General features: G+C 50.5%; 1 protein-coding gene across 5 annotated transcripts; it reads right to left on the reverse strand.

Moving 5' to 3' along the window:
- Positions 1-3,202: 3,202 nt before the first annotated feature.
- On the reverse strand, positions 3,203-92,167 carry PSD2 (pleckstrin and Sec7 domain containing 2). Of its 5 annotated transcripts, none has more exons than XM_063349373.1 (17): positions 92,038-92,105; positions 68,438-68,530; positions 49,980-50,091; positions 47,846-48,422; positions 39,363-39,851; positions 38,731-38,925; positions 33,972-34,052; positions 33,294-33,406; positions 28,978-29,038; positions 21,433-21,523; positions 20,252-20,295; positions 16,539-16,729; positions 15,303-15,373; positions 8,474-8,631; positions 7,249-7,393; positions 6,050-6,193; positions 3,203-4,951 (listed from the first exon to the last, which is right to left on the reverse strand). In XM_063349373.1, exons 4-17 carry the CDS (start codon positions 48,355-48,357, stop codon positions 4,745-4,747), a joined length of 2,502 nt encoding a protein of 833 aa, XP_063205443.1. In that variant the 5' UTR covers positions 48,358-48,422; positions 49,980-50,091; positions 68,438-68,530; positions 92,038-92,105; the 3' UTR covers positions 3,203-4,744. The 5 variants fall into 5 exon arrangements, with proteins under 5 accessions (XP_063205443.1, XP_063205441.1, XP_063205444.1 ...); XM_063349371.1 differs by lacking the exon at positions 92,038-92,105 and adding an exon at positions 72,161-72,328; XM_063349374.1 differs by lacking the exon at positions 68,438-68,530 and having other exon boundaries at positions 92,038-92,167.
- Positions 92,168-143,008: the final 50,841 nt, after the last annotated feature.

The raw sequence follows: 143,008 nt of genomic DNA on the forward strand, positions 1-143,008 counted from the left end.
CACATGTCTCCTGAGGGGATGCCATTCCTTCTCCACCTGCAGTCCGGGAGATCCCCCTTCACCCCACACGTGGAAGCTGTCTGTTGTGCCAAGAAAGGCCAAGATGCATGGCATGAGCTTCGCATGCTGGCACTGATTCTTATGTTTGAAGTAGAGTGGAGATGTGTTGGGTCCAGTTCTGCAAGTGCTGTGCCACCATGGAACATCTGCCCACCCACAAAATAGGTTCCTTCTTCAGTTCTTCCATGGCAAGTCTGTGTCTCTGGGTACCCCTCATGTAGAGAAATCACTGAGAATACGGTGTATTCACAGTACGCACAGTTCCTGCGGTTGCACCCATAGCTCAGTCTAGTGGGGACCCCACTGACTTGTTCCTGCTCAGTGAGATGAATAGGTGCCCAAAAGTCCCAGCTGAACTCACCTAGTAGGAGAGGGATCTGCTATAGAGTGGTCTGAGTCAACCCCATAGGAATGCACAGAGGCATGAGAGAACTCCCCGGTCCTCACAATGATGCCCATGATGAAGGCCAGCCTAAGCACACCCACAGCCTGGGCTTCTTCTGTTCCAACACGCTCAAGATGTCCATTGCATTGGAGCTGACGTGACTGGGTCACAGGCCACCCCTAACATCCATCATACATGCTGTGGGGACTCCAGCCAGATCAGAGGGCTCATCACTTCCCCCTGAATAAAGACATCTCAACAATGATTTCCCAAAAGGTGAGAGGCTAAAGGACCCTGCCCTCCTGCCGAGGGGCCCATGTGACCCAAGAGCAACGTGCAAAGGAGGTCTTAAATATCTAGGACTGGGGATAAAGGCGGTAGGGTCAAGTCCTGATTTGGGTGACATTTGCCACGTAACTTTTGGACACACCATGTCCCACTTCTGCACAGCCCCAGGCCCTGGTGGGTGAAAGCAGCAGTACCATGCAGCTCTCCTCCCTCCTGTTACTCTTGGGACAGGCTGTGACTCCCCATTGACTTTGGTCCCCCAACTTATCTCCTCCAGCAACTCTTGGAGTGTGGCGGGATGGATGGGGACAGGCGAAAAGCAGCTGCCCCCTGGAAGGTACACGTGTGGGAGGCCACCAAGGCTGAAGATCCCTGGGGGAACCAGCCACGTAGAAGAGAGAGATGAGGGGCCTTTGAGTTTCCAAAGAAAACCCATCTCCCTGTCTGGCTCTCCTCAGCGTCTGTTCATGGAGAGGTCCAACTGGGGCCGTCAGAGCAGAATCCGTATTACAAGAGGGCTGCAGCTCTTGGGCTTCCTGATGCCACGCTCTGGGCTGGGGTGCAGAGCAACGGTGTGGACGAACCTTGGTGTGTGCTCAGTGCAGCTGACCCACACCAGGCATCACCACCGCGGTCTGCTCTCTGGGGCCCTTGGAAAGGGGCTGCGGGTTTGCCCAGCGCTGCTGCCCATGACAGGGGGATGTTTCACTGCTCCGTGTTTTGCAGGGATCTGTGATGCTCTGCATCTGCTGAGACACCGCTAGCTCTGAGCCATGGCAGCCTCATGATTTCTTGTGGTGATTTCTTGCCCCTTGATTCCCATAACTGTGTTCTATATTTGGAGGCAGTTACAGCACTTCAATTTTCTTTCCAATTGCCTCTGAAGGAAGCCTGTATCTCTCTCCTTTTTTCCCTGTCTGGTTTATTTTTAGACCCCTCATTTCCAGCCATGTGTGTTCCTAGGGTTTGTCCGTAAATATTTTACAGCAATTTTCACAGGTCGGGGGAGCCACCGAAGCCTCCTGCCAGCTCTGCTCCGTGTGTGCGATGCCTTTGCTGCCCTTCCCATAGGGGCAGGAATTGTTCCATTGACACAGATGGGGTGACGCAGGCAGGAGAGGGTCCTGTCTTTGGGATTGCAGTGCCTCACCCCCAGAAAAAGTCCCTCTCAAATGAATTTGGTGTCAGGTTTTGTCCAGAGAAGAAGGGTCCTGACAGGGAGCCAGCACTGTCAGGGAATGCTGTCTGAGACCCGGAGCAGCCGTGCTGCCTGCTGGAGGGCCTAGCACAGGCTGGGCTGGGCCAGAAAGTGCATTTTGGTACCTGCAGGAGGAGAAAAAGTTCCTCTGAGATGCTGCTCTTCTCTCTTAGTGGTGCACGGCTGAGTCCTTCACCTCCAGGGAGGGAAAAAGAGAGAAAGAAAGCATTTTCTTCTTGGTCACAAGCTGAGGCTGCGGGTGGTCAAACAAGGCTTTTTTGGGTGTTCTGAATGCTTTCTTGTAGGTAAGACGCTCACCACATCTGTGTATGCACCCAGATTGGTACTTGCGCATCAGGGCGAGCTGCTGGTTGTCAATAAGTGCAAATTTAACCCTCTTAGCTGTCTTGCCAAAGGCTGCTTGATGCCAGCTGCCACCCCTTTCCACACCCATTGGGGGGTGAGTCTCACGGCGCTGAAGTCCTTCCCTGGTGCCCAGAGGAGACTTTGGGCTTTTCCCTGCGATTTACTCCTGGCCGAGCACTGGCACATTCAACATGGGGGACTGAGCTGCTCTTGGTGGCTTCCTCAAACACACTGGAGGTGTTGGTGCCTGCTGGAGGGGATGGTCAGAAAGGACAGGCTGAGGTACAGAATATTACCTGGGATTTTGGAGAGCAAGAGTTGGGCCTGGCTTTCCCCCAGGCTTCCGCTGTGAGTCTGGGCACCAGACGCTTCATGTGAGTAGCAGGATCTTGGACCCCTTCAGTGCTAGCGACGTCTGTACAGTACCTGACACAGCAAAGCAGATGACGCCTTGGAGAAACAGCCATGACAGCCAATGGAGCCATGGGCTCCTCTGGGAACAGTTCCCAGAACATCTCCAACCACCAATGCGGATGTTGTTATCTTTCACCTCCCATAAACCTCCAGGCTGCGTGTGGACAGATAGATCTGGGTGGCACCAGACGGAGAGAAGAGTTACCTCGGTGTGTTGCCAAAGCAGCCCATCTGTCCGCACCTGCTTCACAGGCGAGCCACCCATCCAAAGCCACGGGCAGGCCAGTGCTTTCAGCACGCGGGAGGATGGGTGGGCTGCTACCCCGCTCGCGGAAAGGCACTCCAATTTTCTGGCGCTGTCTGTCCGTAGGAACATGGCTTTCATGAGGCGGGCGCTGGTGGAGATCCATTCCAGCCTGGCCGTCTAGTACCACGAAGTCTGGGACCAAACCCACCACACAGCGGAACTGCACTTCAGACCAATTCTCTTTACCAACAGATTCAGCTTTATTGTTATTCTTTTTTACATGATTCTTAGTGCATCATTTCAAATAAACTATCAAACTGTACAAAGTAACAGGGGTAAAAGAAGAGGTGACAAAGTTGGGCAGAGGTTTTTAGTGTCATGAACCATCATGGAAAACAGTAGTCCACAGGCTCTCAAACATTAAAGGTCCAAACAAATCTTGTTTTGTTTGTTTAAAAAAATGCTGCAAAATATAAACTATAAATGACCGTAATTAGCAGCTACAAGATCCTTCAAAACTGGAACTTGATTACTGTGAATGCACCTAGGGAAAAAGTGAAGCAATCTGAGATAAAAGAACAAAACCAAAGAGTGAAATAAATAAATAAAGTGTGGGAGGACAGTCATGGCATTGAAATGCAGAGGAATCACTTCTAGTACAACAGTAAATCATTGGACCACAGACAGCAGAAAGGAACAGAAACACAATTCCCCGCTTAAAAGAGTATAGCGTGTGCATCGCAAAATGGAGGAAGGTCAACACTGATGGGCAGGTGGGATCTCTCCTGCACAGAAAGGTTCAGCTGGATCTGAAGTACAGCTCCAACTGCGCCTCGAACCCAAAGTGGCGGGCACCGCGGATGCTAACGAAGCAGCCACTTGGCCAGTTTGTCTGAACAAGCAGGAACAGGAGAGCGATGTTTCGCAGCAAAAAGTCAGGTGGGATTTCCATTCGAGTAAAAAAAGGAGCGGGGAAAAAAAAAAAAAAGATACATAGGCTACTGCATTTCTTAAAACATTTTGGTGGGCTGGTCAGACCCTCCATGGTCCCTAGTGTCTTCCCCAGGCAGCTTGCCTTCACTTGCACACTGAGGTTAAAAACCCACATTAAAGTTTCCTTATATATATATATTTATTTATATATATTCATATGTATATATATATATATAAAAAGGATAAGGTGACAGAGGGCACTTCAGGCCTCTCTTGCTGTGGGCAGATGAGGTTCCCACATGCCGTGCTGAAGACGCCTCTCGCTCGGTCAGTGACTAGCTCATGATAGCCTGTCCTGTCGCGACGTGCTGAAGGGTGCTCCTCTCGGAGGAGGGAGGTGCTCCCCGCCACTCTGTGCCCTTCTCTGGAAGCGCTGGTGATACCACAGACCGTCGTCTCGGCTGAGTTTCCTGCCCCTGCTGGGAACTGTGGACATGAACCTGTGGGGACGCCAGGGAGAGAAGGAGGATGAGAGAGAGGGCTGGTGGAGAAAAGAGCAACCTGGCCCTTGGAGAACCAGCGTATCCCTTTGCTGTGCAGGCTGTGGTAGGAGGGAAAGAAAAGCCACTGGTGCTGTTGGGGATGGAGATGGCATGTCTATGATGCTGAAATGCCAGAGCGTTGCCAGAGAGTGTCAACTAAAGCTTCTTTGATTTCTTCCACTAGAGCAAACACCGTGTGATACATGTCTACGGTTTTGCTTCTGTAATTTCCTAGGTAAAATTGTGCTCATCAATCTAGTCCAGGAGCGCAAAGCATCGCCGGTTCATCCCCCCTGTGCATGCATTCCTTGTTAAGTGTTCTGCTCTAAAATGTCCTTTTCTGCCTTACAGCTGATGGACATGTGCCCCTGGCTCAAGGATGGGCTTGAATGCGTCTTCCGCAAAGCGATGTCGTCAGCTTCCACCTTGAAGAAACTGGTTTCAATTCTCTCCAGGTCATCTGTCCCAACTTTTATCTTCATGCACAGCAGGTTGATATATGTCTCATAGCGGCTCTTCTGCAGGGAAAGAGGGAACAGAGAGCCTGGAGAATGAACAGGAGCCTGAACAGAGAACAGGAACGGGCCGGGCATGCATGGAAAGCAGAGGCAATGCCATCTGCTACTGCAGGAAAACCGAACCTATATAGTCAGGATCCCACTCATCATACCCAACAAGTACTGTTTAACCACAGCACAATGCCTGGTCTATGCAAAGCCTGCAAAGAGGGATCAACCTATTGCGGAAAGGGTTGAGGGGAAAGGGGAGGGTTGTGCAAGACTCTCCAGTTGCTCTTACGGGTCTTGACTGCCACTCTGATGGTATAAGATGGATCAAAACCGGACCGAGAGATCTGCTCGGGAGAGTCAGGCCGAGCGTCACACAAAAGGCTGGTGCAGCCCCGGTATGTGGGAGGCAGGACATTTCCACCCTTGGAGATTTCTGAGACTCAGCCACAAAATGACAGGCTCAGCCTGGGACAATACTGGGAATAACCCAAACTCCTGCTGGAAGCAGGACTAGAGGCCTCCAGCAGTCCCGTCCCACTGACACCTATGTGGCAGGAATCACACCTGCTCAGCTCCCACTGGAACAAAATATCCCATTTCTCCCACAATTAAATGCTTCTTAGACTTTGCAGAGAGTTTAAACTTAGCTGCATGCATCCTCCAAGAGTCCGTAACCAGCTGTAACGCTGGTTTCGGCTTTCTTTACAGAAACAGTTGCAGCAAACCAAGATTAATTCTCCCCTCAGCTTTTTATTAATGTTGCTGAAACAGACTGGTGCACACCAAGAACTGAACCACTTTCTTACTTGGGACCTGAGGAAATGTCAATTTTCAGCACAGTAAAGGAAGATTTTATTTCTCTCATCAGTTTTTCCCTCCTCTAGTTAGAAATCGCAGAGGGGAGGAAATGCCTGTTATTTCTTTTTTTAGCATCAGTGCAAACAGCCAGGCTTGCTGCTGCCCCGAGACACCCATCCAGCTTGTGAACCCTCGTCCTTCTCTCTCCTTTCACGCTCTCCCAGGCTCACAGCATCCACTCCGGAGTTCTTAGTTCTCCTCAATCAGCCACGGTATCATTTATCACGGAAAAGATGAAAGTTCCTTTACCTCAAATATTAGGTAATGTTCTTTGAGTCTGTATTCCTCAGCCTCTTTTGACTTGAGGCTCTTCTCCACAGGATGTAATTTATGCTCTGCTAATTCATCTGCAATCTGCTTCATTTTATTTTCATGAGACCTCAGCTGTTCCTCCTGCCGAGAGAAGCATGTCAGATATTAAAACGTAGGAGTGCAACACCCAGGTGCACCGCCTGCTTGTTAATGTGGGATCTGTCTCTGCAAGGACGTAAGCTTAGCGCCGGTGCTGGAGCCAAAGGTGTGCGGTGCCTTTGCAAATTCATCTGATAAGGAGCAGCTGAAACACAGGTATTTGAGTAAGATCAAAACTCACGTATTGCAAGTGCCAAGAGTGGATTTCTTTGGCACCTGGACTTCTTTAGCATCATAAACGTGAAATGCTCTGCATCCTTTAACAGCTGGGCAGAACCAGCCGTGTCCCAAGAGTGGCCCGTCCTGCTCTTTGTTGAGATAAAAGTACCCTCCCCATCTGGCCCCTGAGAAAGGTGACACCTGGCCACAGCTGGTTCAGCAGATAGGAGCTGTATCTCCACCCTGACGTTTCAGGCTGTCCTCCCCTTTGCTGGGTGCCAGTGGCAGCTTATCCCTACTTTTTGGAGGTCCTAAGGCATGTTGGGCTTTCCCCGGACAGAGCAAACAAAAGCTGCTCTGTGGATGGCAGCCGCCTATTGCTCTTGGTTAATTGAGCCTTAGGTAGCCGTGGTCTGGTGCCTCCTTGCTTCCAGAAAACCTTCCCCGCGGAGTGAGCTCAGGCTCCCCCTTTGCCTGTGGCTTTTCGGCTTGAGAAACAACAGGATGCCACCTCTGAGTGCCCTGTTATAAAATCAAGCAGGGCTGATGCCAGCTGTTGCGCTCAGTAGCACCAGCTGTTTCAACTCCAGCAACCGAAAGGTGCTGGGACGTGATGGACAGAGATCAATAGACAAGCCAGAATCCACAGCCGTACAGGCAGGAGCATGTGCATAGGGTTGTTTTATAGCCATTGCAAAGGAAGCGTTGGCCAGACACCAGGATTTGCCACAGCCTGTCCAAGTCGCCCACCCCACTGCCCTGAACGTGTCTATCGGGCAGAAGCCAGGGAAGCTGCAGATGGGCTCAGGCTGAGCTGTGTGCTGAAGGGCTGGCTGAGTGCTGGGCAACCACCCATTGCTCCTTCTCTCGCATGTTACCTGGCACAGCTTGGTCATGGACGAAGGCAGGAGAGGGCGGCAGAACTTCTTCATGGAGCAGATTGCAGCTGGGAAGGCTGGGGCGGAGAAAATGGCAGCAACAAGGTTGATTCGCAGGATCCAGGAGAGCATTTCTTCCTTACTTCTGTTAAGGAGGAGGGAAGAAGAGAGAGGGGTGTCTATAAATGCTCCCAACCCAGGACCAGCCAGCTCAGAACAGCCCTGGGGCCAGCCGGTCTCAGGAGGGCCATCAGTGGCCTTGCTTTGAAAGCATTTCTGTGCCACCCTGGGTTGTGAACAGAGGAAAACACCGGCTAATTGGCTCCTCTACAGTGCCCTAATGATTTCTGGGCTGTTTTCTGCCTCTTGAAACCCTGGAAGTCCTGCCTTCCTCATCAGCTCTGATTGCATTCCCTGAGGAGCTGGGGAGAGGTAGCATGGTGGCAAGGTCTAGGGATATCCTGCTCTTTGGAGAGCGGGAGCCACACAACAGAGGTCCCACGGAAGAGGTGGGATTCATGTCATTCGTGGGACACTGCCCAGGGTCCATCATCAGATCTGTTCAGGCACTGCTCCCCTCAGCCTTTAAACGCCAGCCCCTGGGTTTTCAAGGCACAAATTCAGATGTCAAACTTTAGCTTGACATTAGTACCCCAGCCCAATTTACAATGTCACCTATCTCAGCAGGAGACAAGAAAAACATCAGACAGAAGATGACTCAATCACGCTTGACACTCATTAGCAGAGCAACTTTCCTCTGCAATAGACTAAGAGAGAAAGAAGATAAGACTGCCTGGGGAGATTTTTTTAATGACCTTTAGAAAGTTTCCCCACCAAAAGCTGGTGAGGGGAACCATCAGCTCCTGATTTCAATGCACCACGGAGAGTTTCTCCCTTCCACAGACTGACAATAGAAGTTAGTAAAGAGAGACCTTTACTCAGCCCTTTACATCCCAGCTCATCCTGCTCAGCTCACCTTGGTGACAGGTGAGAAAGGACCTCCAGGACTGACACACCAAGAGTGAACAGGTAGAAACGGTCACCCCCATGACCGAGTCCTTTGCACAGCCTGACAGACCTCGCCTCAGCTCTCCTGCTCAGCACCTTCCTTCCCCCAGCGCCTGTCCCCTAATGTGCGTGTTGATCTGGCCAGGTCGGAGGGAGTCTGGCGGTGGCTGGCGGTCAGGCTGCCCGTCCAGGCTCTGCAGGAAGAGCCGGTACTTACGGGGCCTGGAAGAGGAAGACTCTCCAGTCAGCTGTCTTCAGCTTGAGCACATTGGACTTCTTGCTGTAGTCAGAGGCTTTTGTGGCTAAGGCGTGGTGCACACGGATGGCGTTTTTCAAATCCACTTCAGAGAGGTCTTTGTCAGGTTTATATTCATCCTGTGAAGAGGAACGTTAATTGGATAATGACAACACTAACATTTGCGGGCTACTTTAATGAACCTGCCTTTCTCTCTGTGCTATAATCACAGAGTGCCAAGACCAGGAAAAGCACTGCTTTGTACAATAAATGCTAGGAGCTGATAATGATAATAATTAACATCTGGCAACTTCTTCCATCATTAAGTTCACTGGGAAGATGTGAAGAAGGAGATGAAAGTTTTAAACGTAATTATCAATAGTTATCTCCAACACGGCACATGCCTGAGGCTTTGGGGGAAGGCACAAGACAGGGCCAGGTTCCTGCAGAGCTTCACCCATAGTGCAAAGCTCAAGCCAGGATGCAGCTCCCGGTTGTCGGCAGGTATCAGCGAGCGCCTGCCCTGGTGCTGCAGCTTTGCGTGGCAGAGATTCTGGGCTCAGGTTTTACACCATCTCGGGCAGCCCTGGAGCAGCAGCATCGCTGCAGTCAGTGCACCTCCGGGCAGGTGTGGGGCTCGCTGGGCAGTTGCCAGAACTGACCACAGCTCACTTGAACCGTGCTCGGTCTCTCTTTAGGGTGTGTGCCCCTTTGGCACGGTCTCTCGTGTAATTCATCACACTGGCACTTGCAAATCGCAACAGCGTTCCCTGTATTCCTGCTTTCCTCGCTCCGCTGAAGGACAATTTCACAGGGGAAATTGGGGGAATGTAGCAACAACTATGTATGTATATATCTTATAAACAGATAGAAAATACTGAACATGGGATTCTGAAAGGATGATCTTGGCACAGCACTCTTTTTAGGAAATAAAGGGGTTCGGTCAGTCCTGTGTTTACCCTTTGCTTTCCCAGTGACTGAGCTCCCCGACACTTAAAGCGATACCTTCTCTCCCACTCTGTGCCCTTGCCAGCTCAACCACTGCTCCAGCCGGGTGTGGTGGGACGGAAGGGTGGACAGGTGGGTGCATGCATGCATGCATGGATAAGACGCGTGTAAGAAAACCAGGCTCTGGCTAAAACAAAGCACCGCCCCACCACCCCTGACCACGTTAGAGGCCATGTCAGGTTAACCCTGGAAGAGCCTGCCTTGCCCTGCTTATTTCAGTGCCTCCTTAGGTTTTAAGCTAGAGCTTGGTCTGTTCTGCAGATTTGCAAAAAGACATTTTTGGGTTTTTTTCCTGTGATACAAATCCAGCCATTCAGGGAAAAGCCATGCTACAGTCTCCTGGTTGATAACCCTGGCCAGAAAGGCTGGTCTCTGGTGTAGGGTCAGAAAGGTCTCCCCTGTGTTGCTCTTCAGAACACTAGGGACCACACTCCCCATCCCATACATGTGGCTCACCCAGTCCCTTGCTCCTGATGGGAAATAAGCTTCTGAAACCTTTCCTTCTCTCCTTTTTAGAAGCAAATCATCCCATCCAGGGGAGTGTTCACAAGCACGTGACACTTGGCCTTGTGCAAAGAGATGCCCAGAACTCAGAAATGTCTAGCAGGGGCTCCTGGCTCAAGCAACGGCCTTTTTAAGGGTGAACCCCAAAGACAAGCCCTGGCTTTCCAGCAGAGGAAGGGGTGGGTGCTGCAGGCACCCTGCGTTCAGGGTGACATTCAGATGGGCTGCGCCATGGGGCAGTATAGATGACCTTTCCACAGTGGGGATTTTGGCAGCCAGAGGAATGGGCCATTAGCCTTCTAACAAGGAAAAACATATGCTTTGCCTTACGAGGACCTATTACGTTACCCCACTTGGAAAGAAATATTTGCTTGAGGAAGACATTGCTGCTCAGGCCTCATATATCGTAGACAGACTTTCAGTTCTGGATGTTTTTCCAAGGTGAAGCTCTTTGGATCTGAATAAATCTGAGTGTGATGCCCGTGATCTCCTATTTCAAGATAAGCTTTCTGAAAACACAGTGCGATTAGCTAGGCTTAGCGGCACATGACAAGGAGAAACTGCCGTGCCTGAGAACCGGTTTGACTAATGTAGATCTTCAGCCTCAAATGGTATCATCATGTATTGCCTCTACTGATTTCAGGCTCACAGGCATCAATGTAGGTGTAAGGAAAAGCCAAACCTTCTTTTTCTAACACCGGGCCCAGTAAATCAGCATAACGTTGAATCAAGCAGGTTCTCTCTACCTTCTGCCTCCCTGCCGGTGGAAACAGGCTGGAGTTTGCAGGAGTGCGTGGTGCTGGAGGTTCACTTCTGCATGGGCCGGCTCTGCCAGGAGGCTCATCTCATCATGCAGTAGTCATGATGATATATATGTACGGCTGCTGATGCTGTCCGTCACAGTGCCCAACACTTACCCCGTAGTGTAGGACACACCACGTAGCCTTCCCCTGCAGAGTAATCCCATTGCCCTTCAGCAGAGCATGTCAGCCCTGCTCCAAGGCTTCCAGCAGTTTCTCTGCATTTTGCCTCACTCCCTTTCTGAGCTTTGATGTACGTTTAAGTGTGTGCATAAACTGCTGCTGAGGAAGAGTCGTGTCCAAAAACATAAGAGTAACACAGATGCTTGCAGTGAAGGGATTCTGGTTTAAACCTCAAAGAAACTGATTTATACCCAAACATAAGCGGTATCATATTTGGAGCAACTGCAGGCAATGTTCTGTCCACGCTATAGTACCGCTAACCTTACTCTCTCCTTTTTCATGGTGTTATCCTGCCATACATTCCCTGGCAAAGGGGTTTATTTGGTATCACTGGGCTGTTGAATTTTTGTCTTATGCGTCCTGCACTGTTCACACAGGCACTTGTCGCTGGGAAATGGGCAAGGCATGCAGTGCCACACCACCCCAGTAACCCTTCGCCCCCAGCCCTTGAATGGTGCCATGTTTATTTTTCGCTCGCTCCTCCAGGTGTAGGATGGTGCGGGTCAGCAGTTTTCAGGGTCTGTTTTGAGGATATCTTCGGCAGGAATTAAGCCCAGGTATGGACGCTTTGTTTCAGAATCCCTCTAAACTAATTTCGCTCACTTTCAGCTTTTAACATTGGTGGTGTAGACAGACAGGTGCCTCTCCTGCCTGCACAAAGGCTCTGCTTAAACATGTACGACCACCCCCTTGCCTGGGCTTAGTTTCTGCCATGGCAGTGCTGCATGGTGGTTTTGGTTCACTCTTCTGATGCCAGCTCTCCCCTACTTCCCTGCCCTGCGAGCAGGTGGTGGGAGATCCGCGATATGACCTCCCCAGCTCAAAGCTTGTTTTGTCAAGAAAAGGCATGTATCTCTTGTTCCTGTCTTTCTAGGGCACCTGGATGGGGTGAGAGACCCCAGTGTATTGGTCCTGCTGCCCTCACCTCTGGGCTCAGCACCAGCCCTAAGCAGTGATGTGAATACAGACACGGAGCTACAGAGATTTCTCATGCTCTGGCTTGTGAGTGGGTTTTCCTCTTTTTCCTTTTCTTCAGCTCACATCTACCAGCCTCGACAAATCATTGAATGAGGAAAACTAACCACCGTGCCCTTTGCAGTCTGGTCCTGAACTTGTTGCTCCAAGTAGCACTACCATGGCAAGGTCCTACCTGCATGGGACGGCATCCGTGGCTCGGGGCTGCGCTGGGAACTCCTTCATGGTTGGGGACTGCAAGGGCAGACCCTGTGGGAAGACCTGCACCCTTTCCAGTACTTCCATATAAAAGCTCGTCATGCTTTATAGCTCTCTGTCGTGCCTCTCAACACCATTCCATGTGTGGTGATTATGGGTTATTATCCCCATTTTCACAAAGGTGAAGTAAGTTGCCAAAGGCCACCAAGCGAGTCAGTGCCCAGCACAGACTAGAGCGCAGGACAGGTGTGCCCTGCTCCCAAGGCTGCATTTCTTCCTCAGGATTGTGCCGCATCCCTTCAGGGGATCAAGCAATCGCTTCAGCAGACTATGCTATAACATGCTAATCTAGCAATTAACACTGGCAAGTCAATGACATGTGACATCTCTACATCAGCAGGTTTATGGCTGCTGCCTGAATTTCTTCTAACCGACTTCTACCTGTCCACCCACCCACTCTTCTGCCTATCTTCACCTCTCTCTGTATCTGGCCATTCCTCCTTTCTATACATCTGTCTCCCCCAGCTCTCCTCCCTCACCTCCTTCCCTCTCTCTCTCACCCTTCTTCCTACTCAACTTGCTTCCCAAAACCACATAGATTAGTTTCCTACTAAAGCCTAAATCCGCTGTTTGGTCTGAATGAAAAACTGGAACAGGCTGAACCTATGCTCCATGGTGTCAGGTGGGTCTGGAAGCAGGTACTTTCTCCTCTTCACATCAGAAAATCATTTCCCAGAGATTTGTGCTCAAGCCAGGTTCTACCTTATGTTTATCTGCAGGCATCTTCCATTGAGAACCCAGGAGGCTGGCACGTCATCGTTTCCTTCCTGGATTGTGCAACTCTCTTGTTCTGCCAACCACCCCATTGGCAACAAATTGCACTAAGAACCAACAGGGCAGGTGGATGTTTATCCACTCTCTGTTGTGGTGCTGGTAACGTTTGGAAGTGGCAGGGCAAGGGCTTTGTCTTCGTGGTCTCATCCCTCAGTCCTGTCTCTGCAAGCCTGATAGACACTGTCTACAGCCAAGCCCAGCCCAAGGAATTCTCTGAAGAGTACCACATACAGTCTGGCAGCAGACTGTATATGGTGTATATATATATATGTACATATAAACCCCCTCTTTGCCCAAATCCTTTGCCCAAACTTTCCTCAGGTTAATTTCTGTTATTGCAAATGCCAATTCCTTGGGGCACCTTTGGCAATTCCGGTCCCTCCTGCTAATTACCTATCAGTCATGGTTGTTATTTATCAGACACTTTCATAACGTAGCCAAATCTTAGGCGCTTTGCTTTTTCAGTCCTTGTCCATAAAGAAAGCCCTCAGTCTCTTAACTATTTGCTCCTGAGGATCCTCTAGATAAGAACATTGGTCTTCTAATTGCCACATCAGTCTCATCCTCACCCTCTTTTTAGGTTCTAAATGCCTAGTACTAACGTAACGAACTATGTTAATATAACAGTCTGGGTGGTAACTGCTGCTAGCCTTGTACAGCAAAGAAAACTCGACCCCTCTGCCCCATCAGGGGCAATGACACCCCGTGTTGGCTTCATGGCTCCTAGTGCTGTCCAAGCGTCAAGAAAATCTTCAGTATTCATGATTTTGGTCCAGCATGGGAAGAAAATTCTGTCCTGAAAGCGTATTTCATTCCAAACATATACCCCCTCAACAGACTCTTCCCAAGAGACATGGCCTAGAAGTCCTTGGTGAAAAATTCATTTAGATCCAAATGGTTCCTGTGATTTTGATGAAATTGCATTATTATTTTTTTTTCTGCGTAGAAAAACTGTCATAAAATTAAACGGTGGTGGTAGCTCTGTACGAGTTAAAACCTCATGCATCACCCATGGTCAGCATGAGGACCTCTTCTGTGGACTCCCTGTGGAGACTTGTAACGAGACAAGAGACTGGGAGGTAAAAAGAGCGCCACTGACTTGAAGAACGCCAGACTTAGAGGGCTGGAGAAGATCCGGGCTCTCCTGTATGCTGCAGCTTCCCTCAGCTGCAGGAGAGACTGGCAAGGCTATAAAAACACTACTTGCCTCAGAGCAACCCATACTGTAAATTACGATCGGCTGCTGCCAGATTTCTGTTGGCTTTGTGACATGTGCCATAGGATCTGGGAAAACACGAAAATCACTGGGGTGTGCTAAGAGCTCTGAGTCATAATTCCGTGCTGCCCTGAGGATCTTTCTGCCTTTCTTATATAATCCAATGTTTGTTTACTCTCATTGCTGTGGAGATGATACTGCAATACATAGGAACATCTACCTACAGGGAGTGCTGTTCCAGCAAGTGAGTTCAATGGGTTACTGCACGGCGTGTGCTACTGAGGTAGTTCAGACCTAGTTCAGTGGGTTACGCTGTTGCATGATGAACAGCCATCTGGCATCCCTGGCTGGCTCACACTCCTATTCAAGTGAGCCCCTATCCAGAATCCTTGAATTTTCACACGGAAAAGACTATCCATGGAAATCCTCCCAGCATCCAAGTGTCTTTAAAGGCAGAGACCTGAATGCTATAGCAGGCAGGGAAGCTCTTCCATGGTGACTTTGCCTCCCACGAGGACCTGGGTTGACTAGAGGTGGCTACAGAACAGAGATGAAGAGGAAGCGTCACTTGGCAACCCATGGAAGGACCCAGCTCAGCAAGGTCCTGAAGGAGAAGAGAAACTTTAAGCATGGTCCATACCAGACTGAGTGAAGCTGCTCATAATCAGGTCTATGCCAGCAAATAAAACAATAGGCAGGTTAATATTGGTCTGATGCTAAGCCTTTTCAGGATCCTATTGCATGTCTCACTAACATCCTGTTTCACCTATTCCATATCATCTGTTCATTCATCCTCCCCAACAGCTCCTACTTGCTGGGACACTTCTGCAGAAATCTTGCCTCAATGTTCCCTCTTTCATCCTGCTGCCCGTATGGCCTTCTTCTGAGGCTGTGGATAGTCCCTTAGCTTGAACACCACAACCAAAGATGGCGGCATCCTCCAGTTCTGTATACTGGTGTCTGGAGGAGCTATGTAGGTGTCCATCAGGACACGGATTCACCTCTACTTGCATTTGTGGGCCTCCTGCGTAAGACAGCATGACTGCTTTGGAGACAGCATGAAAGAGAAAATGGGATAGTCCACCGTGATTACCTTTTGTAAATAAAGGACGGTCCCTTTAAGAACAGCATAAAATTTCTTCCAACCTCTTCTTCCTCTGGGAGCTAAAAAAGGAAGAACATTTAATTATACATGTCTGCTTCTGCCAGTGCTGCTTGACTTTCACATTGCTGGTGAAACCAACCCTTCTCCTGACCCACCCCAGGCATGCACTGATGCCAAGACCTCATACAACTCCATGCTATTGCTTATGAGTGGCTTGTCTGCAGGGACACGTGTTTGAGAGACATGGGTTGGGAGATGCAGCCTCCCAGCAGGAACACAAGCAGGTCAAAACCAGAGATGAGCTGGTATAGGTGTACCAGTGGACATGTGCAGGAAGTCTCTGCTCCTCCAAACCCAGGTTCATGTTACTTAGACTAAATTCTTGAGGAGCAGACATTCCCTGAGCTCTTCTGCTTCAGATGAGTTAGGCAGACATGCCCTGGATAAGGCAGCTTCTGTTCCACTGAGGAGGGAGCATTACCACCAGCCGTCTTGATGGACTTGGGGACAGAGAGCTTGCTGGAGAGGGGCGGGAGGTGAGGGGAGACATCTCCTTCACCACAAGACTGCTGATCCTGCAGGCATGGGCTATTATGAAAGTGCTGGAAGCAAGGGAGACCTTTGGTGGTAACATCTACTCAAGATTTTTAATTGGCTGCAGTGGCTGGGACAGTCATGTCAATTAGCAAAAGGGGTTATCCAAGGTTTCATTAATCTCTGCTCATTAACAGTTCCCAAATATATTTTCCTGTACCTTTCATATGCTGACAGCAGAGCTATGAGGCATCCTGCTGCCCAGCCATCATATAGCAACTGGACAGCACGTGGACAGGAACAAAGCTTCGAAGACCAGACTGTCCCCAGGGTCAGGGCTGGGATGGACAACTGCTGTGGAACCAGCCTCACCCCACTGCTCAGTGTGTGGGATTCAGGATTAAGCCCATGAACAGGATGGAAGACCAGGTCCATCTGTGTGGGACAGGCACTGCTATGTTCCTTGGCAGTGAGAAGGGAAGACTGAGGCCTCCTGAAAACATTCATGTCTACAAATGTCTCAAAACACATTCCTTTCCCTGTGCCCTGGCATTCATGGATTTGGGGATCTCTCTTGTATTCCCTGAGGTGTGGTGAGGAAATGCCTTCAGCAGGAAAGCAAGGGAGAATGCTAGGGCAAGGCTCTGGTACTGCCTGGGTAACATCTCCTCCTGTCCCGTTAACACGTACTTCTCTTCCCATCCATGTCTGCATGGGTTTTACGTGTGAGGACACCATGCTTGTAGGTTACTGCGTTCAGTGCCTGGGGGATGTCCAGGAAGGGGTTGCTGCTGTCAACAATCCTTGTCACTTTCTTCGCACTGGCTCCAAATTTGTCATCTACCAGCTCCGAGAGTGATTTCCTCAACTCGTCCTCATCGCTTGGAAACAAAGTCAGAGAAGAGATTGAGTGGAGGACACGTGGGCTGAGTCACAGTGTACCCTATCTGCTTTGGTTTCAAAGAGAGTTATTTATTACAAGACTAATCAATGAAAGAAAACGAAAGGGGATGCGGGGACTGTAACACGCAGAGTGTGCCAATGGTGGTGATCTGGACATATCTGGAAGGAGCGTGGGTGGTAAGTAACTGTCCCAGTGATCCCACTGTCAGGTTACTCAAAACAGGTAAGGGAATGGGTGCTTGTCTGAACACCAGGAAACTGCAGACACACCATTGCTGAGGGCATTTCACAGGGAGAGTCTCCAATTCTGTGCCCTAAAACCAGATCTTAAGGAGGTCTTTTGCTGAAGACCAGGTATCACTGGGGTTTCTCAGCCTCTGAGAGGCAGCCCCTGGGGCCTCCTAGATACTGAAGGAGCTTGAGGAATGTCCTTTGCATCTCTGAGGAACAAAAGCTCTGCAGACATCGGGGAGATAGGCCACTTGATCAAAAAACAACAAACCCTGAAATAGGTTATACATCAGCTCCCCATTTGTGTCCTCAGGGTGGGCCAGCAGAGTGCAAGAAACGCTAGTCATTGCCATAAAAACTGTGTCTCCTCACAGATCTCCTGGTCCTGGACCCTGGACAGCAAGGGCTGAGCAGCTTAGGGAAGCATTCACTGACTCCACCAAGCCTGCCTCTTCCTGTTTGGAGTAAAACCTACTCTGTCACATAGAAATCAGAACTTGTATGGGACGTGGTATTTCCCAGTGTCCCTGTGACATTAAGGAGGGAGAGCAAACAGGGAATTTCTGCCCAGTGTGATACATGTCAAAGCCTAAATGGTAAGAGTGGTCACCTTAGGTTGCAGATTAGATTGGGACCAAACCTCAACTCAGGAATGACACAGGGCTGAATCCATTAGGTGGGATGTGAGCAGTAAAATGCCACACTTCCCCACCTGCAGCAAGTAGATGGCCAAAGCATCAGGCACCTCTTGGAAGAGAAGGATAAATTCTCAGTCCTCAGCAGCCATAGGAGTCCTGGGGCTGTAGCAGAGCCCAGACACTATGCCTGGGTGAGGAGTTAGTGAGGCTCAGTTCTCTGAGCTGCCCCAGAGGGACCTTTCTGAGCTCCTGCTTGCTGCTGGGATGACGGTTGTACCGGCCTGTCTGGTTGGGCTTTGTGAGCAAGGGCATTTCATTCCCTGGGACGGATGACAGAAAGCAGAGGCAAGCAGGGAGAGGAGGGTCTTGCTGTGCAAGGTTATGACTCAGTACCATGTCTCTGAAACAAAATCAGGTACCCCACGTCAGGGAGCATCTGTCCCGCAGCGGAGGAGCTGAGAGGTCTGTCGTGTTGCAGCCTGTCCATCTGCAATCAAGCAGGAGACGCTGCAGCAAGGCAGGTCCCAGGACAGCGTAGGGAGAATGAGGGGGTGCAAGGATACAAGCAGGGTGGGTGGTTGAGGGCAGGAGGGTGGCTAGCTGCTGCTGACTAGAACTGCATCGCTGCAGTGGGATCCCCGGGTCTGACATCCCTCGGACGTGCCTGAGCCAGGGAGCGTGTGCTGGCAGGCGTTGTGTAACCGCTGCCTGCATCCAGCCAGCAGATAGATGCACTTCTGATGAACTCCCCTTACATAAACCGTCCCATCGGCACCTTCTGAGGAGCTACAGAGCTCCCTCTCGTGACTACGTTCACCGGCGACCGGGTCTCTGCTGCAGAGCTGGCATCGCTGCCTTCCTCTCACACAGATGCCATGCAAGATTATTTTTAAAGTGAAATCGATGCTACATGACCCACTAAGAAACCACCGCCCTTCCAGGGCCACTGGCTGGCTGTGGAGACACTGTCCCACAGCAAGCACTGCTGTCATCAGAGCACGGCTGGCAATGGAGGCTTCCACTCTGCAAAGCTTGAGCCAGGTAGCTGGGGAGGGAGCTAGGATGAAGTGGTCTCCAGACACTTTTCTGGCCAGGACAATATGAGGAGAAGAGCAGGTGATGGAGCTAATGGCCCAGGTGGTCCCACTTAGTCCCACAACCCTCTGGAGACAAGAGAGGTCTGAGGTTAAAGAGGGGAAGGGAAGGGAAATATCCACTGTGTCAGCTTAAGGCTCCAGGTCTCTCATGGGCCTCCCCATGGCAGTGGTGGGGAGGTGTTGGGTCTGGGGAGCACAGCACATCCCTCACTGAGGGTCCTGACCTGTGTTCTGGGCAAGGGGTGGGTAGCAGAGCAGGGGACGAAGGACTGAGTGAACCTGTAATGGAGGCCACCATGCTAGCTGTTCCCAGACTTGTTTCAGGGTAAAAAATGATGATCTGGAGGAGGAGATAGACTGCATCTCATCAAGTTTGCAGATGACACAGAAATGAGAGGCCATCACTCAAGATAGGAGCCTCACTAAATGCAGCACCCAACTATTGCACTGGCGTGGAGTGATCCTGCAGAAGGGTCCTTTGGGGCTGACCGGCTGGGGAGCAGCTCTGCAGAAAAGGCCCTGGGGCTTCTGGTGAACAGCAAGATGAACAGGAGCCAGTCAGTGTGTCCTGGCAGAAACAGAGGCTGAGAGCATTCTGGGCTGCGTAACAGCGGCACAGTGAGGAGGCTAAGAGAAATGATCATCCTCCTCTACTCTGCACTCTTTACATCATATCTTGGTGCAGCAAAGAGTATTGGGCCCCCAGTACAGGAAAGGGCATCAACAAGGTGGAGAGAGCTCAGCAGAGGTCACCAAGATGCCTGGGGGCTGGAGCACTTGTAATGTAAGAAGTGACTAAGGGAACTGGACTAGCTCAGTCTAGAGAAGAGATGGCCTTGGGGCACCTTATGGCAACCTTCCAATACGTGTGAGGAGGTTATCAAGGGGACAAAGCCAGGCTCTTCACTATGGTGCATGGCAGGAGGAAAAGAGTCGGTAGGCATAAATCAAAACAACAGCGGTTTCAAATGGATAAGAAAAAAAAGGTGACTCTCAGAATAATTAAGCATTGGTTCATGAATACAGAGGGGCTGTGGGATCTCTCTCCTTGGAGGTTTTCAGGACCAAATGGAAAAAAGCCCTGAGCATCCTGATCTGAATTCAATGTTGGCCATAATTTGAGGAGGAAGCTGGACTGGAGATCTCACAAAGCCTCTTCCCGCCTGAGTGATTCTCTATTTCCAGAAGAAACTATGTGGAAGACGTGGAAAGTCTCAGTGACCAAAATAACCCAGATCTTGAGCTACTTGTGCAAAGGCTTCTGAAGCACCTGGAGAGGGACCAGCATTTTATAGGTGTAATAGTAAACAAAGAGGGCATTCCTTTCCTTTAGATCATGCTTGTGGACCAACCTCCCTGTCTGCTTTTGTGACTAAGCTATAAATAAACTCAGGTTGCCTGCAGGAGGGACTTCAGTCCTTTTAAGGGCTTGGCAGGAAATGTTCTGGGAGCTTCTGGGGCTAAAAACATGACTCAAGACCTGTCAGCTACTTTGAAAGACACACTATCTCTCAAATGCTTAACATATACTTACATGGCCCACTCCAGCTTCTCATTCTTGATGGAGTTATATAGTGTCTGAAACAAGAACATGGTATTAGCCGTGTCTCTCATTGAAGACATGTCTGGATTGTGGAGACCTTCTTCTCCACACCTTGTCTGTGCTCTTGGAGAGATACCTTCCTTGCTGAGTAGTTCTGGAGAAGTAGTCACCAGCGAGCAGGAGAACTGCTGTCCTGCTAGACCCTTTCTTGTCTATGTGCCACGCTAGTTATTGGACTGGACACGTCAGCAGCAGAGGGGTCTCGCAGCCAGCCTTCCTCAGGAGCCTGTCTATGGCATTTTTGACTAATTCTGGGTGCTGCGCCTAGTCCTGAGTGAATCCTGGCGTACACAAAGATGGTAGAAGACTCTGGGATATGCAAGACACCACCAGGGTCTCAACTAGGGGAAAGGGACAGTGGAGTCTTGAACACTGCCCTGAGAGGCAGGGGAGGGACAAATGACATTGTGGATCAGTTTTTCCAGTTTCTCCTGTGCAAAATTCTAGTGGCTTCCCTGGGGCACTGGGAAAGAAGCAGGAATAGGCTAGGAAAGCAGAATGTGGAGGTAGACCTGACCATACAGAGGGGTGGGGTAGGGTGAGGTCTGCTGGGAGGCAGGGGTGTTGTCTAAAGCATGATGTGACACCCCTGACGTGGCACCGGTCATTTCAGTCTCCTTCCATACAGCAAAATCCAGGTCAGGTTGCTGGACCTGCAGCAGGCGCAGACAACAGTGGTGGTGTTAAACCACGTGGAAGAAGAAAATACTCACTTTGGGGTGTTTAACCAATATCGTATGGCACTGAACTAGTTGTGTTGGAGCACTACATCTAATTACATGGAAGTGATGGTCGTATTTGGAGGTGGGGGGTACCTTGTTCTATGCAAGGGTTGCCTTGCCTGGTGCATCGCAGAGCTACCATGGGGGAGTGGGACCCTTGGTATGCTCTGAGGGCAGATATGCCACAAATCTGGACAAAACACCACCTGGGAACAGACCTCTGGTGTCTCACTGCAATTTAGCAGAAGCTATCCATGTGGGTTACATTCCTTCTAATGAAAAAATTGTGCACTGGAAAATGCTGATCCAAGGGCTGAGAGTGTCCCAGCAGGACGAGGTGCCACTACAATAATAATGACAGTATCCCCCTATCTATTTATATCACGTTACCTTCAGCAAATCCTTTGCAAAGTCCTTCCCATCATTCAGCCCATCCAGGTTTGCTATGAACTGCTGACATGACATCTTTTTGCCAATATTCTGTAAGGCAAAGAAGCAGCTCATTAAACTTCTGGAGAGTTTTGACTTTAATCAGTGTCTTTTTAAGAATGATTTAATATGTAGTGGTGAAGCCTGGGTTTGCATCAAGAACTCAAAGCTGAAAGGTCTGCTGCTCTGATTTTCTATTGAGCTATTTGCTTTATTTGACCATGCCAGCACCCAAATGTTTCAAATGACCTCTTTTTTTTAATGGTGGAGATAAAACACCTGAAAATAACCTCTCCAGCACTTGCTCCAAACTTTCTAAATGATCTCACCTCTGGTCTCGAGATTGGTGCCAGTACAGGGTCTGTGTCTCAAAACTTAAGACAAGCACTCAGACTTGCCTTGAAATTGCAATGCTTGGATGGGTCTCCAAGCCTGCCGTGTGTGAAATTGTGTGAGCACGCAGTGTCAGCATCTGAAGATAGCCATCATCGGGCAATGACTCGTCCTTCATGGAAACTGTTATTTTTGATCAGAAGAGAGATGATCCAGCTGCTGGTACTGCATGAACCCGAGTACTGTGGCATGTGAGGGCAATACACGTACGCTGGGAGAATCTTGCAACCTGGAACACACTCATCACCAACTAATGCCAAGACTATTTGGTCCTGATGCTGCCAGGTCATCTGGCATCCCTGATGTCTGTCTGGGGCATCTGTCTTCCCAAACCCTTTACTCCTCGCCATAGCCAGGTGAGTGACTTTCTCAGCCTGCAAACGTCGAGGGGCTGGAGGTAGGCAGCCTTTTTCCAAGGCTCCCCTGCTATCCTACCTCTCCAAAGGACTGGAACAGCAGCGTGGAAGAGTCATTGGGACTTGTAGGGTTCAGAAAAAGGAGTCTGACATCACAAAGGAAAGGCAGGTGTGTCCCAGTGCCACGACATATTGCAGCCTTCAACCCTGGAGTGAAGTCCCCAAGGACAGACCCTGTGGTGACATTACATGGAGCGGGCAATGGAGTTAGTGAGAGGAGACCATGAGCTGCCACCAGTGGTCCTAGGGATCCCAAAAGCATCCTGGCACTGGGTGGGCTTTGCCTCAAAGTATCGACAGGGTGGCCATCCAGGAGGGCCTGGGAGAATGGCCAAGAACAACAGACTCAGGATCCTGCTTAGGGACTCAGTGAGGAAGAACAAGGGCCTCACTCGGTCACCGGGAGGCGATGGAGCTGCAGCAGATGATATAGGACGTGCCCCACAGGGCAAGATGTGTCCTCTGTGCAAGAAAATAACCTCTTGAAAGAGCCTGACACAAGAAACCCCTGCCCAGAAACATGCACAACAGATGACCTGGAGGCTTCTCCCCAAGTGAAAGCATCAGCAAAGAGCGAGGCCTTGGGATTAGCCCACAGTGCCCCCCCCACCTGCCATCTGTGTGTGCAGACACACTCTTTGGTGACACAGGGAGCCAGCGCTGCCTTTGAGCAGCTCTGTCTGATACACTTAATTATGCCTCCTGTTGGTGCCAGTTCCAGATGAGCTGGCACCCTTCAGAGATCAAGAAAAAGAGGGATAAAGCACCGTTACAAATCTGCAGTGCCTGGGGACACGGTGGCTCAGCCATATTTGCTTTCTCACAGGGGAGCCCCATGGCTGATGCCCATAAGTGGACCCCATAGCTAGAGGCCACTGCCAGCTGGTGTTCAGTGGGTACACTAGCTGCAGAAGAGCTGCGGGGAAACCTGCAGGCATGCTAGGATTTTTCAGCACAGGGAAGAGAGATTTGTGGACTTGCTGGCCAGGGAACTACAGGGAGGCGGGGCGGGGGGGGTGGAAGCAAAAAAGCAAAAAAAAAAAAAAGCCAGCAGCACAGTGGCGTGTGGATGAAGAAAGGAAGGAGGGTGAGAGAGCGCGTAAAAACTGCAGTGATGCACCTCCATGAGGGAGGGAGTTTGGAGGTGAGGTAGGTATGTTGCCTGAGACCTCGAGGCACCAAATTACTTTGCACAGAGAGAAGGTGACTCCTTCAACGCGTCCCCCCGACCCGGCCTCGAGGCAGGAAGGCAGAGTGCGCAGCACAGGTCTTTCCGCCTGCAGGGATCTCGTTGCAGTGATCCAGCAATGAACGCAGAGGCCAACACATTTTAGGAAGTGAGTGGATACAGTGAGATAAAGTGGCACGAGTTACCCGCCTCACAGGCCCTTCTTTGGGTTTCTCGCGTATTGCGTCCAGGACATATATTAATTCCCAGGGGATGGCTTCTTTTTTTATTCATAGGATCACAGAATGGTTTGGGATGGAAGGGACCTTAAAGACCATCTTGTTCTGTGACCTGTCTCTTTCTCTTGCACAAGAAGATCTCTGAGCTCAAACAGAGACAGCAGCCACACTGTGGAAAAGCAGCTAATTGCTGAGCAATTGGAAAGGATGAAAACATACCCTTTCTCTGACAACCAGAAGAGGTGATGAGAAAGCTCCAGCAAGGGTGCTGATACTGTGAATTGGCTTGTTGGACAAGGTTGTCAAAGCACTGCAGAGTCAGGGGCAGGATTCGGGCTGGCTGTCAGTAGGATTGAGCACAGGTGGCTCAGATGCAATACAACCTCAAGTCAACAATATCTTAACACTTGCTGCTTTGAGAAGTGGGCTGGAGCCCGCCACCCAAATACAAAGCCCTGCAAGCGCCTCCAAATCAACACCAGCTGAATAGAGAAAACAAAACACCACTCCAGGACACCCACTTTGCAGCTTCACTTGATCAACACTTGCAAAGACACAGTTCTGTGATCACAAGTGCCTCATTATCAACGGCACCAGCACCAGGGACTGCCCAAGCTTTCACAGCGCAACAGAATTTAGGAAGTACGGGGAATCCCAGGAACGACTCTGGAAAGGGCCACTACGAGGGCGCCGTGGGGCACCTTCTTACACAGCAGGCCATCTTGCTGATTCAGCAAGATCATCATGTGTGGACATAATCTTCAGGGGAATGTATCTGCACACCTCAAAGCTCAGTGTTCAGACGCTCGATGTCCCTTGCTGAACTGGGACGTCTGGGTAGGGAGATGCATCTTCATGTCTGGCCAGCCACACAGATGGGGGCATTTTGCTTTTTTCGCAGTGTATCAGTCGCAATATCTTACCAGCAATAGAACGAGCCAGCAAGGCTGCTTCACAGCCACACCTAGCCACGACTCCCAAAATGTCCCCCTGGCAGAAAAGAACTTAGTCTCGTCTTTGCTTGCTCCAAGCCATGCAGCAAAGCATGAGACTTCACTGTCAGACAATCAGCTAGCACCGTGGTGTGCTTGGATGGAGAGCAAGGGAGCAAGCAGTGGATTAAATAGATGAGAAGGCATGGATGGTTAGACGAATGGGTAGAGACAGTATGGGAATGGGTGGACAGAGGTGGATGGGTGCCGACAGTGTATGAGAATGGACAGATGCAGAGACAAGCTGCACGATGGTGGTTAGAGTGCATAAGAATAAATTAGGAAGGATGAGACTGATCTGATGCTGGGTAGACAGGGCTGATCCTGATGTCCTGTTGGTTCAACCTAGTGTAACTCCCCTGTTACCAGTTGGGTTCTTGCCTCCTCTGGGCCTCAGACATCTGCTGCTGAGCTGACTCACCTAAGATGATTGCAGACCATCTCCTGAGGTGTCTAGGATGCTCTATCTACCTCCAGAAGACTCTGGACTGTAGTCTGGCATACCTTGGCTGTTGCCAAGTCCCAGCATTAGGAGGCTGGGCAGGTGAGTATGGAACTGGGTGCTCAGTGGGAAAAGCAGGTGCCACGTGAAAGCCCCAGGAGATGAAGCAGGTTCCTGGGGGCAAGAGGCCTTGAAGGGTGGCTGTCTGGGGTGCCCTCCCCAGCACTCCCTTTGTGAGGTGTTAAACCACTTGAGCTTCTGAGCTGGAGGCTCCAGGCATCAAGCATCTCAGCTGCAAAGTAGTGAGTGGGATACATCTCCTTCGAGCTCCCCAGCAGGAGCACGACACCCCTAGCAGGCCCTGTTTTTACTCAGGCTCTTTTGAGGAAAAAAAGCCAAACAATGACATTTATGCTTCAGCATGAAGTGAGAGTCATTGGTCTGACTGGACCAAGGGATCTGGTAGTTGATCTATTCTAGGCTGCAGAAACAAAATCACCCCACTCCAGGTAACAAACCCACAAACTTTGGGTACCAATGACCCCTGGACCACACAAAGCTGCTGTGGTCAGACTGTTGTCACTCTGCAGGTGACACCAGTGGCTGCTCGTATATCAGAGCTCTTCAGCTCTCCCAGTGTTACTAACACACTGCTATTGCTAACACCAGACCGCAAGCTTGGCTTAAGGAGAATATCACAGGGTTTGTAGGATCAATAGTGATGGACATGAGAAGTTGTGAGCTGCCAGGGATCCCATTTCAAGCTTTGTTCAGTGGCCATGAGAGCTGCTGGCCCACTTATTGAACAGACGCTAAAGATTGTCACATTACAATGTGACTCCAGAAGCTGAGCTCAGATAAAGTACCAAAATGCAACCATGAGTGCTGGTGATGCATAGGTGTTGATTTATCACTGTCTTTCCATGGTCAGCTGTCCTGAACAAGGAGGGATAACACTGATGGTTGAAAAGGAGACATCCCAAAGCTTTGTCTCCAATGGGCAGAGATGGAACAGAGGAGTACTTACTTTTTCACAGGATCTCCTGGAGCTCAAACAGCACCAGCAGAGCAAGGTAGAGAGTTGCAACAACCTGGATTATACTACAAGGCTCGTAATGTTTGTTGGTGACTGCTGGCTTTTAAACACCAACTCCAGGTGATTCTATGAAAATGGAGCATCTCATTTTAAAGACAGTAAGTTTTCTGGACAGTTGGAAACAGGGTCTGTGTGCACCTGTGGTAGAAAATCAACAGTACTAAGGCAAAACTCCAGTGTGGCCAGGTGCAAATCTCATGTTTTAAAACCAGTCTGATTACTTTTAAGCCTGAACTCAGTATATGTCACCGCTGGAATGATGAACTAGCCCATTCTAGAGACACTACTGTAGGGAACTGCCCTTTTAGAGAGACACATCAACCACCCTTTCCTAACCGAAGGAATTTCCCATTCCATGGCAATGCACAGTAAAACACTGAAACGCACACACAATAATAAAAAAGGAAATAAAATTAAAAGTGATATGCAATATCATGACAGCATCTTTAACAAAAAGGGGTGGGAGATCAAGTCACACAATCCCAAGTACACTGCAGTTCATGGAGGTTTCTTTACACAGGGAGAATTTCATGTGATGCATATCAGCTGCTAATGGGTTGCTAAGTAGTGAAGGACACTGCACAACCACTTAGGAATCCACACAAACAAAAATCCTTTTTTTTTCTTTTAACACAGAAAAAAAACAAGTCAAATGCCAGTGCTTTAAAGCAAAACACTAGAATGACTGCACTTACCACCTGGTAAAGGGTTAAAGAGCAGAAAGAGAGGTTCCAGGAGCAGAAGGAAGAAAAAAAAAGGAGGAGAAGCAGAAGAAGAAATTAACATTACACACGCAGAAAAATAAAGAGAAGATTTTTTCAAAGAAAAGCTCAGGCATTTCTACACCTGGCCAAAAGAAAGCTATTTTTTTCTTTGCATATATAGCATGAGATCATTTCTTCTTACCAGGCCTCTTAGCCAGCTTGTCAATGAAAAACAGAAATGGTAAGGTTTTGGAGGCTTATGGGTTTTTTGGTCTTTTCAATATTTTCTATCTTCCCAGAGACATATTTTGAATTGTTTTTAATTAAAAAGAACAGACAAAAATAAGATTATTTTGGAGTGAAGTTGCATAGTTTGCCTTCTGCCACAGTGCTGCCTTTGCTGCTGCAGGAAATGCTTTGATGAAAATATGTCCTTGGCTCCAACCATTTTGGCTGAAGGATGACTGCTGCATGAGACCCTCCCAGAAGCCATCCCCACTGCTATCGCACTCACGCAGAGACTTCCCCAAAGGATGAGGCTGCAGCAGCTGTAACCAGCTCGGCGCAGGCCACAATGCATATCTGGAAAGGATGCTCTTTCTGAGACCAGCAATTCCCTTCACTGACTGCTGCGTTCAAACCTTGTCATGAAGGCAGTATCTGTGCTGTAATGACGGGGAGGGTCTCCCAGATGGACTGTCAGGATGGCACTGGTGAAGCTGGTGGCCTTCGAATCTTTGCCATCATAGGTGAGGAGCACTAGTGTAGTGTCCTCTTCCCACCCTCACAGAAAAAGGCTCCTCCCTAAGGTGATTATAAACCAGTATGCAAAAAAAGAGCTAGGTTATGGCCTGCTGTCCCCTCATTAGCAGTTTAGTGGAGAGAGAATCAGGGAAGTCTCTGCAGATGCAAAACAAATTGTTACCAGCTGGAGGCAGAAGAGGACTCTGATGATACAGCTTGGAAATCATGGGATTGTGGAGAAGAAAAAGGGGGTGTGGCTTTCACATGCGCGGGCTGCTATAACAAGCCGTCCCCCCCATACCACTTCCACCTTCACACAACTTCTGGGGAGTTTGTGGCTCCAGGTCTGAGCTCTCAGAGGGGTTATGAAAGAAGGTACTTCAGCGACCCGAGACTTGAGGAGCCCCTTTGCCCCTGTAAAGGGGGCACAGTCCCCTAAGGCTCACAGCCATGCTCTATGTCTGCACCATAAGGCTGGAGAGCAGGGAGGAGATCTGGGTCAGCGATGCCTACAGCCTTCCACAGCACCGAGCAGGCCACAGAGTCCATGCACACTCCCGGGTGTACGCTATGGCAGGGGTCCCAGTGCTGTCCCCTATGCCCAGGACCATCTATCTCCCCTCTGCAGTTATTTTTCGTACTACTCTGCTCTCCTCTCTACACTCTGTTTGACCTTTTAGGAATAAATCCAACCTATCCTACCCAAAAAAGCCTCTAAAAGCTGGTGGGAGATCTTCGTAACAGCATCTGCTGTTTTCCAAGCACACCTTTGGGCACCGAGTTCTGCTCACTCTGCTCTTCGTCCAGAGGCCTCTCTGATAGGAAACTCTCCCGTGGCTGTCTGTTACATCTTGGGGAAAAGGAAACCTGGGACTTACTTTGTGTTTTGGGAAGAAAAGGTGAAATCTAGACCTGTATGAAACCACTGACTCCTTTGCATCAGTTTCTGGGGTGAGGGGAGCCTCAGTCTGCACCACAAGAAACAGCTCCACAGAGACTGGTGGTGAAGACCTCTCCATGAGAGCTCCTGGGACAGGGCTGGCGCGTGCAACAGGTCCTGAGAAGAAAGCTGCATTGCCTGTGCCTGTATAAGATAACCGATGTCAGCAGGAGATACACCTCTGGCTTGAGTGTGGAGTGACGCTAAGATGACTGTCCCCAGGTCTGGGCCTGACACCCAAAATTCCTCCTGGAGCTGGTCAGAGTACTCTCTGCTGACCTATCTCAATTTTCCAGCTACAAATCCTGCATAAGGGGACAGACCTCTATCCTGGGAAGGAAGAAAGGAAGGATGCATCTCGGAGTACTACTTACGTGGCCGTGAAGGTCTGTGTTTAGCAGCATCAGGGCACAAGTGAGCGTGTGAATCCCATCTGAAACACACAACAGTCAGATGGCTATGATTACTTCCCTTCCCACGTGGTGTCGATGTTTGCTGTCTTGGCAGCCCTCCCATTGTAAAACAAAGGCTGGGGACCTTAAAGAATACCTGTTTCTTTCAACTGCGCAAGATAGGTTAAAAAAAATAATCCTCTTTGCCTTCAAACTTTACATTTTCCTGAAATGGTCACCAGGTAATTGGCTTTAAACTAGTTTTGTCGATGGCTTTCTAAAGAACAGACTTTCCACTGAACCTTCCTCCATACCCATTTTGGCCAATGCCATTGCAGAATGGGGCAGAGACCCTGACAAACAGAACTAGTTTCCCCCCAAGCTGATCACAGTCACCTCAGGGGTTCGTCCTGAGGTCTTTAGCCACCGTTCCCAGGCAGCCTGTAAGCTCTTGAGTTGTTCAACAAACGTTATTACTACAAATGCATGCAGCATTTTTGGCTCTCTGACTTAATAAAACTCACATGAAGTTTTCCTTCCATCTGACAGTCTTGTCCATTCAGGACAAGAGGTAACAGGCACAAACTTGAACATGGGAAGTTCCATCTCAACATGAGGAGGAACTTCTTTCCTGTGAGGGTGGCAGAGCCCTGGCACACGCTGCCCAGAGAGGTGGTGGAGTCTCCGTCTCTGGAGACATTCCAAACCCGCCTGGACGTGTTCCTGTGCCACCTGCTGTGGGTGACCCTGCTCTGGCAGGGGGTTGGACTGGGTGATTGATCTCCAGAGGTCCCTTCCAACCCTATAATTCTGTGATTCTGTGAGACTGCACCCTCTTCTGTACTCGGTAGCCTGGTGGATTGCTGTTACTTCAAAACCATGCTGTGTCCTGAAGTTCAAGAGAGCGGCCTCCATGCAGCACCTCACAACAGTGAGATGCAAATACACTCTGGCACATGAACTGCTCCTGCAAGGGCCTCACAAAATGGCTAGAAAGCACCAGGGAGGAGGCAGGGGCAGAAATAGTACAGCCATGGTTCTTTGGCCCTGCTCTTGGCGTGACGTGGTGTGCTCACATGGATGGGCTGCTCCACAGACCAAGCCGGACATGACAGGATGCTCCTGGCTTATTTCCCTTGTGCGTGCTGCTCTCTGAATTGGTGCCCTAGGGTCAGGCTGTGACTTAGCCCCAGGCGTGGCTGGGGAAGTGACACTGGTCTCCTCTTATGGGGGTAGATGTGCAGCCACAGAGAGCCAGCTGTGCCCCGTCCCCACCCCAGTCAGCCACTAAACAAAGGCACAATTTGTGTGGAAGAGTGACACGCCCTGAGCATCCCCTGCTCAAGACGAAGCTCTAATCACTGACAGCTAAAGGCAACCGAACACACAAGCCCAGGATGAAGGCAACAGAGCACGTGAGCTTCTCCCTTTCCTGTGAGAACCATCGTCTCTGAGGAAAGAAGGGTTTTTCATGGGAACACTACCTATTTCTCTATGAGGGCTGACAATCTTGGGGATGTGATGTGATGGACATCCCCCTTCAAGAGAGAATTGGTTCCTAAGACAATTCCTTCCCTTTCACAAGGAGCAGCTTTGGGCTTAGGAGAACATCCTCCCTAGTGTGTACTTCGGAGTCTCTGTGGGAGGTTCTGGGCTGACATCTTCACCTGGCTTTACCGTATCACTTTAGTCAGGTAAATCATGTCCCACATGGCCCCAAGGTGGAGCTGGTGTCCCAAAACCTGCTATTCTTTTGCTGTTGCTTGGCTCAGTTGCATTCACTTTTTCTCTTGGCTCACATATTGTCACAACACAATGATAGAGTTCTTCCATGTCTGGGCTTCATCAGTATAGGAAAGCACTAATAATGTGTCCAAGACACATTTATCTGTGAGAGAATAATGAGCCACCCTGGTCTGCAGGTCAGAGCTTCTGACACCCTCATCTGCAGCATCCCGTCATACAGGCTGAAGTGATCTGTGGTGTTGCAACAGCCGTGACTCCATCAGTGGAATCAGCATGTAAAGAAATGTCTTAGAGGGCTTTAAGACCTTCTCAGCCACCTGGTCATCTACAGACAAAGCTGTCTTGACTCTATCGTGCCTCTATGCCAATAGGCCATCACAGCCACAGGTATTTCTGTAGAAATCTAGATAATACACAGTGGCTCAAATTTCATCTTAGTGCAACATCCTTTGCCAGTTCAGGCTGGATGCAGCAAGAAGAAACTGCTCTCTAAAGAAAGCGCTTGCAACAGCTTTCTCAAATTACCACGCATCTATTGCATGCTTTTGCAGTATCTGCAAAAGATGTGACCTGAAGGAGCCAATTTGCTTCCCTCCATTGCATCAGCTTTAAGCATTACTTGGATTACAATTGTGTTTTTCAAGCTCCATTCAATTCCAGTACTGAGTGCAGCTCTGTCCTGCTTGGGACTCGTTCAGTTTACAGTGGCCTGCAGTAAGTGGTCCTGCCCAGCTTTGTGAAATGTGGTGCCACCATAACAGACGATGCTGTGGCCCTAAATGTTAATGAACAGGTCATGATGACAGCAGCAGTAATGCGTTTCACAGATCCAGTTTTCTTTGCTCTTAATAGTTTTGTACCGTTCAGGAGCGTAACATTTTTAAAATGGGTCCTACCAGCAGCAGTGACATCTCCACTAAGGGCCATGCAGTTACAGAAGAGTTTAACTTTCTGGCTTCGTTTAACTTTCTGGCTTTGTTTAACTTTCTGGTTTAATTCATGTTTGCATTAGCAGGCACCTTCTTGCAGAGCGTTCAGAATTGGGATCTAATTTCTCTTCCGAAAGGTTGCTGTAGCATGGCTTCATCAGCAGCTTGGTAACCCACATTGCCATGGCAAAGTTTGTGTTTTGTTTGACTAGTCATTGCCCTCCAAACACCCTTATGCTGAAGGGTGTGGGATGGAGTCGGAGATCTGACCTTCTGTGGCCTCTGCTCAAGTTGGTGTGTGCATGCCCCCACAGTGGGTGTTAGATACCTGAGGACCAGAGGGGTAGAAAGGACCAGAAAGGAGCGAAGGTGGATGCAATAATGTTGGGGATCGCTTCCAGGGGAAGATGATGAAGAGGGGTCAGGACTTGGCATTTGGGATATTTCAGTTGGGAACTGCTGCTGAAAATTCAGCCGGCAGCTTAATGTCTACAGGTGGAGGCCCCTTCGCGGGGGAAGGTCCTCTTTGGATCAGTGTGGGAGAACACCACAAAATCACAGGGAAATGAAATCTAATCCTGTACTTTATTGGGATACCACTTATAAAGGCAAGGAGGTCATTCTGTTTTGAGAACAGCTTGTGTCGAGCTTGGCAGAGGGACTGGAGGGTTCAAGTGACACTAGGTACTGCTGCTATTTGAGAAGCCTGAAAGACGGACACAAGCAGGAGCTCTCAGACACAAGAGGCATATTGCATGCTGAAGGGGCGGAGGAGGAACAACTGTCACTGCTGTCAGATCAGCAGCCTGATTTCCACCCATGGGTGCATTTCTAGATGCCTGTAAGCAGGTGTGTAAAGCCACTCATGTAAGTGCAAACGTGGACATGCTCATGTCTGGACATGTGCATGTGCACGTGTGTACCAGGAATGACCTTTCCTATTTAAAAATGTCAGAAGAAACTATATCTACTTAAAAAAAAATTACGGGGAGGGGCTGAAAGTAGCTAACCAAATCTGCAGCTTGGTGGGCTCTTGGTGAGCCCAGAATCTTACCTGATTGTGCTTTCTCCTGCTGCAGTTGTAGATGCAAGGAACACAACTCCTGTGTGTGTCAAGCCAACAGCATTCCTTAATCTCCATGGAAATGTCTTCTTCCATTCAATGGACAAGGTCTTGGGCTGAGCTAGCACCAGCCACTCATTTGCCCACTGCCGGCAACCACTTTGCAAGCCACGACTGCAGCAATTTGCAACCCCTGAGAACCCCTCACCCTCTCCCTTGGTGCTAGCCAAAGCATGGCCACTGATCCAGAGAACAGCTGAGGAGCAGCACAGCTGATACGCACTTGAGAGGAGAGGGCTCCCTGGGAGCCCACACTCAGACCCTCTGATACTGAGGGGATTCATCTGGCTCTCTTGGGGGGCCCTGTACAGCACCTGGTGTCCCTGGTCCCTCCCAGGGCAGGGATAATCCATAGGGCAGAGAATGGGAGAAGCCTTGGTTGTCCCGTGGGTGCTGTTCAGGCCCAGCAGTGGGTGGCTGGGTTGACCCTGAGGCTGTGTGACACAGGAGCACTGTGCGTGCACAACGGACGTTAGAACCAGGGAAAGAAGGCAGTACCTTCAGACGTGCTCTCCTCTGGGTTGCACTGGCAATATCGCCGGGAGAAATGAATCAGCACCCGCTCCCGCTCCTGCGTCTCTCCCATCAGCGGGAACGCTTTCAAGAATGTCCTGCAAAGAAAAAGTGATACTTAAAGACGCCATGGATCAATCTGCTGGGCAGCATCCATGCTAAGGAGGGAGATAGAAAGCGGGCCTTAGAGCATTTAGGAAGGCCTTTGTCCTCCCCCCAGCCTGTGTGCCCCCGAGCCCCTGCAGGTGCAAAGCAGACGGTGTCTATGGAGCCAGCTCTGAGCTGTGTAGGGAGACATGCCGTCAGCTGAGATATGACCCACCTCTGGCTTGATGGCACCGAGATGGGTTGTCTGTCCCAAGGGAAGAAGTTGCTCCCACTTGCTCTGATTTTGTACAGGATGGGATTCCTGGGGGAGCTGCTCTCCACCATGGGGAAGCAGGTTGTGGTCCCTCCTGTCAAAGCCCACTTTTGGTGGCAGTACCTTGTGCCAAACGTGACACCAAAGCAAAGATTAAACGACAACCTGGAGCTCCCCCCCAGTCCCTGTTCCTATCACACGGACAGCCTCCATGGCATCGGGAAGCCTGGAGGAGAAACCCACCGCGCTGCTCCGCTCTCTCCAGCCCAGGCCCTACGCGGGAGTGCCAGAGACCAGCTCACCTGAGTGCTTTGTCAAGGGTCAGGCCAGTGAAGTCAAAGAAGCTGAGATACTCCTCTGCTACCAACTTGCTAAATTCGTTACTGTAATTAAAGAGGGAGTAGTCAGCCCTTTCATCAGGGAAGAAGACACTGCCTACAAGAAGAACAGCAGACTGCTGCCTCCTGGCCAGCGCAGACTCCCAGCGAGGCACTGCAGACATAATCCCAGACCCAGGGGTACTTTCTCCTAGCTTGGAGTGCTGCTGGAAGACCTCCAAAGGGCCCTAACATGCCCACAGCCTAGCACTGCAGCCGCCATTCCTAGGCACCTGAGAATGAGAGATGTGGGCCCCCAGTGCCCCCCTCTGCTGTGCTGCTGGCCAGGCAGAGCCTCCTCCCAGACCAGCCAGGAGGCCATAAGGACATCCTGCGCTCATCGGGCACCTTCTCTCTTACCTAGTCGTCTCCCTCTGCGGGACGTGTGCCCTCCTTCTACTGCAGTATTCCTGCTCTCCATGCCACGTTGGCTCCCATCCCACCCGCTCACCACAGCACCTTGCTCGCATGTCCAATGGGTGTCCCTGGGAACTGGAGCAGGAGAGCTCAGCTGAGCTTCTGGCCCTGCTCATCCCTGAATGCTTCTCCAGAAACAATTCCCTTGCCATGTTTTTGAAGGATGCTTGGAGATTTGTTGCCTTTAAAGCCAGAATAGGTGCAGTGGAGTTCCTCTATCTACACAACTCCAGTAGCAGAAGTGCAAGAATAATCAATGAATGCTGGCAAGAAATGGGAGGTGATCTCAACATGCTCAGCCTTTGCCATATACAATTCCTTTTCCTTCTCTCCACAAAATGAAAAGCACAATGCTAAGTGTTGTACATCCATTTTCACCCTGGGACATGTTACAGGCAGAACTCATTGCTTTTCTTCCAGCATTGTTTCATCTTCTGCTGTGAGGTGGATGCTTTTGTCATGGATGCTGTTCGGAAGCACAACACACAGCGGGATCAGGTAGAGCAGTGTGACAGCTCCAGGGGAGAGGTCCAGGCTGAGTTTTGAGAGGCAGGACATAAGTATTAGTGCTGGACTTTGCGCAGGACACTGTTTCAAAGCTGCATGAAGCCGCAAGGCCTCACACTCATGAAACAATCTTGTCATTTGGGATTGCTAGCTCTGGGAAAGAACGTGTGCTCATCGCCCCATGGCCCCACAGGTTAGTCTGTCTGAAGCAGTGCCACAATGACTGGAACGCAGATTCCTGCCAGTGCTCTCCCTTCCACCGGTCAGGTCCCACCTCACACATGCAGGTGTAATCTCCCAGAAGAAAAAGTCTGATTCCTTCTGTTTGGGCACCTATTTACCAGGTCTCCTGGGAACCTGCTTGGGCACTCTGGGCACTGGGCACACAGCAACAACTGCCATCTACTGCAGCACTGCAGCGATCAGCAGGGGAGAACAGTGCCTGACTCCCCCCACTTACTTCAAGCTGGGCTTGAAGGGATGGCTGTGCCCAAGGCTCCCTAAAGCCAAATGACTTGGCATGTCTATAGCCCAGCACAGATCTTGGATGGGCTGAATTGCTCTCGAGATGTCTTCATTGCCTACACTGAGCGCTACACCCTAATTAATATTCCTAACTGGATTTATAGTCAGGTAGGATGAAGGTGTGTGGGAGCTCCCCTTCACCCCACTCTCATAGAATCGTAGAATCACAGGGTTGGAAGGGACCTCTGGAGATCATCTAGTCCAACCCCCTGCCAGAGAAGGGTCACCCAGAGCAGGTGGCACAGGAACGCATCCGGGTGGGTTTGGAATGTCTCCAGAGATGGAGACTCCACCACCTCTCTGGGCAGCCTGTGCCAGGGCTCTGCCACCCTCACAGGAAAGAAGTTCCCCCTCCTCTCCCATCAGGGCAGCCCAGGAAGGTAGGCAGGCCTTGCTGCCTGTCCTTCAGCTCACTGGGTCTTGCTGAAGGCCAGGAGTCCATAGGGAATTTGTGACCCTCGGGACAAGTGGTCTGTGCCAGCTGCTGTGGTGCCAACAGTCCCCAGCCTGGGTGCCTCCCTTGGTTCCTCTCTGCTTGGAAAAGCACCAGGTAGGGACCGCCAGCTCTGCCGAGGGAACCAGACAGTGTTCCAGGATGCCTGAAGACAGTCAGCCCCCAGGAAGCCACAAACTCCTATGTCTAGCCAGGGACTCGGTGACATTGGTGGGACCCTTCTCTCTGAGCTTGGGAGCCAGTTAACATGCCCCGGGCATGCCTGGGACACAGAGCTCCAACACTGGCCAGGGCAAGACCATGGCCTACACTAGGGGAGCTTAGGTGCTTGCTCTGGTTTCCTCATTCAAGAATTGGCCTTCCCTCTCTCTCTCTGTGTCAGTCCCAGCCCCTCTTGCAGGAACCAGTGATACTTCCACCACGCAGCCCAGACATGACAGAGACATCCCCACAAGAACAGCAAGGCGTTTCCCACAGGGACATGTCTGGCAACCTCTGGCGGGTGGCCCTGTCATACAGCCAGCCTCTACAGACCTCCTCTCACCTCACATTCCAGCTTGACGCTTCCCTCTGCCTGGTTTGGGAAGGTCCAGGCACCAAGAGTGTTCACTGACCTCCCAGTTTCATTCCTGCGTGGCTGGACGTGGGCACATGTGTGTTGTTTGAAACCCTGAATGACACTGTCCTACAGAGCTAAGCCTGCATTGTCCAGGATCTTTTTTGTGTCACAGTCACTTGGGTCAAAAAAAAGATTGTCCATAACAAGTTTGGCTAAGTAAAATTCACCTGATCTCCAGGGGAGGAAAATATGCTGCGTGCCCCTATCATATTGCCCACGGGACTCTGACAGACACCCAGTTCTCAGTGCTCTGCTGCCTGCTCTATTGCTGCCTGCATGGTGCTGTGAACACAGTGCTCTCCTGGAAAACCTTGCAAGGAAGCGGTTGGCACTACCATCTTCATGGTCTGGCAGCTGAGGCAGTTCAACCTCCATCCAGCAAGAGACGCGTGAGACAATGCCACAGACAAATCCAGGAACAAGAATCTTCCATGGAGAGTTCAGTTGCCAAAACACATGCTCTTCAGAGAGACAAAGGCAATGTCTGGATTTGAGGTTAACTTCACAGAATTGTGTCAGCTGGAAAGAAACTATTTGTAGATATCCAGCCTTCATTTCCTTGTTCATCAAGCCTTTTCTACTTGTTTGACAACGATGAATTGTTTTGGGCTTGGGTTGTTTTTTGGTTTTGGGTTTTTTTTTTTGAGAAAATTGCCAGTGTTCACAAAGAAAAAAAAAAAGGGGGAGGATTTAAAATGAGTTAAAAAGCTTTAACTCATTTTTAAGATTTTACTTTTTGAACAACCCTCCTAGCCAGTCCACCTCCTACATGGAGCTGGTCTGAAAGCATCACTACAACTCACCCTGCTCCCACCGCTGTAGGTTGGTCTTACATTGTCTTAAGTGAGCAAGACCAAGTTAAAACACACCTATCCTCACCCTTCTTCCTTTTCTGCTCTGCAAACCCACCTGCTTGGTCCAAGAGCCTGCAGCTCTATCCAGTTCTTGTGCTGGGAAATGATTCAGATGTCAAAAACCCAGCTGATCAAAACAGAAGTTTTCTTCTGAAGGCTGTGTCAATTCCCAAATGTGGGTCACCAAACAGCTTTCCAAGGTGCGAGGATTGCCGGTGTGAGTGGGGATTGCAGGAACTAGCAAAGGGACACACTCAGATGAACACCGAGAGACCAATTGCTTGAAGCTTCCCCCACTCATTAAGCTGGCATGGCAAATTTGCAAGAAAGGAGAAGGGTGCGAGACCTGAGGGAGCAGCAACCAGCAATGCACCCACTACAAGAACCACAGCAAAAGAGAAGAACAAGGATGCTGACAGGTGATACAAAGGTCCTCTCTAGGAGATCATTTGTGGGCTCCTTCTGTCCCGGGACTAAGCTGGGAGTCACAGACAACCTTTGGTACTGAAAGCTGGGGTATTTGCTGAAGGGCAGTTGTGTCCTGCTGATCTGGGCAGGAGTGAGACATTTCAAGGACATAAAAAATCCCCAGCAACGCAGGTTATATCTGATCCGGGAGAAGGATGATGGGGATTGGTGTCCTCACACCCACTGGCATCCTAAAATAATCTGTCACTGCTGCACTCATTTCTGTTACTCTGTCTCTTAGAGACTCTCCCACTTTTGAATAAACACTTTTTTTTTTTTGCCTTCTGCCTTACCCAGACAAATCTACCAGCTGAGGTGCTTGGACCTCTGGTGTGTACCTGGCTCTCCATCAAACCCTTCATGTCATCTATACAGGCTGGGTCAGGGGGCACTACAGTAAGAAGATTTTGAGGTGCAGACATTAAAAACCTGGGGAGCCCAGTGCAGGTCCAGGTCTGGATTCCAAACCCTTCAGCCTGGGGATTGCTTTAGGCAGGGTCTTGCTGGGCCCTTACCAAACACGGTAAGCTCTTGGTTCTGGCGGGCAGCAGCTTGTGGAAGTTAATGCCCAATACTTGCAAGCAACTTGTAGGATTCAGATTGCAAGGGCATTGGACTTGGACCAGTTTCAACTGGAAGGATCTCCAACAGCACCAACTCCATCCTTAAAGACCTTGTGACAGCAGGCTTGCCCCTTCCTGCCTTTGCCCCGTCCTCCCAGCAGGACCACTGCTCCCCCAGAGCCTCCCCGCCACAGCTGTGTTTCTGCTGGCCATGCTCAATGCTGCCATCTCAGTCAACCCCCTCGTAGGGTTGGCTGCAAACCGAAGGCCCTCTTACTTTTTCCCAAGCTGGCGTGCCACGTCGCAGCGCTTGAACCCTTCGAGGTTGTAGAGACGCTTGGCCAGCCTCTTGGCAGCCTCGCTATCCGCCCTGCAGCCGTTCGCCAAGGTGTCCGTGCTGCCCTGGTCAAGCTGCTCCGTGCTACCCATGTCAGAGTCGGAGTCTGACAGCGCGTCTTTCAAGCTGGCGTCACTACACAGAAACAAGAAACAATTCAAGGAGCAGCAATGCGACCTGATGAAACCCACAGAAAACTCCACGTTTTGACTGCTTCTTGTCCTAACTGAAAAATATGAAAAAACAACAACATGTTTGTGAACTGGAAATTGGACAAACCCTCTCTCATTTCAGACCAAATGAAACACTGCAGTTTAATTTCAAATTTGCAAAAAAAGATTGAAGAGAAGGTGACTTCTCCCTGAGAAATGAGGATGCATCCATTCAAAGCAAGAAACCCCAACACTTTTTTAAGCTTCCTCTCTCTCCATTGGTATGGAAAAGGATACCAAGCTCTTTCAGAGCTGTGGACATTCAGGAAATCTTAGGGATAGATGTTATGCTTTTCAGTTCAGATTATTTGTGGAGGAGGAAAAACAGCATCATTTGTTGAGAAGGAGAAACTGACTTACCTGATGGAGTTAATGATCTTGGTGGCATCTTCCTCCGACCCTTCCACATGGAACCCATTTGGGATACTCTTCAAGGACAATCGACTCAGCACGTTCTCCGACCTGCTGCTGGTAATTGAGTGCCTGAGAGGGCTCCCAAAATCCCCCTCCACTGGCTTTGCTGCTGCCTGCTCTTGCTTATCAGCAGCCATGTGGTGAAGGGCTTCTCGCTGCTGGGCTACCAGTTTCTGTTCCAAGAGTTCTGGGCTTTCCTTGACCCTTTGCTGGATCAATGGGGTGAGTGGGGCCTCAAAACTGACACAGCTGTCTGTCTCGTCTGTGAGAGAGAGGACGTCCAAAGAGTCCAAGCTGCTGTAATATGTACCCTTCATAAGGTCAGACTCAACAATCTTCTCAAAGGTTGAGCTGAACCCATCCCTGATGTCTTTGAATTGAAAATGTTCCTTGTCATCCTCACTGTAGCTCAGCTTGGCATCTCCAGAAGCAAACCTGGACCAAAAGGGGACATGTAGAAAATACTGTCAAGGTAATTGCTCGCACTGTTCCACTTGGAGCTAGGAGGCAAGAGAAGAGGCAAAAATGGATGCTGTGATTATCATCCCTCGGGACCTTTCTGAGGTATAATTGGCCTGGTTCCCAATTTTATTTCAAGCTTCTAGAGATGAAAAAGGCAGAGTTTTATGATGAGCAACCCCAGGGGCGCAGCCAACCTTTAATGTGGTCACGCCCCAGTAAAAAGCCAGATCTCTGAACTGGAGATATTTGCATCTGACACCTGCTACTGGATCCACTGCCAGAAAGGATCTAATCTGCAGGTTATCTCTCCCTTCACATGCTCCAATTATGGCTACTTCGAAAGCATGAAAACCCTTAAGATCAAGGACATTTCATGTGACTTTGGAAGTTGGCAGCATATGTCCTTGATCCCTTTTATAGCGGAGAAAAAGCAGAAGCTTTTAGGGACAAATTCATATGCTGTATCTTAAACCCTTTTTCTTAGGTGATGCTCCCTAGAAGTGCAAGGCACCCCACAAACAGCTTGCTTTCCACTAAGAGGGATGTAAAAGGTGATGGACACACACCCAGGCAGGGGAGGCTCCATGCCGCTTTACAGCTGGCCTGTGGGATCCAGACACAGCATTACAGGCATTTCACAGGAGGCTGTGAAATGCACGAGGCTACCAGCCTAGCTTCCAGGTACGCACGGATGACCCTCAGCAATACCGGGTCTGTTTGGCTTTGAATGCAGGGGCTTTCATCCCAGCGTACATCTCAGTACAAACCCACACTGGGAGAATTCATCTGGGCCAGGTCCAGCGACACCCGCTGTGCTGGGAGCCCTGGGAGCTGGGAGGGCTCAGTCTCTCCTGGAATAGACTCTGCCTAAAACACCCTGGGTTTCTCAGGTGAAGCCTGCCTCCCCACTTCCAGCAGACGCTGCTGTCATTTGCTCTGTCAGAACCAGGCACTTAATTCTGTGCTACAGATGAAAGCTAAGGGAACAGTAAGCTGCTTTTCCTCCGCCTGTGATGGAGTTAACTTTCTTCATAGCAGCACATATGGTGCTGTGGTTTGGGTTTGTGCTAAAACGGTGTTGATAATGCACCGATGTTTTATCTGTTGCTGAATGTGCCTGCACAGCATCAAGGCTTTCTCTATTTTTCACTCCCCAGCAAGTAGGTTGGGGGTAGGCAAGAAGCTGAGAGGGAACACAGCTGGGACAGCTGACCTGAATTGACCAAAGGGATATACCATGCCATATAATGTCATTCTCAGAAGAAAAAATAAATAAAAAAAAAAAAGGAAAAGAAAGTGGGTTTGGTCTTTCAAAGTGGCCATTGCTCAGAGACTGTCTGGGCATCAGTCTGCTGCTGGGAGGTGGTGAGTGATGCCTTTTGCATCACTTGGTGGTTTGGGGTTTTTTTTCAGTTTCCTTCACTTATTAAACTGCTTTTATCTTGGCCCACAAGTCTTCTTGCTTTGGCTCTTCTGACTTTCTCCCCCATCTCACAGGGAAGGGTGGTGAGCAGGTACAAGAATAGGTGCTTAGTTGCTGGTTGGAGTCAACCCACTGCACCCTCTCACTATGGTTGTCTTAGTTTGGAAACCCTGTGTTGGTGTCACGGCTGTGCCCCGTGCCTCTCCCAGTGGGCATGGCCTCACGTTGCAGCAGATTACATTTCCCTGAGCCGAATTCTGGGGTGGATCAGGGATGAGCAAGTTTCTTGTGCCGGCTACGGAGCTGCTGTACCTCTCCATGCCCAAATCCATATACTGATAGTAATGCTTCCTACTGGGTGTTGGTGACAGCCCACTCCCAGCCTTGCAGAGCATCACCTGGCACCGAAGAGAATGGATATGGACCTTGGGAGGTAGCGGCTCTAGCACAGAGGCAGCAAAGCACTTGTAAGCCAGACATGGCAGAGCCACGGAATTGTCTCCTAGGAGTCTGGACATTTCTTTGATGCATTTTACAAAACAGTCTTTTTAGGTGGGGAAACTAAGGCACGCACCTCATTCCATGCAATTGCTCATAGCAAAAGTAAAGAGATATGGCCTTGTATCCTGTCTCCACCAGCAGACAGCAGAGAACAAGGAAAGCAAAGTGACAACCCCTGACAGCCCCCACAGCCAGCCACATTTCCATCTCCCAGCTCTCTGCAGCTTACAGGTGCCCTGATCCAGTGATGTTCAGCCCATTTTGTCCAACAGACACGGGCTCCCTGGTTTCATGGTGGAGATGGACCCCTGAACATCACTGCCGTGCCTGGGCCCGGGCTCAGTGGAGCCCTGAAGCCAGGTCTACTCATATCATTACAGGTCTGGGGTGCATATTTGCTTCTCTCAAAGCAGGAAGGATTTGCCTGTATCTCTGCTGCACAGCTAAGCAAGTAGCAAGGAGGCAAGGCTGCCCCTTGAGCAGAAAGCACGTTAGTAAGGCCCTGAATTTACTGTCCCAGACATACCAATGTACTGTCATCCTTTCCTGGAAACCCTAGCCCTTCAAAATGCCTCAGGCAGGGTGGAAGATGGCTGGCCATTTCATGTCACAGTGGCCCTAAGGGCTAAGGAATGTACACCTTGCCACTGGTGTACATTGCCCACCTGGCAATCACCATCATCACTTTTGTGGAGCAGCCTGTTGTCGTGGGCAGCATGGGATACATCATGCCTGAGCTACTGAGATACTCGCATGGACCAGTTGTCCTCCAACACTCTCATCAGCATGGGCAGCAAGAACTCAGCATTTACATGAGCACTAATTCCAGGCAGTAAAATGGGACCTGGCATCCCTTCACATAGGGAAGTCCTCAAGGTTATCACCCTTGTTTGCTACAGCCAGTGTGTTTAAGGCTGCAGGATAGGAAGTTCTCTGCCAAGAGGGATCTACTGACCCCAAGAAGCCACAACACCCAAAGACAGTCATAGCATGAGAGGGGATACAGTGGGCAACTAACAGAAAACCAGTGTAAGGAGGGAAGATTGCAATGACAGAGGTGCACATAGCCCCACTGTTGCAGCAAGGATGGGCCACGGGTCATCTACCAGACTTCTTGTCCCCCATCTCTGAAAGAAAAGTGCACTTGGGGAAGGATTTGAACAAAGGAAGATTGTCCTGCTTCTAACATGCCAGGGCAAGAGCCACTGAAGAGGAGAGGACGAATCTGTGTTCTCGGGTTTCTTATTTCTCAGGGTCCCAAGAGTCTGAAGAACCCAAGCAGGTCAGAGTCCCGTGAAGTGGCTATGCCATGCTATCTTCCCTTCTTCGTGATGCTGGATGCCAGGCCAGCGGGCTGGTGAGCTGTGGCAGGAACAGGGGATCCCAGCGCAGCGGGGAGCAGGACAGACCCACCTGAAGGGCTGTGCAAGGAGGAAGACAACCATGTGTGTCTCACACCATGTACATGAGACCTGACAGGCCTTGACAAGCAAGTTTTTGCACCCTTTGAAAATCCCCTACAATGCCTGAGCCATTGGAGCTGCTGTTTTCAAACCTCACTCTGCAACCACACGGGTTAAAGCTTACATGGATCCATAGACCCACATAATCCTTTGATTCCAGGAGCTCAGGGCTTAAGAAAACTCTCACCCAGTTCACCAGAGCTGGCCATGCAGCAAACCAGACATAAGCAGAAACGAGGCAGACAGCAGCAGCTCCGCAGACCATCTGCTCCAGCCCAAAGACCCCTTATCCTCAGGAATGCTTGTCTTTACAAATCCATCCATCCCTGCAGGGTGAACTGCAGTGCCTGGCCATAACTTTGTGTACAGAAAAGATCCCCTCCTCCCACAAAGCAGGAGGAACTTTAAAAACTTCATCTCCTTGTGACAGGAAGGACTTTACAGCCTTAGCTGCACCCAGTGGTGGGAATTACAGACCTGCCTTGGCAGCTTGTCCCACTGCCAAACTTCTCGCAACAGCCCTCCCCCCCAGGGAACTTCCACATCCCCTCACCTACAGAGGGTCTGCGTTCTCTCCACACCAAGGGAAAACTCTGGGCGTTTGTAGTTTCCCCAAGTCCTCCAAGAGGAGCCATCGCACCACCCTTGGCCTGCATCGCTTCACTCCCATCACCAGCACCCATGGTGTGTGTGGGAGCACCGTGCAGGAGGGCATGCCCTGACCCATCCCTCTGAGGTCTGGTGCACAGCGTGTGTTCCCAGGGGTGCTGTGCGCTGCAGCTGTGCCTGTAGGTATTCTCCTGGCTGCTTCTGGGGATCAAGACCATCAGAAGCCATCAAGCCCTGCACCTCCCAGATATTACTTAGCAGGTCCCACACTGCCATAATCCCAAACCACACAGCTCCTGCTCTCTCGCCACACTAAACAAAGTCACTTCCATTAGCTGTTCACACCATAAAGCTTCTATTTTCCAGTCCTCCATTTATCCCTTGAGCCCAAACTCATGCAGCAGGCAACAAAGTGAGAAAGTCTGTGTCCCTGCAAATGCCTCAGCAAAGGCTGTGTGGGAGAGACCGCAAAGACCAGGGAAGGAGCCATGATCATGGACGGGTCAGTGGGCACCAACAAGTCAGGCACATCACATCTCTCTTCGTGTGGTGCCGGAGAAGACAGAGGAGAAAGAGCCTTTCTACAGCTTACACCAGCCCAGGAGCACTCTCTGCATCTAATTCAAGCAAAGACAGGCTGAGGTGGGGGACAGTGAAAGACCTCACTTGTGTGAATGGACTTGACATAGCCTCCCTACAGAGAAGAGTCGCGTACTTATTACACAGCGGAGAAGGCAATTGCTTTACTTAAATAAGGAGCCGTATATTTATTTGCATCGTAATCACAAGGTTTTGTAAGCATATTGAAGTAACACCGTATCTAATTGCCTGTGCTGCTTTCCCCAGTCATCTCTGAAATGCTGTTTTATTGCTTACGGCAAGGCATGCAGAGCAATGCACTTGGTTATTATTGCAGCTGAACCGTACTGGATTTTTATGCACTGAGTTGTTTACATTTCACTTCTCACTGGTTAATTAGTTGTAATAAAGTAGACCCTGGTTCGCTGTGTTGGTGGAGGGGGGAGGCCTGTCAGAGAAGGACGTGATGGAAGTCGGGACTTTCTTGCGTGAGTACTGCAGGCTTTCTGCAAAGTTTTTCTGAAATTTTATTTAAAGGAATTTGAATTGCTCGATGGCTATATGTTGCCACGGGAGGAAACGTATGGGCAAAGGCAGCAGTCCCAAACCTGCAGGTATTAAATGAATCTACAAGCCAAAGGTGGAGATTCCTCTATTAACGAGTTTGGGTTTTTTGCATGATTTCTGGGGCTGAAAGCAGAGAGTGTCATTCATTGGCGAAGCTCTCAGTTTGACTGCAGAGCTGCAACCTCCCGGATCTGCAGGGACAATGTTGGGGGCTTCTGGGAAGGTGAAAGACGTCTAGGCGACATACCTACAATAATTGACAAACGGTATATCGGCATGCCAATGGATGCCATGGGATAAACTGGAAAGGGGGTAAAAGGGATTCAGTTACTGCAAACTGCAGCACAAAATCTAAAGCTTTTGCTTTATTTCCTTCATTTTTTTAACTACCAGTTCCTGCACAGATGCACAAATCTACCTTCAGCGGGTCAATCATGCTTTCTTTCTCCAGATCCACCATGGAGTCGATGACCTTGGATGACTTTTTTCTCCTCTAATTCTCCATTGGTTCGGCGGTAAGAACAAGACCTAGCAACCCCTTCTTGTAAAGTACTTTAAGATCCAGGGACAAAATGCACCATGTGAGCACCAACATGCAAATGGTAAGTGATTTTTTTCCCAGGAATGAATAGTTGACTGCTCATCGGTAAAACATTAGGCCAGAGACAAAGAAGCCCCAGGTTCTCCCATATCCAGAATGGGTCATAACAGAAACAGCAACATACTGAAGGGGAGTAAAGAAAGAAATGGAGAAACTCAGAGGTGATGCAGGATGACGGTGACTTCTCCGTGCCTCAGTCGATCTGTCAGCTTTGTTACTCCTGACCCACACTGATCTAGGAGAGCCAGACAGACAATCAGCTATGGTCAGGAAAGACCAGGTCCATGCTGTGTTTGGTCCACCCACATGTTTCTGCCATTTAGCCTAAAGATAGGTGGCCAAAGTACTAAGGAGCTCAAGGTCAGCGAACTAACCCAATCCTAGGCAGTAAGTGGTTTCCCAGATCTCAGCTGTGTCCCTGAAGTTTTCCAGCTGCGCTTCTGCCTTTGAATATAATGTGTGACTTATCCCTTGTGCATTCAGCTTCCCAAAAGACTTTTTTGCTATCCAAGTGAATATGTTTAGAGCATAAGATCATGGGCTGTGCACGCAGAGCCCAGTCAGGTTCCATCAACTCCAAATCCTCAGCTGGCCACTTCCCCCAAATCATGCCCTAGTACATTGAAATAATTGCAGTTTCAGTAATCGTAGCAGCATTCACTCACCACCCTTAGCTTCATCTTGAACTCGCTATCTCTGCCGGGGAGACACACAAGAAAATACGATTCCCTTGCAACCTGAGAGATTTGCAGACCTCACTGCATAGCTTAAAGGGCTTGTGGAACCTCCCTGGGGGTGGACTCCCCCACCTCTCAGGACATCAGCAACCTGCACTGGACGCTCTTCCTCTTCAATAACTTCAGTTATGCTTGTTGAAACAGTGCTGCTCCTTCTTGCTGGGGGCCTTGGGTAAATCAAACCACCAGCTTTTTACAGGGGAGCCTGTTCAACTCTAGATATGCAATGAATTAGGGACGCCTGTTACCAGCCCACACGCTGTGTGGTTTCCCAGCTCTGCTGACATTCCTGCCTACGCTCCAGACAGCGCTACGAACAAATGGCTCGGCCTGAAGCCTTATCTGGACTAAACTAGGACTAAACTAGGAGGTGATTCACAGGTCCCGCTTGGCCACCCTGTCCCTTTCACACCTTCTCTTAAGAAGTCCATGCTCCTCTGTGACAACTTCTGCTGCTCTTCTCCAGCCCCCTCCTGCTTGCAGCGTCCCTCCCATGCCAGACTAGGTACATAGGCAGGGCCATAAGATTCACAGAAGCCATAAACACCAGCTGGCTACAATGCAGACCCCTAGATGATTTCTGGTGGCAAAGGGAAGCATCCGTACTCATCCCACAGGGATGGCATGGGAAGCCCCCACCTCATTCCGGCGACCAGTCAATTCCCCTCAGCCCCCAACCTGCAGAGCCCCAGGGAGCCTGGGCACTTGCAGAGGCATAAAATCGTATGTGGACACCGCATCGGTGTGAGTGTCCCCCAGCTGGGGAGTTCTCCCGTAAAAACAGGCTGCCAGTACAGAGGACACATAGACCGGGGGGCATTGCACACGTGCTGGTTTGCCTCGGGCACTTGAGAACAGGGTGATGTGCGTGTCTCTCATCTCTCACTGCTCTGCCTGTGCCACCCAGGCACTGGTGACACCTGCCACAGGTGCAGCAGGGAGCAAAGCTCAGTGCCTTGCTCTCTGTTATCCACAGTCCTTTGGATGGAAAGTTGTAGCCTGCTAGCCCAGGGAGTGCCCGAGTGAGCCATGCTGCCAGGGACTTCCAGGGCATACCAGGCTCCTGGACAAGCCCCGCTCCTTATCGTCCTTTGGCTGTCGTGCTTGTCCTAAGTTATCTCAGTTAAATCTGCCGTAAGTGCTGCAGCTTAATCTCCAACTTGCAAGTGGGACCCCCCGCGCCCCGAAGTGAGCACAACCAGCACCCAGCGCTCCCGAGGTCCCTAAAGCTTCTCGTTCGCTTCAGTGACTTTGGGCAGACACTGTCTCTAATCACAGCTTTTCTGCATTTGCAACAGGGAGAAGCAGCGTGAGAGAAGCCCAGAGAGAAAAAGAGTGAAAAGCCACAGTCAGCCATGAGAGCAGCTGCAGCTTTTTAAACTCAGGAGTTAGTTACACACGGAGCAGAGTAACTTGAACCGAGGAGGCTCGAGAAACAACACAGGCAAACCAGCACTGAGCCGACGTTACAACGGCTTCACACTCACCCGAACTGCTCCTCAGGCTCATCGGCGCTTAGAGCTTCTGAGGAGCCCAGGACGCCGTGACACCGCTCCTTGCTGAGGGCCTCACTGGGTATCTCCTGGGTTGGAGAGCCCCTCTCCCCTGAATCCGTGCTGCTCCGGCTGGGCACGTCGCCGTCCCGCTGCTGCAGCGCCGTCTGCTCCTGCCCCGCCGCCAGCTCTGCCTGCACGCCGTTTGCCAATGCTGGACTGTCCTCACGGCCGCTCTCGCTGCTGGTGTCCGTCCCTGGTCCCTGCCTCTCGCCCAGCTCCGCCGACGCTTCCAGATGTTCGCTCCCCTGGCCCCCACGCTCCCCCTCTGCTCCCGGGGAGGGCTGAGCGTCGTCCCGGGGGCTGGCTCTCCCGCTGGCAGGCTCCGGAGGCTGGCTGAGCTGCTCGTCCCCATCGCTGCAGGCCAGCGCGGCCGGCTGTGAGCCCGAGAAATGCAGCTCTTGGCTGTCTGCGGCAGAGCATGGGAAGTGGCTGCTCTCGCTCATATTCCGCTTGTTGTCCCAGTGCTTACAGGCTCCCTCCCTGGGCTCAGCTCAGGCTCAAGAACTACCTACAATAGAAAAGAAACCATGTCGCGAGGGCTGTCAGAAAGGCGCAGACCTGTCGATAGCAGCTCAGAAGGGCAACAGTTTGAAGCAGAGCACAGGAAAATGTCCCCCACCCCTCTCGACCCCTCAATATAAAAGCAGGGAAGGACCATACTGGGGTTTGCTGCTTTTGCAAAGACTCATTACCCAGCACAGCGAGAGATCTCCAGATCTGGAGAGGAAAATCTGCTGTTGTGGTCCTGAGCCATTAGGGACATGGGCACCCACCTTCTCCTGCTCCTCTCATAACCCCCAGACAGCCCCAGCCCTGACCATGCAGGCTGTTGGCACCCCATCTGTGGCAGGCAGTTGCCCAGGGCTGGGGACAGGAATGTGGCACGGCTGCTTTTCCCAGTCTGGCTACCGGGGTGCTATTGCCAAGTACTCCCTGCCTGCCAGAAATAGGAGAAATAGGGGAAATAGGAGATGTGTGAATTATTTTAGAGCACTTCTAAGCATTTCCGATATGCCAACCTGTGTGATTCTCCCTGCTGACTTCGCATATCTGCAGACCTCCTTGCCTGCCAGAGTGACACTTTTCCTGACACACAAGTACTACTGAAGGGTGTAATAAGTTGCCAGCTAAGACTCTGGCAAAAGCATCTTTATTGAATATACCCTGAGATGCTCTCTCTGTAGCGCAAGGGAAGGACGCTGTGTTGCATCAAATGAGACAAGTGGCTTTTGGATAAAAAAGGCACCCCATTGGTGAACAGGCCTATCTACCGATGCAAGGTCTGCCGGTCTTGCAAGCGCCGTTCTGAACCATGGGCCGTAGACTCACAGTTCTTTGCAAGCTTTTCTCCATTGTAACGCCTGCAGCTGTGGTCAAGCGACCGTGTGGTGCCACCAGAAATGATCTCTTCTGGAAGCAGGATTTTTTTGTATGGGGCTCAGGCCGAGGCATGATGACAGCTGATTTTGTTTTAAAGCAATATTTGTCTTCACCTGCATGGGAAGCCTGGCTAATCAATTACAGCAGGCAGATGGGACCCCTGGGTTCTCCCCCTAATTCCGTTCCTACCTCACGTCTCAAGCAGATCATTTAAGCTCCCTGCCTCAGCTTCCCTCTCTGTAAACCAGGGGTTATACACCACCTCTGAGAAGCTGTGAGGGTGTACAGATGTCACCAATGGGCTCTGGGGGCTCTGACTTGCTGATCTGCAACCGTCGTTAGCAGTAAAATCATTAATTGTTTGCCTAATGCAGGCCTCTACTAGTTCTTGGTAACAAGAGGTGCTGGGCTGCAGCTCCCTCTGCTCTTACAACCCCTCACCTTGTGGAGGTCATGGAGATGCCCGCAGCCTCCCCCCTGCTGCTGCTGATTCCTCTGCACCTGGGCAAGGAGCAAGGGAGGAGGTGGGATTCGACCCCAAACACTTCTCTGTGGCCTGGGTATCCACACAGGTATGTGCTGAGCTGCTGACTGAGCATATCAGATCCTGAGGGGAACCCCATGCCACAAGCTGCGGTCATGAGATGGGGCAGGTCCCTCCTCACGGCAATGCTGGCAGTTTTACCTCTTCTCCAGGTGCATCCGTGTGCATCCCCCGCTGTCACAGAGCGCGCAGCATCCCCGCACCTACGGCACTAGGCGCAGCCAGGTACTTCCGACAGACGCCTGATCCCCACCTGTAACAAGGGACCAGAGAAAGTGAGACACAGGCCAGAGAGAACCCCACTGGTCTTCCCGGGATGCCAGCACATCAGCCTCCTGTGGCCCAGCATCCCACCCACAGGAGATGAGCCCTCCCAGGGGAGGTCAAAACAAGCCCCTGGGACAGTCCTCGGGTTTGCACATGTGGGCCAAGACTCCTCTTGCTTGTTCTTCTGCCATCCCAAATGAAGAGGAAAGACCTGCAAATCCCTTTCCCACCAAACCCAGGACAGAAAATCAGTCCCAGGCGCTCGGTCTTCCCATGCACAGAGAGCAGGGCCAAGCTGTGCCAAGCAGGGCCAAGATGCCAACGCAGCACCTTCAAGGAAGTTGCCTGCAAAACCACCAAGACTCTCCTGAGCATGACCACACTGTAATCTCAAGTAATACTGAAAACCTAACATAGGCCAAATTTTGACTTTCCCATAGTGAAGACATGATACAGACATGCAACACAGACCCAACGCTCAAATCTTTGGAGGAACCTTTCCAGCAAAGCTTTGCTGGCCTTTTGCTTAACATGAGATGAATAATGCGGCTTTTTTTGAGTCCAATTTTTTAAAACCAGCCAAAGGGTTTGGGCTGAAATTCCCTACCTCCCTTCCACCCATCCAAAAACTCCAATAGGAACCAGACACCACCCAAGCTAAATTCCAGTCAAATAGCTAAAACTTGGCACAGCTATATGTAACCAGAAAACAGGAAGCTAAATGTGGTTAGAAGACAGGCCTGAGTAAGAAATGTTGGCAAACCTTAGTAAGCACGATGTCCCGTCCATCCCTCCTAACTTTAACCAACTTATGTTATTAATATAAAAAAAATTTAAAATTTCTGTTATTATGTATAAACTACCACATCATGCCTACTCTGTTTTACCCTCTGTGAAGTCTAACTGGGATGTTTACGGTCTGAAGTCAATAGTTAAACTCTTAGGTATGCTCTTTCTTGGCCTGGGCTCCTGCTGCGGAAGCCCTGGGAGGGCATGTGCAAAGACTCTTGCTGAGCCAGGAAGACCACCAGCTCCCAGCTTCCAGTGTACCAGTCTGAGCAGCACCAGGAGGAGAGATCGAGGCCTCTCGCATCCTCCTGACCCCTCTGAGATTTGTATGTCTCTTGTTGGATCCATACTCCATTGCACACACATGGATGGAGGCTGTCAGGAGCCCCTGAAGTCTGCAGGCAAGCTGAGCATATATCAACCCGTGACAAATTACCCAACGAGTCACTAGCTACTGAATTTATGCTTGTGGTGACAGTGGCTTGAAGCACACCCAGGTTATGGGTGGCTGAGGCTTCCTGGAAGCTCCAGAGGAATGGCAGGTTGGGCTGTGGCTCTCTTCCCAGCTGTTGACAGTGATGCTTTGTACTGAAGTCATGCAACTGACTCCTGCCACAGTCCACCATGCAGCCTGGCCAGCGTGTCCCACGTTAGCTGCAGAGGGTCTCTCCCTCTCTACAACCCCATGAGACAGCCATATGTGGTAGGGGTCATCTGTGAACTGCAACCTTTCCCACCTGTGTGGGGTAGGTACATGGGCAAAGGGAAGAGGGGCAGGCTGTGATGCTACAACTTGGACTCGAAGACAACCAAGGGTAGAGCAGCTGGTTGCAACTGTCCACGTCTGCCTCCACCAAATAGCTGGGAGGTTACCAATGCTGGACATAGTCCAAAGACAGGCTCTTAACGCCTTTCTGTTAAGCTCTGAGAAAGCACCAAGTTGCAGCTCAGCCTCTGGCCCAAAGCAGCCACAGCTTCAACCAGGCCTTTGGGAGAGGACACATTGCAGCAGTTGGGGAAGGGGTGGGGTGGGGCTGCTATTCAGAGGTCCCTCTCTGGGCCTTCTTTCCATTGCCCCAAAGCAGTACAGCCTGGCAGCCAGGAGGCTGAGTTGGACCACAGGCTGATGTTCCCCATGTCCCAGCTTATTTCTTTTTGTTTCTGCTTTGCAAAGGGCTCTCCAGCACAGGTAAGGGCTGGAAGGTGTTATCTGGGTTCCCACCAGGATTTTCACACACACATAAGTCCTGCCCTTTCTGCAGGCTCAGACATCCTCTCAAGTGACTGCTGCTTCCCTAGGTCCTGTGGGTAGGGTGGGCATCCCATGCACATTCACTGCTCCCAGCCTCCAACAAAATTAACATGGGTTAGCATACAAAAAAGGGGTCTGGCAAGAAAAGAGAATGACCCGGCGTATGTCATAGAATCACAGAATCATAGAATCATAGAATGGTTTGGGTTGGAATATCATCTAGTTCCAACCCCCTGCCATGGGCAGGGACAACTTCCAGTAGACCAGGTTGCTCAAAGGCTCATCTAACCTGGCCTTGAACACCTCCAGGGATGGGGCATCCACAGCTTCTCTGGGAAATATGTTCCAGTGCCTCACCACCCTCATAGTGAAGAAGTTCTTCCTTATATCTAATCTAAATCTCTCCTCTTCCAGTTTAAGGCCATTACCCCTAGTCTTATCAAGGACAAGGCTGTCCTGGCCAGGACTGTTCACACTGATGGCTAATGTGGCCCTGCTGAGTTGTAGCCATTTTTTAAGCTTCAGTCCCACGATTTGAACCAGACCAGGTCTGTAAGGCCCTCATAAGCAGAAGAACATGTATTCATGCTGGAAAGAGGCTATTACTGCTTTAGGAAAGGCTAAGGGAAGCCAAGGCATCCATGATCCAGTGCTAACCGTAGCCTTTCCATCTCCTCCCCAGTGCTGGGGCTTGGTGCTTTCACCGCAAGATGGGAGAGAGGCAGAAGGGACAGAGGATCCCATCCCCTGTGGCCCTCTAATGCTGCCCTTTCTTGCAGGCCAGATCCAAGCAAGCTAACTGCTAGTAGCTTCCTTTATCAGAATCCTGGCAACACCAGTCCATCAAGCGTCATGTTCCCAGTGATGCCCAGTGCCACAGGATAGCGATGCAGGACAGCCACCAACTTGTCTGTTCCAGCCCCACTCTGCGCCCAGGGTCCTGTGTGGCCCCTAGACCATGAGAAGACGGGGCAGGGTTGGTTAGAGGGAGAAGGAGAGCAGAAATGCCCCGTCATCTCTTGTGGGATGATGGCTGGGTTTGCAGTGGGGCCAGTGAAGCTGGGCTGGCATCCACTGCAGGAAAGCACCGGTCTTGAAGAGGCTGGGCAGAGATGCAGAAAAGTTTGCCCTGATTGTGTGAGGGGTTGGAAACCACACAGCAGTTCTTTCAGGGACCAGCTCTGGAAGTCTCCCAGCTTTTGTTGAAGCTGAATGGCTGGTCGCAAATGATTTATTTTTAATTTTCTTCCCTGTGTTAGGAACTGGAAAGGCTCCCACTTCAGTTTTGTGTAACCGCTTGGCTGCTGCAACACAGGAAGGCTTGGTGAAGAATCCTGGTGTTTAGTCGAGCATGAGCTTTTCCTCAAGCTCAGGCCGAGCTGGGTTGCTTCGTGCTGCAGCCTTGCTTTGCCTCGCTGCTCCTCACCCTGTTCCCTCGGGCCTGGTGGAGACGCGGCAGCAGCTCCTTCGTGAGGGCTCTGTCCTCACCCTGGCACTGCAACGGTGGCCAGGGGGCGAGCAGGAGGCACAGGGATGACACGGATGAGAAGGGCGCGTTCTGATGTGGCTTCCACGGTGCTGGAGGTGAAGGAGAAAGCGAGCAGATCCTGTGCTCCTCTGACAACCTCAGAGTCAAGATCAGAAAGGGAGAGGGGGTGTTAGGAAGGGGAAACGACGACGTGGCACGCTGCCATGCACTGAGATATGCTGGGGTGCAGACCCTAGGGGAAGGAGGGCACTGGAACCTTGCACCTGCCTGTAAGTTTGGAAGATGCAGGACAGAGCAGGATTAGTCCTTCTGTGTCTTTCAGCAAAATAGCAGAAGGCCTCACTCAGAACATCACCGTACTCCAGCCAGGTCTACGGTGGTGGCAGTGCCCGGAAGGGGTGTTGGGAGGTCCCGGTCCTAATAGGGACGAGTCAGTTCCTGTGAGTGTGCTCCAAGCAGGCTGGGGGACACAGCGGCAGCTTGGCCCGCACCTTGTCCTGGTGTATGGAGGTTAAGGCTGTCATGAATGGAAAGACGGAAGATGTCTGTGCTGCCACTCAGGTGCCACACACCCCTTGGCTCATGCTGACACCTGGAGGCACATATAATCCCATGACCAGCTTCAGTTTGTGAATTTCTTGTACTTGGAGGTCCAGTACAAGACTTGATGTCCAGATGTGGTCTCAGGAGCCCTGGATAGAGGGAAAGACTCTCCTGACATAAGCTGCTGGCTTCGCCCTTGCTAACACAGCCCTGCACGCACTTGACCTGCATCGTACACTGCCGACATGGTGATTTTCAGCAGAGCAGCTACTGCGGCAGTCAGTCCTCAGCCCGTACCAAAGCCTGCAGGTACTCCAGACCAGGCTCAGTTCTGCCTCATGACGCTGCAGGCGGAGGCTGGGGGACAGGCTCTTCAACCTGAGAAACCCCCCCCGGATGGGATTCACTCAGTGCAATGTGAATACAGCATAGACATACCCAATGAGGACCACCTCAGAATCTCCATCCTCTGAGTGGCCCCCAGTCCCGTGTACTTAGCCAACCACGTCAGGAACCATTAATCCTGCTCTTTCTAAGTTATTTTCATCCTCGGGGTGGAAGGCAGCCCCCTCACACCTCATTTGCTGACCACCACGAACTGCAGACTTCTGCAGTGCTCTCTGTGGAGCACTGTGTGGTCTCCAGGACCCTTTCCCAGGCCCTTGCAAAACAGCCACAGATTCCTCAATACGTTGGTTTCTGAAAGACACCTTCCATCCTCTTTTTGCAAAGTGAAAAGCAATTTTAAGCATCGGCTTTCATGGTGGGAAGAGTTCTTCAGCAGAATTCAGAAAGATGCGACAGGCAGATGTTTCCTGCTTGGCCCTTTTCCTTGATGCAAACCGTGCCGTGCAGACACATACAGCTACAGCTGGGCCTTGTCCCCGACTGCCTTGCCACCAGTCTGCTACGATCACATTTCGCTTTTCTTAGAGAGGGAAACACTAATGAATCGAATCTGTTTTATGGGCATCTGGATTGGGTTTTATAAGAGCTTAAAAATTCCCTTGGTCACTCTTGTTGGAGAGAGCCCTTGAGCTCCTTGGGCTAAAGCACCTACAGTAACAGCCTCTGCTCTGATAAACCACATGGTCCGAGTTCCCATCACATTTGATCAGGAACGAAACGTGCCATATCGCTATTTTATCTACGTGCGGTTGATCCCACCCACAATGTTGCTGATGAACGGGAATGGATGTGCTTTTATGATCCAACTCACCAATGAATTTACAAAATGCAGGTGCAAGGCATTACCCTGGGCAGAGGGTGTGTGCATGGGCATCATAGATGCTATGATGGGCATCTCCATCATAGCCATAGTTCTTCCTTTCGAAGTACATCTCCTCGCTCTTACGTCTCTGCTTTGACCTCTGCCCTTTCAACTCAGCTGAAAATAAAAAGATTTTACCATTCTCATTGTGAAAATCCTCATTTATTTCTCCCATGGACTGGAGGCTTGTTTTTATATAATTTTGAAGATCTCAATCCTATCACCTCTCAGCCTGCCCTCTCCAGATTGCAGTCCCTGCCTTTTTACCCTGTTCTCATAAGACAGCTTCTCCATGCCCTGGAGCCTTTTGACTACCTTTCTCTGGATTTTCTCTAACTCTATTACAGTCTGGAGATGAGGAAAACAGCACTACATGGTGAACTCAAGATGTGGGCACACCAGAGATTTATACAGCACCAAACCGATGCCCTCTGTTCTGTACATGACTCCCTCCCTGATGACACCAAGCTGTAGCTCACCTGCGACATCTCTGCTGAAGACCAGGGTCTCAGGAGCAGGACTGGGCTGGGGTCTTGGCTGATTATTTCAAAGGTGCTATTTCAAGGCAGGATAAAGAGGAAAGTGGGCAGAGCTTGAGGGACACAATAGTTCTCCGGTCTGTTCTTGCCTTACTGTTCCTCTGACCATGCTACCTTCGACATTACTCTGTAAAGCCCTTCCCTGTGCTCCCAGCACCTGCTGGACCTACCAGAAGAGGTCCTCCAACATCTAGTGGAGGGAATCTATGACTACATTACCCATCCTGTGTAACAACTAAGAGCTGATGTGTGCAACTGCTCATAGCCCACACAGTGTCCCAGTTCAGGTGGGGCTATGTCCCATTCCAGGGTCCTTGGAGGTGCCCTTCCCACTGAAAATCCAGATGGGATCCATCTGCCTGGGGTAGTTTAAGAGGGATACTGGCAGTTGGTTGCAGTCTCAGCTTGTGACTAGAGAAAGCCATCCCATCCTTCTGTTCCCTCATTTGCAACAGCCTTTCTGAGACAAGGCAAATCATTCAACGTCGCAGTTCTCTTGCTTCTGGAAACCTTGTAGAAGAGCACTGCTCTGTGCCTGGGGAGGGGAGGGCTGGAAGGAATGAGAGATGTGCTCCAGGCCAGGAAGGACTGGACAACCACCATGGGGGTCAGGTCTGCGTACTCCACATGCCCAAGCCTTGCTGTCTGGGACGGACTTCGGGTGGACAAGGGCTAGTGCGGTGCCCTGGGACCCCCAAACCAGGCTGCAAGGAGCCACCTGTGGGAGTCACTAGGGCCAGCCTGCCCGTGCCAGAGGCAGTTTCTCCTGGCTGGATGCCGCTGCATGCCAGCACTCACCTGGGCTGAAAGAAAATGTGGCTCAACAAGGAAATATGAGCACTCACTGCTGCTAGTGCAGTGCTTTATAGAGCTCCTGGGGTACTGATGGTCATTGCTCGTGGGCAATATACTGTCCCAGTGGTTTCCATCCATCACTGACAGTTTAAACTGCAGGTCCTATATCCTTCACTTCCAATGCAGAAAAGAGGCCGTGGATAAAGCATATTCCACAGACTAAAATAAACCAGCTACATGCTAAAAAAAGAGCCTTTGGGTAATCAGAAATCACTGTGCATGGAACACACTTTTTCTTGATGACAAATCCTACAGCTCCTTATTTTGAATTTTTATTAGAGTCTCCAGAGCAATTAGTACACATTCAGATCCAAATGACTCCTGCGAAACTTCATCTTGGGGAAACAATGGCAGTTTTTCACTTACAGAAAACAATAAAACTGAGTCTTAAAATCCTTAACAGCTTTCCTGTTTGCACTCGTTTGCAGTTACTCAAAGGGGGAAAATAAAACAATATACGTAGTATTTTTCATTTATTCCTTTCCTTGTCCTAACACTTTGGCTACACAGCACATTGTACACTGAGCCTCCCTCTAGCCCTGTGCACGCATCATACAAAACTGACTGTTTCTTTCACAGGGGAAACAGAGTCACGGAATCAGGCTTATGGAGGTGAAAGCCTGGACTGCAGCATCACTTGGTGAGGTGGAAGGAGCTGCTTAAGTTTCCACAAAAAAATGAGCCAAAGCATAAGGACAGTGAGCTTATGTGCTCCCCGGGAGAAGTGTGAGCTTGAGAGGGAAGGTCCATGAGACTGGTGAACATGGACCTGCATGCCCCTCTATTCTAGACAGCATGCTAGTTCTGTAATCTTCCTGGAATAGGCTCCTTTAAAACCCCACGCAGGGCTTCCAGGTTTGTCTATGGGAGGACAAAGATCCTATGAGTGATAGAGCAGACAGCGGGGTCTGTCTGACCCTTAGATCTCCTGCAGGAGCAAGCCTTGAACCCCTTTGAGGCCTTGCAGGGCTCCCTGCGGGCTCCACCTGCAGAAAAACACTGCGATTCACAGGAATCCTCCTGTGGCTCGGAGAGAAGCAGGACCCCCCATAGAGGGAACAGCAAAGGAGGGCAAATTTTCACTGCACCCTTGGGGAAGGAGGTGAAGGGCAGCTCTCATAGGGCTGTCATTCCTGCTTCCCCAAGGTGGTGCTCTCCACTAGGCAGATCTGGCCAAGGTGGTGGTTTGCAGCAGGATCTCAAGGCCATGAGCCTGCAGCAGCAGATGTAAAGCCTGCAGCTGTAAAGGCAGGTCACAGGGGCATCAAAAGACTCCTGCATGTGCAAGGGTCCCTACCACCTCTTCCCTGGCACGGGAGCAAAGGCAGAGGAAAAGGAGCAGGGGCTTTCTGTGCCCTGGCACACCATCTTCAGCCAGGTCCCACAGCTCAGAGAAGAGCTTGAGAGCGGGGTGCCTACGTGGGCAGCAGGTGGGTCCCAGTACCTCAAACCCTACGTTAGTGGAGAACAAACAGCTTGTAATCAGCCCGTGTTGTTCAAGACAGGAGTTTTTAAAGGGCACTTCCAGACAAACCTTTTCCCTCTTTGTCTGTGAACAGCAGGGTTTCTTAGCTCAGCTCAGAGCTGGCTCCATCCTCACCTCTGCCTATTTGCTCTGGTGCTCACTTTCTCTTGAGGGGGAGCTTTATAGCTCAGGTGGCTGTAAACTGGGCTTCTGTCCTGGTTGTCTGTAGGTTGTATTATAAAAAAGGGCTGTTTATGGAGCCTTTGCACTCAGTTCCATGCCGCATTGTAACTGAATTAATTAAAACCCAGCTTTCCCCACAGTCAGGGTTACCTTCTATAAAAGTCCACAGGAGCTGTAACTGCTTCTTATAACCCATAAATGGAAACAGTCGTCTTCCTCCTTTTTTCCCTCCCTTTACTTTGATCCTCCCTCCCCACATTCTCCCAGTATCCAAAATAAATAAAAAAAACAGGGCTTGCAGCTTACTCAGACCCCAGAAAAGGAAACTCCTGCTATGCCATCTACACTAAACCTATGCTACGCGTTGCTGCAAGACCTTAGCAAGATTTCAGGAGGCAGCAGGCAAGTCAATCCTGCTGGGTAGGAGAAACGCCCAGTGTGATGGAGATCTGTATTGGGGAACAAACTGGAGCTTTGTGAGGGAGGGAAACTTCCCTTCACTCCAACACATCAACAAAAATCCCATTTGGGGATACAGAAGAAAGCCTTTCCTGATAGAGGACTACTTACACACTAAATCTTTACAGAGATGCTCTGTCCAAATAAGTTGGTAGACAAGCTATTTGAAGACAAGTGGACTCCAGCCCGAGGGACGTGGAATCCAGCAGCACCATGAGTCCAGATGCACAGAGATGTGCAGAGGTGGCTGGGCATTGGCTTTGGGCTCCTCGGGAGCTCATTGTGATCTGGAGAGCACTGCAGGGAACAAGGTCTTCCTGAGCATCTCCCGAACCTTTTGGGAAAGTTGGAAGAGAGCAATTGGACTTTTGTGGGCACTGACATTAGAGACAGCTGTTTTGAACCCAGCTGCTGGTGCCCAAAGCTGACATGCAGCACCCTGCAACATCAGATAACTCCTCACTTGGTGAGAGCACGAAATCTCCCTCCTGGCTACATAACACTCTTCTGTGAAGGGCAAGGTCAATATTAATGCAGGAAGAACTGGCAAGTCCTTCATCCGTAGGCAACCACCAGGAACAACCTGATGGCATTAATGTGAATGGGATACACACTGTGGAAGCTGGAGGACCAAGGAGAGGATCCTCCTTCAAGGAAGAGAACAACCAGCACTGAGGATGTCATTATATGCATTTACAGACATCTCCAAAGGTCTGCCTTTCCATCCTGGACCATCTCCAAAGAAAAAGGAATAACCTTCAGCCTCCTCTTTATGAGGAGGAGAACTAGGCTCCCTTGGCAGAGCGCAACAGTCCTTGTTTTGCCTACCAGAGGCTCAGTCTGGGCCTTTAAAGGGTTAGGTTTTTCTCTTGCCAACACTGCTCTGCACTTTCCAGGCCACAGCAGTACAACACTTTGGTCCCCATGTCCTTGAGACTCCTATGTAGACAGACAACTGGTTCAAGACTCTTGGATGCTACTGGGTGCCACCATGTCAAACTGTCCAACTTGCTTTTCCAGCTGGCCTCCAAACCAAGAGCATTGATACCAAGGCATCCACAACGAGGTAGTCCATATCTTGACTGCTGAAGATTTTGAGGCCCAGAAGGCATCAAGTCTAGAGAAGACTGCTGGGGGAGGCCAGAAGATTGCCCAGAGAGGACGAAGGCCTCCAACTGACTTCAGCAAGCAAAGCCTAAAATGGGATCAACTAGTGTCCACTTTGGACCTAAGGTGAGACCGCCAAGCCCATTTGTGAGGGAAACAGTTGGGTAACACTCACACAGGTGGGGGTTTTCTATTTTCATCCCTGTGAAGAAAAGGAAGAATATCTTCCCTCACTTCTCCCACTCCAATCACATTGACATGCACTTATTTGGCTGGAGAACACAAACTCATCCAAGATTTGCTGACAGGCAACAGGGCTGGAAATTCACTGCCTAATATTACAGGGTGTTAGGGCACAAAACATGGCATTTCCACTGAAGTTAGCAGCTCTACTTGGGCATAAAGCTGCAAGGAGAACCCTGAGAAAATAAGATCTAATATGAAGAGACTTTAATATGTCATCAGGGCCAAATCAAGGCATTGGGAGGGAAACAGGAGACAGCGAGCCTCTACAGAGGAACAGACACGACAGTGCTTAGTCTCCTCTCAGACCAGGAGTGAACATCAACCCTTTTCCAAGTGAATACTCTACCTATAAACTCACTAGTTCTGCAGCCCACCATTTTCTCTTTGGTTTAGACCAAAAATTCCCTTTCAAAACTTTAGGAAGCATTCCTACAAAGGAAGTGTGGGTTAAATATATCCTCCTTTTCCAAACAAAACAGATGACCACTGAACTTCTGAAAATTGTCTATTGGCTGCAGAGCACCAAGGAGGTGTGATGAACTGACAGTTCATCATTCTTCCCTGTTGGAGTCATGCTCATACTGTTAGCTGTCAAAAGTCTATGTTCTGCAGGTGGTGTGACCACCCTCCCTTCTTTCTCCTGGGATCTTTCACTCAAGAAGAAAGATCTGAGGCACACCTACATTTTCACTTGGTCCATCACACCATGTAGTAACGTGCTGCCTGTCTAGCTCAGTTTTCCAGACTGCAGTCTGCGGGGTGCAGAGAGTCGATGAAATGGCTGAAGAGATAGTCGCATACTTATTTCCAGAATTTACAAACTGGGATGAAGCCACTTTAAAAAAAAAAAAGCAGGATTTCACTGCTCTGTTAGGAAGTGGTAAGTCATTATTAACTTTAACATGGCAACAGGAGATGCTAGTCAGAACTTCACTATACCAGAACTTGCTTGAACACACGGTAAAGCACTTTGAGTGGGATTCATCTCACCCAAATGTAGACACCTCCAGCCGAACTCAGCCCCCAGGCTGCCTTCAGGGTCAGCAGAAAGCCTGCATCTGATCTGTATCAGAAATCTGTGTTACAATGAGAAAATCGCACTCTGGTGTTCACTGGCCAGGCCTCCACAGCAACCCCAGCTGCTGATGTTTATGTCGCAGACGTGTACTTTTAGAAAGCGAGCCTCCTGCCCAGCACCGCTGACGACGTCTGGGCTGCAGACGCTGCTTCTGGACGCTGCTCTCCGCACAGGTAATGAGTGAGGAACCCCCGAGTCTTCTTTTTGCTTCCCATGAACAGTTCGAAGCAGATCCGGTTCTCATCGCTGTGCTTTGTTTTTCAGAAAACAGGTGCTTTGAAAAGAATTGGTGAGATTTTCTGAGTAAGTTTCTCCATTTTGGAAGGGCTGCTGTCTCAAGGACCCTGGGAGCAATAGGCCCCAGCAACAACACTCCCCGACATGACCAAAATGGTTGGACTGGATGATCTTAAAGGTCTTTTCCGACCTAAATGATTCTATGATTCTAAAACTGGTTTCCCCGAGTATGGATGTCTTGAGCAGCAAGAAAAGTTGAAGCTGAATTGCTTTGAAAAATGAGCATTTTTCCCAGAAAATACGACTGAAAACCTGATGTAGCCATTTTGCAGCTCCTGTGCAGAGGCTTGATCTGCCCTTAATGGGTGTGCTGGATAACCACGCCAAGAGGAGTGTGATTTTCCTGATGAAGGAGTATAGCTCTAACAGGCATCCTATTCGTGCTCCTCCATGAATGTAAAGGTGCTTTAGAGAGACTGTTTCTTCTCCACAAGGGAATTATAAGAGCAAAAAGCACCATTAGGTTGACATAATTGCATCAGGCCAGTGCGCTGTTTTAACCATACCTGCTCTTGGATTCAGAGGGTCTTCTAATCTCCCAATGTGCAAGACACCCTGCACTAGGTCTTGTGACAAGATAACGGGAGAGTTGCTACACCAGGCTGCAGTAGGTCGTTTCACCTCTTAGCGGGCTTTTTCAAAACACAGAGTTCTCCAGGCTTTTCTCCTGCCCCTTGGACATCATTACATTTAGGAGTCAGACAACGATTTTGGGAAACTGATGAATTACATCCTGGCCTGGGTCTTCATGGGTGCGCAGAGAGGACCGAGTGGCCTGCCAGAAATAGGTGCGTTGTGAAGATGAAATAAAGGTTCAGGAGACGAATGCTGTTCAGCCTGGTTCGTGGGGTGACCCAATGACGTAGTGGCACAAGAGGAGTGGCAGTGAGGCTCGCTGTGGGGACACGCAGCCCAAGACGGCTGTGCGAGCTGCACGTTCTGCAGCTGAGACTGGGAATCTCGGGTTTTTATAGCGTGCAAAATTAAAGGCACAGTGTCACCACAGTTTACTCGGTTTGCTGTTATCTGGAGAGCAGTGGATTCTCTACTATTCTGCTTGTGCTTACAAAAAAACCCACCTCGGTCATTAAAGCACAGGTTTCTGCTACAGAACCATTCCCTACGTCTACCAGGAGCTGCTATAATTTTGTGGCCACTTGCCTTCTCCCTCGGTCTGATGGCAGTGATGGTAACATGTCTGCATTTTAGGTGTTGCTGTCACGTTGTGATTTTGCTGTGATGCTGCACATCCAAATCTCCTGCACTTCACCTGGGGCTGCTGCTTCGCTCCTGGTCCCCAGAGAGCTCCGGTCCAACACTCACACCAGACAATGCAGAGCCGCCTCCTCCTGACATCATCACAGCTCTCACACCGGGTGTACGAGGGAAATCCAAGCTTCCTGATGCCTTATCTCCACACCCAACTCTCCCCCTCCTTTCACGCAAAAACGAAAAGACAGCGGAGGACACCTGGAGAATACCAGAGCTCATAGGAGCAAAAGGAGGCAGCTCCAAAAGTTTGGGATAAAGATCTCTTGCTTCTTTAAAGACAATCTTATGACTTGGGGGTGAGGGATAATGCCCATCCTAGTGTCCTATACACCACACTGCGAGGAACAGCCAGCATCAAGGACCACCCAACAGAGGGGAGGAGGAGGGGATGCAAACGAAAAGGTCACGCTTTATTACAAAGCACATTTGCAAATAGCTTATAAAGGGTTAATAAATGACTAGCAGAGGCTTTCAGCGCCTTGCGGACAGGCGCTTCTGAGCACCTCACAAGTACTGCCTGTGACAGGGGACGAGCTGCATATTAAAACTGCTCATTACCTGCCTTAATCCTTTCAAAACTACTTCTAATTAGATGGAACTTAAAACTGAGGCATGGTCTGGCAGTCAGGTGCGTTGCTTTTTTGTTTTGAAAGAGAGTTGTGATCCCTCCTCTCCTCTGCTGCTGGGCTCAAGATGTCCCAGATGAGAGCGGCCAAGTGGCCCAGCTCCTGCCCGGCTCCTCGACTGACGAGCCTGTGGGTTTAATGAGGAGACGAGCAGGGGCAGCAGGTCTGGGAGAAAGGAGGCTTCATTTCTCAGGGTGGGAAGGAGCAAAGTGTCAGGTCCCCATGAAGTGGGGCGGGGGGGCTGCAGAAGGAGTCTCTCAATAGCAATAGCTCTTCTGCAGGTGTCGTGAGCCCCACCGCCCCCAGCTCCACCAGCACACACCACAGCAGGGGCTCACAGCTGGAGGGCTGGAGAGCAAAGGACATTGCAGACCAGTGGAGTCAAGCCTTCAGGCTTGGGACCCTCAATCCACCCCACCCCATCTCAGCCCAGCCCAGCACACCGAAGCCCAGTCACGGGGGTGGCTGGGGGGGTCTCTCAGCCCAGCAGCCCCCACACCCCAACACAGTTCAAGGAATCAGGCCAGACGTGGGACAGGGACACCCTGTGTCTGCTGCCATGTGTGTGGCTGGCTTGCTGCCTGGGTGAAGGCAGCCAGCAGAGCTGGGCCAGGCTTGGGGCTCAGGCTGTCCCTCTGCATGGCCACGGCCCAGCAGTGCCACTCACCCATCCCACTGGCCCCTAGGAAGGAGCCATGAAAGGATGCCCCAGCTGCTGCAGCAAATTAATTCTCTCTCCTTCTGGGAGGAAAAACAACCCTATGATTATCTGCTGCCTCAGTTTCCCCATCTCTGCAATGGAAAAAGCTGCCTCCTGGGACCTGGGGAAGGAAGAGAGCTTTAATGGTGAGAGAATACCAAGAGACCTGCATAAAGAGCCTTGAAAGGACAAAGGATGCCCTTTCTTGAAAGGCAGGTTAACACTCCCAGCTGCAGGCAACCAGCTCCTGCTTCGGCAAGCTCAAGGCTCTAGTGAGGGGTGACTCGAATAGCTGCCCTTGCCGGGTGTTGCTAACTTATGACATAAAACCTAAATACTCATTAAAGCAGCACTTGGCAGAAACCCCATCCTCAATTACAAAAATAATTTCTTTTTTTTTTTTGTGAGTCTGAAGCCTTTGGGACCTCATAATCTAATTAAATAAAGCTTTCTCCCTTCCCTCTTCCCTGCTCCCCTAGCTTCTGTTGTACTAGAAAAGACAAATATAAATTTTTAATTTATCAGAATCCCCCTGCATCGTGTGTCCCCTTCTGGACAGAAACCATCTCTGTTCCCACCATGCCTGTGTCCTGCTTGGTTTTTGCTGCTGGTTGCTTTTGTTCCTAGAAAGGGCCCAAAATACCGAGCACCCCCATCCACTTCCACCGTCTGGGTACCCAGAGCCCTTTTGAGAGGCAAACATGCAGATTCTGGCAGGAGCAGAGCCCCACCTAAGGTAAGGTGTGTGTTGGGATTGGTGCCTCGTGCCACGCTGACTGCAGATCTCATCCAGGTCTGCATGATCCAACTGCCAGGACGTGCGGTGGAGAAACAATGCTGGTTTAGGACATGCAACATGGAGAGGCTGCAGGTTAACTGGAGAAGGTGCCATCCTCTCCTTCTGTACGTGTCCAACACCAGCCAACATCAAGTGGTCATCCACAGAGTGGACTGAGACCTCTGCAAGCCGGACCAGGGCTTGCCGTGGAGGAGGCTACAGTCAGCAGGTCCTGCTTTGTATAAGGCAGTGCGTGGACAAGTGTAGGGTGCTACACCTGGGGAGGAATAAGCCCCTGCACCAGGACAGGTTGGGGATGACCTGCTGGAGAGCAACTCTGTGGAAAGAGACCTGGGAGTCCTGGTGGACAACAGGATGACCATGAGCCAGCGATGGGCCCTTGTGGCCAAGAAGGCCAATGGCATCCTGGGGGGCATCAAGAAGAGCATGGCCAGCAGGTGGAGGGAGGTCATCCTCCCCCTCTGCTCTGCCCTGGGGAGGGCACACCTGGAGTGCTGTGTCCAGTTCTGGGCTCCCCAGTTCCAGAAGGACAGGGAACTGCTGGAGAGGGGACAGCAAAGGGCTGCCAAGATGCTGAGGGGATGGAACACCTCTCTGATGAAGAAAGGCTGAGGGATTTGGGTCTCTTCAGTCTGGAAAAAAGACAACTGAGGGGGGATCTTATCAACCCTTATAAATACCAAAAGTGTGGGTGTCAGGAGGATGGGGCCAGGCTCTTCTCAGTGGTGCCCAGTGACAGGACAAGGGGTAACGGGCACAAACTTGATCATGGAAAGTTCCACCTAAACATGAGGAGGAACTTCTTTGCTGTGAGGGTGGCAGAGCCCTGGCACAGGCTGCCCAGAGAGGTGGTGGAGTCTCCGTCTCTGGAGACATTCCAAACCCACCTGGACGTGTTCCTGTGCCACCTGCTGTGGGTGACCCTGCTCTGGCAGGGGGTTGGACTGGGTGATCTCCAGAGGTCCCTTCCAACCCTGTGATTCTATGATTCTATGATTCTATGTTTCTCTGAGCTGTCCCTGGAGCTCTGGATCAAGTACTGGAGGGAGGCGGGCAGGTACCACAGGGAACTCCCTCTCCACCTCTATGAGACTCTTTCCCAGAACCGTGTGAAATTTTTTGGAAAAATTGTTCATTGGCTGAAAATTGCAATTTTAGGTCAGCTAAATCTTACCTAGATTGGTGATGCACTTGTGCTGAAACCACTGAAGAGCTGGATTTAAAAAATAATCCCCAAAGTGTAAAAAAAACCCCCCAAAAAAAAAAATAAAAAAAGGTTGCAAGAACTGAGCTTTATGCTTTGACTTTGGAGCATGTAAGCAAATACAGAAAACAAAAATTGAAACCCTTCAATTTGGTTTGGTATTACAGCATTTCCCTACAATCTTGCAACTTTTTAAGGATTTAAAAGAAAAAAAGATTTGGGTCAAATTTGTTTTTTCACATCAAGAAAATAACAGAGAGACAAGTGTCACCCAGGAGAGGAGAAGCTAGAGAAGTGGCTCAGCTCACATCATTTTCTCTGGGTTTTTCACTACAGTTGATGAAACGTAAGTCACCTGGGTCTGATGTAAGTTTTCCTTGCTTTATGCTTATCAGGAGAGCTGAGAGGTACATGCTCCAGCCTCCGAAAAGGGGGCAGCACTGGGATTTACCCTACGAATGTAGACCCGCAGGTTTTGTCTTTTGGGGGTGGGGGAGTGGGGGTGGGGAGGGTTGTCAATTCTCCACCACAGAGCCACAGAAAGGCCACAGAGAGATGAGGAGCTCAGCTCCATCGCCTGGAAGGGAGATACAGGATGGGAAGTGACCACACAAGCCACCAAATCCAGCTGTGAGCCCCTCAGTCGTAGATCACAGAATCATAGAATGGTTAAGGTTGGAAGGGACCTTAAAGATCATCTGGTTCCAACCCCCCTGCCCTGGGCAGGGACACCTCCCACCAGACCAAGTTGCTCCAAGCCCTGTCCAACCTGGCCTTGAACCCCTCCAGGGATGGGGCAGCCACAGCTTCTCTGGGCAACCTGTTCCAGTGCCTCACCACCTTCATAGTGAAAGATTTCTTCCTGATATCCAATCTAAATCTATCGTCTTCCAGTTTGAAGCCATTACCCCTCTTCCTATCACTACAAGCCCTTGTAAAAAGTCCCTCTCCAACTTTCTTGTAGGCCCCCTTCAGATACAAGAAGGCTGCTATAAAGTCTCCCTGGAGCCTTCATTTCTCCAGGCTGAACAACCCCAACTCTCTCAGCCTGTCCTCACAGCAGAGGTGCTCCAGCCCTCTGAGCATCTTCATGGCCTCCGCTGGACCTGTTCCAACAGGTCCATGTCCTTATTGTGCTGAGGACTCCAAAGCTGGACACAGTACTACAGTGGGTTCTCACCAGCGCGGAGTAGAGGGGTAGAATCACCTCCCTTGACCCAGAAAACACTTAATCCAGAAGATCACAGAGTGCTCCTGTCCCCAGCATGCTCCCTGCCACATTCACAGCATGCTTCAGGAGAGACCAGGGGCCCTGCGATGCTGTGTCTCAGCTGGAGAGCGGGAGATACAAAACCAGTAGACTAGGGCGGGGGCTTTGGGAGATGGTCCTAGGAACCAAACCATGTCCCATGCTGTAAAGGAAGGCAGAAAATGCTGGGATTGAACCCTGTGCCTATCCTGCTTGAAAGGAAACCTTGCCCCTTCCCTGAGCCCTGATGAAGCGTCCCAAGGCAGGTGGCAATGACAGGGCATCCCACAAACATCACCTTTGTTGGGAGCCATTCAGGATGCGTCAAAGAAGAGGACCTAGGAGGAGACGGTGCAAGGCCTTCCTGAGCTGGTGGTGCCACAAAGGTGACACCCTGACCAGTTTGCATGGGACCCCTCAGAGTGGCACTGGGAGGAAGTCTTCAGGTGTGGTCTCCTTTTCCAGGTCCCAGTGCAAACACAACTCCTGCCCAGGACGTGGGGATCAGCTCCAAACAACCCTAGAGCAGATAGCCTGAGCCACCTGCCAGTCCTGCCTCCTCCACAGCCACCAGCCAGACCCTCCACGATGTACCGCAGAGCTGAAAAACCATGAGGGAAGGACGTGGTGCAACGAGAAGGAGGAAGAGAAAGGAGTGGAGGACATATAAGCAGTGGTGGTGAAGAGAAAGGTGACAAACCGAGCGTCCAGTGCCAGGCTGAAGCCTAGAACCCAGAAAAAGCATGGAGAGCACAAGAAGGGGCTCGGGCTCAGCCGCGCCATCTCTGCTCAGGCTGCCTGCAGCTCCTTATGCTCTGTTGCCCTGCCTGGTGCAAGTGAGGGAGCACTCGAGCTGCTCCAGTGACAGGAGCAGCGTTTGCTCTAAAGAAGGAATCACTAGTATCCCTACCTGGGACTTGAGCAGAACTAGGTGCTGCCCAGGGTCAGGAAAGCCAGATTATGGACCTCCCTGAGCATCTCAGCCGTTCGCTTCCTGGAGCTCCTGCGGGAAGACAAAGGGAGAACAGTGAGGATGAAGGGTGAGGTGTCCAGGTTGGACAAGTGACACTCCACTGGTAAGCCCAGCCTGGCAGCCACCTCCCCAGAGTCACAGAGGAAATGAGGGAGGGAGTCAGAACTGACCCCGTCCCTCTCACCTATGATTCCCGCACCATAACCACCACAGAAAAGCATCATGAGGCTCATGTGCGGAAGGTATCACGCCTTTGGACCCATCTGACCACTGAGAGCCTGGATGCACTGAGCCTCACATGGGCCCTGTCCTAGCACATCCCTGGGAAAGGCATTTCGCTGCCGAGAGGGTGAGGAGGACGTTTTCACCCTCAGCAAACCTGGCAAGGAGATGTCTCCACAGCAGAAACTTTGTCAACCAGCAGAGCAACCAGCAACTTCAAGAGATGTGGCCATTTACAGAAGCAGATCATCCACTCCAGTGACCACATACATGCAACCTTCAAGCAGGCTTTTCCCTCAGCAGGAATCACTCTGCCCATAGCGAGCACTTTGGTGGCAGTAGCAACAGCTCCCTCCCAGCCCAGAGAACATCCTTCTGGCAATGCCATCAAACTGTGCAAGTCAGCAGGGCCGCACACACAGATGTCTGAGCTGAGCAGTCCTTTCCATTTCCCTCTGGCAACAAGCACCAGCTCCAGAACCACTGACACCACAGGGGCAAATCCACAGATGGGGAAGGCACTCCAGACTTCAAAGGAGACTTTTCACGTCAGTCCCTTTAACGTGGTGGCCTGACATACTCAGTGATTTGTGTCTCACGGCAGGTGTAGCACATCCAAGTCATGGCATGGGCTGAAGCTTCTGGCAATGCTGGATGGAGGGATCTTCATCAGTGGAAAAACCCACGGAGGAAGGGAACAAAAAGGTGTTGGATGATGGGATGAAGGGAAGAGAAGGGATGGGGGCACAGGTTGAAGTCAAGAAGAGCAATACAGGGTATTGCAGCATGGGAGATGAGCTGTGGCCAGCACCAGTGAGGAGAGTAGAAAGCCAAGACACCTGTAAAGGCTTCTCACTCAGAGCTGGATGCAACCATAAAGAGAAATAAGGCAGATACCTCCTGCCAAGCGCTAAGTATTCAACTCCATGTGGAGAGCCATGTGATGGGTCACATAATGAGGACATCAGAGGGGGCTTCATTTCAGTTACCCTGTAGGTGGGGTCAGAAAAGCATGTCATCATCTTGGACACCTCAGAAGCTGGTGTAAAACTGCTCGACTCCCTCTTGCAACCCACTGTGCTTCTCCAATGAGTGGCCTCAGCAAAGAGCACCCTTACTGCATTCACCCAGTCTCTATGGACCAGTACTGTTTCCCATCACCACCACCCTCCCACTGCACCTACAAACGGGACCACACCGTCTGCATACGGAACTGGCCTGGTGGTCAGAGAGAGGGGTTTGCTGGCAGAGCTCCTGCGTCCTCTGCTCAGTGCTGCTGCTGTCACCTTGGCAAACTCACGTGAGCATGCCAAGCCTCAGTTTCCCCAGAGAATAATACAGCCATGTCCTAGGGTGGACTGAAGAGCAATAACACGCTGAGAAAGGAGGAAACTCAGTATTAATTCAGAACTACTTGACTTCCAACCTCATGGATCCAAGGGGATCTCCAGGGAAAACCACCCACTTCAACACCACTTGTGCCTAACTTTTAGGGGGAAAGAAGAGAAAAAATGAGAACCATCCATTTTGTGAATCAGCCATCTCTCTGACTTCCCCTCTGGGCTCGGCCACCCACTTTCTCACTTTATCCATTGTTTGCTTGGACTTGTACAGGGAAAAATCACGTTAAAGAAAATCCTGGCTGAATCACACACTTTGGAGCAGTTGCAATGGACAATTTGACAAGGACATGGGGATTTATCATATTTTTAATACAAAAATAGCTAATGATAATGTGCCACACTCCTGGCTGAAAACATTATCTACTGGCATGGGGGGAATTTAAGCCATAATACTAGCTACTATAATGCAGGCCTGGAACTCCATGCAAATACTATCCTGATCCAAGAGCTACAAAGCTCTGTTTATCCTAGTAATTAATTCTCTCTTATGTTTAGTGATACAATTAGAGAAACAGTGCCATTCTGATGGGCTTGTTTCCACCAATGCCTTTTACTGTATTTACATCCCCACAATAGGCTTGGTCTTACAGAAAAGGGTGAAATTGCATTTATGGAGACAATGCCACATGCATCCCCAAAGCATTTTATAGATGTAAAGTTAGGCTCCAAATTGCACGTTTATTGTGTGAGCACACAATGAGCTCAGATTAAATATTGACTAAAGCCAGCCTAACACCCAAAATAATGAAGATGAGCACAATAGTGTGATTTACTCCCAGCCACGAGAGAAATACACATCTGTAACATATAACATGCCCTTCCCACAGATACACTCTTTGTATTCTAGCTAGCCTTAGGCAGGAAAATTTCATTCTCATAAATTATGGATTTTCTTTCCCAACTGCCAACACATTCATATTACCAGTTGCAAAGGAAACAAACATAATAACAAAAACCAAACGCCATTCCCCTGATACAGCGATGAGCAGGTGACTGGCTCCTTGTATCCTCACACTTAAGGCAGGAAAATGGAAGATAAACATGGCTAAAATCGGAGAATCCTTTCCCTTTTGTCCCCCCAGATGCATGAGCCAGCAGGGAAGTGTGGGCATGGCAGGTGTCTTTTTAGAAAGTACTCCCAGCCCTAGCTGTGCTCTGAAAACTACCTGTCCTTCTCACGCCTTCCTCCTCCCCAGACTTGTAGAAGAAATTCAGGGAGATACAGATGCTAATATGACAATTACGATAATAACACGGCGCTGAACAGGGGCAACACACACCCTTCACAGCAGCTCGACCTCTAAATCCTCTAATACAGTACTGCTTCATTCAAGATTAAAAGAAATTGTAACCTGGCACAGACAAAAAGACACAGGAGGCAAGGCAGGCTCTCACTCGGCAGCGAAGCCCCACTCCAGTCCAGATGCAGTCATATCACTTCAGCTTCTCTGTACCATCTCCATGACAACCATGTAATTTGGATGCAATAACCACTGCCGAATTGATCTTTAAATGTAGCTTTGTTATAAAACATAATACTGAATATGTCAGGCTCCGGATAAAGAAAAGTAGCCCCCTACCAATGAGGACTGTGCTTTAAGAGCCCCCCCATTTAATTTTCAGCCGCCGACCAGTCTTGCTATTTCAATGATTGCGTGGATGAGCAAATTTTAAAATCCATAACAGCAAAGACCATTTGTGTTTGTGTGTGTGTGTGTGCGTGTGTGTGTACGGCATGCTGTAGTATAAGGTCTCAAATGAGACACCACACTGAGAGCTGGAAAAATGTGTCAACGTCTATTCAGAGAATGGGCATCTTTCCACATGCACGCGCATGCACACACACACACACACACACACACACAGACACACACACGTATCAGGGAGATTCAGTCTCCAGCAACTGAAGCATACAGCTGATGCATCAAATAATCCTAATAAGAATCAAAAGCGGTATAACTAAGCAAAATAGGATGGGGGATCAATGTACCGCACATCAGACAATGAGAGCAGGGGAGCTCACGTTTGCACTTACCCGAGCAATGAGCTGTTTATTTTTTGGTCCCTTCACAGATGCAGCTCCCTTTTCTCTTCAACAATCCATGCAAAATAATCTGCAGCCCCACCGACAGAGGAGTGGCCCCGTCCCTCCCCCTCTGCCACCTTCCTAGACCTCCCCGTTACTGGCTTCCTTCCCCCTTCCCTCCTGCTCGCCCTCTCTCTTGCTGGCGATGGTTACACCTCCCAGCCTCCCCCCAAGGTGTCAAGAGACTGCTGGGGATCCAGCAGGCAGGGTGGGAGGGGACGGGAAGAGGGGGAGGAGGCAGGGAGCAGTGGTGAATGGACCCAGTGAAAGGATGGAATAAAGCCCTTGCTGGCGAAGCCCCCGGCGGAGCTCACGGCAAGGAGCAGACCTGGCGCTCGGCTGGGAGGCGATGCTCGCCACTCGGGCTGCACAGGAGCCGCCAATAATATCCCCAGGGGCGCTGGGGCTTGTCCCCCCACATGCACCCACAAAGTGCTGGGGGACAGGTCTGCTTACGGCCAGCAAATCACTGTCCTTCAGGCTGGCTTGGAGTTTTGGGTTGAAATCCTGCCAGATACCCACACTGTCCTTAACAACTGATGCACTTCCATACAGCACTGGAAATGCCACACGGACCCACCCCAGTGCAGACCCCAGCGCTGCAGGTCAGCTTACTCCATGCCTCTGGGCACTCCCACCTGCTCCAGTCTCATCCCACCCCATCCCATCCCATCACATCCCACCCCATGGATGAAGAGCCCTGCTGGCCTTCAGCAGTGGAGCTGCTCGTGTGCCTGCCTGCCGAGCTTGCTCCAGAGCCAACCCCACCACGGCAGGCCAGACCACGCACCCGCTCACTGTCCCTGAGACCTTTTTTGGCAAGGCTGATGCGTCTGTCCTGGCAGCCCTTGTCTGCGAAGGCAACCGTAATGTCTACCTGCTAACACAGGCTTGCCAAAATGGCTGGGGATGCAGCATAGGGTGGAGAGGCTTGGGGACTCAACACTTCTCCTGCTTTAGGGGCCCCCTGACTTTACTTGCAGACCCAATGCTTTGGGAAAACGCTGCCTCTTGGCCATTTGGTGTCTATAGCGCAACAGGGGTTTCCACGGGCATACGGGTGAGAAGTGGTGGGTGCTCTCTGGTTCAAGTTGCACAGCTGGAGCACAAGCCTGTGGTCCCTCAGCCTGAGCCAGCTGTGGCAGTGGCCAGCTAACAGGATTCTTCACCTGGAGCTGGCACACACCTCGCACCTTTGCACTGGTGTGCACCATCTTCCCTTCTAACAGCTCGCAGGGGGCTTCCCCAGCAGCATGCAGAGAAAGCAGCCCCAGGCTGGACCTTTAGGATGAGGAAGAAGAGTTTGGTGTCTGCCTCAGATGCATGTTCCAAGACAGCTGATGGCTTCCTGATTCCCTGGAGAAAATTTCTTCCTGGACCTCTGTGCCTCCTGGAAAGCTTGTTCCAGAGGATGCGCAGTGCTGAATGAGCAGACAACTCCCAAACATCCCAAATTAAAAATATCATTACAGTGTATAGCTGTACATCCAAACACCAAAGCACAGCCATTAGATGAAATAACGTCCTGGAGCAGCTCAGCGGAACACGGCCGTATATTCTTCCAGAAGGGATACCCCACAGCACAGCACACGGCGTTGCTTGCCAGGGATAGTATTGGTAATGAACCATGTAATGAGCCACCCTGCAGCTATACTCAGGAGTTATCCAACAAACGCAAGTGTGAATGAAGGTTACTGTGCCGGAGAGACACATGAAATGGATCTTGTGGCCACGGATAAGGGCAGTAAGCAGCTGGACAAATCCAGACGTGGGACTGTTAACCTCCCTCGGGGTTCCTTCATCCGAGAGACATGATTCGCCTTACACCTTTACAAAAGTCTGTCCTGCTCCTCTCTCTGATCAATTCTAATGTATTTGTAATTGACCAATTATCAGGTTAGGGTGCTTTAACAAACAAACAAAAAAAAAAATAAGAAAAAGCACAATCAATATTCATCAGTCTGTTGTACTGTTCAGGTCTGAAGGCAAGTAACAAAATCCAATTTCTCCGCAGCCAGTCCTAGGAAGTAACATTTTGCAGCATGAGAAAATGAGGTTCTAGTTTCTAAGAATACATCCACTAGCGGGGCTCCAAATAACTGGGTTATCAATCACTCTGCTTCTGGGAATGAGAACATCAACAGCTGGATTCAGGGAGAAACCTCTCATCCCTTGAGCAGGGAGGTGTGCTTGTCCTTATCATTTGTGAGACATTGCTAACAGTAAAAGAATACCAACATTTTTCCTGGATTGCCAGTAGATCTGTGGTAGATGCCTTGTGTATGTCATAACATTTTTTTGGAATTAAGAAAACTCCTAAACTGTAGCAATTTTGGACATGCCGTTTAACTGCCTGGATGTGCATGAGATGCCATTTGCCACCTGTGACATGAAGTTCTCTGGGGAAGCAGGAGCAACCTAGAGAGAGGCCACCTTCCTTCCACGCTGACGCCAGGAGAGCCGCCCTTCAGCCCAAACAAACTAAAGCACACACCTGGGAGCCTTGCAGGCAGCAAGGAACTGCAGGCGCCAGGACTAAACAGCACGGACCACACGACAGGCACAAAAGTCAACTAGCTACCCTCTACGGTCCATGGAAACACTCCAGCTAGGCTGATGGGAGAAGCAGACATCTGGAAAAAGACAGGAGCTTGTGGTCCTGAGATTGCTCATGGTCGCTTTCCCCCATGGGATCCAATGATAAACCTGAACTTCAAGGCTGCTTCAAGGCTGGCTGCTCTGCAGCTCCAGCTCTGCCCCGCTTTTGCTCTGAGTGGAGAAGCCAGGACCACTTACCCTACAACCCCACAGGGTCTAATGACTTCACCTGGCAATTAAAAATGTGTCTTAACTGCAGCTTAGTGCCTAACTTTGAAATGCTGCATCCCTGTTACAGGTAGTTTTCCAACCATGGTACTCATGGTACTTAGTGTGGCACACAAGGACACTCCTGGGTGCTGCTCAGCCTTCTCCTTGATTTTTTCTATGAAACTTTGCAAGCGTTCACACGTGCCCAGGAATGATTTTGCTTCCATGTCCTCCCACTGCTGTTTTTCTCAGGAAATCCCTTGGATTTCCCAGCTGGGACTCACTTTCAGTACTAGTCACTTTGATGTAAGCCAGCATTAGGAGAAAGCTCTACAAGGACCTTGCTGCGTGCTCTTTGTAGGTAGTGTAGGTAGGGGCGTGTGGAGGGGAATAACAGCCCTCTGAAGAGGAAGGGTCAGTCCTCATGAACCTTTGTCTGCATTTCACTTGACACTTAAAATCGGCGCTTTGCTCTGGATAATGGCTGCCCTGAAAAGTCTACCCTGGCGCCGTTTGAGAAGACTGCTGAGATGTGGCAGCGGTGGTTCACATCAGGGGCACCAGGGCTGGTGGGGAGATGGTGCCTCATGGCTATTTCAGGGGGCTGGGAGAGCTGAGATTTGTTAGTCTTACCCTGGGTAGCTGGATGACAGGCAGGAATGATGCTTTAAAAACAATCACGGACAAAAGGCTGCATGCGAAGAGCTCCTTTAGAGGTCTGAGGCAGACAGGCTGCTAACAGGTTTGTAAGCCTGGGAAGATGGAAAGGGGAGAGACTCCACAGAGTGCAGCGCTGCTGGAAGCCTTGGGCACTGAACATGAGACCCACAGCTGGGTCCTCTTCTCCCGTTGCATCTGGAACAGATGGTCCCCAATGGCTTGTTCTGGGTTGACTCATGCTTGGTGGAGGATCGCAGACACCACAGTGCCATGATGGTGCTGGGGGAGATGCTAACTTTGCCCAGGTTTTGAATTACAGGGATGTCGTCAGGAGCCTTCTCTTTAACAGCTAGCTGAAAACTCTTTGGCTTGGGGGGTTTGCAAAGCCCAGATGAAATGTGTCCTGCAGTAAAGAAGCTGTCACCTATGTACAGAAAAGAAGCGCCTTCACCCTAGAAGAAAGACTCCCAGCCTGTAGGCTGGTGTCACCCTGCAATCATTGGCTCTTCTTCAATGACAAAGCATTTTACCCTAGGAAATTTTTTTTCCCCTAGGCTGTCACCAATTCCCCTTATAACCTCCTGGGTATACATTCAAGTGGAACATGTTTAGTGGCTCTGTAGGAGTCTGGTTTTCCACACATAGTTCAATTCTCGAGGTCCTCAATAACTTTCTGGATGCTGGGCCAGGACACAGAGTACCAGCCTGGCCAGTGCCCAGCAAAGCCACCACGATCTCCAGTGCCCTCTGGAAATCCCAAGACAACACTGTGCACAGCACAGATCTCCCATGTGAGGATTAGTCACCTGTCTCGCACGTGCAAAAGAAGTCTTGATGTGCTCTGGAGATTTTTGATCCCCTGCCCAGTGTAAGCATTTCTGCCTGGGAAATCCCAGCCTGGAACACGGAAGACATAATTCTTGGCATTTCAGGTTTTGGCAGAAGGCGAGATTGATGCTGCTGGGTGATCATTCTGTTTGCTCTCTATCTCCTGCATGTCAGCTTTCAGATCATAGAATCATAGAATCATTTAGGTTGGAAAAGACCCTTGGGATCATCAAGTCCAACCATCAGCTCCACTCTACAAAGTTCTCCCTTACACCATATCCCCTAACACCACATCTAAATGAGTCTTAAACACACTCAGGGATGGTGACTCCACCACCTCCCTGGGCAGCCTATTCCAGTGTCTGACCACTCTTTCTGTGAAGAATATTTTCCTAATGTCCAGCCTAAACCTACCCTGTTGCAGCTTGAACCCATTCCCTCTTGTTCTATCACTAATTACCTGTGAGAAGAAACCAGCACCAACCTCTCTACAATGTCCTTTCAAGTAGTTGTAGAGAGCGATGAGGTCTCCCCTCAGCTTCCTCTTCCTCAAACTAAACAGTCCCAGGTCCTTCAATCGCTCCTTGTGATGAGTAACTGTCCTCTAAAATACCATCTTCCCTCTGCTCATGGGGGGTTCCCGAGTGCACGAATTTGCATTTGCCTCCCTGAGAGCCCATTGTTGACATAAAATCAGCTCCCCAAGAAGACCTGACCACTCTCAGCATCTGACTTGTCCTGATTTCGCTAACTTTTAGTGTACGAAAACTGTATCCTCAGGAACTGATGTCAGCAAACTCTGGGAGGTCCAGCAGGGAGTCCGCTGTTCTTCCAGCAAGGGGCTGCAGCATCTCTTCCATGTTTTATTATATTCCAGAGCAATGAGTCTCCCCCTCTCTGCCATTCATCATCTCACCTAAACAAACATCACCCTATTTTGTCTGACTGATTCAAGGTGCACATACACCCCAGCGCCCAAGGTACCAATACACACGGAGTATCAACACCCTGAAAGGATTTCTCAGCCACGTCTCATGAAAGCGTTCAATGTATTTTGTCTAGTCCCAGATATGTACAAACATTTCAGTTTACCAGTTACCATTTAATATGCTGCCTGGTTACTACTGGAGCAATAAGCTTCCCATTGTGCCTGTAAGATTTGAACCCATCAGGTTGCTTTTCTCCAGAGCCATGAGTCTTTGGCTGGATGCTTCTTTTTTTTTTTTTTCTTGCAGTATCAGAGCAGACTCTTTTGCCACCTTCATCTAAAAACAACACACTGCATTTATTTGCTTCCTGACATATATGCATATAAATACAGATACATGCGCTGTCTCTTATAGTCCTTAATGCTACTAAAAGTAATTTTCATTGACTGCTCTTTCAAATTAGCCTTCCAGGTCCCTGCGTTACATAACAGTCAATTCACAGCTTTTGTTACTTAATCCCTTCTTTTTCTATTTGGCTTTTTTATTACCGTTATTATTTCTGCTTTTCTCTTCCTTAATAATGATCGATTCTTAGCTAAGAATATCTTTGATGACTGCAAAATTGTGTGCATGCTGTGGAGGAGACAGCATCTATCAAAGTTTTCCTCAACAACCCTCATTTATAACACGCATTATTTTGTCTCAGTTTTTCCTCCAATCGTTTCTTGCTTGTGACTGTTCTCAGCTTAGGAAAATTTACCACTTTAAAGTGCCTTGCATATGTATTATCAATTTAGGATTACATTTCGCTTGTAACAAATGCAATTAGGTCGTTTAAGCGACGATTAATTCTGAGTTCAGTAATCAATTCACCTTTATCTGTCAGATTGAGGTCTGACACAGAATTACACCAAATTCGCTGCATTACTTTTGGTAACAGAAAATTATCATCCGTCATTTTTAGAAACTCTAGGGATGTGCCATTGGCAGCAGCACGAGTCCTTCAGCATCTATCCCTGAGGCTGAAAAGCTGTTCAGCGAACATGATTTTCTTCCACTTTCTTATGAAGTTGTTTAGGGAAGCTATTTGTCCAGCCCCCTAGTGCGATCTGGTAGTCTGGAGGGACACATCTGTGCTGGGGCAGATCATCTTGAGCCTGAATGGAAGAGCAGCCCTTGGCTGTTTATTAGGACAAGCATCGTGGACAGAGTTCCAGGAAAGCCTGACAATTTGGAGGCGAAGAAGCGACGAGTTATCAGGCTCTTCTAGCAAATCCATTGCTTTTACCCAAAGGAAAGCCACTTCTAGAAGTGCCCACAGCTCCACCACTGCTGTCTGCATGTATCTCCTAGGTGCTGCTTCACCCGAGGGCTGTCATAGAATCATGGAATCACAGAATCTTCATGGCTGGAAAGGACCTTTGAGATCATTGAGTCCAACCATACACACACACACAAAAAACCCCAAAAAACCAAAAAAAAACACCAAAAAACCCCCCCAAAACCCCAGCAACCTACAATCTCTGCCCTTCAGAGCATGCCCTGAAGTGCCAAATCTAGACGTTTCTTAAATACCTCTAGGCATGGTGACTCAACCACCTCCCTGGGCAGGCCGTTCCAGTGACTGACCACTCTTCCAGTAAAGTAATTCCTCCTAATATCTAATGTCCCAGGGAGGCAAAGCTCTGCTGCATCTCCAGCAAGCCCAGCACAGCGGCACCTCCCCAGCTCGCTGGGATCTCCAGCGCGGTCTGTACCAGGCAGATGTGGGATGTGCCAGAGGGAGCATGGCTTTCTCCATGCGCCCAACACAGCCTGGCTCTTGGATGGAGGTCTCATCTCCACCTCTCTGTCCTGCCAGCCCTGGGTGACTAGGGTGCCCTGTGATTCGGGTGTCCTGTGATTCAGGCCTGTGTCAGTGTGTCTCAGGATTATCCAGGATGTCCAATTTATTTTTGGAAATGAGAATTTCTGATGTCCATTTAACGTCCAGGCATGCGGCACTGATGTATGGGATAACTGCACAATCTCCTTTCTACTCACTTCTCCGCATTTTAAGCTCAGATGCATATAAAGGTGCTACTGATAACTTTGTTCATACAATTATACAGAGCTTATCGTTTGCTGTGACAGCCAAATCTGATTCATAGTTCAGAGGAGTCACTTTCCTTCTTTAACCAAAGGCATTTGCTAGGTCCACCTCCTCTAGGGGCTCCTGCCGGCCCCGGCACCCTGAATACTGCGTTTGTCTTCAGAGCATCCTCTCTGCCCATCACGGCAGACTCTGCATCCTGCCTCATGAATGAAACCGTTCCCCTGGGCAGACAGTCCACCCAGAGACAAACACGCTCCAACTGGGTCATCTGGACACACTGTGAGCTGCCCAGGACTAAGCGCTGACTGCTGGACATCCGTGGCCACAACGCAGGGAGGAGACTGAGGAGCAGCAGCTGCAGAGAGATATAATTTATGCTTCCTCGCATCAGCCAGGTTGTGTAGGGTCCTGGCATCTCTGGAAGGTTTTCTCTCGCAAAACTGCAGTGATTCCACCTCAGCCTGCCGGGGCTCTCTCTCCTTCTGGGATGTCTCACGTGCTGAGCTGACAGCCCTGGATGCAGCATGGCAGTGGATATTGAACAGGGTTTTGCTCAGAGTTTATACTTGTTTGGGGTTTCAACGCAGCTTCAACTTGGGTGGAGGTCATGAGGAGTAACTTTGCTGCCTGTGGGCAGGTTCTCTGACACGAAGGGTCAGTGAACAGAGGAGGGGGAATTTGCTGTTACCCGAGACAACCCAAGACAGGGAAGGAGATGTTCCACCAGTGGGAAGAAAGTCCTGGCCCTGGATCTTCCAGGTCAGGGGTTGTTCAGCCTGCAGGATCAGGTATAGTGACCAAGGATGGCAGAAGAATCTGGCTAAAGTCAGATGGACTGTCTGCGTACCAGGGAAGCATTGTCTCTCTAGCCGTGGATGTTGGCCAGTCATCTACCCTCACCTTTAAGGCACATGGAGATTGTCAGTCTGGATGCAACGTAGGGGCCACAGCCAGGTGCTCTGGCTCTGATTTTCAAAGACTTGGGACAGGGGAAGGAGGATTAAAAAATTTTGGAATGATAAACCTGATTTACATTATATTGTCTATAAATGCAAGTTTTTAGATCATGGAAAAGGACATTTAAATGATCTGATGTTTCATTTAAGCTCAAGAGATAGGGTCTGGCTGGAAGATATGGGGAACAGAAGCCCAGAGGGCGTGGGGCTCCCATGTCCGGGACGGTGTTGGGCTGCAGTGGGACAATTAGCAATGATGAGGCTTGCAGCTACATGAACCTTTGCACGGAGGATCTCAGCATCTTCTCTGCTCTGAGTCTTTCTGGGTTGCTAACGTGGATTCAATAAGAGGGATATTTTGGGATGCTGATGGGGAAACAACACAGATGCCACTGAATTACCATTAGCTATGTGTGCCCTTAGGACTACTGTAGCTGTAGCATTTAATCTTGGTGAAACGACTACTGGAACTGGGACAGGGAGCATGAAACTGCCTGGCCGAAGCCATTGGCACTCGAAGGGACAAAGAACAGATTATTCAGTGGCTGGACTGAGAGACTAAACTAAAACTATTTCTGATAAAGCAATTAGTTATAGCCCAACGTTTCATCTCTTTTGAGCTAGTAGTCAGGGGAAGATAGTGATCTTCTGCAAGTAGGGAGATGAAGAACAGTTAAACAATTTAGGAAAAAATCAATTTCAGTAAACTGTCAGAACAAGACCATTCACAATGAAGAACTGCAGTTGTAACCTTTATGACCTGATTTTTTCCCTGTGTGAAACTCCTGGGGGAAGCTGTGAAATGGTTGAGCTGAAAAAATACGTTTCATTTGCAAAGAAATATGTTTTTTTTTTTCATTCCACTTCCAGCTATTTTGCTTACATTCTAGCAGAGCGGAATTTCTGTGAGGCATTGGGAAGGGACAATTCACTAGACAGGGACTGTGAAGGAGGCTGAGATAGGTCTGGAAAGGCTGTTCCTGTCCCTCATGCATTAACACATCTGCTGTTGCCATCGCTGATGGTACCACCAAGGGCACAGCCATAATCAAGCTTCCTTTCTCCATCCTTCCAGCCACTTATAGATAACCTCACTGGGGCTCAAGTTTTTCAAAAATCTTGATCACAGGGAAGGTTCGCATAGACCTGGCGTCCCTGGGGCCAGGCCATACCATGAGCACGTGTCTGTAGCACAGAGGATGGGAACCGTGTTTGCAACGGGAGAGTTTGTCATTCCTCAGCCACAAGTCGGTATTGGGACTGAGATGCAGTTAAGTAGTTCCCCAGCCCGCAGTACCTATTAACTCAATTTCCATTTCCTAAACCACTGCTGACGTCTGTCTAAATAATCATTATCTGCACAACCACGCTGAGTTTTAGCTTTTGCTGAGTATCGTGGAGAAGATTTGGAGCTTTCGAAAGGATGCTGAGCTTAAGAAGCTGCCGCTGCAAGCGGCTCTGGGTGTTTGTCGCATTTCACCAGCTGTTTTTTTCAATGCGCACACAAACACACACCCTATGTGCACACGCGCTCTCTTTCATGTCCGTTGCCTAAGTGAATACTTGCCGTCAGATCTTCCAAGCCACAGCACATTTTTAATCAGTCAGATAATTCAATCATTCATTTCAGACCTGCTCGGCGCAGCTGTCATTTTCAAGCATCAAAGCTTCTCTGTCAAAAACCACGCGGGCTGGGGGTTCAGTCAGGCATCACTGTTTCAAAGTGCTGGGGGGAGGGGAGCAGAGGGGGTGCAGAGGGTAAGAACAGGATGGATTAAATGAACTTATTATAAATACTTCTGAAGCTACCAGCCAACCATCCGCAGCAGAGAACAATGGCACAGCACAAGGGCGACTCAGGAATCCGCAGGATTTGTAAGGTATTTGCAAATCTCACTCTTAAATTGCAGAGCGGGGAGGAGGAGGGGGGGGGTGTGTCAGGTGAAGCTTCCTGCCTGAGATGCTCAAAACCACCGAATGGGATTTGGATGTCTGGTTCTCATTAAAATTAATGGAAATTGGGTGCCCAGACCTACAGGCAGCTTTCAAAAGCTTCGTCTCCATTTATAATTAATGTTCCCAACAGGGTGACTAAATATTTATACAATAGGTCATGTCATACGCAAAATGGAAGACATGCCTACTGGTAGATCAGGGACCAACAGAAGGAGAATCTGATGGGATGTCAGGTTCAATCCGCATTGTCCCTTGTTTAAAGCTCTTCTGCTTGCAAATCTCCACAGCTCCCACTAGATCAACAGCTGGGGTGGTAGCTCCACCAATGATGACGTTCTCAAGGTACAATACAGCAAATTAAAATGGCAGCTTTACAGCTTTCCTGAGGAGTTCTCCTCTCCCTCCCCACAGTTCTGACGTCCTTCACCAGCTCACTTCTTCCGTGCAAATCTCTCTTTCCAGTACGAAAAATACACCATATCATGGAGTTTACCCAGTGTAGGAGCGCAGTGGATCTTAATCCGTGAACAATTCTCTGCCTGGGTCAAAGATGCCATAGATGGCAGACGTCAAGTAAAAGACTGACACTCATCTGCCTCCAGGCACTAGCCAAGCCCTGACTGGTTCTGTACCACTGCATTTGCTCTATAGCATGGGAGTAATTCAGTATACAAAGGTGGTGGGTTGAACCCTGAGAGCATCTGAGGGGTCTGTGATCTGGGGGGGGAAGCTGGGCACTCCTGCAGGGGAAGCCTAAAGCAGCCAAGTCCCATCCTGGTTTGTCGGTCCCTTGGGGGAAACTCTTCCTCAGCTGGGCCATGCCTTAAACCCTCCTACAGCTGACCCACTGAGAGGGTGTCTATGGAAGCTTGGGCCTTGTGTATCAGGGAATCTTGGGTCCCCACCCAGAAGAGCTCCCGAGCTTGGCTTAAGACAGGCACTTGCTGGGTGGGCTTGATGATTGCAGTGCTTTACAATGCTTTAATGGAGGAGATTCAACTCCTTCAACCTTTGAAAATTTGCCTTTTATTTTTTTCTCTTTCATGCTTCATCCAAAGCCACCGGATGGAGAAGCTCTGTTGATTCAGGGAATATGGAGATCCTTGCAGTCTCCTCCCATGCTTTGGCATCTCAAGGTTTGTCAAGCTCAAATGGACGTACTGAGTGGTACCTCAGAGTTCATCTGGGATTCCTCTGTAGGTCGCCAACTTCTAGAATGCAAGTTGCAGCTCCAGTTTTTCTAAAAGGACACAAAGCTCAGCCAAAAGGCAAGTAGTCTGGTCTTGTGTCCATAGTCAAATGCCCTTTGTTATAAGAGTGTACCTTATACTCCTAGGCTGCAGCTTCTAGTCAGCTTGCTCTTCTTCTCTCCTACACTAGAAATCATCAGTAGCTAATGTCGCATTTCCATGTGACCTTGGATGCACTACATATAGATCTTTCTTTGCTTCTCCTGACCATATTTCACAGCACAACATGGGTTATGGTTGGTGTCAAGGTTGGCTTAGCACAGGTACACAAAGCTGTATGCAGTCACTCAGAAGATGAAACTGAATGTGAACTGCAGCCACATCACCTGAGCCTCACAGCCCATCAGGCAGTGGCAGAGGGGAAAGAAGGCATTGTTCCTCTCTAAGACCATGGCCAGTCTGCTTGGCATGGGACATTCGCTGTTCCATGGCTTTGTTCCCAATCAAAACAATCAGCTTTGCAAGACAAAAATTCAAATTCAAGGCTTACAGCTGTTGTCCCCAGACAAGATGCCAGGAGAGCATCAAGGATGCGTAAAGAATAAAAGAGCTTCATTTTCCTTGTAAATACCTATCTGTTTGTTTTTTAATTAAACAACAGCTGGGTGTGGAGTTGTGAGACAGCAGAAGGATCCCAAGATAGAGGAGATTAGGTGATCTACATAATGCGGGAATGTAAACCCGTCCCACCACTGCTGGCGCAGCAGCTGATGCTGGCAGAGCCTGCCTCATCACCAAACTCATAACTACAACAAGCTTCTGCAAAGGACCTCTTCGATATCGAGCATTTAATCGCAGAAGCAATTACATATCCCAAATCACAGTCAGTTCTCCATTTTGTAAAAGAGACAGGGGCTATGGGCAGGGATTCTAGGACCAAGTTGGACGAGCTTCTGTTGGCAAGGACCTAAGTAAGAGCTGGTCCAATCTTCAGGCACGAGCATGGACGAGGACACCTCTCAAGGCTCCTGCCAGCCCTGCAGATGTATCACTTGTTGATATAGACATAGGTGAAAGTCTGAGTATCTGTGTTTTCTTACCACATAGACACAGGGAGACGGTAAACTTCCCCATCCGGAGATCCCTCAGGGCTTGTCCACGGCGACAGGGCTGTGAACCCTGGCAGGTTATAGCCCTGGGACCATTCATGTCTTGGCCTTGCTGCCAAGAAGCCAAGCCTGCACCCCTCTGACACATGTGTGTTTACAAAGAAAAGACCGGGACCAATGACTCGCACCGCTCAGCCCCAGCAATGCCCCTTCTCAGACCCTGGGCCACTGACCCAACCCTCCTACTAAGCCACAGATGCCACCCCTCCTTGTCGCTGAATGCAGCCATGCCAGGCACCCATGCTGGGAACACCACCACACTCCCAAAGAGAGCTGCGCAGGCTGCTGTGCTGTCAAACTGCCCTAGATTGGAGCGAATAAGCTCCTTTCTGAAGGAAGATAATTGCTCTATTTTAAAACTAAGTGGTTCAAGGAGAAAAACGCAGGCAAGAGGGTCTGACGCTCTGAGCTTGGGGTGGGAAACTGGAGGTGTGCAGGGCAGAGCAGCTGCACGGCTGCTTTGCTGGGGGGTCAAAGTACTGGATGAAACACATGAGTCAAGCTGCTGTGTCCCCAGCCCAGCCAAACCGGTGCTGTTGGAGACAGCAGAGACCCCAGCAGGAGAAGTGGGTGCCCCTCCTCGGGGTACCGATCTGCGAGGCTGGGCACTCTTAAAAGCCAGAGGGGAAAAGCTCTTGGTAGAACATAGAGCCTCTGTCTCCTCTCACCTGTGCCCGCCTCCACCTGCGAGTTCAGGCTTTTGGGGCCATAAAGGAGGTCCCCGGAGCACTGCAGGTCAGCCCCTTAGGCTAGCGCCACTCCACGGGGTGGTCCGAGAGCTGGCATTGTGAAGCCCAGCCACGCAGAGGAACAGCCCCCACCATGGGGACAGCTCTCTGGGGAAAATAGTTGCTGCTTTGGCAAACTGTCTCTCGGAGCAAAGACCAACAAACTAGAGCAGACAACAACAGAGTCATTAATAAGGCCATGCCTGGCATCTTCCTGGACCCCTCCACCACTGCGATCGGTGATTTCACCAAGCAAGCACAGAAGAGGCCTCTTCAGCAGAGTTTTGTCTTTGCTGCTTAAAATTCAATAGCTCCACTTTCCAAGCGGGCAGGAAAGAAACAGTTTTTGTACGTTAACAGCCTGCCCCCCCCCCCGCCTCGTCCCCATTTGTACGGAGGAAGCTCTCTGCTTTGAACTTGGCAGACGCGCCTCTGGCCTGCAGGACACCGAGAGGCTTGAAGGATGTGTCAGCTCCTTCCTAGCCCTCCTGGATGGGCACTGGCCCTGGCATAGACAGGTCCCGTTGGAACGTCCCTCAGCTGGAGGTCGGAGAGACGCATTCCGCCCTCCAGCAACCTGGGTCCCACCAGCGATGCCTGCGAACCGTCCCCGCTTCCCCCAGGGTGGGCACCCTTGCTGATTCTCCCCCTGCGCCTTCGTCTCAGGCTCAGGGGCAGAGTCACGTCACTAGCAGGGTCCGTTTCAGGACTGGCCTCATCTGTCCATGCAAACAGAAAAGGCGCACGTGGTGAGATTTCAGGCAGCATCTCAAGATGATGGTGGAAACCGCATTTTTGGGGGGGACCCGGTGACCTGGAAGCAGTGGTGGAAGCACTCAGCTGACCCCTCATACAGGAGATGAATATTATTTGTGTAAAATTTTGCCTTAAACCCAAGGCTGGCTACCCTGTCTCATCTGAGAGCTATTCACTGTCATTTTAGGTCAGAGTTAAGGTTACTAAGAACATAAATGACACATGTTCTGTTACAGAGGCTGAGGCTCCTCTTTTGCACAATGAGCATCCAGAATGAGCGTGAGGATGCGATAAGTGCCCTGCAAAGCTTTTTTCACCTTAAAATAATTTTGCAGTTGAAAATCCACAGCCGTAACTTAGTACGCATGTCTGGGAAGCAAGAAGTCTTTGAGCCTTGCTTGTGTAACCCCACCTCGTGCCCATGACTTCCCTCTCAGCTGCCACCCTGCAACAGTGCTGTTGGGTTGGCCAAGCTATCGAGATCCAGCTTCTCTCCCAGGGAGCTTGGGTCATTTCCCCGGCACGGTCCCCTCCATCAGTTTGATGCACTGCAGTCTGCCAGCGCCAACTGCTCCTGCTGCCCTGGATCATTGGTGAACCAGGCACAGATGAGCAGCAAGAAGGGCTGGGGGCTGGAGGAGAACACGCCATTCACACAGATACGGTGTCCTTCTGGAGAGCCAGCAGTAGCAAGGGCAGCAGAGAACAGGCAGGGCAAGGGGAGCGCTTGCTATCTCTGACCCCTGAGCACGCTCCTGGCAGCACGGCTTCAAAGGGAGGAATGAAACATGGGAACCAGTGACCTGCTCTGGGCAGAGACATTGCACTCAGCGAGGGACGTGCCTGCCTTGCACAGATATGAGGGACCTTCTGCTTTCAAATCCTTTCTGACAGCCGCCCCCCTCCCTCCCCATGGTCTGCAGCCCCTCCACCCAGCTCCCGCACTACAGCAATTCATCGGTGAGCCTTATCTAAGCCACACGTAATCTCAGTCCTTTGTCTCTCAGGACGGGGCTTAGAGAACTCCCCAAAGTTAACGAAGCAGGTCCATCCCCTCATTAACTCACAGGGTCTGTCTCCTTTGATTAGGTTGTGCTGACTCTGCTCACACATCCCACTTGCTGCTCTAGATGCAGGGACACTGGGGCATTTCCAGCTGGGACACAGACAAAAGGAGGAGATAGCAGAGCCTTGGTTACCACCGGAGCAATTCGGGACAAATAATTAGAGGCTTTCACGTCTAATTGGATCTGTACTGTCAATCCAGGACAGGAGATGCCTTAACCCACACTGCCTGCCTGAGACTGCTAAGCAGGCCATAAATAAACTGCAGCACTGGCCCAAAGCTCATCGGCCTTCAGCTTCCACCCTGCGTGCTCCCTCCCAGCCCTGCTGCAGCACGGGCTACCTGGCAGGGGAGTCCCTCTCCCTTGCTTTCCTCCACGACCGCAGCCTTGCACTTTGAGTCCACCTTGGGTAATTCAGAGACCACTCAGGAGCACAGACCTCAGCATGTCACGGCTAGCTTGAACATGAAGCTACTGTTCTCAAACTAAAGTCAAAGGGTTAAACGAACGAGTGGTTAGGAAGAGCCAGTGTCAGTGTTAGCAGGGGCTGGCAAGCCAAAGACAAGGTATTTTCAGAGGAAGGCTTGAGTTGGAATTCGAGTTGGAAGCTGGTTCCCTGCAGCACCAAGGCTTCAACCTGCCTTTTGTTTTCAGTCACAGGACAAGGCTCCAGCCCCATCCCCAGCTCACTCTCAGCTCTGAAAGTCCTTTTTTTCTTCTCTGCTCAGGCATCTCTTCCAGATCCCGGGACTGCTGGCACTTGAAGACTAGACATGCAAACCAGAACAACCACTTCCACGTGACTGCCAGCCAGCACAAGGACATCCAGACCCTTAAAGCAAGCTGGAAGCCTGACCCTTCCCTCTGAGGACCTTCAGCATCTCATCATCTTTAAGGAGGCAGGCTCAAAACCATGCACTGGGGCCCCTGTCTACAAGGTTGATTGCTATACAAGATCTCAAGTGCTTCCGCCAGGAAACAGAGCAAAGGAAAATGGCTTGCACTGCTTGGGACCACGACCTGCAGATCTTCTATCTCTGCCAGGGGAAAGCCAGGTGCAGGACGCGTAGAAAGGCAAAGTCACAACAAAGGACAGTGCAACACTCTGGGCCAGGCAAAAATAGATTAACCTACTTGAAAGTAGGACAACATCGCTAAAGAGTAGGACATCTGGTCACCACAGCAGGATGAGCAAATAGAGAGGAGGCAGCTTGTCCACACACACGTCTAACCTGACGGGAGGCAGCTAAAGCGCAGACGTGTAGCATGTTCAGGCAAGCAGCTGGGACGAGCGGTTTCCAGTCAAAGCAGAGCGGCTCTCAAAGAGAAGGTCTCTCTGAGACGACTGCTAGACTTGCTGCTGACAGTCAGGCTACCTGAAGCAACATCGTGCCCCCAGGAACCTGTGGGATATGCATGCCCAAACCTAACAGCTGATCCCTTCTACCTGATCTGCTAAACCATCAAGAAATCATCACCAAGAGAGAAAACGTACGGAGATTCCCCATGTGCCTGACCGCTGAAGTGCCAGAACAAGTTTAATGCCTGTAAACTGCTTCAAGGCTCCCTGCTGCCGAGGCCGTCCCCTGGCTCGAGCCCACCTACCTCTGCCCAACTCGTTGCACCTCAGAACCTTTCCCCCAGCCAGGTTTTCAGCCCACTAGCAGAGCGCTGCTCAGAGAGGACATGATAAAGAAGCGATTAAGGATCATCACTTGAGCTTGTATTAGCATCTTCTACAGCTCTGCAACCCACCGTCCAGGCAGCAGGCTGCAGCTAAGCCGGGCATGATGGGTCTTTCAAAAAGAAACAAGGAAGTGAATGCCACAGATAGCATGCTCATCAAAGGAGCCTCACTGCTGTTCGTAGAAAGGAGTTAACGCCACGCAGCTGACTGGCTGCTCCAGGGCTGAGTTCCCTACCCGGCCTTGGCAGGACAGGCAGTTTTCTTGGCTTAGGACCCTGTGCTGGAACGGAAACCCGGAGCACCAGGTCTCAGGACACTGTTCAAAATCCTGTTCCTTGTTGCTGCTGCTGTCAAAGGAGGCAGTAGGAAACCATCCAGGTCCCAGGTCCCTTTGCAGAAAGTTTTAAGCCCCTCCAGAGAAAGGTCTCCCTGCTGCGTGTGGTTTGTTTTCTTAAACTCAGGCTTGCAGAAAGGGGTCTGGGGCAGCTGTGACCCACAGCAGCCCGCTCAGCAGACCCTACGCTGAGGTGAGTGTTCCTGGTCTAACCTGACAGCTGAGCCCACCCTGAGAAAAGCCATGGAGAACATTTTGCAAGTGTCCCCACGTCAGCTTCCTTTTAACCGCAAAACCATCAGTCACCCACAATGGCCTTTTAACTGCCTTGTGTTGAATTCAGCTCCTCAGCCACTCGTTCTGGGCTAGGGGAGTTTGCACACCAGCCTAGGACAAAGCTGAGAGGTGGACAAAGGTTCCTCTAGTCTTTGCTTAGGGCTAGTGTTTGCAATGGCTGCTTGCTAGCACTTGTCTTCAAGAAAGGACAAGGCATTCGAGGCAGGAGGAGTGGATCAGGCAGGGCAGAGTCAGGCAGCAGCAAAGCAGGAAGGTGGCCTGCCCCTGCCCCGTGCCGGAGCAGATGTCATGGTCCTTCCCCAGGGACAGCAGTCCAGGATGGTGAGTGATGCTGCTGGACAGGGAAAACCCAGGGGTGACAGGAAACACTAGGACAGAAGAGACCACCATCTCCAGCCCAGGGCTGCCTGAGTCCTGTTCGTGGTGCCAGCAGTGGTGATGGGAGAATGCCTTTGACCTCACAACAGTGAAATTCAGTTTTCCAACAGCAGGGTGCAGGCTGAAGCCAGCTCTGAGCTGCACAAGCTGACTGTAGGTGCACAAGCTGGCTATTCAAGACCATGCCATCACACACCACCTCTGCCAGTCCAGGCAACAACCCCACAACCACCACGTCCCTCACACTTAACCTAGAAATCATTTCTGCCCTTTTCCTGCCATACTGGTGCCAATTTTTGCCAGGCAGAAAGAAACAGAATGACTCACTTTGGGACAATGATTTTTTTACTCCAGAGTGTCTTTCATCCTATGCAAAGGCATCTCTAACTAAGGAATCATCTGAAATTCACGAACAAGAACTTAGTTCTGAATGTGTGATAAACATTTTCCTTCATTTTAATTTAAAAAAAAAAAGATATTTCAGAAAAGCAACCTAATTTATCAAATATTATGATACCGTTAAACCTGCACTCTCTCTCTCCCAAAGCAGGTCAACAAAGAGGTGAAAGCAGATGCACTCAACTCTAATCAACAAGTAAGGTCTGCTTTCCTCCTACAAGTCCCCCAGAGGGACTGACAATGAACTTGAGGTGGAAGACTAGCCTCTACTTAGTCTTAGAATAGCAGCACTAAAAGACTGCTCCTCATAGCAAGCGCTTCCCATCCCACAGAAACAGCATCCTATGCCGGCAGCTCTGCCAAGAGGCAACTAACTTTGCTTGCCAAGAAAGGCCTGGAACCTTCACGGTGCAATTCTTGTCCATCAGACCAAGGTGACCTGCAAGTCGGCTTGAACGGGGCTGGCCATGTCACACCTTTTTAGTCCTGCTTTTCAGCCTTGCTGCTGTACTGGGCAAGCCCAGTGCTTCTCGCCCATGTCTGAGCACAGGACCGCTGTTCGGAGCCTGTCAGGGATGCTGCTTCTCTTGCTCATGCCTTACACGCTACTGGATGGTGGCTGAGAGGATGTTTCTGATACCCAGTTGAGCCTGCTCCATTATAAAGAGGAAAGCTAGAGAGGCACTGGAGAAGGAAAGCAGCTGGCCAGGAACATGAGAGCAGGAAAATCCTTGCAGCAAACCCTCTGCCAGGCCTCAAATGCTCCAAAACTCATACACCATGTCCTTCCCCGAACAGCCTGAGAAGCATTGTGGCCCTTTGAGATAGCATGACACCACTTGAGCACAAACTTAATCCCCCAGTATTCCTTCCCGGAGGCTCTCAGGGAAGGACAGCCTCCTTCTAACGCAGCGCGTCACTTCACGCAACACCACTTGTAAGAGGATGGTATTCCCGGGGGTGGTCGCACCGGCTTGGGGCACTGCTGGGCTTACAGAGAGGTGTGCATGCAACACCCTAAACGTCCTACGGAAAGGGGGATGAGGACTGTTTGAGGGGCCGGAACATCTAAAGCGGTATTTCTATGTACTTGTACTAATAATTGCATGTGGGTATTTAATCGGACTTGACACAGAGTGTGCCGTCCGAATTAAGATCTCTGATTACAAATCATTAATTCTAAATTAAGTTCTTAACAGAGTTTGTATCTTGCCAACTCTTTGGACTTGTATGACCTGGTTATGCCTGTTTTTAATAAAGGGCTGTGGGGCAAAAGGTGGGATGAACCGGAATCTCGTGATGATTCCTACACCGCGCCGCGTCACTCGGTGATTCCAGCTGCTGGCTATGACCAGCTGGACGGGCCACCGGCATTTAACCCGGAAAAGGAGCGTATAACCCATATAAACAGCCCACCCTGCACCCTCCCGCTCAAACAAGGGGTGGCACAGCCCTGAGACATCCCAATCCCTCCGGCGCAGCCCTAGGAGCATCCCCACCCCTCCGGCACGGCTGAAAACACAGTCCCGGGGGAAAGGGGGGGCTCCCCTCCGAGGGGCCGTGCCCGCTCCCCCCCTCCCGCCCGGTACCTCCGCTTCCGTGTCTCTGCCGTGCCGGCTGCCGGTTCCCGGCCATGGGAAAGCCGCTCCGCTGGGTGCATCCACCGGGAGAACCGGGATGGGGATCGCGAGCGATCCCGACTGCGGCGCGGGGTCCGGCCGCCAGGGGGCGCCAAAGGGCGCGGCGGCGGCGGCGGCCGCCGCCGCCGCGCCCTTTGGCGCCCCCTGGCGGCCGGACCCCGCGCCGCAGCCGGCTCCGCAGCGCTGGGGAGGGGGGCGCTGGGTAGGACCCTGCGAGGGGACCCCCCTCAAAGGAACCGGCTCCTGGCTCCTCTCACCAGGAGGAGGGGGGGTGGGTGATGGGAAGGAGCCCCCGGTTTCCACCTCCCCCCCCCGCCACCCGCCTCTCGCCACCCTGCCACGCTAGGGAACACCCACGGGGACACCCCTCCAACCCCCAAGGCTGCTGGTCCCCACCTTGGGGGTCTCCCGGGGCAGGGGCAGCCTGACCATCTCCTCAAGGCGGCGGTGGAGGAGCGGTGGCAGGGGGCAAGGCAGGGCGGTGGGATTTTTTGCAGGTCGCTGGTGCAGGGAGGGCTCTGCAGCCAGCTGGGGCGCTGGGCTGTGGGGCCCCAGTGCTGGTGCTCAACCTCCTGTGCCCCTCACCCACTTCCCAGGGACAGGGGAGAGAGGAGGTGGGGTGCGGGAGCAGATGCAGGCCCCTCCCCTCCAGGCAGCAGCTGCCCTCTGCCCTGTGCACGGAGCCTCCATGGACCGATGGACCAGACGTGTGCTCAGCATCTACCTTCTGGGCTGGAGCGTTGCTAAGAAACGGGATCCCCCGGGAGGCTGCGGTGCCAGCCGCTGAGCCCGGCACATCAGCAGGAGGGGATGCAGCCACCGGGGAACCTCTGGATGAGGGAAGGCCGATGCGGGAGATCACGCAAAAGGCTGCAGCAAGGCCCCATGAGAGACACCCTCCCACCTCACAGGGAAACCTCCAAAGTGGGGAGAAAGGGGTCAAGACCAGGAGAAAAAGCTCAGCATCAGCAGTATGAGATTAATCTGGAGAGAGGTCTCTGGAGGGTTTCACGTCAGGAAGATCACACTGAAGCGAGACGTTTCCGTCGGCAGCCCATTCCCCCTCCTGGGGCCGGGGGCGGCGGGGGGGCTCACTTGGGTCGTTGGGGGCAAGCAGCTGGCATGCACAAGCCGCAGGGTGGAGGCTGAGGGGGCGGCCTGGCAGAGGGGAGGGCAGGGGGACACTGAGGGCAAGGATGAGCGCGCTGAGAGCTGCGCACTGCGGCGACTGAGCTGCTGCCTGGGTCGCCGCCTGGGGCATTAGCATTGGGTTGAGAAAGAGTCACTTGGCCTCTTTCGTCTCCCCTCTTTTGATGCGGGCAAGGAATTCATGGGGGGATGGGAAACCCAGTGCAGGGGATGGTGAGAAAGGTGGCTGGAGGTGATGCAGGACCCAGCTTCCAGGACTTTCCCCAGCGCAAGTTAGCTGGACGGCTGTCCCAGAAACCGGACGGGGCAATGAGATGTCCCCGTCTGACACACGCTCTGACATTTTGCAGGCTGAGTACCTGCCCCTCAGCACCACGGTAGGAATTTTTCCACCTCTGTGCAAGTCCTTTTCATGCTTTTCACGGTAACGCGCACAAGCTAAAAGTTTTCTTTGCTTTTTAGGTGACCAACATTTCTACAAAGTGATTTAAAATTTAAAGGAAAAAAAAAAAAATCAAATATTGTGAAGTTGGCAGCACCGAGGAGGCCCCAGGAGAGAACAGAAAGAAGCACAGAACATGACAGATGGACAGCCCTGTCCCCACATCCTTTGACATCGCTTCGCTGATCCTCCCGTGCAGTTGCAGACATCGAAATTTAGAGTTTAAAGGCCTGGGCTGCAGTGATAGAGCATATTAGGGGACGGCTGTTTCGAGCAAGGCAGTTAATTGTGCTCTCCCAGGCCTTTGCAGCCCCAAGTGGGTGCCCTGAGCAGTCCTCGATGGTGCTGCAGGCTGGGGTGCTGGTGGGTGCCACAGCCTGGTTTGGTTGCTAGCTCTGAGCTACTCGTGTCAACTGCCTGATGTGGGATGGAGCGGGGCGGTACGGCAGTGGTGGCCAGCGGAGGGATGCACAGCCCAATTGCCACGAAGCCGGGTTGAGCCCCACGCTCTGCTGGCACCCTGTCCTCTTCGCTTGGTGAAAGGGATGCTCTCCAGCATCTTTACCACCCTTGCGGTGATGCAGGTACAAGTTGGATGACCCTCAAAGCAGAGGATCAAACCACCAGAGTCCTTGCCTAGTTTGTTGAACATAGACCCCAGATTTTGATATTTTTGATGTGGTCATTGGTGGTAATTTAAACCTACGGACTCCTTTAACATCAGACTGCTCCAGAGTGGTGGCCAGATGAATAAAAGAGCCTTACTCTGCTTGTAATTCTTCCCAGGTGATACCTCCTTCCCCTTCTCATTACCCTTCTTCTTCTGTGCCCCTCACCCACATGGGCCGTGTTTTCCTTTCTCTGGCTGTCCCTCTTCCCTACCCTATTGCCCTGGGAAGTATTCAGCATTTTGCAGGGCAGAGGGCCTGGAAACACAGGACGCCTTGTTTGCAGAAGCGAATCATCTTGAACTTAGGCACAGTCAGGTTAACAATTAGGTTTGAAGGTTTCTTCCAACTAGGGGGGATCTTCTGAGAGACAAAAAGCTGCTCCTGGCGAAATGAAGGCTTCTAGATCAGCATAGGAGCAATGCTTGTTTTCCCTAGTTTGATGGGAAACTGTGAACAGCAGCTCTCTAGCTCAGTGCCTTCAGGAACCTCTTGCCACCTCGACTGCCCGAGAGCTGGCTTTTCTGGGCTGAAAACTCAGGTGATGTGACCTGGCATTCCCAGGGTGCAAACCCAGGTACCCCAGGGATGGCCTGGAGGCCAGAAAGTGCTGTTTGGAGGCAATTCTTCCCTTCCCAGCACTGCCGTAAATACACGGCACAAGAGTGGGAAGGTCCCAGCCTCACCCTGACGTGAGCAGACCCGTCCCACAACGCTGGTCCCTGGATCCTGCTCCACGCTGCCCAGCTCTGGTTCACGTTCTCAGTGACCTCTTCTCCACAGCTCCCATCCCCTCCTTTCTGGTGCGTGGGACCCCAGGCGGGGAGAGATAACGGCACATGTCAGTGAGTAAGGCACAGCCCTAGTGAAAGGCACTGAGCAGAGCTGCCACCGCAGCCCTGCACGCTGCATTACCTGCTAGGAGAGGAGGCTCTGGCACGTCCGAGATGCTGGTGGTCTGGCTTTCTCTGGAGAGTGCTGCTGAATATGTCAGGCTGGAGGGACCAAAGAGGTACTGTCCTGGCTAGGCAAGTGGTATCCTCCATCCCCCCCAACCGTGCTGCATGAGGAATGCAGCCAGCCATCCCCACCACCACCAGCCTGATTTTAAGCAGCTGGGCATCCCCGTCCCACCCATTTGGAAAAGGGTGCTTCAAGTCTCCTGAGAAAGTCACTTCCCGCCTCCCAGAAACATGCACTGAACTGTGCTTTGAGGACTCTCAGTTGCTGCCAGAGACAGCCCTGTTCTTGGGTTCCCTCCCTCCCTGCCGTGGCTCTAAGTATATGGCAAGCGGGGCCATTTGCCAATGTTTGTGTCTCGACAAACAGTCTGTCAGCATCTTAGTGTATGGCTTCAGCTGGGATCAGCTATGCGTTCTCTCCCCATTAAATGGCAGAGCTGTGTGCAAACACCCTGGCATCAAACCATCTGGGGCATGCTCGGGGCCAACTGCTGATCTCCCGGTAGCATGTGTCAGGCACCCTCTCGCACCAAGGCGAAGGATGACTGCGGGATTGGTACTCCCACGCCACTGTTGGCAGAGGTAGCCAAGCCCCGTCCTGCCCATGGGGGTCTCCTCTGCCACCAGTCACCTCTCCCACGAGAACTGTCTACCTGGATCCCCTTTGCTCCACCCTGGCTTTCATGGCCTTCGTTTCGTAGAAGCATTGAGCGTCCAGCCCCCTTCCCTGTCTTGCCGGGGAGCTGTGGCCTGTGAGGCTGGGAGCAGGGCAGTCTTTCTCCCAAGATTGCCCCCTGACAGGGCACAGTCTTGCTTACACAGATGCTGTTCGAGCTCAGTGGTAAGACATCTTGGATATACAGGCCAGATTCTGTCCAGACTCAAAGGCTCTGGAAATGGTGTCTATCCCAGAGAGCTGGGACTCAGGTACCTTTAATTTCAGCCTGACCTCTGCTATGTCCTCCAGCCTCAGCAGTTTGCACCGAGAGTAGAATCTGGCTTTTTGCCCAGGGTCACATTCTGCCTCGATGGAGCTGTTACAGGAGAAGGGTGAACTGGAAGAGTAGATGTGTGGGATGTGACGCATCCTACCTGTCATCAGCTGGAGAAGACACCTGCCCCTTGCAGCAGCCAAGGGTCTTCTGAGTTAGCCCAGTGGAGCCAAAGACAGTGCATCTGTTTACACCAGAGTTGAGTTTGTCCCTAGCAAGCTGTTAAAGTATTCCCCTGCCTTTCCTAGTGCACTGGTTCCTCAATGCTGATCTGTGAAGAGTTTAAATGGTACCAAGATGGTCGGCTCTAAGACTTCCACATCCCTGTTGGACACTGGGAAGACGTGTGGATTCCCCTAGACCCATCTCCTCTGTACAGCACCTAGCATAGCAAGGGCCTCATCCCTGCCGCTTACCACAAAATGAGGATACTAGCTAAGGCCAATAGTGGAGATGGCGGTTTATTTTATATCTCTGAACCTTCTCTTGGTTGGAGGAGACTGACTCTGGTTCACCATGGAGTGGAGCACTTCAAAGCTGCAAGGACAGGTGCTACTCAAAATGTCACTGTTAGTACTCAGTGGATAAGGCACCCTTTGTAAGGCAGATCTGGAAGCTTCTTTCTGCTACAGCCTCTCCTCCCCTGGAGTTCAGTGATCAGCCCCAGGCACTGACTCCACACACACCACAGAAGGTAGCGCTGCTGGCAGACCAGCCAAGCTCACCAGTCCCACTGCATCTGGGCTGCGAAGTCTTCCAAGATATGTTCAGCAGGGATTGGACAAGCTGCTGCCTCCACATAGAGGTGGAGATGGAGTAAGTGACCTTCAGAGGAGTATGTGAGTAGAAACTGATGGCTACAAACTGCAATGGGACATATTTCCATGGTGTTTTACACCATGGATCTGTAGGTAATGCTGCTTGAAAGCTGGTGTGACCAAGACCAGGTCTGCACTGGGTCTCGGTGGCTGGGCTGAGCTGCAGGTGAGCTGATCACCCAGGCACCACTGAAAGCACGGCACCCACCTCCTTGATGGGCAGACCCCAGGCTCATGGTTGTTGCTGTGGCACACGATCTCAACCTAGAGGCAGGCCTACGTTTCATTCAGGTGGTATTGCTGGTGATGTGCTCATACATGAGCTCTATTTCTCTCCAAAATTACACGTTATTTTTTTCCTGAGGATACAAGGGCAGAGCAATCAGCATCACCACACAGAGAGGCCATCAAGAACTGCAGATGGCAAACATATAATTGATCCAAGATCAGAGTTACAGCAATTATTGCACATATCTGCCACAGAAGGAAATGCATGTTGCACCTATGATTATGCACCTACCATCAAACTACAGCAAAAAAAAACATTATCAAAACAAGAGTAAAAACTAAGCCAGAGCAAACACAGAGCAGCCATGGCTAGCACCGCATCGCGGAAGCCTGACCTGTTTGTCTTACATTCCCCCAGCCCAAACTGGGAAGTCAGTGCCTGACTCCACAAGGCAGCTTGGGCCAAAGTAGCAGCCATGGCTTGCCTCTGTGTCTGCTGCTCTTCAGAGACCCTTGAGCATCCCTAAAAATCCAGTTCCTGGGGTTCACCAGGAAAAGCTGCCCAGCAAAAAGATCATGCCCAGCGCATGCCGGTTCCCAGCCGGGGAAGGCAGTGCCACAGGGATGCATGGAGGCCAGGTCTGGTACTGGGATGTGCGGGGCAGGAGCTGCCTCTCTGCCCGTCCCCCAGCATGAGCTGGGTGGGAAACGCTGCAAGTGACACCCGGGTACCCCCCCGCCCCCACCCCATGGCAGTGCTCTGCTCACTAGGCTGGGACTGGGGGGCGCTGGGTCTCAGCAGCGTGCGTGGAGGCTCAAGCTCGGGCGTTCATCAACGCGACAGTTTGATCACAGCTGTGCTCCGGAGGTGAACGGGCACAAGGTGTGATGTGTTCACGGGGTGGGGGATGCAGGCAGACATGGCATTTTCTTCCCTCTGCTCAGGGAGGGGAAGGGCAGGAATAGGGTCGGGGGGAGGGAGAGGAGCTGCGTGAGGATAAATCAGTTTGGGATTAGAAAGTGGCACTGGCAACCTGCCATGTGACAGCCAGGCTTGCACAGCCAGAACCCCAGCTGTCAGCCTGGTGGCAGCAATTAAATGAGGTATCGATTGAGGAATTGTTGTCTGCAGGGTTTAAAGATAAGATCGATGTAGACCAAAAGGTTTAGGCTCCGTTTACTAATTAGTCAAGCACGCTTGGGAGAGAAACCTTGGAGACATGGCGAGCTGAGCTGTGTCCAGGCAGCACTGCCGCTGTGCTGGGGTTACCCCTGCTCCGGCATCCAGTCTTCACCGCTCCTGACTCCGGTGCCGAAGGGTGGACAGGCATCGGGGTGCCCGTGCGAGGGGTTTAAATCAGCAAGGAGGCAACCCGCTGCGCGGGCGGGTGGGGGGCATCGGCGTGGAGCCTTCTGCCTGCGCTGGGGCCGTAAGCTTGTCTCCCACGGCGGGGAAGTGGGAAAGAGGGGCCGTGCATGTGCCTGTGCGTGGGGAGGAGTAAACCAGGAGGAGAGCTGCTCCCTTTGCATTGCAAATTGTTCGGAGGTGAATTGATCCGTTTCTTAGGCTCTGGCATTAGATACAGCCCGAACACATTTCTCTTCCCGCTGCTCCTTGTGCAGCAAGCCCGGAGACACAAAGGAAACAAATGTGGCACAGACTTTTTGTGGCTTACGCGCTTATTCTGCCTACACTCCATGGAGCTAAATCGGGCGAGGGCAAGGCGATGGCTTTATGCCCTCCCTGCTTTGTTCCCTGACTTCCAGACAATGTCCAGGATATGGTCAAATGGGGACAAGCGGGCAATGGCCTTGCCTGCGTGCGGTTTGGGTGGCCTTTCAGACTGTCTCCTTGCTCGCTGCTGCGGGAGGGGGAGCCGTCTGTGCCTTCAAAACAGAGTTGCTTTTAAACCAGCTGGGGAGCTGGGCTAGGTTGTGTCTCCCGGGGGACATCTCAGTGTCAGCCCTGCACTAGGAAAAGGCATCGATGTGGCCCCCCCTTCCTGGAGCGGCCGGAGAATTCCTCCTTTCATCTCAGCTTACCGGGAGGATTCAAGCCCAGCAAACAGAGAAGGGTCAGGAGGTGTCGCGATGGGTCCTGTGACCCGCCGCCAGACTGGGGGCTGTGCTTCACGGCCACCACAGCCGTGGGTCACGCATCACCTCGGACCCACTCCCCACCACGTGATGGGACGTGCCAGAGCGCTGTCAGCCGCATGACTGAACACGAGCCGCGGGGAAAAACACCCGCCGGTTCGCATTCCCTGCACAGGTCAGTCTGCCCAGTGCCTCCCAAAACAGGAGAGAGGGGAGCAGGGGCTGGACGCCAACGCCGCCAGAGAAGGTGCAGCCTGTCCTGCTGGAAACCTTGCCCTTCAGCTGGGACTGCCCTCCCTTTGTGCATAGCTTGGCGACTGCTATTAGCAACTGCAACCTGACCCAGCCTGCTATAAAACACAGCAGGACGGGAGAGAGCAGTGAGAAACCGTAGTCACCAGGAGACTGAACGTGCCTCGGGGGGTGGCGGGGATGAAAGGAAGGGATGGAAGAGAAAACAGAGATCAAGGACATTGTGACGCCATGTGGCTGTTCCAGGGTGTCTCATGCTTTTGCAGCAGGGCTAGGCAGATTTATAGCTTTGTCTTGAGGGTCTGGAGCCAGCCTCCAGTTATTTCACATTTAGGAGGCAGTTTCCATTGCCTTTCCTCTTGCTCTGGCTTGTAAAGCTGCATGCCCCATGCTGGATCAGACCCACATCCTTGTTCTCTGCGTACAGCATCAGTGCCTGGGACATCTCTGCCAGTGCAGGACAGAACCGACCAGGGTCTAAGGGATCATTGTTTTCCTGCTGTTGTTGTACAGCTCCATGCCACTGCGGCGTCCAGAAACTGTGGATTTAACAGTCCTTCTCTATGGGAGACATGGGCAGGCAGCTGGCCCAGGCCTGCCAAAGCCATAATGTTCTTCCCTTGTGGATTTCTCTTTCCTTATTCTTCTCCAACAGTCAGGCTGACCAGCCTGCCCATGACCACCTGTCTGTGGTAAGAGGCAAGAGGAGACCCTGTGGTTTCTGTGGGTTGCAGACCCAGCAAGCCTCCTCTAGACTGCTCCAAAAGCCATTCCAGCCCATGACACCTCTTACGCGCGGCTGTGATGGATGAGCAATGCAAGAGACGTCTCCCTGTCTGTCCGTACGGACTGGCATGGCTCAGACAGCACGTCCAGGATCCTGGCTTGTGATGTGGCTCTTCATGTTGGGCAGGAGATCAGAGCACTGTTTCCCAAGTGTTTCCTGGAAAGGCTGCAAGAACCACCCAAGTCTAACCCACTTGTGGCCCAGGTTTCTTGCCTTCCAGCATCTGCCTCTGCCAGGAGTGAGGTTGGCGGGTGGCTGATGGTGGCTACCCCAGTGCCACCCTGACCCCATAAGCAGTCCCCGCAGCTATCTGCCAGGTCCACTGGCCATTATAAGGCACTTGAAGAGTCCCCCAGAGGAGATGCAGATAAAGATAAACCCATCTGCAGAGAGACAGAAAAGGTTCCAGATGTCAAAGTGGGTGTCCTAGCAAACGCAATGGATCACCTCCATATCTTATCTGGTCTATTGGATCAGGGGCACACACATGGTGCTTGCTATAACATTTAGCTTTCTGCTTAGCTGGTATCTTCACTCATCAGGGCCGTGCTGTGGTTTAACGCCCAGCCAGGAAGAGAAGACTGAATTCCCTGCGCGTTCCTAGGGGTCGGATGCTGCTCACGGCCAGGGAAGCCTGATCTGGCCAGATCTCCAGGATCCACCGGGGCATTTATTTCCTATTTGTCTATGCTGTGTGAATAAATCTGACCTGTGCAAGCCAGGGTCTAAGTGTTTGCCTGCAGACAGGAAGGCTTGACTCTTGCAAGGCGAGGAGAAGCAGAAGGTTGGGTCTGGTCGGGGGGGAGGACGGGACACACGGTGTTTCTCTGCCACCTTTCTCTCCTGGCAGCCTAAGAGGGATGAGGCACAGGACGGGTGCAGAGGGAGTACCAGGTTGCCAGAGCGTGCAGGAGGCTCCCCTGCCTCCACGGGTCGCCTCCACCATGACAAAGGGGACAGCGGGACTATTCCCACCTCTCCTCCATTTTCCTCGTGGCATGAGGCCACGATCCGGCTGCAGAGAGAACAAAGAACAGGCTTTGGGAAATCTGGTCACAGCTCCCCCCTAGGGTTGCTGCGAGGCAGCAGGGAGCTGCCGGAGAGAAACCCCGGGAGCAGGAACAAGGCAGGACTGAATCTCAGCCCATGCCAAGTGCATCAGCAGAGGCACAGTGCTTTCCTAGACCTCCTCCCATGCAGAATCTCAACGTGGTCATTCCTCTTTAGCAGAGACACGTACGTCTACAGACAGATAAAACAACCCCCGCACACAGGAGGTTTCTTGTCTGTGCTTAAGCCATGGGAAACCTCCATCTTTTAGGCTCAAGTGGGATCTTATCAATACATATAAATACCTGAAGGGAGGGTGCAAAGAGGAGGAGCCAGGCCCGGTGACAGGACCAGAGGCGATGAGTGCAAACTAAAACACAGGAGGTTCCCTCTGAACGTTAGGAAACACTTTTTCACTGTGAGGGTCACTGGGCACTGGCACAGGTTGCCCAGGGAGGTTGTGGAGTTGCCATGCTTGGAAATATTCAAAAAGCCATCTGGCCATGGACCTGGGCAAGTGGCTCTGGGAGGCCCTGCCTGAGCAGGGGAGCTGGACCAGATGACCTCCAGGGTTCCCTGCCCACCTCAGACAGTCGGTGATGCTGACATCTTGCTGGAGGCTGCGTTTCCAGGCCCTGGTTCTTCTTTCCAAGTCAAAGCCATAGCTTCTTCTTGCCCAGCTTGCCCAGCTTGGTGGCTTGCCAAGCCACCGACTTGCCCAGCTTGGTGGCTGTCACAAATGCCAAACTGATCTCCATCCGTTCCCGCCTGCGTGGGGTCAGGCAAGGCACAGTTCTCTCTCGTAGGCAGGGGAAGTTGTTCACCTGCTCCGCTGCAGCCCTGGGAAAGCAGCAGGCGCCATGTGTGGGCCACAGCCACCGCGTGCAGGAAACTTCACTGACTCTCTCCATGCCAGGAGGGACACGCAGGCTGGGAGCGCCCACAGAGGCCACCAGCTGGCCCTCCAGCCCCGGTGTTGACGTGGGCCTGGGGAAGATGCGTTAGAGACGGACTCTGCGCAGAAAGCAGGGCTGCTCCAGGGAGAGCATCCCACGCTGGGCTGTTCCTGCCGCCCGGGCTTCCTCCCACCCAGACTTCCCTTCCTCAGATCCAGGTCACTGCCTCTTGCCCTCCCATCGTCGGAGATGGTGAATAATTCACTCCATTTATGTCATTACCTTGAAGGTATTTATAGTGCGTGATCAGTGCCCCTAGAGAATTCCCTCTCCTGAACTCCATAAATTGCATTGTCTCAGTCTCCCCTCCCCACCCGCCTGTGCTAATTGCTGTATCGTGTTTGCTGACCTCTTGCATTTTGTTTGGTTTCTTCCATCCTTAGACTTTGCGGGAAAATGCTCTCTCCATTTCTCCCCACGCACTCCCCTGGGGCCCCACGTCTTTGTGGGCAATCCGATTCGTGGGTACAGGGACACAGCAGGTGTTGTGAGACTGCAGGGTCACCTCTCTGCCTGCTGGGTATTAAATATGCTCTCGGTCATGGACACATCCCACAGTGAGGAGAGGCTCAGCCAGAACAGGAGAACGTGTTTCTCTGCACAGCAAGGGCAGCTGGAGCATGTGGTGAACGGATGATACATGTGCAGAGTCTGGATGGGTCATTGCTAACTCCAGCTCTGCCCCTACGGATTTTGAGGACAGGAGCGACCTAAGCTGATGTATGGCTTAGCATGAGGATAGATTTCTCCCAGCAGTTGCTGGTTTGGGCCATGCTACTGTACAGGCACGTGCGCTTTAGAGCTGCCTGACCTTCCAGTAGGAATCATCCGTCCTTTATTCCCACGGCACATGGCAGAACTCTCTCAGGAACAGGCCAAGCACCCCAAACTCTCAGGGTCTGCTCCCAGTTGTTCCAGAGGAACACGTAGCTTTGCGCCGTCCCCCGTGGCTCAGGAAAAACCACCACGGCAGTGCAAATCACCTCTTCCGAGAAGCCTGGGCTCGATGATGCCTCCCTGCCCTAGAGATAAGCACTGCAGTCTAAGCTTGTGGTGTTTCCCCGGTCAGTGCTAGACAGCCCGTAGGGCACTGTGTGACGAGAAACGGGAGACAAGGGTACCAGGCATGTAGCAGCATTATGCCTGTTTTTCTCAGTGATGCAGTTAGTTCTCGTCAGTTGTATTAAGTCTTTTTTTTCTGTATCCTTGGCTCTCACCACCGCTGGTCTCTCATGGCAGGGAGTCCGACGGATTAGACTTTCGGGAAGCAGCCTGCTCCTCCCCAGCTCGATGTTAATGTGGTTACTTTCAGAGCTGCTCAGGGTCACTTTGTCCCTCCCGCGTAAGGGAGGATCACAAGCTGAGCTGCACGGAGTCCGGCAGGTCTGAACGCTGCTGGTGGGGCAGGATCCAAAGCTGGTGTCACCTGGACTCCCAGTGGGGCAGTAGCTGGTCCCCACGGGGCCCCTGTGGCAGTTGTGGGGTCCCGAAGGAGGGCTCCCCGGGGCCACTGAAACTGGAGAGGAGCTTTCTCACAGACTGGGTTTTGGCGCAGCAGCCAAAGCGCAGATCAGGGCAAGATGGGGCTGGAGCAGGTCAGGGACGACACAACTGCCCGGCCCCACAGCGCAGGCTGAGCTCCAGCCTCCCTCTGCTCGCACAGGCACCGTGCCCACACCAGCTGGACGGGCATCCTGGAGACGGTGTGCAGGAGTGATGCTGGCCCAGGGCTGCCATGCCCCCCGCTCGGAGGTGGCCCCACTCACTGTCCCGCTGCGGGGAGTGGGGAGTGGGGAGCATCGCCAACTGTTTGCAGCTCCCCCCCAGGCCCAGACCAGAGAGCCAGCTCTGCTCTGCACCGCTTTGTAGGGACCAGGGACATCCCTACAAAGTGAGGCAGGCTGTAGTGCTGTGTAGATGCTGAACTAGGCCAGCATATGGTGCTGTAGGTCCATGGTATAGCTTGCAAGACATCATACTGACCCGGGCTATGGGAATTACTAGAAGTCAGCCCAGTAGCACTAGGGAAGGTTGTGGGGGCTGCCTCTGATTTTGCTTTTTTTTTTTTTTTGTGGGAGGGCAGATGTTTAAATCCTAAAAAGTCCTGCCCCCAAACCCTACTAAAGCAGAGGATGAAATGTGGCTGGTGTGTTTCTGTGGTAATGCCGCTGTGCTCGGGAGCCCGTCCCGGCTACCCGCACTGGGCTGTGCATCTCCAGACTGCATCTCCCATGGGGATGCAGTCTGTGCCTGCCTGCCCGAACTGCGGGAGATGCTGTGGGCACAGGCTGGTGGGAGAGGAGATGGGTGCAGTGAGAAATCTCACTTCCCATGAGGTGTTGCGCAGCGTTTCCTGGCTGTTTCCAGTTTTAGAGGATTTTTTTCCCAAGGAGAAAAAGGAGTCCCATTTTCCCAGGGACAGCATGCACTGTTTGCTTCATCCCACAAATCTACTGAAAAAGAGGGTTTTCAGCCAGTCACACCCAGAGGACCACTGTACTGGGGAAACCACTGTGCTGTCACGGGGAAAACAAGCTACCTGCCCTCACTTCAGCCGCGGCGATGGGCAAATTCTCATGCTACTGACATTTATGCACTTACCCCACAGATACAGATTTTGACAAAAAGCTCATCTGACCCCTGTCAACACCCCCTCTGCTTTTACAGGTGCCCAAGGGCACAGCATCCTTGCTTCTGGAGCATCGGAGAAGCCTGTGTGCCTCGGGGACCACGATGGCTCCGAGGTGGCTGAGCGAAGGGACCAGCTGCTGGAGGCAGTAATGAGACCCGGCTCCACACCCCTGCAGCTCAATGGCCAGCATGAAAGGAGATGCCGAGAAGTGGAGCCCTCGCCCACGCTGGGTCCTCGGAGTACCGCCAAGCATCGCTCTCACTTCGGCACCACCCGAGAGCTTCCCAGGACAGGAGGGCTGCCAGTGTCTGCCAGAGCTGCCTCTCACATTGTGCTCCTGCTGGGCGAGGGTCTCACCCTGGACGTTGGTCTCACCCCAGGCAGGGACCCCTCACCAGCCCCAGGCCAACGCAATGCATCAGCACAGCGCAAGGCCACCCAAACCACCCCTCCCTCCCTTCCTTCCTCCCTCCTTCCTCCCTCCCACGGTCTGCTGGCTTCCCAGCTCACAGCCCTTCCTCCCAGCATCGAGGGGCACTGATGTGAGATTAACCCCGTGCTCTCCGCAGCCTCGCTGTTATTACAGCCCTCCAAGCAGGAGCAGTGCAGGGGATGGGTGTTGCATTGGGGGTCAGCCTCTTCCAGTGGGTACAGCCGCGGGCAGCGTTGGGGTGACACCTCGGGCTGCAGGGACGGCTCTAGAGCCCCTCTGCTCTCTGCTGGCTCCTCTCCAGCAGCCCTCTCCTTGATGCTCCCGTCCCAGGACTGCTCCCTGGGCTCGGGGGTCGCTGCCCTCCCCATGGCTGGAAGCAGTGGCTCCTCTCCTGGAGAGGCTGCTCCCTGCGCCCTGGGACGAGGTTGCACCAGCGCGGGCCGAAGCCCGGAGCAGCTCAGCTCTGTCGGGTGCTCTGCGCCGCGCGCGGTGATTTAAGGCTGTGGCTGGAGCTTTCAACGTTTCCCCGTTGACAGTGCAAACGCCACGTTTAATGTCGTCCTTTGTGTTTCTTGGGCAGGAAGAGCTGTGTGTACAAATAATTAAAGGGAAGAATCAGAGTGATTAGGGCAGATGATTATTGTCAAATTATGATTTATCTCAGAGGGAAATTAGTATCCCCCCTCCCCCAAAAGGCTCAGCCTAGCGCAGTGAATGGGCACTGGTTTTTTGATTAATAGATGCCTTTAGAAGGTCACCTACATCCATTGCAGATTAACTCAGTGGGAAAAGTTCTTTCAGTAATTCAAGCTGTTGTTCTCACAAGCTGTCAGCTAGCTGCGAATTGGGAAGGTCCATCCGTTACAGGGCTGCTGGGCTGGAGGGGATCTTTCTTTCCTCCGGACACATAGGCGTGATATATGATGCACAGAGACATGGATGACCGAGAAAACGAGCTGTGGAAAGAAAACAAAAACAGCAGTAAAGGGAAGCGAGGAAGCTGAGCGGGCAGAGAGCTGGCCCAGGCAGGATGGGGCCTGGGACCGGAGGGGCAGAGCTCAGCTTGAGGCTGATGCTGGAGCGGTGGTCCTAGAGCTAGCCTGCTCAGCGTGGTGGAGGAAGGGTTTAGGTTCCCTCCTTTTGCAACCATCATGAGCTCCTCCTGCTGTGGAGACAGTAACTCATCTTGTGTTTGCTTCATCCATGCTTGTATTTGAACGTGTCCACCTAAGTGCTGGGCAGGCTGAAGCCGGCATCCCACGTGACCTGACAATCTCCTGTGCATTTCTGCCAAAGATCCCTCAGCGTCGTGGCCTGACTCTTCCACACTGTGGACACCTCCAGGTTGGCTGCTGAGGAGGAGTGACCACACCAGGGTCTGACTGCCCATCAGGAATCTTCTTGGGGAAGGCAGGAGCTGGTGATGGCAAAGTGGAAAGAGGACCAGCAGAGCTGGGATGAGGAGAGGTTTGGACTTGCACCACTGCGAAGAGAACAGTACAACAGCATCAGTTCACAAACTTACAAGCAGTGCCAGAAATGCTCATGCCAGTACAAGCTACTCTTCATATTGACCTTCGGTAGATGCTCCGTTATATTTCTTTTGAGGTCCATAACCACTGTGCCTAACAGAAGCTACAGATAGGACTGACGGACCAAGCCCCAACATCTCTAATTGTGCTGGGAATGATGTGATGCTGGCATACGTCCTGCCACAGTGCTGGGTGTACACTTACCCATTTTTAACTTGCATGCGTTCAAGGCAAAAGAGAGACAGGACACCCCAGGTATCCTGCACGTTAAGGTGGACAACAAAGAGATGAAGACTCATTTCCCCGATAAATGACCATGATGATTGTGTTTAGCTTTCTTTTCACAAATGAATGGTATTTCAGCACAGTCATCAAAAATTCCCAAGAACAAACGTTTCTTTTGCATCCATCTAGACTTCATCATAAATCTATGCACCAGGCATTAATAATATTTTCAGCAACAGATTGATTGAGTAGAACATAGCTTGGTTGTCTCTAAACACTAAGGGGTTCTCAACTGATTTATCGCTTACTGAAGTCTGCACATATTTATATATGTACCATATTCCTTGTTATATACGTACCCCTCCTTTACCCAAGCTTTCTCCAGCAGATCCATCATGGTGGTGTCAATGGCTACTGTAGATTTGGACATCTTGTTGCCAAATCTATAATAGAGGCTTTGCTGGCACTGTACAGAGTCGGCATATTTTTGATAAATGAGTTTTAAGGCCAGAAGAAAGAGTTAGATCATTTTGATTGGCAGAGTCCGGAGGCTCTTATCCAGTTGCCTCTGCACAATGTCCAGCAACATGAAGAGACCCAAGGTTTCCCTTCCAGAAAAGCCTTCTGTTTGAGGCATCAAGAGATTGCTGGTTCGAACGATTTTAATGCAAGGCTTTGGGTATTTTGGAGGCTTGAGGATATGTGAGAATCTTGCTTTGATATATTTATATTTTAGTTAGTTTGAGACTTGCTGGGAAGAGCTTAAGCCTGTGGGTGACACTCTTCAAAGGGCTTCAGGCTGGAGAAGAAATAAAACTGTCTCCTGATACAGTTTTCTAAAGCTGTCTTCATCTAGATTTTGAGGGATTGGCCACAAAGTGCATCTTCTCTGGAACCAAGAGGTTAACTCGGAGTTGGTCCCTATATACACCACATTCTCAGGACAGGACATGACAAAATGGAAGAGGAAAGAGAAGTGGGACAGTGCCGTAGCAAAGCAAGTGCCAGTTTGTCCTGTATAGCCAGATTCCCTGCACTGGCTCTCCACGACAGCATCAGTCATCACGGGGCTTAAGAAAGCCTGTGGCAGGGACAGAGACTCCTGCCTTCAGCACATCCTGCAGACTGATTTTAGTTTTGTGTGGAAAGGGTGCTGGTGAGCTGGTGAGAGGAGAGACTTTAGACAGTGGCTGCCCAGAGAGCCGTGCACCAAGTGGAAGGGACACTGTCTGAGATGGGCATGGCATCCTCAAGACACTGTGTCTCTACCAGCAGGAAGAAGAGGCAGCTGGGGGAGATCAGGTTAAGTATTTCATTTTTACCCCTTTAATATCCTTTGATCCCTTGGTAGGTGCTGGGGGGACCTGCTGGTGTACTGCTATGCCCAGCTCTGGTGGGGAAGCATCCGCTTGTGTACGTACCATTATAGTGATCACTGATGTGATTGACTGGCTGTCTAATGGGTTGTTACAGCACTGCAGAGTCTGTCTTGCTCTACAGGTTAACTGTGAGGAGCTGGGGAGATGAAGCAACACTCCTCTAAATTGGGCTGTGTATTGGGAGCAACAAGAAGGATCTCAAAAAAACACCCTACCCTTTGCAAAAATTTCTTTTATGGTCTTTCGCAAGGGAAGCCACAAACAAACAGATGAGATGCCAGGAGTCAAAAGGGAGTTTTCAGGTGGGCTATTTTTTTTCTTTCTCTAAATGCCCTGAGATGTCCAAGGCAGGTTTACTGCTCCTGGAGGTCATGTAAGTGCAGATATGCCCAGCCTTTGCCTTGCTGTCCTTTGCGTGCTGCAGTGAAGCCAATGGCTTGGGGCCTTTGCACCCCTGCATGTGAAGTTAGGGGCTAGGCGCACTCTTTGGCACATTGACACAGCTCTGCGGAAGCCCCATGCTGGTTTACACCCCCTGCAGATCTGCTCCACCTATTTAAGATCACTGACATTCCTCACCAGGCACATAAATCTGCTATGCCAGATATTTAATATGAATCATGAACACTTGTTATCTGTTTCTAATGTGTATGCATGTCCTGCACAGAAACATGGATGTCACCAACACAAGAGCTCCTGGCTGGGTTTCTGTGGCTAAGAAATCAGCTCTCCTCTCAGCAGATGTATTGTCATGGTGCGCCTGGCTCATGGCATCTGTTTCTGTGCTAAACCACAGTAAAATGCCCCAACAGATCAAGGGACAGGAGGCCTCAGCAGTGCGGACCTTCCCTTTCCAAGTCTTCACATGAGTCCCACCACCCAGCACAGCCAAGCTGGAAGCCACAAACTGGTGCAGCCCTTGCCCCAGGTGACCAAACCCACAAACCATGCTGAGTGAGGGATGGATGATCTCCCTCCTTTGTGATTGGAAGGACTTGGATGATAGAGGACAGAAGAGATCGGGCTGCAGGATCGCTTTGGAAGAACAGCCCCCTGAACTCCCTCCAGCAGTGTGCGGGCAAGGGCAGCCCTCCCTGGAGAAGGCAGGAGGGATGATGGAGGATCCTGCACTGAGCCTAGAAGCAGCCTGCCTGCAGGTGGCTCCTGGAGGGACATGGAGGACCACGCAGCTCCCGTTGTCGATACCATGTGTGGCGGGAGCACACTTGCTGTTTGTTCTGGCTTTCAAAACAGCAGGCTTTTGATTCCCTTGGTAGAGCTCATCTGCGCTTCTTTCTGGCCTCCTCCTTTCTCTGTGCCAACCACGTGCCCCCCAGCCCGTGGGCTCTGCTGTCATTGTTGGCTGCTGGTTCCACTGGCCTCAGTTTATTGCATCTGTTTTGATTTGCTGGGTCTTGCATTCAGCCATCCGTTCAGCTTTTATTGTACGTTTCTAAGCGTCAGCTCTGGGTGGTCATCGTCGGCTCCTTTCACTCAAGCCTGTGCACCAGCTGCATATTAATTGCACTCCTTTCTCCTCTCACTTGCTCCCTCCCTGTCTCACCGCATGACATTTGCGGTTTGCAAACTTTGTGCGAACACATTGCAATCCAAGCCCGGCTCTTCTCTGGGTGAAGGTGTGAGGAGGGCTTGGCACAACACCTCTTGCAGAGAGACTGGGGAGCTGAGGATTACACCAGAGGCAAATCTGGCCCCTCTCCTGCAAATCTGCGCTGGGAAAGCCTTCCTCCAATCACTCTGTCCGTCTGCCGGTCGGTGGCAGATTACTCACCGTTGTCTGCTGCCTGATGCTTTGTCCGATCTAACTTCAGTGTCGGGGGCTCTGACTCTCTCTGGCTGATCATTGCCACGCCAAGTCAATTCCAGCTTCCAGACAGTCTCCCTGATGCTACGTCTGAGGTTCCCTTTCCCTGGTGCCCCTGTAGTACTGCCTAGTGCCAAGCAGCATTTCATTTCTTAATATGAGTAGTTGTATTGAGGGGGGGGGCGGAAATAAATGTTCATGCCCGTATGTGTGAATGGGCTCCTTCTGCCTGGTCTCGCACTGCTCCTCTGGGCTAACTCGGAGACCGACTGGGCTGTCTTGAATCATGAGCTTGCCCTGGCTCTGAAGTATTGTGTTGCTTAATGACTGATGATAATGTCTCTGTATGTAGGCTTGTAGCCTGGTTATCCATCTTTAAATTTCAAAATCTTTCCTCCTCCGCCATTACCTCCACCCCCATAATCATTCCTGTTGCTCTTCTCTGAATTCCACCTCATTTGTCCTTGTTTGAAGGCAGAGCACAATCAAACCAGCCGGTCTGGGAGCTGGTTTGACCCAAGAGGGGTCCACCTCCACTCCTTGGCCCTGGGCTGGCCTGATATCAAGAAGGTTCATCGACCTGCGTGGATCTGGGCTTCTGTCCGACAGCCCATCCAGCTATGGTAACCTCAGCTGACCTGGGAAGAAAGGTATTTCTCCAAATCTTTATGAGGACAGAGGCTGTAGGCTAAGAAATCATTCCAGCATTTAGCCTGCCTTTGCCGGTATGTGTTCATCTTCCCCCTAAAAATCATCACACATAAATGGCTCAGTGTTTCTCCAAGGTCTGCCTGCTCACAGGAGCCCTTAGCAGAGGATGCTACACCTGAGCTCAGTGAAACAGACAATGGCACAGTCTGTGAGACTGACACATGAAATAAAACCTGCGAGAGAGCCAGTCTCTTGGGAGGTCTGTAGTCCAGCCTCCTGCTTGGAGCAGGACTCTTGTCAGTCAGACGTGGCTTTGTTTGGCCAGGTCTTGAAAATGCCGCATCTCTGTGACCTGACCCAGGGCTGCACCACCCACCCAGGGAGGAAATCTTTTCTGATGTCCGATCTGAAGCTTCAGCCCATAGCCATTGCCTCTTGCCATCTCATCCACCGCTATTTAGACCTTTTAGACAGGTTAATCACGCTGACCTGTGCTCTAGTGAAATACTCTTCTGTCTTAAGGTGAAATAAAGCTAGACTGACTCCCCAGCATGTAAAGAAATGCCTCCTCCCACCCATATCTAACTCTCCGTTATGCGTTTGAGCCAGCTGGGATCTCAGCCTGAGCCGATACCTGCTGCTGCAGCCATGACTGCTGTAGACCGTGGCATTGCTCCTGTGGCAAGACGGGGCCTGGCAGCTCCACTAAGCCCCAAGTTTTTCTTTGCCTGGAGTAAGACTGGCACTTTTTCATTATAGCAGGAGAACCGTGGTATCCAAATTAAGCACAAGCTGTAGTGTTTAAAGTCTGAGCAATGAGCTTTCCTCGGCAGTGGGTGTGTTTTTATCATGGGGGTAGGGAATTCCTCGTCTGTCCTTGATTTCATTTGCAAGCAATTTCTGTTCTGTGTCCTCACCTCTGTTGTTTAGGTGGACACCAGCGGGATAAATAGATCACAATTAAAACCACAGTTAGGGGAGCTGGTCAAAATATTTGATAGGAACTCATTTAAATAGAAAGATTGACACTTTTTAATAAATAAGTGGAAGTTGGCATGAATTCAATTTGACATTTGCCACTTTGTGCAGAATTACGAGTATTCACTTCTCTCAGAAACCATATTTAAACAGAATGTTTTTGGTCGATGACAAATTTTTAGTCGTTTTGAAGAGGATTTCAGTAAAAATAGACAACGTGTTAACAAACGAAAATCAGGTCTTTTGCAAACTTTCTGGGAGACCTTTGCAACCATTCAAACCGTTTTTCAGCTCAGGGAAGCTGATTTGAAGGAGTTGCTGAACTCCTTGCGAACATCACTGAGAGAGCCGCCAGTTCAACCCAGCACCTCTGGACAGGGATGACCTCGTGCCTGCCAATAGGTAAGAAAGAATATGCGTTTTCTCAGTCTCCCCAGCTCCAAGTAATGACTACTAGCACATGGCTTCAATTATCCAGCACAAAGAAGCTTCTTGCCAGCTTTTGCCATGGGCAAGGAGACCCAGCAGGAGGGGGAATTTTGATGTGTGGTGCTATAAGCAAAGGGGACATGGCTGGAGCCACTTCTGTTTGTACATGCATGCCCAGCCCCAGACAGTAAGTTCCTCTCCTGCACCTCACTCTTCTCTCCTCTGTGTTCTGAATGAAAGTGTTTTGTCATTTCCAGGACCATTAAGTGGCGTATCTTAATCTCTCAACTTTTAAAACCAATCAGCTGTATCTTTCAATGCCTCTTGAAATGTTTGGGGTAATGCCATTTGCAGAACCTCCTGTCCTTGGTCCCAGCAGCATCAAAACTCTTCCAGCTGCAGGTTACTTGGAGACATTGCTTATCAGCTGCACTTGGTTTTGACAATTTCTTTCCAGCTACAGGTAAACTGAGCAGGACTCAAGTGGCCCTGCCGTACTGTCAGGTCCTGCCAGGAACAATCTGCATAACACTGCCTGTTGGATCCTCTCCCATTCAATGTTTGAGCATATCTTATTTCTGCAGTCAGGGCATGACTCCTGACTGCCTAGTTGGTGAGACTGTCAGTGTGGATTTTTTTCTGATAGCTTCCCAATGCTCATAACAAGACCCCATTGAGACCTTTCTCCTGACGGAACACTGATGGGGACACGTGAAGACTGATACCTTTGCCAACATCTTCCTTTCCATCATTGTATGGAGTGGAGGTGAGAAGCTAGTCAATCAGTGACAACGGCCGCAAGCTGTGCTTGAGATGTTCAGGTTGGAAAATGTCTCCTCCATATGGGTGTTTCTTCCCCAGGACAGGTCACCAGAGAAGTGGTGCTTTCAGGAAGTAGTTAGAAAAAAACACAGCTGACCTGGCATAGCGTTGGCCAGCTCTGAGCAGATTGGACTAGAAATCTTCAGAGGTCCCTTCCCATCAACATTTCTTTGTGTCTGTGATGGATGTGGGTGGAGAAGCCCCTGGTTTCCCTTTTGTTCAGTTAAAAAACTTGGATGCATCCTTTTCCTTTATTATCCCATTGCCTTGGTCCACTCTTGGATTTCAGCTCTTGCAGAAACCTCGTTTGTGCAAAACGCAAAATGTAGGAATTACATACATAAATCACAGAGCAATTGATTTACCCTGATTTAGGCATGCCTCGGTCAACTTGAAAGTGTGTAAGAAGGTCTCAACACTGGGCCCCAAAAATGCGCTGGTCCCTCACTCAGACCAAGCTTGACCTGGAAAGGGCATTTGAGTGTTTCTAGATGCCAAGGGTAGAAACCCTTCAAGAAGCCTTAAGCTACTGGATTTGCTCAACAGGTACTTTTTGCCCCTGCCCTCTTGACTGAAGTATGGCCAAACAGCCAGGCCAGGGATAGAAACAGCATGGGGCAGCTCATGGAGGCTAAGGGGGACTAGTCCACCCCACACACCACAAAGCCAGGAGTTATCCCAAATAGCTTCTCACACCTGATAGCTCCTTACCTAAATCATAACTTGATGTCTGAGCTCCCTTTACAGACAGAGAAACAGCCACTAACATTTGTTCCCGCCTGGGACAAATTGGTCTCTGAGGTGAGAGGTCTCCCTTCCTTATCAAGGAGATCAGATGAGTCACTTAGACATCAAACTTTTTGTTTTCTGAAGTCAGGAGAGGGATCCACATGGTCAGCGCAGAAGAGCAAGGCTCCCCAGTGGCTGGGAAAGACCAAGGTGTGATCCTTCTTTGACCATGGGGTTGCCCACTGGAGAATGGCTAGATTTGGATGAGCAGATGGTGGATACCTACTTCTCGCAGCTTCCCTGGGAACTCTGGTTGTGTGTTATCAAAGGCTAGTAGTTGTGCACAGCTTTCCAAATTCACCTTCCAACCAACGGTCCCTTTGTGGTGTCCCGTCTCCTCTAATGACAGTTCAAGGTGTCCTCCTGCTGACTTGTGTGTCTTTCTGGAGACCTCTGCAGCAAGTCATGTCAGCACTGAGGTCCAGGTTTCCTTAGGGACAGCAGGAGATGAGAGAATGCAGCGACTGGTTTATTTCTGGTGTACATTCCCCTCACCAATATGTAGTGTGTCCTGACCCTCTGTGCTCAGAGTTTTATTTGCTGAGATGCTGTAAAAAATACTGTGAGAAAAGTCCGACTCCTGCCTGGAAAGCAACCGTGTAAAAATGGCACCTCCTCAACCCACCAGCTCCCTTGTGCATCAGTCTGAACTGATGGAGTAGCGACAGGAATAAAATCTTGCTGCTTTGAGTGACTTACAGCTCTGCAGAGGAAGGAGCTAGGAGGATGCATTTTCTGGTGAATCATCAAAAAGAGAAACCTACCTTTAACACACGTCCAGACCCTGGTAAAGGCCATGGAGCAGCCTCACTCATGAGTACAGAAAAGGGACTGGAACTTTTCCCTTTTACACCCGTCCTTTCCCTCTTGCTTCCCTCTTGAATATGGAGGAGCAGTAGCAAGGGTGGGGAGTGAGGCAGTGAGGGTGTGGGCTGTGACCCCCTGGGAAGGATTGGCCCTGTCTGGCTAACCGATGCACATAGGCCATGAAGGCAAGTTTTTCTCCACAGCAGGTCCAACACTGTTGTAGAGGAAGAGGAAGGTCTTTCTGCCCTGGAACCTTCATACAGCTGCACAGAGAGGAAAGAATCTCTACTGTGTTTTACATTTTCTTACATGGCCAGTAAGAGATAATCACCATGGATTGGTCTCATCACAGAAGCTGCGGCTCCCCTCTGGTAAAATAACAGTTCTCCATGAGTGTGACTTCTTTCCAGCCATCTGAGCTAAGGTAGAAAGAGGAACACTAGCTCTTTAGTAAACTGTGGGGAAGCATGGTCAGGTAGCATTCAGATTCAATTGGAAACATCTCCAAGGGACCTGGAGAAAGATAGACAGTCCTGTAATCAGACAAATACGTGATATCTAGGATTGGTGAGGTTACTTATTTTCAACTCTGCATCCTAAGACAGCATCCGCAGCAAAATGGCCCGACAAGACCTTTATAGAAGGCCTACAGGGCGAAGGGCTGAGCAGGTGTTCAGTGAAGCCGGCTTTTATCCCAGAGAACCTTTAGTCCTGGTGGTACAAGCTATGGAAAAAAACCCTGGATCTCAGTTTCCTACTGAGCTGATGGGCTGGAAAAACATCTGTTAGCTTTAGGCTGCAAGCATTTGATGTGGGATCCTTGCAAACAGAAAGTGGGAGGCACCTTGGGTGAGAGCAGCTGTGAGAGTTCACAGCTCTGAAGTGGCAGGAGAGTGGCAAGGGAAAGACAATGGGCTTGAGAGACATCTCCTACAGCCTCAGAGAGCAAGGAGGTGAGCTCCCAGGGGGTTAACAGGGACAGAGACGAGGGCTGCTGACAGTTCCTTACAGAAATGATCTTAAGAATACAGGTACAAAGTAAGGCCAAGAAAACACAGCAAATAACCAAAGCAGCTGAATTCAAGAAGAGAAAGAAAAAAAAAGCTGAATAACTACATCTGAGTAACAGATAAAAGAAGAGTATGAAAGCCCCAGAAAGAAGAAACTCAGAAAGGCTGAGGCTCAAAACGAGTTACAGCTAGCCAGCGTACAGAACAGCAAAGTCCCTCTTGCCTGCCTGGGCACACGCACATTGCCCACACTAAGAAGCCCTTATGGGTGAGTTCGTGATCCAAAGCTGTGGATCAGGGCTTTGGGACACAGGGAACCCCTGCCAATACAAGGTCAATAGTGCCACTGGTTACTCACTCCAGAGCTCTTTCAGGACCCTGAAGCTAAGAAGAACTCTGCTCCCTGCAGACCTGCATGCCCGACCTGCAGACCTGCTACAGGAGCTGTAGCGCAAGACAAGGTCTGCCTAGGGCTATGTGCTACCACCTGGAAGTGGTTCAGTTAAAACCTGACTCAGTCCCCATCTGGACGCTTGGAAATGAGTTTTGGTGGGTGAGACTGGCTGATTGCTGAACGCTTGTGCAGAGATGTGTGTAAGTCAATGCCGACCCAGAAAACTGGCAGGAGAGTGGCAGTGATGCTCCCTTCTGGCTCTGCTTGCATCTTCTTCTGTTTAGTTCAGGATTATGGAGATAAGTCCAATTTTATATGAAATAAGGAGATCTGAACCATATGTTGTGCAGGTTCACATCACATCTTGTGGCACAGATCTGCAGGGAAACTTCCGCGAGTCTTAAACCATATCCAGGTGGAGGTTACGTCTTACGGAAGAGGCAGCTCAAAGATAAACAAGGGCAGAGGAGAGAAGACATAATACCTACGCAACAGAGCCAGCACCAAGCGATTTCACACAGACTGTCTCCCTCCCTGACATCCCTGGGTCACCACCAACCCTTGGGACACAAGCACTGCTGGCTTCTGCTATGGGCACTGGGAAAATGAGACACAGGGAAGGTAAATGACTCAACCATTCTTCAGGACATCAAAGGGAAATGGAGGTCTCCCGGTATCCTAAATTGAAGGGTAGCACACTCTAGCCACTTGTTCTTCCCTCCAGCCTCAGGCTGTCCGTCCCTTTGGATTAATAGAAGATGTGCAGGGGAAGATGGTCATGATGGACCCGTTTCTGTGTGTGGCATCTTTAGAGCCCTGTGAAGCTTTTGTCCACAGCAGACAGAAAGTGATGCCCCAGGCACAGTGCTGCTTTGCGAACTAAAGCTTTGTAGGTGCACTGGGTCTGGCTGGGATGAAGTTGATTTTCCTCACAGCAGCCTGTATGGTGCCGTGTTTTGGATTTATGACTGAAACAGTGTTGATAACACACAGTTGTTCTGGCTATTTCTAAGCAGTGTTTGCATCATGTTGAGGATTTCTTCATTTCTGCCCACAGGCATGGGGTGGGAAAGAGGTTGGGAGGGGACAGAGCCAGGGCAGCTGACCCCAGCTGAGGAAAGGGATACTCCATACCATATGATGTCAGCAATAAAAGCTCAGGGGAAGGAGGATGAAGCAGGCATGTTCATGGTTATGGTGTTTGCCTCTCCAAGTCACCGTCTCCTGTACCAAGGCCCTGCTCTCCAGGAAGCAGCTGGACATCTGCCTGACAATGGGAAGGAATGAATGAATTCCTTATTTCCCTTCGCTAGTGCACAGCTTTGTTTCACTTCTTAAACTGTCTTTACCTCAACCCACGAGCTTTCTCACATCTGCTCTTCCTATTCTCTCCCCAACCTTGCTGGGGAGAGGGAACAAGGGAGCAGCTGTCTGGATGCTTAGATGCTGGCCAGGGTCAACACACCGCAGTGGGCCTTCAGGCTGAGAAAGCATCCTTACGTGCTGAGACCACAGTGAGTGCTGTCATACCTCTTTTAGAGATGGGGAGCTATGGGGTGATGATCGGAGGCCGAGCAGAGAGGGCAAGCTCCTCAGGTCTCTGCTAGATTGTTGAACCCCCAGGCACACATCACGGTCCAGCTGTCCATGAAGGTATCATTTGCATCAATACCATGTGTTTATCTAACTGCTCTCAGTTCCTAAGAGCCTGAGAGCTATTGAGCTGTTGCAGCTTCCAATAGCATCAGGGACAGGCGACACGTGAGTGGTATGCATTTCTCCAGGATGGCCCCGGAAGCTGCTTTGACATGAAGACAGAGATCAGCTCTGCTGTCCCCACTTCAAAAATCACACTGGGCCTTCTTTACCCTCCTCCCCATAGAAGAACAATGCTAATGAAAAACAAAAGCAAATGGTGTATTACCTGAGAACATGACTTGCTCCAAGTCATCGATGCATGGACTTTTGGGTTATGGATTTTCACGTGCAAAGTCCCATCGATTTCCTATGGATCAATGAGAAGAAGCCAAGCATAGAGGAAAAACTCCAGAGAATGATTTATCAGCCTTTGTCACTCAAACAATATCTCTCTATATGAACATCTTCTGCGCGGACTTTTTATTCAGCTTTCATACAGTGACAGTCCCTGTCTGCTTTTACATGTACCTGGGGAGTGCAGGTGCCTCACAGAGGGCAGGAATCTGAGGTTTCTAAGTACCTCAAGACCTGCTCTGGGAATCGGAAAGGGTTTTGTTTTCTAGCTTTCGTGATGTGTTGCAGCTGCCCACCGACTTTTTTGTTTCCATGCTTGGCACGCAGAAGAATTTCATCACCACACTCTTTATCATGGAAACATGTCATTCAGTGGCATTCGTACATACTGTTCACATCAAATCAGAAGGTTGGCTCGAAACCCCTGCAGAGATGGGACCTTTCCAATTGAACCTGCCTCCATAGGTTTGCTGCCGGGCTGAATGCAAAGCCAGAAGGAGACCGATTTTTTTCAGACAGGTTTTCAGAGACGACAGAAGATGCATGGAAGCCTCCCAAGAACCGCCTACCCCATGAGATGTTCACCATTCAGGATGTTGGCAAACTTGTCAGATCAGAAGGTTTTGCAAGACGCCAGCCGCTCAGGGCCAGAAGTGTTCGTGAAGTTTTGGGGACTGTCAGATTTTCGCTTGAAGAGCTACCTGAGGCAGCCGTATGGCCGAACACCAAGTGCTGAATTGAATCTAGGTCTTCCTCAGGATCTGACGCCCGCTGCTCTCTTTCCCTGCTTGGGATTTGGAAAGCCAGCCCTGGAACAGGATGTGATTTGCTCATGTTGGTCTGCGTGATGCCAGCTGAGGCTACTGGCAAATTCTGCTCACTGAAAAATTATCTCATGTAGATGAGGGTCAGATGATTAACTTTGATGAATCTTGCCACAGCTGAAATTACTGCCAGTGCTAGGTATGAGAAGGAAACATTGGCAGAGCTGTCTCCCTGCCATGGGAAGGATCTCTTTTTCTCCTGGAAAGTAAAGCAGGGGTGCTATAGCAGCTTTAGCTGGACTCTTCAGCAATGATGATAGCACAGGGTTTAGTTTCAGAGCTGCTTACCTCTCCTTCTGAAGTACTTACACAAGTGAAGTATTCTGCCTAGGGAAAGAGTCCCTGGGCAGGGGACTTTCATCTGGAATAAACAGGAGAGTGGATAGCATTTCACAACAAATCCACCAGCTGCCATGTATGAGGCGAGGGAGGTGGGGATTGCTGTATTTGATCATGGTTCTTTTCATCTGGTCTGCCACCCAAAAAGTGTCCTGGCACAGGAACTCCCTCTGGGGCTGATATCAGCAGTGAGGGACTGATAAGCCTAGGAGATGTGCCTCACCTGCCAGACCCCAAAGCCCACACCTGTGACCCATTACCAGCTCTGTGGAGGCATGGGGGTCCTCTGGGAGGCCAGAGCAAGGGTAGATGTGTGTGATTGCTTGGTTAAGGTGGCAACCCTATACAGCTGTCCCGGGTGAGGTTTGAGGAGGGTGAAGGAGGTTCCCTGACTGTTATCAAGTCATGTCTGAAAAGTGTGAACAGGAAAGATGAAGAAAAAGATGTGCAAGACAACCAGTACAACACCCAGCATGGTGCAATCACTGCAGTCGTCCCACCAGCCTGTGCAAACCTGTGGAAGCCTATGCTGCTTTCAGGATACTTGAACTGCAGCCACACAATGGCTGCTGGTTGTCCTGCAACAGCAAGCGTTGGCTCGTTGTGGCTATCAGGAGTGCTACCCCAAAGGGCTTCAGCTGACAACAAATTTCTGGAGGGTGGCCACGTGCGGTGATACCAGCAGTAGGTATAACAGGGCCCTGTAGGAAGTCCTAATGCATTGGATGCTTGGAGAAGAGGCACAGATGGGCAGGCCTGCTTGTAGGACTTTGAGAAGAGCAGAGCCACTGGTCTAGGGGAGCACAGAAAGCCAACGTGTTCTAGCTGTAGCCAAGCGCAGCTGGGCTCTCACAGCTTTTTGTTAAACATCAACCACTTTTTGTGATGACACCAATCAAATTTCCAGCCGGTTGTCTCACTAGGGGGACCCAAAGCAAGAGCAGAGAGACAGATGAATCAACTATAGATTTGCTTGCTGTAGCATGCCTGTTGCCAGTAGATTTCCATGTTTCCAAGAGGAAGCTAAAAGCTTAGTTCATTTGCTGAATAGAGGGATGGTCTACCAGATTGTCTGCGGTTGGAAATAGACTCATCCAAAACTTCTAGGCTGGGCATCATTCAAAAAGCCATGCTTTAGCTCAACTGCAAGTTTACCGAGCACCACGTAAGAAAGTCAGGGTGAGATTTCTGTGCCCTGTTATGCAAGTCTGATGAGACAGGACAACAAGGTCCCCAAGAGTGTGTATAGTCTCCCTGTGGCTTTACAACCGTGGCTTTACCATCGCAGAATGAGAGGGTTTTTTTCAGAGCAAAATGGAAAGATAATCTACTAGTGTGTTAATTTCTAATGGTTTCATACTTTGTGGAAGCAGTATCCCATCCAGAGCCTTTGCTATAACTATTCAAACCAAACCGTCTAGATGAGGAGAGAAATTCATGGAGCAGCCACCCTTCCCCAAGTTCACGTTCCAGAAACTCACTGATATTGAAAATGATAGGGACACTCCTGTGCAAATATTCCTGCTAGTAACCAATCTGTCTGGGAACAAAGAGCAACCTGCTGAAATCATGTCAGAGACAGGCAGAGACAAGGCACTGATCGTGTCACCAGCAGTGATAGGAGACAGTCGTCCAGAAATAACAGCCCTGCTTAGCTTGGGAGAATGGCACACAAAGAACTCAGAGGAAACTGAAAGAAAGGGGTGAATAGTCCACAACTTGTAATTCCAAAAATCATATAGAAAGGGAGAGTGTTAAACAAAGAATAGGGAAGCATAAATGCTATGAGGTTCCCAGTGTTGCTCAGTCATTAAAATAACTGATAGACATATGTTTACATCAGCCACAGAGACGGGCCTGGATCCCAAGTGAATGAGATCCCTTTGTTGTAGCTCTTGTCTTCCTCTAGCTTTCCCCCTGTTTCTGATCTTCAGTCATTACAGCATGGCTTAAGCACTACCGGACCAGGAATTGTTTCTTTCTTTAGTTTTGGGAAGAATCTGTTCTTCTTAAGCATGCACAAAGTAAACGCTAATAGACATGATTGCTCTGTCCCAAGCTGCTGTCCGTGCTCCATCCAGAGCAACAAAGTACAGGGGCTCAGGCAAAGCAGAAAAGGCTGGACTGAGGAGGAGGGAGGGAAGGAAGAGAAGGAGAAACAGACTGTGTCTGTTTCAGTAGCTCTGGACTACCCTTGCTTCTGGATGACAACTGGGATCATTGTTGGTCTGTCTGAATGGGTCATCATCATAGAATCTTCATGGTTGGAAAGGACCTTTGAGATCATCGAGTCCAACCAAACAACCTACAATCTCTGCCACTAAAGTATGTCCTGAAGTGCCACATCTAGACATTTCTTAAATACCTCTAGGGATGGTGAGTCAAACACCTCCCTGGGCAGGCTGTTCCAGTGCCTGATCACTGTTTCAGTAAAGTCCTCTCTGAGCATACAAGATGGATGAGTGAGAATGACAGACAGGAGGTGAGAGGAGATGTTCCTGATGACGGTTTAAGAATGAACAAGACACCAAACACCAGAGACCTGTCATTTTCCTAACATCCCACTCTGCTGAGGTGATGTGACCAGAGAAATGTCCAGGCAATGTCTTACATCATCTGGACACCCCCTGTGGAGGCAACACAACTAATGACCGGGCATGTCTTGACTCAGCCGTTCATCAGGGTGGAACTGTGTGATCATTTCTCTGCTAGGTTTCCACTCTCACCCTGCCTTTAGTCCCTCCTCTGTTTACAGTGACCATTCCCTGAGGTAAGGGAGCTGAACCACTCAGCCCACACCGCCTCCTGTGCTGTTACCGTCAGAACTGAAGTTCCCCTGGGGTTCCCCGTATCATACGTGCCAATTGCACTGGCGACAAGCCTGCTCTCTCATTATGTATAGGTGTTGTGCTGCCAGAGTGCAGCCTAGATCTTGGCCTTTATGCAATACTAAAAATAATAATGGAACAAATCTTGGAACAGAAAATAATGCAGAATGTGAGAAAATGCTGTGGAAAGTGAGAGCTGGTGGAAACGATTCTGAAGGAACCTTCTTTAAGAAACTGCGAACCAGTGGCACTGAGGAGGCAGTATCTCTCATAAGCTCTCTGGGGCAGGGGATACATCTGTCCCAGTCCGCTATTGGCTTTATGGAAATGCACGATCATTAATAACAACTGGTAAGGAGGAACCTGGAGAGCCTCCTCCTGCACAGCTGCATCTGCGGCACACACACATCAGCAGTCACTGAGACGGGAGAGAAAGCAGCATTTGACAGATCAGTGAGAGCAAGTCCAGACTGGAGTATCGGCAACTGTTTAATCACTCGTGTGGCAAACGGAAAGTGGGTGCTGTGGAGCACACCACAGACATGGACCATCCACTCACCTCTACCTATAAAGATGAAGACAAGTTCCTGTCTGGGCAGCAGGCAAGTCCCCATGGAGTTGCAGCAAGATGGGAGGAAAAAGCAGTGAGGTGCCCATCATTCAGAGCAGCAAGGACAAGAGAGAAGATGAGGAAGCTACACCTGTGACCACTCAATGGCCTGGCACAAAGTCCCAGGATCAGGGAGGAGAAATGCTGCTGGACCTTGTGATTGAGCTACCCCATGGCTCTCCCGCTGGGGCAGCACCACAGTGAGCAAATGTGGTGACACCAAACGATGGAGACGCACTGAGAAGAGAAGGTGTGGCCCACAGGAAAGGTAAAACCAGTACCTTTGGGATGAATTAATACCTCTTGGCCACTTTTCCCGGTGGTAGGTGGTCCTGCTGCCATGGCAGGAAGAAAGCAGCAGTCCCCGTGAATGTGCAGCACTCTATGGTATGGTCCCCGTAGGAACCCGGTGGCCCCTGGACTGCAGCAGTCCACACTCAACTCAAGCGATAGGATCGTGAGGGGAAAACAAACCTTCATGGCCACGCTGGAGAGACTGCCAGGCCTTGCTGAGTCACCTGCTCCGGCTGGCCGCAACCATGGCTCGGAGGTCGCCTATTACAGACTGCAGCTTTGTCACTCTCCATTATTTAATTGATAATTTATCATGCCATTCCAGACAGAGAAGAGTTCCTCTCCACACCACTGTTTGTTCCCTGTCACATAGTCAATTCCCCAATCCAATACACCAGTTGTACTCTTATTTTATGAACCATACCTTAGGGCCTAATTAATGCAATTAATCAAACTTTTACTTAGGCAGGCATATCTTCATTTCTCCGCTGACTGTCTGCTTGGACAGCTGGGTGTGTTGTCTGCATAGTATTCATCATCTTAAGCCATTACAATGCTCTGGAGTGCACTGAAGAGTACGGGGAGGGGAGGGGACTGTTGGTAACTAAGCACTTGTGATCAGGTTTCAAATACAGATACGGAGGGCAGATTCTGCTCTGTCTGAAGCCGGTCACCATCAGGAGAAAATCCAACAACTCTGCGTCAGGGAGCTGGGGCAATGGAGAAGTGAGCGGGCACAGAATCAGGCTCTCAAACCCAGGTCTCTCTACCACCTGGAGCTTGCCCGCAGTCCCCACAGAACGTGCTCCCAGCACTTCATCCATCAGTCCAGCCTCCATCTGCCTGGGAGAGCCACTGACCAGCAGTGTGCCTGCAGCCAGATTGCGTGCAGGGCATGCCGCAGAACTGGAGATCCTGCTGGGGCTATGCAAGCTGGGCAGGAAAACGATGTTTTGTTCTCTCCTCCTGCTCATGGCTGTTGCTTGGTGTCAGGAGATGGGTTTAGGGGCATTGCTCATCTTTTGGAAGATAAAATCAAGACTCTACATATCTGTAGGACATGCCTAACTGATATTTAGGTGAAGGACAGCATAATAACAGATGAGTAGCTCAGAATCCTTCAAGCTCCCCTACTCCTCCACCTTCAGTGCTCCTCACAGGAGATGTCTACGTCCATTGGCTGTAGAGATGAAGGTAATGAGCTCACAGCAGATATAGATACTGTCAGATGGGCCCCCACAGGGTCCATGTGCTGCCTTTCTGGCGTGTCTTTCTGGATCTACTGTTGACCACAGCTTTAAAAATGGTGTTTCAAAGACACTTCTGACACCTCACTCACAGCAAACTTTAGCAAATCATCACCTTTCAGGAAAAACTCCTTGCAAGTATTTCTTCATTAATATTATTGAAGAACATAGAGATCAGTGCATTTGCAGGTCACTCTCCACAGCAGATGGAAATCTAATGGTAATTGGAAGTGTTAGCCAGAAACAACAGTGATTTTGTGACTAAAAGACCCATGAAATGGAGTAAACTGTCAATTGGGACAATTTTCTACGAAGTCATTTCACATCTGATAACCCAAAAGATCACTTGCGAAAGACCTAAGTAATCTTTCCTATAAAAAAAATGGCTTTATTCTCTTTAATTACCTGTCAGAATCTAGAAAGTGACTTATAAGGGGTGTATTACCACCAAAACCAGTGTTATCCTCCATCCCCTCCTAAAAATAATGAATAGAGGAAGCCATGAAGATAATCTTCTAAAATGTCTTGGAAATGAAGTGAACACTTGGCTGAGTTGTGACTCGCTGATGTGGTGGACCTTGATGGAATCATGGTTATCAATAAGCTATGTCTAGCCCTCAACCTGACATTCAAAGGTGATCAGACAAGGTTATCATCTCCCACATCTGTAAACACTTAAAAATGTGTCAGGACTCACTACTGTGTTGTTGAGTGCTTATCAATTAGATAGATACTCTTGAAAGCACCATCAGAAAATACTAACACCAGGGATCACAGAAAGGACTCAAGGATATTTATAGTATTTCCCACAAACTGGCATCCATTCCAACTCTCAAAACAAGAGTAAAAAGAGCTCTTTCCATCTCTGGCAAGTTTTGTAAGGGAGAACTTTAAGGAGCCAAGCAAAACAGAGTCATAGCTAAAACCGGTCAAAATGCGTTGCCGTCACCACTTCACAACATCTCAAGGGTTGTGCCCTGTAACATGGCAAACCAGACAGTAGGACACTTCAGCACAGAAATGACAGCTACAGGCCCAGGATGCCTGCTGTGTTAGTGTCTGGACCCAGGCTAGCAGTATCGTACTTCTTGACACTTCAGCAGTTATAAACTAGAAAACTTAGGACTCCCTATTGCACTTGGCATGAAAAAGACCAAGCTGGTGTTCATTGGTCATGAAAAAGCCACTGGTCCATGCATTAATTGGTTGTGACATAGTTTTGTTCTTCACAAAACAGAGTAGGCCATTGATGGAAAGTCTTCAAAGCCTAAAAATGTACCTCTAGGATTTTTCCAGCAGCACCACAATGGCCGCTGTGGCTGGTTCGGTCCCATTGCTCATGGCCAGAAACATCCACCTGCTCATGCAATAGAGCATATACTCACCAAGGGGCCCGACCTGTTACCATTTGCTGGTGAACACCTCTGAAATACAAGTATTAGACAATCAGAACTGGGAGGATAAGGGGAGATGGAAGAACTATGGCAGTCCGTGGACTAAGAAGAGGAAGTTCTTAAAGCATCACTTGCCAGACCGTTAAGAAGCTGTTCCAGTTTTAAAAGAGAACTCTCCAACTGTCAGTCCATTGTGGCAAAAAGTCACTAAATGCAACTATAGTGTCAAGCATAAGAAAACTCTACAAACTTCCAGAGCCATGGTATGTGTGACACCATTAATTTCTGGGATATACTGCAAATACACAGTTATCCCTGAGAGGTGACTGAAGGACCAGTTGCTGTGCAGTTGTGGGATACAGATTAAAAAGCAGCCTGAGCCAATAGGTGAAGCCACACAAACACACAATTTTATGAAGTTCATAAGAAGTTGAAGCAATTATTGCTTGTATCTGGCATTAAGAAACTTATTATGTCAAGCATTTAGCTAAGGCCAGTTTCAAAAGATATACTACTGTCTGGAAATTCAGTTTCTGCTCAGACCAAAACCAACATATGTGACAGCAATATGATGCAATAATGATGTCATAATGCATAATTTCAAAGGAGCTTAAATCAGTCATTATATGGGCTTGATCCCTCACTGTGCTATGTTTTCATGCTCCCTGTTATCAGCAACCAGACCCCCATAATGTTCATAGAGCGCTCCGACTGAAGCACCAGGAGAGAGAGATTTTGGGGTATTTCAACACTCTCCACTGTGAAAGAGAAATGACGTAGCTCCCACCAGTGATGGGGTAGGTCTTAAGACTAGTTATGGACTGCGAACTTTATCCATTTCTTAGAATATAAACATGGAGGAACAAACATAACTGGATCTAGGCTTCGGTGAACCCACTGCTTGGCATTTTAATGAAAACAGGAGCCGGGAGACAAACACTTGATGTGGCCAAGTACAGCCCAACGCAGATGTCTTACAGGAAGAGAGCAGAAGAATACACACCAAGCTGCTCTCTTCTTGTATTTGAGGCTATGCTATTTCTGCCTCTTCCTGTTCTTGCCCTTCACCTCCTGCCTTCAGCTGGACCAGAAACTTCTTGAAAACCAGTTGTTTTTCCCTAGAGATGGTGACTGTGATAGTTGAGGTCAAATTCCAATTCTGGATTGCAGACCTCAAGGCTCTCCCCTTCAGACTTTTTTCCAGAGGTATAAAACTGATCACCTTACGTAGGGAAGAAGTAGAAATGAAAGTGATGAGGATGAGGAAGGTGAGAAGGAGACCACAACGCCAATGAGGACATAGCCCAAAAGTCAGTAGGAAAAGACTGTTTGGGTCTGGGGGATATCTGTTAGCCTCCGTGGTGGAGCCACAGCTATCTAGACAAACTCTTTCTAAGGGTGACATGTCTTCTGTAGACTTCCTAGGATGTTCTTCCATGGAAGGGCTAAGAGGAAGAGGAAGAACCGACCAGGTTGCCAGGACTACTTTGGGAAAGGAATCTAGCTCTTCCTTAGGTCCTGGTACGATTAACACAGGACCTTTGCAGAGCACAGTTTTACCCCATAAACATCACGTTTCCCAGTAAATATGCACTTCAGTAGTTTATACTCTTTGCAAGCAGTCAGCGTTGAATCTGTGTCCCAACATGGTGACAAAGACCATGTGCCCCCTAGCATCCGCCATCTTTCAGGTAAGACCCTGAGCACTAAAAGTCTCAGATCCTATTTGCCTCATTTGCATTATCCCAGGCTGGGTGCTTGTGTAATAGCTTTGCCTAGGTTATTCGTATGGAATCAGAAATGTTACTGTACTTCATCAAAGCACTGATGTCCTCCAAGGCAGAGGCTGGAACCTCCCTGTGGTGTTTCACTGGTGGGCAAAGTGATCTTTCACGGGTAGCTCCCAGTCTGGCAGGTATGTCCTTGCAGGCAGACACCCACTGTGATACAGGCACCAGGACTCTCGGGTAGCAGATGCTCCCTGCAGGGCTGAGACATGTGATGGGGTATGTGAGAGGCTCTAGAATAACCAGCACCACCTAATTCGCGAGGTGTGGGGCGGGCCAGATCTCCAGGAGCGGAGCTGTACAGAAAGATAGCTTTGCGTTTTCCTTGTTACTGCCAGTAAATGAGCTGTCTTTTCAGCTGCTTATTACCAGGCACGCAGAAAACATCTGCATAGTGTGAGTAATTATGTGATAGCAAAAGCCCAGCCCCACCTTAAGAAGCCGTGCCATGGCAGCTGGTTACAAAGGGCGGGCAGAGATATTTCCAGCTCATGTTTTCAGATGCTCTGGAAGAAATGAGCTGCAGGGACTGGAAACCACCTTGTGGCAGTCTCACGGCTCCTCAGGGCCACACAGCCACCCCGCTGCTCCTCAGCTTCCCCTCCTCAGGAGCTGATAAATCACCATCTGGCAAGAGAGGGGATGCCAAGGACAACGCATGTTGGGGCCTGAGCTGGATCTCCACCCCAGTGCCACAGGAGCCAAGCTCCTCACCAAGGGTGCAGTGTCATCACTGCTGGTGGCTCAGGGATGCAGGAGAGGCAGAGATGCTGTGGCAGCACCCCTCATACTTCCCATGGAGTTGACCCCAGCCCTGCTTCTGCCCTCATGGGGCAGGCAGGGGGACATGCTGTCCCCCACAGAGAAGGATGGAGCCTCCCCCCCTGCTCAGGCTGGTCCCAAAGTCCTTGGTGGTCTTTCCAGTGGTTCAGACAGCTCTGCCTTAGCCCCAGAGGGACCAGGTTTCCGATGACTCACAGAGCTGGCCGGGGTTAGATCATAGGAAAAGTGGACTGTGCAGCCCTTTCCATGACAGAATGCGTGCAGGCAGGACCTGGGTGCAGGCAAGGACTGTGAAGCTGGGCACTTGAAGCAAGCCAGGTTCTGCTGCAGCCTTTTGGCTCCTCTGCCTTGCAGCTCCCCTGCAGCATGCAAACAGCTCCCTTGGAGGGTGTGCAGAAAGCTGCCCCCACAGAGCTGCACGCAGGGGAACAGGCAGAGGAGGCAGCCAAGGGAGAGTGGTGGCAACGTTCCCCCGGCTAAACCGATAACTCACGGGGTGGCTGCCCTTGGGAAGGGTGATATGGGATCCAGGAGATCCTGCATCCATACCACAGGATCTCCCTGGTTCTGAAGGAGTCAGTCTCTTTTAGGGTGAAAGAGGGATGTTCCACCTACTGGCTGGGGGTGGCCATGGGAAGGAGGGTGCATCCCTACCACAGCATGTGCCAGAGGTGCCTGGGCTAATGCCAGCTGTCCCCTTGCTCCACAGGCACTGACAGCAGTGCCACCATGTCAGGCTGGGACAAAGGACCCTGCCAGGATGCAGGGCACGTTTTTAGTGCGTGTTTCCAGGATTTTGATGCCTGACCACCTCAGAGGTCTTTGGCAAAGCAGTCTCTTGGTTCCTGAAGAGCAGAGCCAAGTGGCCAGGGAGAGGTCGCGTGCAGGAGTACATATGATTTGCAGATATTTGACCAGACTCCTCCCTGTAGGACACCTCCTGGTTGCTGCTCTTTTGAAAACCTTGTGGTTATTTTCTCTCTCTTCTCCTCGCATACCATTTGGCCCACTAACCTCCCAGACCAGTAGTGTGTTCCCAGATGGCCAGAGGTGCCTCAAGTACACACAAAGAACGGTGCTCATGGGAGGGAGCTGCAGGAACCATGATCTCACCATTGCCTGGGGGTCAACATACCTCACCGAGAGCCCCAGCTCCACCAGTACGGCCTCACCCCTGGCTGTAGCCAGGCTGCCATGTGGAGGGCTCTGTGCTGCACAGCCACAGGCATCAACAAGGACTCACACCTCCCAGGGCCCCTCTGGCTGGGGGAGAACGGCTGTTTTGGCGCTGCCCCACAGAGCTGGATGGTTCTGGGGCAGGAACGGTGCTGGCAGGGGGTACGGGCAGGGCAGCAGGACGGTTGTCGCGCTTTCCCTGCAGAGCCAGCAAAAGCTGATGGGGTCGGGGGCCTGGCCCTGAGGAAATTGCCTGCCAAGGACTGCGGAGGGCAGCCGCCACTCGCTCTCCATTAGCATTCAGCGGCACTGCCACCGCGCGAAGGAGAAAGCCACCCTCATAAACATAAGGAGAGGAGATAAAAGCACTTAGCGCAGGCTGGTGAGAGAGACAGAGGCACTTCGGATCAGGTGGCTGGCTTCTTGTCGGGCTTTTGTAGTCTCGCCGCAGCCTTCCATGCGGCGCCGCGGCAGGCTTGCACCCCATCGCTCGGCTACGGCAGAGCCGCTGCTACGCCTGAGTGGCACTGGCAGAAGTTCCCCAAAGGTTAATTGATGCTGCAGTGCTGCAGCCACCCTGTAGACAGCCGCCTGCCAGCAGCTTCGCCCTGTCAGCTCCTGTGCCAGAGCTTCTCCTCCCTCCGCAGCATCTTTCCCCGGGGTGGACTGCCTCCTGGGCGGCCAGCGCAGCCCTCCCACCCACAGGAGACAGCCAGCGAGAGCTGTATCTCTCCCCCTGGGCACTGGGCTGGAGATGGGGCTGGGAGATGAGGCTCCTTGGGCTCCAGCAATGGGATCTCTCCCAGGACCGAGGGCGCTGCCAGCAGCAGGAATCATTGTCCCCAAACCCCCTCCCGCTCCTGTCTCTGCAGACAGCAGTCTGGCAGGCTCCGCGCCCTGCGTTCCCTGGGCAGGAGGAGGGACATGTAGCCCCAAAGCCTGTGGTAATGCTCAAGCTGTCCCCCGCCGCTCACTGTGATGGCCTCCACATCTCCCAGCCCTCCACCCCTGCGTCCCCTGCCTCATAAGCAGTGGCAGCCCCCCTCTAGGGATACAGCCTTGTGCTAAAAACCACAGCACATCTCCTGGTACTTTCAGTGGCTGCAGAGCAGGTCAGCAACTGTATTTAACCCGAGGAAAGGCAGAGGATGGGATTCAACATACAGTCCGTGCTGGTTAGCCCCCTCACCCCAGGCCCTTTGTATCTCCCTGGTACCCAGTGACGAGGTGATGCAGAGATCTTGGGCTGTGCATCAGGGCAGCCTCAGAAGAGAGAAACACACTGTGCATTTTTCACTTGAGTGGCTTGCTGGGGGGCACAGCACAAGCCTCTGGCAGGGAAGACAGCAGTCCTGAGTGGACATGAGACTGGGTGGCCCCTTCTTGGTTTGTACTGGGGTCACTATGCAGGAGGCCTCTCCTCAGCTGTATTTCTAAAAAACCACATGTGTTGTCAGCTTTTTTCCCTGTTGGCAGGCTTTAAAATAAAAAAGACCCGTCTCTGAGATGTCATCCCTGTTCAGTCAATATTTTAATTGTCCTGGGCTCAGCCCCTCTGTTTACATCCTCACAGCTGTAAAATAAATAGCACTGGCCTTTCCCCCTCAAATCAGAAAGATCTTCCTTTGTTCTTCCCTTAGGGACCAACGTCTTGCCCATCAGAGGCAGATCGTTATGCTACAAAGTCCATCAGGCCCCTCCCCACAGCAAACAAGGTTAAAATTCAAAGCCCACCGCAGTCTATTTGATGATGATCATTTATACGAGCACACTGCCCTGAACAAGAGCTGCGTGAAGGCACTGCACCTCACTGGAGATGTTCCCATCTTCAGGAGCTCACAGCCTTGCCTGGAGACAAAGGTCAGACAGAAGATGAGCCACGACCTACTGAAGCTCAAAGCAAAACACCATTTGATAAATGCACCCCCAAAATGTGGTGGGAAACCATCTTTTGCATCACTTCTGCCAGTGACCAAAAACAAAATCGAGGAATAAAGACGCTTGTGTATCAGCAGCCTCAGCGTGCATGCTAGCTGGAGGCTAGTGCTGCACAGCAGCGCCCATGGCTTCCCGTGACCCAGCTGCGTTTCTCCTGTAGAGAGCTGCTGGGTGTGCTGGTGTGTGCAGCAGACAAGTGCAGCTGTGCCAGAGGATGCTGTGGGGTGCAGGGGTACAATCTGTGGTCCCAAGCACAGGGACATACTGCAGGACCTGACGGGGAAGCTCCTTCAGCTTTTATATGCCTGACAGCTGCGGAATAATTACTAAGATGGCCAAAAATACAGCAAAATACAGCAGTTCACACGTTGAGGAAAGTTATAAGATCAAAAGGCTTCTAAGGTAGAATACAGCCGCAGCTGGCACGCGCAGAATGCAACATCTGCGATTCCTTGTACAAGATTGCTTGCGAAGCTACACGAGGGATGGGACAGAATGTGATCATTCCGTGGCCTTGCCTTGTGACGAATAGCAGATATGGGAACGAGATGGTACTACGGAACCGATAAGCTGCCTACTCGCTACCCTGAGCCAACATTTCATCAAATTTTTGATGAAATGCTGTCCATTGTGTGAACTTTGCTCATTGTAATGTGCCAAAACATACCTCCATCCCGAAGGCTACCCGCCTTCAAGGTGTGACCACTCCTCCTTGAGTACATCAATCATAATAAAAGTATTTATGACTAAAGTCACTCAAACTCCACCTTGAAGATAAAAAATAGTATAAAAATAGCCTGAGAGAGGGGCGATATCAGGGAAGACACCACCACAAACAAGTCAAGGAGAACTCCATCACGGACTCCCGGGACCAGTCGACGGGCTGAGCCTTTCTTGCCCCCATAGAGACGCCTTTGGGTAAGACTTAGACTATACCGAGTGCTTCCTCGGGGAACTTAGAAATCTCTCTAGAGAATCTCTCTCCTACATTTATAGCCAGGCTGTATTGTTTATAACTTTGTCGCGTGCTTTGTATATTTAACAATATCTTTATTTGCACGTGCTTTGCAGACAGTGTATTTATCACCGGCAATCCTAAGAACCTATATATCTGTTGTTTAAATAAACTGCACTGTTTAAGTAGCTAGTCATTTTGCTTTCTCACTGAACGCAACCAAAGACTCGAGAGTGGCCGTGCTAATTTGGGAGCACGACTAGACTGAAGGTGCAGTCAACTATTAGTGTATCCAAATCGTAATAGTTTAATACATATTAAACGCAACTGCACTGATAGTGGTGAATTGGGCATCACTCAGAATTTAAACCTAGCCACACCTAGCCTCCCGCCTCAGTGAGGAGTGTTAGAACACGAGGGAGTTTATTTTCTGCCAAAACCGCTTTGCCCCTTTTACGCAACAACAGCTACAGAGGATCTCAATTCACCTTGCCCCTGGTAGCACACAGAGCTTTTCAGCATGGTCCAGCAAAGCCACATCCCTGGCCAGACAGTGAGCTTCCAGTACAGGAACTCCTTAACGTGGGCACTGCCAGTGTCCCCATTTAGTGCCAGCCCCTTCTCAAAGAGACACCCAGCTCACCCTCCCTCTCGATCCACTCTCCCCTGGGCAACAGCGCAGTGCTGGGACAGCCTGGCAACGCTGGCCGATTGGGATAGGAAACTCCGCAAAAGAAGCTTTGGAAACTAAACAAATACCAGTCAAGGAGCCAGTTTCTTCCTTCTCCTTTGTACTCTCAGTGCAATCTGGCAGGGACCGGTGTGTGCACGGACTGAGGGCTGCAGCTGGCGCTGGGAGGAACTCAGTCTCCTGCTGAAACACACTTAGCTCTGGGGCAGGACGATGCAGCTATTTCACGGCACGCAAAAACGTTTTGCAGCAAGCAGACCAGATCCGTTTGCTAAGGGCAAACAGCAGTGAGCAACTTGAAAAATCAAAATTCCCACATTGAACTGCGCCCAGCTTCATCTCCCATGGGCCACTGGATCATGTGAAGGACCAGGACCTGTTTCAGATGTCCTGAGAGTGTGAATCCCTCACAGGTCTGTGAAAAGTTTGCACTGGCAAGGTAATTAATGTTTTGGAAGACCTCAGCTTTGGGAGCCCTCATTTTCCTTGAAAGGGTGGCTAGCTGCTAAAAGCAGAGAACTCCCTGGTATGCGAGATCCACGGTGACAGCCCACAGGTACTCCCAGTCCTATGGTGCAAAAGCCAACCCCAGAGCCTGTGAGCTGGAGGACCTCCTTTGGGTGGAGGAAATCCCTGCTGCCTGCCTCTAACACTGCTCAGCTGTGTATCATGGTCCTCATGCTGGGAAGTGCCTGACCATTCCTAGCTGCCCTTGGCTCCACCACCTCCAAAGCACTGAAATTTGGTCCCAGGAGATCTCCTGACAGCTGACCAGCACTGGGAACTGCTGAAGGTCTTGTTCTTACCTGGGCTTTTCGAAGGCACTGATTTGTAGTGCCTGAGCAACATGGACACAATATGTTTGTGGAGCAGGTCAGAAGAGTCTGATCCATTTTAAAGATGGTAAGCAGAAGCACACGGGGTTGTCTCTTGGTCATGGTCAGAGGCAGTTTCATTCACAGCACTGGAGCAATGCTGAGTGCTCTTGAAATATCCCAGCTTTCATAAAGGCCACATTTGGTCTAGAATAGGCACCAGACCTGTTAGTTTCTCATCCTACATTTCAACCACAAAGCTCCCCTTGCTTTAGATAATCCGGAAGTAAAGCTCACTCCTCACAATCCTTTGAAAGTCATTGCTCTCACAATGGGGGTCAAAGAACTGATATTCCCTATTGCATGGGGTCTCCTGGAAGGAGATATTTTTATACTAGAACATGCACTTCCAAGTAGGCTTCGGTTTACAAATGGTAACAGACCTGGCCTAGGTCAACGGAAAAAGTGCCTTTGTGCAACAATAGAAGACGACGTTGGAGCCCACCGTTCAGTACTGGCAGCACTGTGAAGAACCTATTCAGGTAGCTCAACAGCAAACACAGGATTATTATGTTATGTCAGCTAGATGCCAATGCAAGTAATCAAGAAAAAGCATGTACCTGAGTCAGTCTCTTATGGCCATGGAAAGGACCTGAAGGATAGAATCTTGGGAAGAAGACTGGGCACACGGGATAGGTTCTGGGAAGCAGTGAGCACCTAAACTACATCCTAAACTGCATCCTGGTTTTTCAGTCTAACTGTACTCAAGAAATAGGGTCTTGTATTCATCATAATAAAATTGATTGACCCAATATACCAATGTATCTTATTCATATTTTCCCTTCCTGTAAAAATAATTCTTCAGGAACATAAATATTATCTGATGTTTCAGGTCAAAAGAGAAAGGTCCAAAAGTTGAGAGACTAATGAAGGGATGTGTTTAGGGTTGCTCCTTAGAATGTGTTAAGTAAAAAAAATATTTACACTTGATTATTTGCTATATGAACTCTTCTGTACATGCTCTTCAGAGGTTCTGCAACTGCAGAAGAGTCCCACTGCCTTGTAACAGCGTGCACAGACAACACATAAATGTGTTTGAAATGGAAGGCCATGTTGAAAGGACTGTGTCAAGGAACTTCACCAGTAATGCACCCAGAGAAATGCAAAACGTCAAATGCAGAACGGAATGCTTCCAGTGGAGCCCACCTCGCTGAGCCCCTGGATCTAGGGGAATGCAGAGGACCAGCCAGGTAAGCCAGAGGGTGAGCTCTCAGCAAGTCAACCACTCCACGGTACCTGGGCATGCACTGGACAGTAACTCGCAGTGCTTTGACCAAGGAGAGGAATGTATTAATTACTTGACACAAAGCATTGGGCAGAAACAGAGAATGATAGAATCATAGAATCATGGAACGTGTTGGGTTGGAAGGGACCTTTAAAGGTCATCTAGTCCAACCCCCCTGCAGTGAGCAGGGACCCCCCTGCAGTAAGCAGATAAGCAATTACTACAGCACCCTGTGCATAGCGATCAGTGTGTGTATCCATGTCTTGAGATATGAATTCATCCAGAGAGACAAGCAGGTTCCTGCAAGGTAGAGAAAAATTGTCATAGGATGATCTACAGTACCAATGATAGGAGGACACTCTGGCATCCTGATTTCGGTTCCCAAGCACACGGGAGCTAGAGGAGCAGCCTGTTAGGACTATGAGAAGAAGTGAAGTCCTGCTTTGTATCAGGTAAGACGAGAAACTCAGACCACAATATGATGCAACAAATCTTATGTGACTCAATTAGGGCAACGTGACTAGCTCTCTCTTCACCAAGCAGAAATGGTCTGATGTGGCTCAAAGCCATCTTTACAAAGTGAAAGTAAGTTCACCTCCATGCATATCTGATTCCCATTTGGTTATTTTGCCTTGAAGGAGGCTTTTGGAAAGAAGAGTGGTAGAAGAGGAGGGGGAAGACCCTTCATATAAATTCACTTTTTTTCTTTGTTCTGCCTACACACAAAACAGAATGGACTGGTGGGTAGAAAAAGGGAGGGAAAGGAGGAGTTCGACATTACCTTTAATTTTTCTGGGACCATTGAGAGGAACAGTGATGAAGATATTCCTGCAGATATTGGGGTATGAGCTCAGACTCTGTTTCAGACTTGTTACAAAGCTGTCAGGCTGGGGAGAAAAGATGGGTATGCTGGCTGCTGGCTGTAGAAGCTGTCCTTTCCCACTTAGAAAGAGGTGTCCCTCAGCAATCCACAGAGCACATATCCAACAGCACACCTCTGGATATGTCTGCAGTCCAAGTGCCCCCAGTCAATTGCTTAACACCCGAAAAAGAGGAGAGCAGCAAAGTGCAGCAGTAGATGGCATCACCAATGGAAGAAGAGAGGCAGCAGCCAGGTCCCTTCTTAGTAATTGCAGGGCAGATTTGGACTTTCCCTTACCCTGGAGCAGCTGAACTGGACTAAGAAGAAGGAAAATTTCCACTTGCCTAATAGGAATGAAAACTTTGCTGAAATGGTCAGAAGCAAATTCTTCAGCAAATTAGATGCATTATCGGAGTCTGGGCAGATTCATCTCGGCAGAGAGGAGGTCAGCATCTGTCGGTTCAGCGCTCTGTTTGGCAGACTTCTCTGCTTCTTGGGACTGCTTTGCAGATGTGGTCAGTACAGCCTGTGTTCGACTGGATGGTGTCCCAGCCTCATCATGGGCACTCTGGAGTGAAGGGCTACAGCGACAATGGAGAGCAGCTCTCATCACTACTGGCAGAAAACTTACCCTTGCTTTCTGCACACTCCCATCTCTCTGCCCCCACTGCTTCTTGTCTTATTCTTCCCTTGCCACACTAAAGTCCTTGCAGCAGGGACCAAACCCTGAACGGTTCAGGGCAGTTCAGGTCTAAGACAGGAGCCTTGAGAGGCTGTAATGGTGAGGAAGAGGAAGAGGATCTGGACAGCCATGTTGGGGAAATATCAGAAACGATTCCTGCATTGCCGTGGGGCAGCAGAACAATCTAGGAAGTCCCGAGGAGATGAAACAACCTTCTAATGATGGCAAAGGGCCAGAGATGTGGACACACACCGTGTTTACTAGACTTATCCTGCAGAGACCCCTGAACACAAGGAACTGGGGACTGCAAGCATCCCCGACAGCAGAACAAGCTTACAGCCAGCTACTGAGCTCAACTAACTTATCTTTGTACACTCCTTTTCCATGGGAGAAAGAAGTCCAGAAAAGAGACCTCAATGCTTTGAAGTGAGTGCTGAAATTATTGCCAAGGACTCATGGCAAAAGACCGTGGGAAAAGACTTTCTATTGATTCTTTTTTTTTAACTAGTTACTTAAAGCTTCCTCATCTTGGCCAAGGAAATGTAACCATTCACTATTGCCTGCTGTTCAGAATAGCAACTGCATCCATTTATCATGTACCAGGAGATGCGAGCCACTTGTTCTGGGGTTGTAACTCCATTGGGAAAGTTTTCAGTTAAGGCAAAGGCAGCTCTTCCGTTCTGGTTAGCTTGTGTACGTATTTTTAGATCCCCTAAAGTATCTGCCTTTTCGATATCAATCCCTATGAACAACTGGGGCATTGCAGTTGCCAGCCAGGGGCCAGCACCAGATGCTGAGAAGCAGAGGTGAGAAGCCCTGCTTAAAGAGCTGTGGGATAAAATTCCCCCAGCACTGGGTCCCACCCCAGTCCGCACCCGGCTAGGTTGCAAAGCTGGAGATTCATTTTCTAAACTGTTGCTGTTGATAAGCTGGGAGACTCTGGATAACTGTAGTTAAGTTCACGAGTTCTCAGGAGAGTTAGAAAAAAAGCAGCGCCAGGAGGATTTGGGACGTCTGACAATGGCAGCCAGCTGGAGTGCCTGGAAGTGCCCACCTCTACCAGCAAGATGCTATGGGCTGTTCTGGCTTCCTAGGAAAGATTTTAGCAGATCACCAGTTCCTATGTATGTGCTACATCTCTCTGATGAAGCTGGTGCTATAGCTCACCTCCAAGCATCAGTGTGAGCTATTGCCCGGGTAACAGTGGGTACACTTCACCCAGGAGAAGGCTTTGTAGTGACCTGCAGCCTAAAAGGGAACAGCAAGAATCACTGATACTCACTGCTCATTGGGGAAAGTGGAGGACACAAGGAGTTCTCTACAGGGAAATACGAAGGCAGCACATGGCTAGGGACAAATCAGCCTGTGAAAGAAACAGCAACTTGTGTTCCCTGAGCAAGAAAGTCTGGATCCTGTGCCTGACTCAGGCAGTGACCTTGGGGAAGTGACCTTGGCCTTATCTACACAGAGACAATCAGGAAAATGTATCTGAATTAACCTTTGCAAATTGGATTAGCTAAACTTCATTAAACTGTCTATGTGGACTTTCCTGTTCAGAATTCAAGTAGCCTGCACTTATCATAGCTTACCTCATGTCCACAATAGATGCGAAGAAATCAAGCTCAGCTTTTTTCCGTTATGAGTAGGACTTTCCATATAACTGTTTTAAGTGCAGTTTAACTAAACCACTGTAACATCGGACTTTCTGTTCCTTCAGACTAATGATCCCCAGTGGTCTCATGTTTCTTTGTCTTCCTACCATGCTGTCTATCTGGACAAGGAAATCTAGAGACTCTAGATGAAGGAGCAACACTGATTGTATGCAGAGACCATGCCTACTGCAGGATCAACATAGCCTCTAGATGAGTCTTTTATATAAGCAGTAGACGTGCAATGGAAAAGCTGTTGGCCTAGGTAGGAGAATGTCTACCAGGGATGGGTTGATTTGAACCCAGATGAACAAAGCCTGGTGAATGCATGCTCCAGTACACATGGGGGACTTTAACCTGCCTGCCTCTGGAACAGCAGTGGGGCTGCATACAAGCAATCGAGATTTCTGAGGAGTGTTTTGAGGACAATTTCCTCAAGGGAATCAATGAAGTAATATGAGGAAATGCTCTGCTGGAGTCATGACTCACAAAACAGCAAGAGCTGGTCAGGAGTGGAAAGGCCGAGGGCAGCCTTGGCTGCAACAACCATGAGATGACAGATCTTCAACTACTGAAATAAGTGTGCAAAAGACATAGCAGCACCCCAACCTCAGGTGCAGAGAAGGTTTCAGCTTCTTCAGGGATCTGCTCAGCAGAATCCCGTGTGAGGGAGATGTGTGCCCCTGGAGGGCAAAAAGGCCAAGACACCTGGTACATCTTCATGGACCACCTCCTCCAGGCACAAGAAAGGGAGGAAGTCAAGTGAGTGGGACAGAACCCAGCACTGATGAACAGGGAATGCCTGACTGAGCTCAGGTGCAAGAAGGAAGCACACATAAGGTGGAAGTGGGCACAAGCATCCTGGGAAGTTTGGAGAGGCATTGCCTGAGTTGTAAGGGTGTAGCATTTGCATAGACAAAGCTCAGCTGCAGTGGGAACCAGAAATGGGTGCAAAGAGGAATAAGGAGGCTCCCAGAAGTATGTTGGCAGCAGAAGGAAGGCTGAGGGAGAGGTGGCCCTGCATCTCACTGGGGCAGGACCTAGTGACCACAGACCCAGAGCAGCTGAAATACTCAGAGCTTTCTTTGACTGCGTTGTTATTGCTGAGATTTGCCCTCAAGCCTCCCAGGTCCCTGCTGGATCCTGCAGTGGTGACATTAGAGGAAGATTGACTTAGGACACACTTGAGCCATCTCAACGTACACAAGTCCATAAGACCGGGTGTGATACACTTGAAGATGAGGGAGCTGGCTGATGCCAAGGCAAGGCTCCTCTCTGATCTCTTTGGAAGATCATAGCAATCATGATGTTCCTGATTAGTGGGAGAAGACAAACACAACTTTGAGCAGGGAAAGAATGAGAGTTTGGTGAACTGCAGCCTGCCCAGTGTCACCTCTGTCCGTGGGAAGGTAATGGAGCAAATCCTCCCGTCAATTGCTGACAAGCACCTGAAGGACAAGAAGAGAACGGCCAGCAGGTATTTACAAAGGGCACATCACACCTGACGCACCTGACTACTCTGAATGGAAAGAAAACTGTGTGATTGTGTGGATAAGGTGTGGATAAGAGGAGAACAGTGGAAGTGGTTTCCCTTGCCTGTAGTAAAGCCTTCAATGCGTACTCTCTTGATAGCCAGGCTGGGAAGAAGTGGACCTGATAAACAGAAAAGAAGGTGGATGGAAAATAGTCTGGATTATTGTGGCACAGGGTGGCCATCAGCAGTACAAGGTCCACTTGACAACTTGTTACAGGTGAGATCCTGGAGGGATTGGTATTGAGGACAGTAAAGCCAGTACAGCTCTACTGATGACCTGGATAATTGGGCAAAGCGCACTCTCAGGAAATTCTCAGATCGCACCAAAGGAAGCAGTGGGGAGGGAAGCACTCGATACCCAAGAGGCCGCAGCTGCTGTTCAGAGGGAGTCAACAGACTGGAGAATGGGTAGACAATGAAAGGAAGTGCGCAGTCCTAATGGCATAACCTCACGAGGGAACAGAACAGGCTAGGGGGCAGCTGGCTGTAAAGCAGATTGATAGAAAGCAGCTTTGCAGAGAAGGAGATGGGATTCCTGGCAAATAAGAAGTTGAACAGGAGCTGATACTGTGTCTACAGCAAAGGCAAACTACACCCTCAGCAGTGCTAGCGAGAGTATAGCCAGCACGTCAATGAAAGGGATAATTCCCCTTTGTTTGGTCCTTCTGAGATTTCTTCTGGAACACTGGGTCAAGTTTCGAACTTCCTAGGACAAAAAAGTCATTGGTAGGTTGGAGTAGGTCCAGCAGAGGCCACCAATATGGTTGAGGGGTTGAAGCACAAGAGGTATGAGGAGAGACGAAGAGAGCTGGGTTTGTTCTGCCTGGAGGAGAGCAGGCAGAAGATCTAACTTCTTTCTGAAGGAGGGGGTAGAAAAGACAGGCAGACTCTTGGAAATGCAGAGTGGAAGGATGAGAGGCAATTGTCGAGGCTGGAAAGCAGGAAATTCCCAGTAAATAAAAGGAAAAATGTTTTTAGCTCATATCAGAAAGCAAGAGCAGGACTGTTTCATAAGAGTGGATGCAATCATCCTGGTCCAGGGTCCATCCAGGGAATCCAGTCACGAGCAGCAATAGAGAGGGACAGAGACAGAACTGGAAACAAGGCTACAACATGATCCAAGGCCCATCCAGGAGAGCATACTGGAAACAGATCTACAAAGTAGGTCATGCAGGGGTTAAAGCCCAAGGCTGGACGTAAATTGAACTTCCAAGCCCATGGGAGAGACTGTGGGTTAAGGTAACAAGTCAGGGAAATGAAGCTCTGTTATAGCGTTGACATGTCAAACACCGAGACAGCACCTAGAAGGGCCATGGAATCTCCATCTGTGGAGGTACCCAACCTGCAACTGGACACAGCTCCAAGCAACATGATCTAGGCTGGCCCCACTCTAAGCAGGTCTTGGACTGGAGACTTCCCAAGGTCCCTGCTGACCTGAGTTGTTCTAAGATCTAAGTCTGGACTTTGACACCCCAGACACAGTGCCAGGCTCACCCGCAGGTCCTCGCAAGAAAGGGATGCTCGCATCATGATGGCAATCTGCTTCAGGGTTTGAGGATGCTTTCCATCATCAACTTTGGGCCCTGCTGGTGAGGGATAAAGTACTCCCTCCATAGCCATATAATCCAGACAAGTAGAATAAAAAGTATATAATAAAGAAATAATAATAACTGTAGTTCTTTTCTAGATTGATTAATCCAACTGCTAATTGAGGAATCAGTCTGATCTCTATTCATATGTAAAGGTGTTTGCCAAAGCTAATCCTTTGAACTTGCTTATACCTTTCCATCAGTGGCTCCACATATGTCTTCAAAGCTCCAGTGAAGCCTGTGAGATGTGTCACTGAATTCACCCTTGCTCACAAGTGAGGAGTGAGCTTCAGAGAAGCTGAGTAATTTGTTTGGAGACATGGTGAGCACTGCGTTAGGCAGATCATCAAAATGTTGAATGCACCTGCCTTGTGTTCCTGCTTCAAGTACGCTTCACCCTGCTTTTTAAATCTGGACATCGTCCATTCTCACAGCTCAGCTGGTGGTTGGTTACAAGTTAAGCAGCAGTAATGCAAGCGGGTATCTGAGCCCTGCAAACAATTCCCTAAGGACACACAGTGTCCCCTCTATTCACACCAGGAAACTGCTTTTATTTCCCTGAGTCTCCCTGAACCTCTTGCTGCTCCCAATTTGAAGTCCTTTCCTGGGGCACTTTCAATAGGGCGTCTGGAAAAATCAGGGGGGTTTTATGTGGCTTTTTTTTTTTTTCAATTTGAGGAGATAATAATTATGGAGATCATTGTGTTGATGCTCTACTAGACAATCAGAGAGGCTCAGCCACCGAACTGCTGGCAGCAGGTGGACTGTGAGTCGCTATCTGCTCCAGTCGCCTGCCAGGAGTTCCCCACCCCTCCTGACGTGGATCCACTGATGGGTTGTTGTGTATTTTTTGTTGTTGTTGTTGTTGATTGCTGACATAAAAGAAGCTGAAGCGACACCATTTTAAGCTGAGTATCCAAGGCGACCTCATTAACATCTCTGCAGAGAAGCCCTTTAAAAAACATCAGTCACGTCTGGTAGTGCTAAGTGGAAGAGAAACAGTTCTGTGTTTTCTTGATCAATTGCTTAAAATTCAAGGTCGGGGTGCAGAGCAGGGAGGGCTCCCCGCCAGTCACTGCAGGGTTGGGCTGAGGGTTTTTTTGGAAAATAGTGATGCTGTCGTACTGGAGAAAATCCATGCGCTCCCTCAGAGGAGCACTATTGGGAATAAATGCTGGAAGCTGTTCCACTTGAGCAGATGGCTGAAAAACTTTGGCTGAGAAATAAATTGAGTATGACGGTCTGAGGGCCAATCACAGATGGATGAAATTCTAGTGATGTCCCAAATGTCCTGAACATAGAAGGTTCTCTTCTTTCCCCTTTTGTGCTAAAAACCATA

This window comes from Chroicocephalus ridibundus, chromosome 11 (assembly GCF_963924245.1).
Source record: "Chroicocephalus ridibundus chromosome 11, bChrRid1.1, whole genome shotgun sequence".
NCBI lineage: Eukaryota > Metazoa > Chordata > Aves > Charadriiformes > Laridae > Chroicocephalus > Chroicocephalus ridibundus.

What these genes read in the sequence shown, in the direction of transcription:
- PSD2 (XM_063349374.1), bottom strand. Translation starts at nt 48,357, where the DNA reads ATGAGCGAGAGCAGCCACTTCCCATGCTCTGCCGCAGACAGCCAAGAG. An exon ending in AGAGGAGAGCACGTCTGAAG is followed by an intron (nt 29,039 to 33,293) that starts GTACTGCCTTCT and finishes TGTGTGTTTCAG; the next exon opens with ATGGGATTCACACGCTCACT. An exon ending in GAGAAGCTGGAGTGGGCCAT is followed by an intron (nt 16,730 to 20,251) that starts GTAAGTATATGT and finishes TTTGTTTCCAAG; the next exon opens with CGATGAGGACGAGTTGAGGA.